Below are 144,179 nucleotides of genomic sequence, written 5' to 3' on the forward strand. Positions count from 1 at the left end.
TTATCTTTTATGCCGAACTTAAATGTTGATGACTTTGCCACACACTAACTTTACAACGTGCTACGGCAGATGAAAACAGTTTCAAGTTTGTCCAAATGTATCTTTTGGACTTATGTTCTTACCAGTTTCTCGAAGATTAGGCAATAAATGGTGCCTTTAGAGTGTGCAGAATCTTTGCCTATCATTTGACCCAGTGATCTGTGTTTTTTTACCCAATCTCCAACTCAGCCGATATATCATTAGGGCAAATATACTGACCAATTTTCATGAAGCCAACTGATGTCGATGAACAAAATGCATTCATAAAAGCTTACCATGATAATTGTTTGCTTAGGTGAGCTAAAAGCAAGAATATTAAGACATTAACTTATTTAAAACCAGCAAATTTATTGAATTAATATCTCCGCAAAATACATTTTGTTTGTGGATGGATGCAAAATCCCTTGATAAACGGTAAAATCAACTTTAAAGTAATTGTTTGTATGAATTATAATTCCCCTCATTGATTACACACACATGATGCTTCATGTTGATATTGTGTAGCCTAACTGAAATATAGCCCTGAAAAGTTACTTCATAAAAACAAAAACAAAGGGCAGTCACTCTTATTTTAGTAAACATAGGGTTATGGTTCTTGTTCAATGCAATTCTCCTCATTGATGTCTATACACACATTTAGCATGCAGCTTCTCCTCATTGATATCCATACACCCATGAAGTTTAATGTTGAAATCGCGTATGGTATCTGAGATATGCCTGCAAAGTAACATCATACAAAATCCAAAGGGCAATAACTCTTATTTAAGAAAGAAACGGTTATTATTATTGAGTAGTGCAGTTTTCATCAATGATATCTACACACCCATGAAGCTTCATGTTGATATCTTATATAGTTTCTGAGATATAGCCCTTACAAAATGTGTGACAGACAGACGGACTGAGTAACGGACAACGCCAATTATACATCCCTCCTCCTTTGGTGGGGGATGCGGATATGATATATATATAAACTTATGAAGTTTCATGTTAATATCATATATAGTTTTTGAGTTTTGAGATACAGCCCCTAAAAATTGTGTGACAGACGGATGGACGGAGAGACCGACAGACTGCCAACGTCAATTCTATATCCCCCCGCTTTTCAGAGGAGGTGGGGGATAATGACAAATCATTTGGATGAGATTCTCTATTTGTACCATATGTACCATTGTTGTATGTACGTGTACAAATAACATTTAGAAAGAATGCAGTCAGCTCCATGGCACAAGATATAAATTCACGATTGCAAACAATTTATTCATATATGCATCATACAATTATAATCATACAACTCAATTTTGCATTTTACACCATAAAAATATACATGTATTGCACTACATAATAATAACAATAACCACCATGGTTTTGCAAACATACATTTCATACACATGATGATAGGCAAAAAGCTATAAGATCATTTATCTCTTTGTGAAAAGGCTTAGTTTTTTGTAACACATTCCAAGTTAAACTTGTCACAGTATTGACAAATGTCCCTGAAGTCTCAAGAAGTACTATGTAACAAGAAATAACAATTAAACAAGAGCTGTCAGAAGACAGCGCGCTCGACTTTTCCAGTGCTTGACAGTATAATGTAAGCCATCCTGGGGAAATTGTTCTTATTCAATAAGGTCAAGGTAATATAGTCATATCCTAACTGGAAGAGGACCATAATTGAAACATATTGATTGCTTATGTGTTAAAGAAGTGGTACATTATAGACGATTCTGAGTTCAGGTGTATTTTCCACAATCTATTGAACATTTGTAAAGACATAAAACAAACTAATAAGATTATATTTCAAGTTTGATAGCAAAAGCTTGGGTGGGATGGTTGGACGGTCTTTCAAAAATAAAATAATAAAAATAGAAATTGGTGTTTTTTAACCATGTTTAAAAAAATTGTGTGTGGAGGTGGGGGTGGGAGATGGGGAATAATGTGGGGGTTTGGTCATTTATTATATGATATTTAAAAAAGAAGAAAAGTTTATTTATTTATTTATATTTTTTTTTTTGGGGGGGGGGGGGTTCTGGGGTGGGGCGTGGGGGGATGGTTTGGGTGGAGTGCATTGTGGTATGTCAGGTAAGTGTTGTTTTGTCAAAGTATGAATCAAATCTGATCCTAAATAAAGAAGTTATGGCAATGTAAGCAAAATGTATTTATTTGACCTTGAGATTCAAGGTCATGCAAAGGTCAAGGTCAAATTCAACTTGCCAGTTACAGTACCCTCATGATAGTAAGAAAGTATTTGAAGTTTTTGAAGTTTGAAAGCGATAGCCTTGATACTTTAGAAATAAAGTGCATCTAAACACAAAATTTAACAAAATATTCAAAGTTACTAAGTCAAAAAAGGGCCATAATTCCGTCAAAATGCCAACCAGAGTTATGCAACTTGTCCTGTACAGTCCCCTTATGATAGTAGCGAGTGTTCCAAGTCTGAAAGCAATAGCTATGATACTTTGGGAGTAAAATGGACCAAAACACAAAACTTAACCAAATTTTCAATTTTCTAAGTAAAAAGGGGCCATAATTCTGTCAAAATGCCAGTCAGAGTTACATAAGTTTGCCTGCACAGTCCCCTTATGATAGTTAGTAAGTGTTGCAAGTATGAAAGCAATAGCTTTGATACTTTAGGAATAAAGTGGACCTAAACACAAAACTTATTCAAATTTTCATTTCAATTTTCAACAAGAGTGCCAAACTGTCACAAGATACGCTCGATCGAAGGTTTTGGACACCATGCTCAATGCTTGAAATGCACTAAGTGACCTAGAGACCTAGTTATTGACCCGGCATGACCCATATTTGAACTTGACCTAGATATCATTTAGATGTAACATCTGACTAAATTTGGCAAAGATCAGATGAAAACTACTTCAATTAGAGAGCGGAAACCATGCTCAATGCTGGAAATGCACTATGTGACCTCGTGACCTCCTTTTTGACCCGGCATGACCCATATTCAAACTTGACCTACATATTATCTAGACATAATTTCTGACCAAAGTTGGTGAAGATCGGATGAAAACTATTTGAATTAGAGAGCGGACACTGCTGTAGACACAGCCCACAGCCCGCTGCCCGTCCGCCAAAGGTAAAACTATCATACGTCCCGTTTTTAAATTCGGGCGTTTAAAAAGGGGCATATCTCTAACAAGAGAGAATGAAAGGCCAAAGGTCGCTCACCTGAGATAACAAGATATTATTGGGACAAATCTTCTGACCAAGTTTCACGAAGATCGGAAAATAAATGTGGCCTCTAGAGTGTTAACAAGGTTTTACTATAGCCATATAAGGATAAATGCCCCACCCCCTGGCAGCCATGTTTTTCAACCAACCTGCATCATTTTAAAACTCTTCCAAGATATTATTGGGATGAATCTTCTGACCAAGTTTCATGAAGATCGGACATTAAATGTGGCCTCTAGAGTGTTAACAAGATTTTACTATAGCCATATAAGGAAAAATGCCCCGCCCCTTGGAAGCCATTTTTTTTAAGCAAACATTATTATTTTCGAACTCATCCAAGATATCATTGAGACGAATCTTCTGACAAAATTTCATGAAGATTGGACAATAAATGTGTTAACAAGGATTTACTATAGATATATATAGCCATAAAAGGAAAAATGCCCTGCCCCTGCTGGCCATGTTTTTAAAGCAACTCAAAATTTTTTCGAACACATCCAAGATATCATTGGGACAAATCTTCTGACCAAGTTTCATGATGATCTGAAAATAAATGTGACCTCTAGAGTGTTCACAAGGTCTTACTATAGCCATATAAGGAAAATAGCCCCGCCCCCGTGGTGGCCATGTTTTTCAACCAACCGGTATCATTTTTGAACCCTCCAATATATTATTTGGATGAATCTTCTAACCGAGTTTCATGAAGATCGGACTATAAATGTGGCCTCTAGAGTGTTAACAACATTTACTATAGCCTTATATTGCCATATAAGCAAAAATGCCCCGCCCCTTGGCGGCCATGTTTTTCAAGCAAACGTAACCATTTTCGAACTCATCCAAGATATCATTAAGACAAATTTTCTGACCATATTTCATCAAGATTGGACAATAAATGTGGCCTCTAGAGTGATAACAAGGATTTACTCTATATAGCCATATAAGGAAAAATGCCCCGTCCCCTGGCGGCCATGTTTTTAAACCCACCGGCATCATTTTCGAACTCGTCAAAGATATCATTGGGATGAATCTTCTGACCAAGTTTCATGAAGATTGGAAATAAATGTGGCCTCTGGAGTGTTAACAATATTTTACTATAGCCATATATAGCCATATAAGGAAAACTGCCCCGCCCCTTGGCAGCCATGTTTTTCAAGCAAAGGTTACCATTTTTGAACTCATCCAAGATAGCATTGGGACAAATCTTCTGAGCAAGTTTCATAAAGATTGGAAAATAAATGTGGCCTCTAGGGTGTTAACAAGGTTTTACTATAGCCATATAAGGAAACATGCCCCGCCCCCTGGCGGCCATGTTTTTCAACCAACCGGCATCATTTTCGAACTCGTCCAAGATATTATTGGGATAAATCTTCTGACCTTTTTTCATGAAGATCAGAAATAAATGTGGCCTGTAGAGTGTTAACAAGATTTTACTATAGCGATATATAGCCATATAAGGAAAAATGCCCCGCCCCTTGGCAGCCATGTTTTTCAAGCAAATGTAACCATTTTCGAACTCATCCAAGATATTAATGAGACCAATCTTCTGACCAATTTTCATGAAGATTGGACAATAAATGTGGCCTCTAGAGAGTTAACAAGTCAAATGTTGATGCCGCACAACGCACGACGGACAAAAGGCTATCACAAAAGCTCACCATGAGCACGTTGTGCTCAGGTGAGCTAAAAATAATGCTGACAGAGTTATGCACCTTGACCTACACAATTGTCTTGTTGCCATAAAGAAGTATTCCAAGTTTGAGTTAATTATCTTTGATAGTGTTAAAGTTATTTGACTTTTGATCCAGAGGACACAGGATCGATTCCAGTTGGAGCATCTTTTTTCTGTTCCCCTTCTATATACTGGTCATTTTACTGAAACCGTGTATTGCCTAAACAAAAATCTTTCAAGTTAAGACATTTAACGATATACTTTAAAATATATTAAAATCTGTCAACACATCAGCTACCTCAAATTATAGTATATATTACACAAAACAGTTTGGCTCTTGGCACAACATCAACAACATAGTGTGGCTAAAAAGCACAATACCAATTACTCACAAGAAAGCAGGGTTTCAAAATCTAGTTCAATTAAAAGGAGTGTTTTTATGGAATATTGGAAATAATCACAGTATTTCTGTACAACAAATTGTCATCAGTCAACATGAGCATTTTTTACTCGTCGTCCAAGCTGAGGTGAGGAGTGACTTTGCAGTGTAGGAGCTTGACTCTGCAAGAAACATTAACAATGTATAACATTAACATTTGAGCTACCATATCAGAATAAATAAAATACTTATAAACTTCATGATTATATGCAATGAAGTACTTGCAATTTCTTATGCATGAAAGATCTTACAATATCTTTTTTTTTTCTAAACAATGAATATAAAAATATTCTTACACAAGAATTTCCTACAATGAGTGAATATGTGAAAGTTGTGGTCACAAAATATTCATATTTTAAGATCTTCACAAGTATACAGCCATAAATGCTACATTAAAACGAAGTGCTATGTAAATGGATGGGTTGATAGAAAGCATAGCATGGGAACAAGAAATTGATCAATTTAATATAATTTAAGAAACATCATTGTATGTCATTCAAAAAGGAATGCGAATCATTAATTGATTATGATGTGCAATACTTTCAGAATTTTTTTATCTAATGACATTTCATTGTGCAGATGGCCAACCCTGTCATAACAAACTGGGTATGTATATTAAATATTAATATATTTAGGGAGGCTTATCAGTTTCTATAAATACAAAAACAAACAATCTCCAGATATCTGGAAACTTATTGAACAGCTGTTAATAGTTCTTGTTGGACTGTTGACATGAGATATTTTCAATAAGGTGTATATAAAGGTCTATATAAATTGACACATTGTAAACAGGCAGGTGACATTTTAAAAATTATGTTAAATTGTTCATACATTGATAAATTAATAGAATATATTTGGATCTAGCTACAGTCCCAAACAAGATGCGTTTGTGAAACACAATGTCCCCCTATATGACATTTGACCTTGTAGGATGACCTTGACCTTGACCCTTCACCACTCAAAATGTGCAGCTCCATGAGATACACATGCATTTCAAATATAAAATTGCTAGCTTCAATATTGCAGAAGTGACATTACATGAGCAATTTTGACCCATATATTTGACCTTGAAGGATGACCTTGACCTTGACCTTTCATCACTCAAAATGTGCAGCTCCATGAGATACACATGCATGCCAAATATCAAGTTGCTATCTTCAATATTGCAAAAGTATTCATAAAATAAGCGATTTGGGCCACATATATTTGACCTCTGACCTTGAAGAATGACCTTGACCTTTCACCACTCAAAATGTGCAGCTCCATGAGATACACATGCATGCCAAATATCAAGTTGCTATCTTCAATATTGCAAAAGTACTCATAAAATGAGCGATTTTGGCCACATATATTTGACCTCTGACCTTGAAGGATGACCTTGATCTTGACCTTTCACCACTCAAAATGTGCAGCTCCATGAGATACACATGCATGCCATATATCAAGTTGCTATCTTGAATATTGAAATACTGCAAAAGTGTACATTAAATTAGCGATTTTGACCCATATATTTGACCTTTGACCTTGAAGGATGACCTTTACCTTGAGCTTTCACCACTCAAAATGTGCAGCTCCATGAGAAACTTATGCATGCCAAATATCAAGTTGCTATCTTCAATATTGCAAAAGTTATTGCAAATGTTAAAGTTGGCGCAAACAGACAGACAGACAGACAGACCAACCAACCAACCAACAGACAGGGCAAAAACAATATGCCCCCCACTACTATAGTGGGGGACATAAAAAGTGGATACACCATAAAACATAATATGGTAAGAAAAAAGCAAGATTCTTGTTTTCCCAATGGAAATGAAGACAGGAATGAGTAAAACACTTTTAAACCTGATGGGCTAAAATAGAACAAATTTCAGACAAAAAGAAGTGCATTGGACATGATGTTCGTTCATCCTGAAACCCAAACAGTCCTCAACAGACAACTAAAAGAAAAGCATCAGGAAATTATGTGCATGGAAATGAACCAGGTTTTTTTGATGACTTTATAAAATAGTTTCGGAAGGAAATTAGCATACAATGTAGGAAGGGAGAAAAAGAAAGCAAATCTAACCAAAAAGCTTCCTTCAGTGCAAGACCTTTAAAAGAAAACATGTTTAACAGAGCTTTGAGTCCATCATCAATTATCTGTTTGGGACAAATACTTAAAAGAATGAAAACATTCACAACGTTTGCCACCTGAACATTGAAAGTGCACATTTGCCAGTTTTGTTAAAAGTCATGCAACATAAAGAACTGCTTATTAAACTGTTTTTTAAGACATTTCAAATCTGAATCTGAAGAGTGTTTTGCGTGCCAATTATTCATCTGTGTTCGATATCACTGCATCAATTGCTGTGTGTCAATAGTTACTAAAATTCATCACATTACAAGAAATTTACTGCAATTTCAAGAAAAAGCCTTAAATTCAAACGAGAAAATAGTATATTTTTTTAGATTTAGCCACACCTATAGTCATTTGTACACACATTTCTATACAGGTCATGTCATCAATGTAAAACTATTTGGCAATTGTCTTCATTCATATATCAGTCTTAAACAAAAAGATAAAAAATGTGGGTTGGCTGTGTTGTTTTTTTAAATATTGTCAAGCTATTCAATATTTCATAAGGATCAAATGCTCTGTTAATAATTCATGTCATTTCTATTGCAATGTCAGCTTTTGAGCTTCATTTGTTGAAGATTTCATTTCAACATAACGTAAAACTTACTGTTATAAGGATCAAGTGTGTGGAGCGTTACATTTAGAGAGAATGAGATGAGTGGAAGTGGGGCTTTTTGAAACATCAGGCTCAGAATGTAAAACAGTGAACCCATTGTTTATGTTACATAAATTAATATGAATACCTTGTGATGAATTTAAAACAAGATATGTTTGTGAAAAACTATGTCCCCCCCATATATTTGACCTTTGAACTTGAAGGATGACCTTTACCTTTCACCATTCAAAATGTGCAGCTCCATGAAATACACATGCATGCTTAATATCAAGTTGCTATCTTTAATATTGCAAAAGTTATGGCCAATGTTAAAGTTTGATGCAAACAAACCAACAGACTGGGCAAAAACAATATGTCCCCCTGTTTAGACTGGAAGACATACAAAAATTGATGCATACTTGAATATGTTTGCAATTTAACTAATAATTAACGCTTATTTATACTCTGAATGGTTCAACAAGAGAATGACAAAGAGATGTTTATTTGCGGATTCACAACAAAAATGCTACTTTTTATATTTGAAAGTTTGACAATTGTTTGACATTTGGAAATAAAAGAGAACTATGTATTACAGTAAGTTGTAACTAAACAATTAACCTATGTGTGTTGAGTGAATGGGTAGTTTAGATAGAAACTTGAGTTCTCTGTATAATTGAAAGATGTTAGAGTATCATGTAATAATGACTCATCTACAAGGGCTTTATTTTCCCTGTCTTTGTGAAGCAGCCTTGCCCCCCCCCCCCATTTTGTGAAAAAATGAGTCGCAAACTGTTCAGATTTCCTTAATTTGTGAAAAACGGCCATTCTCACAGAAGGAAAAAAAGCCCTGTCTACAATGAGGCTACATACCTCTCTAGAATAGTATCTTCTTTCTATAACCTAAAATACAAAAAATACTTATGCCATTTTTATGTTCGGCTCTGTACAAATTGTGTGTTGAACTAGAGATGCATTTAAGAAAAAAAAAACGTTCTTGATTAAATTATTCTGGAATGGATGGTAATGGTATGATCTTTTTGAAAAAAAAGAAGTTAACGTAACCATAGCAACATATAATAACACATTCAATATATTATATGAAGTATTCTGGCATTACCTGTAGTTATGCCAATATTGTTAAATAATTTTGTTCATTCAAATGAGAAAATGAAAAAATATCATTTCACTGTAAATAACTGTCTACAAATGTAAGTACATTTATACATATACCAGAACATCATTTAACCTAAGAATGAATCATAAATTGAAACATTGTAACACCACTAAGCAAGTTATTCAAGAGTAAGATATTAATTGAATCAAATTCTCAGCTAAGTCTGCATATAAACTTCCTACAAACCGAAGCACAATACCTCCATTCAAACTTAATTTTATTTAGAAGAAAATATTTTTTTCTATTTTATATTAATATGCCCTTGACCTCCAGCTGGTCTAAAATGAGGTTTCCTGTAAGCTACTAGTATACACAATTTTAGAACAATGGCTGCATACAAACTCAAGCTATAGAGCACTTTTCATAACAGTGACCTTGATCTTTAACTCGATTGACCACTAATGAACTCCCATGCAAGGTCAGCACATAAGCAACCTGAACAAAACATTGCAGTGCAATACCTCCATCTAAACTCAAGTCATTTAATAAAGATCATTTTACTATTTGTGTTAAAGTCACCAAGACTTGCCCTGACTGGCACCCAAATGCAGTCAAAGGCTAGGTCTGCATGTAGGATATCAATGCATAACAAAGCACCCACATATCTCTATCATAACTGAAGTTATTGAAAGTATATCTTTCAATCTCACGTACCTTAACCGGATAAGACACTCTCCACATAAAACCCAAGATATTTATTCAGTCAAGCCTGCTTTATGCACAGTTTCATCAAGATTGATCAATGCTAAAGTTATTGACTGGAAGCCGGCTGCTGACACCATTTCCTAATTCCATACCACGATCTAATAACCAGGATTTTAAACTTTGTTAAAAACCAGGGTAAAAATTTGAAAGGATCATTGAAAGCAAAAACGACCAAGGGCTGTTTGTAAAACATGCATGCCCCCCATATGGGCTGTCGGTTGTAGTGGAAGCCATTGTGTGAAGACGTTTTTTGTCACTGTAACCTTGACCTTTGACCTAGTGACCTGAATCATTGACCTTGACTTTTCACCACTCAAAATGTGCAGCTCAGTAAGATACACAGGCATGCTAAATATGAAGTTGCTTCTTCAATATTGCAAAAGTTATACAATTTTAAACAAGGTTCAAGTTTTTGACCTGAAAATCAATAGGGGTCATCTGCGAGTCATGATCAATGTACCTATGGAGTTGCATGATCCTAGACATAAGTGTTCTTGAGTAATCATCTGGAAACCATTCTGTGGACGGACCTACGGACGGACCGACCAACATGTGCAAAACAATATACCCCCTCTTCTTCGAAGGGGGGCATACAAAATATTTGGTTTATAACTACAATAAGTAACAATATCATAAATGTATAACATGTATACAGAATATGGTCAATTATAAAAACTTCTACTTACTTTGTCAAAAAATCTGGAGAGTTTTACAGCATTTGTTGAGCCTGGCGCCAGGTACTTGACACTGTAATTGTCCTGAAATAGTGTTACCACATTTGGATTTTAAAAGGGGAAACAGGTGTGAAAAACAAGGATAAAATAAAAAAAAAGAAGTTTTTTAATTCATCAGACATCTCAATATTTCAGAATCATTCTAAAGTGTTATACACACAAACAATACCAAGTCAAACTGATCTGCCCCAAATTCCTCTGCAACTGAAGACTGGCGATTTTTGTCTCGTATGGTTTCTGTCTGGTCGGCCTTGGTTCCAATCACAAGCAGAGGTAGCTGGTTCCCAACAAACTGCTCCGAGTCAAGGTCAAACCTGATAACATAAACTGTTCCTATACAATTCTTAAGGGCCAAAAGATCCATTTTTTGGACCTATTTTATCATCTTAGAATACTTTCTAAAATTAATTGTTGTATGAATGGCTGTGATTGGTCTTCCATTCGTTTTTAAATTAACATATTTTATTATTGTTGATACCTTTCTTAAATTGAATGGTGTATGAAAGACCGTCAGGGGTCTTAATTTCACGTTGCTATGAAAACATCATGCTTGTAACCTCTACTCAAAATTTTGTTTTGTGACATTTCAAAAGCTAACAACAAAACTACTTGAAAACTTCCATAAAAGTATTAAACATGAGAGCTTAGGCCTTAAGGCGCTCACCTGACAATTCCAGGAACTTCACTGGTCTGAGCAGGTCATGTTCACAAAGTTTCACAATAGACTATTAAGGATATCTGCCACAAAAGCTTTTTTTTAAACCACAATCAATTTCAAACTCAGCCCAGGTATCAAGTTTGTAAATGTTCTGAGCAAATTTCACTATGAGTTGGTCAAAAATGTGACTTCAAGAGCATTGATATGGTTTTTCAAATGCCATATCCTTTAGGCACCTGTTCGATTTTTCTGCAGCGAACAGCTGTAGCGTATTGAAACGTATATACCATTTTTCTCTTCTCAGAACCAGGGCTTTTTTTAAAGGTAACACCTTCAATGTTGTTAAACGTGCAGGCTTTTCACAATTTTAAATACTGTAACGGATTTTTGTGTTTTTAAAAATACATTTTACGGTTCACAACGAAAATCAGGCCTAAAATACGTTTTTACCCGTAACAGTTGTTTATCGTCAAACAATTATCTGCTTAAATACGTTATAATTTGTTTTAGAAAGGGATGCCCCATAGCGGTTTCTACTGTATTTTTATGCTTTTATACAACTGAAAAATGAAGTGCATGAGAATACTAAGAAGAACTGTAACGTATTTTTTACGAACTTTGTCAATAGCAAATAAACCTCTGTAACGTATAAAAACATATTTTTGATAAACTCAATACAGATCAGTAAACAATATTACACATGATCTGTTGTATGAGTTGATCTTTTTTGCCAAAACGTTGTCATATAACATTCAAATTGCAGAACTTTCATGAGTTTATACCACAAACATGACAGAAAATCATTGTTTTCAAAATACCATTCATTTGCTTTTTTAAGATGAATTTTGAGCATTTAAATATTTATTGATTTTAACTCTCAATTATTAACCATAAATGGTCAAAACTATAGAGTCAACAGACTGTATATTGAACATTCGAACGTCACAGTCTTATTTTATTTTTTTTGTCTTTGATTAAGTTTCAGTTCATTTAAAAACATTGATACTTGTAATTTTTAAGAAAAAAAGTGTCAGGGTTCCTACGCTTAATAGGGGTCAGGTTTTGGAACAAAAAAATTTGTATGCGTTCTATAACGTTGTAGTCAGTCACTGTAAAAATCGCAACGGTTTGGAGGAGAGAAAAAACGTGTACGTTCTAATACGTTACAGGTGTGCAAAGGATATGAGGAAAACTGCACCACCTTATGGTGGCCATTCTTTGACCTAGTGATCTAGATTTTGAGCCCACTGGAACTTAGGTTCTGAAATCATTCCAAAATATAATTGGGACAAAGTTAATGTTCTCACTAAGTTTCATGAAGATTATGCAATACATAAGGCCTCTAGAGTTTCCACTAACTTTTTATTTATTTTGTTCTAGTGACCTGTTTTTTTTAACCAAAATGACCTGGTTAAAAACTAGGCCTAGACATCAATGGGACTTGAAATCAAATTTCAAGAAATTTGTCCTCTAAACTGATCACAAGTCACAAAAGATGACGAATGACAGACAAAAGATGATCACAAAAGCTTACCATGACCACGTGGTGCAAGAAAAGCAACAAATACATGTATTTTGAAAGAAGTTTTACCCATTTCCACCAGATATTTTGTTTTCTTTTCTCAAAACTTCACCCAACCAGCATTGGAGGTTTTGCTGTGACTTCCTATTAGTCAGATCATGAACTAATATTATACCTGCAAGGAAAATACCATTAAAAATACTAATCATCTTGTAAATTATCTGAGCATATAGTAGTTAACAAAAAATTTGCATGGTTATCTGCTTTCATAAACTTGATTTTGTAATCAATTAAAAATACTACAAAAAAATTAATGTTACTCCAATCTTAACTCAAGAATACTGGAATACCCCCCCCCCCCCCGGTAGCATATTTGGAACAATTGCGCTCATCTGAGACCCATAGGAAACCCCCCCCCCCCCTCCCCCCCCGGTAGCATATTTGTAACAAGTGCGCTCATCTGAGACCCACATGAACTTAACTGTTCTAAGCTGGTTAAGTTTCACTGAAGAAACTATAAACTGCTGCCACTTTTCAATGTTACCAACAATAAAAGAACTAGACCCAGACATCACCAGAACAAATATTCTTAACAAGCTTTATTATGATTGCGCCCAAAATTTGATTTCTGAAGTGTTCACTGGCTTCAGTGTAGCAATATTAGGAAAACTGCCTCGTCCCATGTTTGATATGCTTTTTAACAAGCAGAACTTTTTTCAAACACTGCCCAGATATGATTTGAATACATGTTTTGAGAAAGTTTATTTACTTTTTAGCAAAAAATTGACTTCTAAAGTGCTCACTATCACCATATAAGGAAAACTGCACCCTGGCAGCCATAATATTTAATCGTTTACAATTATTAAACTTGAATACTATTCATAAATCGTCCCAAAATTATATCTGATATAATTGCAAACAAGATGCGTTTGTGAAACACAATGTCCCCCTATATGACGTTTGACCTTGTAGGATGACCTTGACCTTGTAGGATGACCTTGACCTTGACCCTTCACCACTCAAAATGTGCAGCTCCATGAGATACACATGCATTTCAAATATAAAATTGCTAGCTTCAACATTGCAGAAGTGACATTACATGAGCAATTTTGACAAATATATTTGACCTTGAAGGATGACCTTGACCTTTCACCACTAAAAATGTGCAGCTCCATGAGATACACATGCATGCCAAATATCAAGTTGCTATCTTCAATATTGCAAAAGTATTCAGAAAATTAGCGATTTGGGCCACATATATTTGACCTCTGACCTTGAAGGATGACCTTGACATTGACCTTTCACCACTCTAAATGTGCAGCTCCATGAGATACACATGCATGCCAAATATCAAGTTGCTATCTTCAATATTGCAAAAGTACTCATAAAATGAGCGATTTTGGCCTATATTTGAAATCTGACCTTGAAGGATGACCTTGACCTTGACCTTTCACCACTCAAAATGTGCAGCTCCATGAGATACACATGCATGCCAAATATCAAGTTGCTATCTTGAATATTGAAATACTGCAGCAGCAAAAGTGTACATTAAATGAGCGATTTTGACCCATATATTTGACCTTTGACCTTGAAGGATGACCTTGACCTTGACCTTTCACCACTCAAAATGTGCAGCTCCATGAGATACATATACATGCCAAATATCAAGTTGCTATCTTCAATATTGCAAAAGTTATTGCAAATGTTAAAGTTGGCGCAAACCAACCAACAGACCAACCAACCAACAGACAGGGCAAAAACAATATGTCCCCCACTACTATAGTGGGGGACATAAAAATTGACCAGTTCAGCTAAAATCTATATAAAAATATGATGAACTAAATGTAACATTTATCAGAACACAATAACCTTAAACTGCTTTCACAAGAAAATGTACATTACATCCCCATAGCAGCATTAGGTTGTCATGTAAGGACCACTTAGAAATGAGCCTTGGTAAATGTGGCTTAATGCATATGCTGTCACCAGAGGCTCATCAGGGACAACCCTCACCGTGTTTATAGTATTTTGTGTTTAAATGATGTCTCCTCTTAGCAAAAATCCTGTTTAGGCATTGCTAATCTTGGACGACACTTTACGCACATGCATTAAACCCAATTGTTCCACAGCAAGGCTCAAATGTAAAATATAAACCTGGTGTCGCATACCGTGCACATTGGTGTAGAACATAGATCGAAAGTCCTGGTGACTGGTACATCCCCCTATATAAACCTGGTGTGGCATACCGTGCACATTGGTGTAGAACATAGATTGAAAGTCCTGGTGACTGGTACATCCCCCTATATAAACCTGGTATCACATACCATGCACATTGATGTAGAACATAGATCGACAGTCCTGGTGACTGGTACATCCCCCTATATAAACCTGGTATCACATACCATGCACATTGGTGTAGAACATAGATCGACAGTCCTGGTGACTGGTACATCCCCCTATATAAACCTGGTGTCGCATACCGTGCACATTGGTGTAGAACATAGATCGAAAGTCCTGGTGACTGGTACATCCCCCTATATAAACCTGGTATCACATACCATGTACATTGGTGTAGAACATAGATCGACAGTCCTGGTGACTGGTACATCCCCCTATATTAACCTGGTGTCACATACCGTGCACATTGGTGTAGAACATAGATCGACAGTCCTGGTGACTGGTACATCCCCCTATATCCCACAGCTCTATGAAGAATGTCTTCTCTGCAGCTGTCCCTGCCTTATACTCGTGAAGCTGAAATGAGTTGTTCATCACAAAATACCATGTTTGTATCTGTATATGTATTTCAAAAAACATTTTCTATTACCTTATGTTTGGACAAAAACAAAATTAACTGTTTTAAGAGTTTCAAAACTAACAAGTATTTACACAAATAAAAGATAAAATTAATTTGACTTATATAACTTTTTTACTCTAATGATAGAAAGTTTTGAGAAAAAAGTAATAATCTTTATGTTAATAATAATACTGATAATAATAGTAATAAAAATAATAATAATAATAACAAGAAACCGTCGGAGACGGGTGATGCTGCCCCAAAGTTTTTTGTCACAATATTGCACTATATATTCAGATAAAAGGAAACGTCTTGACAGCACAGTAGTTGGGGGGACAATAATTTTTTATAGAAAATTTCAAAGGGCCATAACTCTGTGAAAAAAATCATCCGACCAGAACCCGCTGATAATATGCACATCTCCTCTTGGAAGTGAAGCTTCCCATAAAGCTTAATTGAATTCCGGTCATTAGTTGCTGAGAAATAGCCTGAACAAAAATTGTGCATGGACGGACACACACACGGACAGACGAAGCGGCGACTATATGCTCCCGCAAAAATAAATTTTGGGGGAGCATAATAAAATTAATAATAACAAGACTATTGCCAAGCAATATAAGTCCCCTACCAGGATCCAGAAAAGTGTGACGGACAGACTGACACACAGAGCGCAAACCATAAGTCGCCTCCAGTTTAACCGGTAGGGGACAACAATAATACAATAATTATAATAGTAATAATAATAATAACAATAACTATCCCTTGTCACAGTAGTATTGAACACCCCCCAGACTCCACTTAAAGTAATATATGGTTATCTGTAACAAGTTGTTACACAGCGAAAAATTGGACCCTAGGGGATTTGGCTGACAAGTTATGACATCAGACACAGTATTTAATTTTTTTTGTAGAGAACCAAAATACAATTTTACACACCAAATAGGAAACCTTTAAGCCTTTCATTTTCATAGGAGAATTTGTGTTACGTCATTTTGTAATATAAAGTCCAGTGATAATTACCGGCTAATTTGATAGCAATATTTAGCCCTATTCCAGTGACATAAAGTCATATTCCTTGACATTACCATATAAATGTAAACTTAATTTAAAAACAAAAGATTTGGACAAATTGAGTAAGTCAGAGGCAATGCCAGCTATTTTAATAAAACCAATTTTAGGCATAATATAATATAGCATTTGGATAAAAATATTACATTCACTTTTTGAAACAAAGTTGAAACAAGGGACAAAATTGTCACAAAACCAGGTTTTCATTGTGAAAAAAAATCTGATTAAGGGAGACAACTCAAACTGAACTTTTGAAATGAACAAACAAAATTAACCCCCTTTGTAAGTTTGTTTCAAAATAAATCTATTTTAAGTTGTGGTGACCTTGACATTGGAGATATTGACGTGATTCTTTCGTGCGACACACTGTCCCATGATGGTGAACAAATGTGCCAAATAATTGTAAAATCTCACAATGAATGACATAGATATGGCCCAGACAAGCTCATTTATTGCCAATTTTGACCTTTGAACTCAAAGTGTGACCTTGACCTTGGAGATATCGACGTAATTATTTCGCGCAACACACCGTCCAATGATGGTGAACAAATGTGCCAAATGATTTTAAAATATGACAATGAACGACATAGTTATGGCCCGGACAAGCTTGTTCCGCCCGCCCGCCAGCCAGCCAGCCCGCCCGCATTCGCCAATCTAATAACCAGTTTTTTCCTTCGGAAAACCTGGTTAAAAAAGGTTATGATTCTTGTCTCAAAATAAAATTTTCCTTTTGTCATATAATTCCAAATTTGAGGGACTTTGCCACTTTTGCCTGTGAGCATGGAAAAAAACAAACAAATGTTATCTATTTGATGCCTGGGTGTGGCCTGTTTTGACCCAAGGGTCATGAATTGATGAAAATAATTTAATTGCAAATATAAAATGTTTCATACAAAATATGACAGACCTGGATATTGTAGTATCAGAGATTTTGATATGTAATGGATTGCAAAGAAAATTTGAAATTATAAAAAAAAATAAAAATATTCCAATACTTAGTTTATTGAATATTTGAATATTAATTTAGCTTTTAGTTGGCATCACTTATATTTTTGCTATTTAATTCTATAATAACAATAATGAAGTTACAGAAATTCTGAGTTGAGCTGTATTTTATATCTTTGCACTATACAAATTGCACATGCAAAACTTCATATGATTATGAACAGTCCAAGAAAATTTGAATATTGCACTTTGAACAGTGAAGAACTTTTCAAGACAAATTTGTGTCTACAGTAAACAGACGGATTGACAGACTGTCAGAAACAAATGAGCTGATTCCAGTATGTCCCTCTTAACTTTATATAGAAGTAATTAATAAAGAGAAGAAAATGATTAAAAGAAGATTACCTAAATATTGACATAACATCTAAAACTTGGGTAAGGTTTGCTGGCATTTCAAGCATTTTACAGGAAGTAATTTGCATGTTATACCAGGATGAATTTTAACATTATTTCACTATCATTGCATCTCAAAATTGCTTTATTCACACTCATCAAAAAGTAACATAAATTGTGTTTTAAATTCAAAATATCTATTTTCTTTGTTTCAATACCACAAGAACAAAATATTTTATAGTCATAAGGCCAATTCTGGTCTATTCTGACTTAAAAATGTACACATTTATGCCAAGTTCAGTCTTTGTAATTAAACAGTGGATCAGGCTGACCAAATCCATACATAAATATTTGGTCTGAGCTTTCTCAAGCAAATAAGAAAAGTTTATCAGCCAACACGTCATATATTTTAGCAGACCAGTGCTCAATGTTAATATCGTAATTTTAGTAAATATACGGTCAGATTAATATTAAAAAGATCAAACTAATATCTACACAAATCTTAAACAAATTATAAGTGGTCTACCGAACTGTTTTCTAGTCAAGTTGATATCATTTTATAAATAAATGATCTAGGAAAAAGCTCAATGCGAGTGTGTTGGCACAGAATAATCAGGGACCAAACTTTCCGCCTAAACTTGATTTATGGAAAGAAGATACTTACTTCAATGAAAAAAATAATAACAGCTGTTAATGTTGTCCTGGATTAGCCTTTAGAGTAAGTCAGAGGCAATCCCAGCTATTTTAATAAAACCAATTTTAGGCATAATATAATATAATATTTGAATAAAAGTATTACATTCACTTTTTGAAACAAAGTTGAAAACAAGGGATGTGTTTGTGAAACACTATGTCCCCATATATATGACCTTTGACCTTGAAGGATCACATTGACCTTTCACCACTCAAAATGTGCAGCTCCATGAGATACACATGCATGCCAAATATCAAGGCTAGCTTCAATATTGCAAAAGTATACATTTAATGAGCAATTTTGAGCCATATATTTGACCTTTGACCTTGAAGGATGACCTTGACCTTTCAGCACTCAAAATGTGCAGCTCCATGAGATACACATGCATGCCAAATATGAAGTTTCTATCTTCAATATTGCCAAAGTTATGGCAAATTTTAAAGTTTGGGCACACAAACAAACCAACAGACAGGGCAAACACAATATGCCGCCACTAGAGTGGTGGGGGACATAAAAGTGGTCATGAGTCTTGTCTCAAAATTAAATTTCCCTTTTGTCATAAAATTCCGAATTTGAGGGACATTGCCACTTTTGCCTATGAACATGGAAAAAACAAACAAACAAATGTTATCTATTTGATGCCTGTGTGTGGCCTGTTTTGACCCAAGGGTCATGAACTGATGAAAATAATTTAATTGCAAATATAAAATATTTTATACAAAATATGACAGATCTAGACATAATATTTTCAGAGATGTTGATTTGTAATTGATTCCAAAGAATATTTGAATATTCAAATATGTGTATCTTGAAATTAAAAAACAACAACAAATATTCCAATACTAAGTTTATCAAATATTTGAATATTAATTTAGCTTTTAACAAATGAGCTGATACCAATATGTCCCTCTTAACTTAATATAGTAGTAATTAATAATGAGAATAAAATGAATAAGAAAAAGATTACATAAAATGACATAACATCCAAAACTTGGGTAAGGTTTGCTTGCATTACAAGCATTTTACAGGAAGTAATTTCCACATTATACCAGGATGAAAACATAATTTCACTATTATTGCATCTAAAAATTGCTTTATTCACACTTATCAAACAAGTAACATAAATTGTATTTTAAATTCACGATATCTCATTTCCTTGTTTAAATGCCACAAGAACAAAATATTTCATAGTCATATGGCCAATTCTGGTCTATTCTGAGTTAAAAATGTACACATTTATGCCAAGTTCAGTCTTTGTAATTAAACAGTGGATGGCAGACCAAATCCATACAAAAATATTTGATTTGAGCTTTGTCAAGTAACATAAGAAAAGTTATCAGCCAACAGGTCATATATTTTAGCAGATCAGTGCTCTATGTTAATATTGTAATTTTAGTAAATATAAGGTCATATTAATATTAAAAAGATCAAACTAATATCTACAAAAATCTAAAGCAAAAATTGTGAGTGGTCTACTGAACTGTCTCTAGTAAAGTTGATATAATTTTATAAATAACTAGATCTAGAAAAAAAAACTAATGAGAGTGTGTTGGCACATAATAATCAGCTTAAACTTGATTTTTGCAAAGAAGAAAAAATGAAAAAAATAATAACAACTGTTAATGTTGTCCCGGATTAGCCTCAGAGAGAAGTGCACATACTTATCTGGGACTACACTGTACAGTGTACACACATGCACTGAGCCCCTGTTTTTTTAGAGTGAGGCTGATTTTAACATGTATGGCACATTAAATTGGAAATACCTTTACGTCCACTGAACAGCCAATGGTCCAGCCTGGATTGTTTGTAGGTTCATTGTGACAAATAAGATGTACCAGGGATGTTTTACCTACACCTAGAACAAAACACAAAAGATATTTCACTAAATAAGACATTACATAGTTGGATATTCTCAAGAAACCATGACTGAATAAGACTAAAAGGTGAAAAGCAAAAAACAATGTTATGGACTTAGTCACTTGGAAAGTTGACTTGCAAACAAGTAGACTAAGGCTGCTTTAACAATTCCATGCTTAAATTCCTTGCATTATAAAATGTCACTGCAATTGCAAATAATACATTTTAGCTGAATTCGTCTTTATTGTAATTTATGATGATTTTAATTTTCATATATCCGAATTACTGTTCATCCGAAATATATATCTATGAAAACTAATATGTATTTCTCTAAAACCAAACATAATTTGGATGACAACCGTTTAAGCGTGGGCATATAACAATCAAGCATGCATGAATCGTGAAAATTGGCATACCAGAGTCACCAACAACAAGAATTTTGACTTTGTCAACATTCGCCATGTCATCTGTTTCTAACCAGACGATTTGCCCTTGCACAGACAAGCATTTGACCTCTTCAGACCACTGAAGCGCATTTTGAACCAATCAAAAGCATCGTACTGTAATTGTAGTTGTTCGGTGTTATTCCGATTAGACTGGTACCTTGGTACCTTATTAAAACAAATAATACCAGCAAACGGCTAACTTCGCCAAATATAGTTTACCTTATTTACTTTACCAACTCAAGCGTAACAAATCTGGTTTCGTTTAGAAGAAACGGTGTCAGACAGTAGTCTAATAATATTATTGTATCAAGTAATCAAGTATTGTGGAATATTAAAAATCATATTGTTTTTCAGTCTGTTATTTAACTCGGCATCGATTGTTTGAATGTTTCATTTTATGTATTTGGGTGGGGTCACTGATGTTGTGCGTGAGTGACTGCATTTTGTAAACATAGAGACGTTTAAGTTTTCGTTTTATGGCATGCGCTGACGGCTGTGAAGTGTTTGGCAGTTGATGTTGTAAACTATGGATCATCAAACAATAGGATTTGATCTTGTAAATGACAATGGCAATGCAGGTAACATAAATGCTTTCACTTTTATTTATGTATTTGCAAAATTTAAAGTACGGTAGCGTAGTGGGGACATACACTCCTTTTTGCCTAACTCGTTTGCACAACATACTTATTGGAGTCATTCGCAGGAATGACTTACAAACTTGTTCCCACAAGTTGAATATGTTGTGGAACGACTTATTAACTAAGGCTCGATTGGTCTCGGGTACTACTTACTCTGGGTACTTTTAATGTAGGGTTACTCGCCCTTAAGAGTCGATTTTTTCTTTTGAGTCAGACATTTTTATCATCGTAGTTTGCAAAGATCAGTATTGTTTCGCATGATATGTGACTTTTTAATGAAAACCACCTTTCATACTCAAAATAATTTAAATTTCTAAGTAAAATGTTATCAAATATATTATCTCATGATGAATTTGGATTCGGTACAGTATTAATAACTTTTGGTGACTGTAAGTTCAAAATTGTGAATTATCGATCATCTAATTTCCATCTGCATTTTGGTCAGATTCATTTCACCGCATTTGCAAATGACTTGATATTGAAAACATTACCTTATCCTGTAATAATGGAAGGTTATGTCTGTGGTTTGCTCTGTTATATAGATTTTACAGCAAAAAATGTGTTACAACTCAATTAGCCCTTAAGAAGAACGAAATTTGCCCTTGCGGCGAACAATACGTGTTTACCTACTGGCAGAGGAATACGGATAAACCGTAAATTCATTCCGATAAAATTATCATGACTCAATTTATAAAGAATCTCTTAGCTCACAAACAACAAGAATCATATCATGTAATTTGTTTTATCTTTTTATTTTTGTACTTTTCTTTGTAACCGCCTGACTGCCAGTGCTACTGCTCCGGTGTTGGAGTTTGGATAGGCACTTAAAGTGTTTACAAAATAATAAATTTATAAATTCAACACATTCAGGAATGTATCTGTGAATTTGGCATTATATTAAATATAGTGAATGAATAACCAAATAAATGCTAAATACAAATATGTGTCTGTGTTAAGGGCGAATGAGCCAATTCAATAGCCTGCGACAATAGGTATTTTAAATCAGCTTTTTTTCAATGAACATAAGCTGGGAACCAAATAATTATTGGAAAACAAAAATAGATTCATAAGATGTGATACCGGTACTAAAAGCCTGCACGAGCTGAGTCCAGGCTAAATTGATCACTAAAGCTTGTCAACGTAGGCTAATACCATTAACCTGTCCGACTCAACGGCGAGTTACCCTACTTTATATGTTACCACATACCTGATGACATGATTTACTTTTGTACTGCATTGGTGTAAACAAATTATTTTTATTTTTCATGAAAAATACTATAGGACGTTCCAAACACGTTACACAACTTACATACAGACCGTTGCCAGCAGCAGTTTGTAAGTTTACTGATACACTGTAGTTAGTAAACCTTTCACCTACCTGTTCCACTGTTGTTATGCATGTTTTGTGGGTACAAGTTATATGCTTTGACACTTACATGTATAGTGGATTCCATCACATGGCTGTATGGCTTTTGTCAATGAATAGATTATATACATGACGTATATCTTTTGTTGTGCATGCTTCATCAAGGATATTCATTAGTGATTACTATGTGTGGCATTGTGTGCCCATGCAGTTGTCAAGCACCAGAACATTTGCACTAGGTCCCGTAACATTTTGTCTGAAATCTTAATACTGCCCTGTTAGCAGGAAGTGTTGAAAGAACAAATGTGGTCATGCAACCATGTTCTGCGCTTTAACATTCAGATACACATTTTTACACATTTGTAGTCCTTTAGAAAAAATAACTATTTATTAGTTTCAAGTTTTGAAGGCTTCATTTCCAACCCAAAGATACTAATGGGCACCAAACACCTGGTTGCAACTTAGTTCCATTTTCACTAATCTTCTGAGCTGGACAGATGTAAAATGTTAGCGAACAATCCTACACAGTCATGGTGTTCATTTAAACATTATGTAAATTTTAAGAGTTTTAAATCAACAGTTGAATATCAGCAGTATTTCTAACTGATCAGAACCAAAAGCTTCAAATGCAACCCTTAAATTTTTCTCTGATCAATCCTGATATTTTCTCTGTTCAACCCTGATTATTATCCCCACGTTTTTCGAAGAAAAAGTGGGGATATTGTGGTGATGTGCGTCTGTCCGTCCGTCCTGGCCACCAGCTCCTCCTACACTATTAGCACTAGAACCTTGAAACTAACATACATGGTAGCTATGAGCATATGTGCGACGGTGACAGTGACGGAATTTTGATCTGACCCCTGGGTCAAAAGTTAGAGGGTTAAGGGCGGGGCCGGGTCAGAGATTTTCACTCATTTTTTAAAAGTTATTTTACATAAACTTCTTCATTTACTTCAGATTGATACTGAGCCTCTCTTATGACAATACGGTCAATCTCAACTATGCATGGCCCCATTACCAAACCTGGGGCGCCCCGGCCACATAGGCCACGCCCACCCAAAATTGCCTTTTACTATAATTTTTTAATTTCTACACCGATTCACTTCAAATTGATACTGAACCTCTCTTATGACAATACGGTCAATCTCAACTATGCATGGCCCCATTACCAACCCTAGGGCACCCCGCCAACATAGGCCACGCCCACCCAAAATTGCCTTTTACTATAATTTCTTCATTTTTACACCGATTTACTTCAAATTTTTACTGAACCTCTCTTATGACAATATGGTCAATCTCAGCTATGCATGGCCCCATTACCAACCCTAGGACGCCCCGCCCACATAGGCCACGCATACCCAAAATTGCCTTTTACTATAATTTCTTCATTTCTACACCAATTCACTTCAAATTGATACTGAACCTCTCTTATGACAAAACAGTTAATCTCAACTATGCATGGCCCGATTACCAACCCTGGGGCCCCCTGCCCACATAGGCCACGCCCACCCCAAATTGCCTTTTACTATAATTTCTTCATTTCTACACAGGTTCATTTCAAATTGATACTGAACCTCTTTTATGACGATACAGTCGATCTCAACTATGCATGGCGCCATTACCAACCCTGGGGCGCCCCGCCCTCATAGGCCACGCCCACCCAAAATTGCCTTTTACTATAATTTCTTCATTTCTACACCAATTAACTTCAAATTGATACTGAACATCTCTTATGACAATGCGGTCAATCTCAACTATGTATGGCCCCATTACAAATCCTGGGGCGCCCCACCCATAATAGGCCATACCCACCCAAAAATTGTCTTTTACTATAACTTCTTCATTTCTACACCGATTCACTTCTAATTGATACTGAACTTCTCTTATGACAATACGGTCAATCTCAACTATGCATGGCCCCATTACCAACCCTAGGACGCCCCTGGGTCAAACATGCGGCGTGGGGATACGCGTCGGCCTCTGCCGCGCCATTTCTAGTTTGCAATTAAACCAATGAAGCTAATTTTGTCTAAAGCTATGACTCAATCATTGATTATAAATGCACATGTTTTAGAAGTGAAACTGCATGACTTTAAATGTCACAGTGAATAGAAACAACTGTTACAGTTCTTTTTCCAGTTTGGGAATGAGGCCAGGTCCCTTTGGATTAGGAAAAATAGTGTCCTTTTTACCGTAAATACACGAATATAATACGCACTTTTTTACCTGCAGAATTTTTCTTCAAGTAGTGGGTGCGTAGTACGTGTATTATAAGAATGTAGAGCAGAACAAAATTTTGCTGTGAAAATTTTCAACTTAATCATTGTTTTTCCATGCATGTCAGCCATTTTGAATTACACCATTACATCAAAGGGGGGCAACTGTGCTTACGGTAATTGTCATGGCTACACGGTATATATAACAATACATGCTAAATAAACCAACCATGGGTATTATAGATATATAATAATAATAGTGAAGCAGATGCTTAATAACGCCACATTGGTTTGCTATTTTCACAACACAAAAATATATTGACACATTTTTTCAGAAATGAGAGCGGCATGGCTGATTTCGGACACTGTTTTTCTAGTGCGTATTTTACTCGGATTTTCAATTTTTACAGATAAATTTGGACCAAACTTGGGTGTGCGTAGTTTACACGAGGGCGTATTATATTCGTGTATTTATAGTACTTAAGTTGTGAAATAACTGTTGTTGGTTTTTGCCTTTATATAAATGCTTACAGAGCTTGATGGGATATCAGGCGCTCATCATTAGTTGCTACCCCCCACCCGACTGCTACCCCCCCCCCCTAACACACAGCTAACGCTACCAACTAAAAATTGTCCATTTGTTAATAAATGTATATTCTTAAGCTTCTTAAATTACATTGTTGGGTTTTGTTATTGTGTATAATAACAATGGAAGATTTTGAGGGTTTTTGGGGGTTGAAGTTTGGGGAGGGGGTAGCAGTGGGGGGGGAGGGTAGCAACTTACACTGAGTGCCTGAGGATGCGAGATTAACTTAATTTTGAGATTTAAATTTTAAAAAACAACACTTTTGGGGTGGAGGGACATTCCATTTAGAGTGTTTAGATCCCATTTGTTTATTTTTTCATTGGGAATGGGTCCTTCTACAGTCCCCAACTTTGAATTAAATAACACACTGAACAATAGTTGTTTATTGACTTGCATTCCTGTGATATCTTATTTTTCTTATGATACTTGCAATGCATGATGTTTTAATTGTGTAAGAATTGCACAATCTGATGACTTGCGCAGTTCTCTTCTTTTTTTTACCCATCAAGCTGTCACATTATATCTAATACTAGCATGGTTGCAAGTTTGCCTGCTTGGTTGTATTGATCATTCTCAGGTAACTGCTTTAATATTATCACTATGGCTACTTTATTGGCCGTCGTCTTGACATCAGTCTGTAACTAACTTGAAAAATGCTGAATGACCTGGTTGATAGTGATACAAATTGTGTGTAGACAAACAAGGATTACACAACCAAACTATGTGTTTCGCTGAGGGTCATTGTGTTATTTTATTTTCAAAATAAATATGGAAACGAAGTATATCCTAAATATGGACTGTCTTAGAGCTCAGTGTGATGCATTATTTATTTGATTATTGGTTTGTGTTGTTTGGCAATATTGTAACAGTTATTGTGGAAGAGATTTTTCAGTCAATAAACTGTCAGTGCAATAACATATTTTTTATTTACATGACTTTTGTGTTTTACCAATATTATATTAAATATAGATGATATAAACAATTTTGAATGTAAAATTTCATTTCCTATCAAAACCTGTATCATGCAGATTGCATATCCATTTTTTGACAACTAATTAAGTCATTAATCATTTAAACAATGTCCTTACCTGCTTTTGATAAAATCTTTTTTGGCATGTAATTTATAATTATTCAATGTTTAAGTTTGACAACTGATAACACCATTGTTGCAACTGAATGATTATCATTATGATGAAGTAATCAGTACCTATTGTTGATATTTACATTTTGAATACTTCAACAGTAATATTAAATCATGACTGTTTTATTATGGTGTGTTCTGAAGTGAAGTAGTATAGTATAATAACAAAAATGTGTGGAAAACTTAATTGACTTTTGTGAAATATCCAACTAATAATAATTCCTTAGAAATGTGGTCTAATTCAGGTATGTAGATTTATTTTATAGATGTACATGTCCTGGTATTTAGTATTTTACCCTTTACCACTTAAATGTAGATACGTCTTTACGTGCATTTGTAGTCGGCTAAAACACGGTATTGGTGCTCATAGTAGTCTCACTCACCTAAAAAATTGAAATTGTAGATACAGCATTTCCTTGGTGTTATTTTTAAAGCTCAAGGTATCGCCTACTCAAATCAAGTTGAATTTTATTTGATCATGCATGCATTATTTTTTTATCTAACATTTTCATCCTATGGTATAATACAAGTTACAGACACTACACTAGTCATATAACATACAAGAAAAACATAGCAGAACTTCAAAACTTCAGATATTTTCACTTTAACATCAACTACAGGTTATAAACTGTTGAAATAAAGCAAAAAACCAAAAGTGATTACTATCTTAACAAAAAAAATCAAAGCATTAATTAATCAGGTATCAGACCAAAAGAGAACCAAGCAAGAAACTTTTCTATAACTTTTATTATAGACCCACAAGATAGCTAATTAGGCATTTGTCTGAAACCAGGAAGTATATTCAAACAAAATAAATCGAAACAATTGGTTTGAAAAAGCATAAGTTTGCATAAAAGGTAGAATTGCATGCTCATAAGTTTGGTTACAGACACTACCAAAATATATGATTCCAAAAACAGTTGCAGAATGGCATAAAGCATTAAAAAATGCACTATAAAAGCAAGTTAACATAAAAACAGTGACTTGAACATTATATCAAATGATTTTTGATCTGTTAGAATTTTAGTTAAAACACATTTTTTGTGTACATGATCTGAGTTGGTTACAGACACTACACATGGGGTAACAATAGCTGTCCAGGAGACGTGTAGCTTGACAATTCTCAGTGCTGGGCACATACAAGTCAAAGAAGACTAATCTGACATTATGAGTTTGGCATCTGATATGAATTGGCACACCTGTATAGAGTTTCAAATTAATATAATCTAGAATTTCATTATGCAGCAATAAGCATTACCAAATAATGTGCGGAAAACTTTCCAAACATTTCAGTGTAAAAAAAAATGTAATTTTGCAAGCAGCAAATCAGTGATGTATTTATAACCCTTTGTTACTCTAGCTATCAAGATAATCACAGAGAAGTTTAAGCTTTAAGTAATGTTTGCACTGAATTTGAATTTGCGAAGTCCACTTTCACTTAATGGATCTAAGTGCGCTATAAACAAGATGACATCTATTGATTCCTGTAAACAGTCATCTCTTCCAGGCCAAATTTGCTTAACTTTCAAAATAAATGTATTTCAATCTGATTTCTGTTCCAAAGCAAACACTAAAATGTCCTTTGATTCCATTCTTTTGCTCTAGCCTAGCAGCTACGAAGGCATCATAGTTGTATTTTAGCTTCTCATATTTTCGTTTGTTCTCCCAATGCTTAACCTTCATGCAGCCAAACCTAGTCTTATTTTTTATTTTATGCTTTCGGTTGGTTTATAGAGAAATATCAGTGAATTAAAACTGATCATTTCACTATTTCAAACAGTGAAAATTATCAGTGAAAATTATCGATAATTTTCACTGTTTCCTGTGAAATGACGTCATTGTTTTACGAAATGACGTCATTATCGCAGCGAAATTCTTTAGTTAAACTCTTTATAAATGTATATAAACTGTAAAAAAAGCATAAAATAAAAAGAAAATTTGTTGGATTCGGTGGAATATCGATTTTAATTCACTCGTGATCATAGAAAAAATATATTTTCACTCGTGGCTGCGCCACTCGTGAAAATATTATTTTATATGATCACGAGTGAATTAAAATCGATAATCCACCGAATCCAACAAATATCCTCTATATCTTTTCTTTTTTGCTTGATTTATCTTTGCTTCCTGAAACAAGAACGGAAACAAAATTCATTTTCCTTTCTTCAAAGTTTCTGCTACTAATTAAAGTATAAGAATGTAAATTTATATACATGTAGTGTTAAGCATACAGTGCACATGTCTTCATTGATCCATTCATAAGCAAAGGAAATGATTAAATGCAGCCATTTGGATCAAAGTAAAAAACAGAAGTTACTTCAGACATGGTTAAAACTCATCACTTTAGCTTTAAAAATGATTTCATATGCTCTTTGATAGCATGAACAATAAGAAGTTAAATGTGTAGGCATTGTAGAGTCTGTAACCATATGACCATCAAAACAAACTGTTTGATATTGTGTCTGATCTCAGTAAATTCTCAAATGGTTTTGTTTGGATTTACTGTTCTCATGATATTTAATGCAAAAAACTATGTTTCCAATTGCTTATTCTAGGAGATCATTGAAAAAAATGCCAGTTTATAGAAAGCTACACTGATAAGACAATTTATTTACATTATTATGATAAATATTTCAAATTTCAGACAGAAAATGTCTAAATAATGCACCTTAGACATCAGCAATGTAATACAAAATACAATTTTGTTTCATTTTACTCACATATAACAAAAAAGGTTTAAGGCTTACAGAAGGAAGTTATTGGTTACAGACACTACGAATTTTAGCGTAGCATAATCAAAATGGTAGATACATACCTGAGTCATTACAAGAGGTTTGCTCTTGTCTTCTCTCCATATTAAAGGGTTGTATCATTGTAAAGAACACAGACATGTTTAGATAAATCATTTTAGAAAAAGAAAATCAGGTTATATTGTTCCTAAATAAATTGTTCATATAATTATTCCACAAGAATGCTTACAATATTTCATCCCAAGAGGTCTTGCTTTACCTTTTTTTGCACATTAATCTATTGCACAATGTATGATGTAACATTCCAACATAAAAGATGGAAGTTTCTCATGAGTTAAAACAAAATATTTATGAGAAATAGAACAGGGATTTTTTTCCTTCATTTTTTACACATTTTTGTTACAGTGTCTGTAACTTTTTTTTTATTGAGTTGCTGTTTTTTAATCGTACAATACAGCACCACCAATTTTGGCCAACTTGGACATCACATGGATACACATGAGCCAATGTAGGATTTATACTTTTCCATAATGAAACAACAAAATTATTGCCATATAAACTTGTAAAGGTTACAGACACTACAAAATTTAGAACTGGAAAGTTTGACAAAGAACAAGCTCTCATTCGAATATCTTTGCTAGAAATGTGATTTAAATGGTTTAACTACTTATTATAATATACAGTCGAGTTCCAGATGTCAATAAAAGTTATAATTAATGTCATTTTGTACACAATGTTGGCATATAACAACAGATTAGTGTTTGAATTTCAGTGTTGAAACAAAACTTCTACTGACGGTATTTTGCTTATAAAATCCATAATATTTTACCGATTTCTTTAATTCAAGAAGCAACATTTGCAGGATAGAATTCTGAATAAAACCAGACCAATAAATGCACAATTTCAGTATGATATTTCGAGAATTCTCTATTTTGTATTCAAGCTTTTTTCGAGTGAGACTGCATAACGCTCAAAAATGGCCATTTTTAGAGCTTGTTTCCATGCATATCTCAAGAATGGGTTACACAAATCTCTTGAAATTTTCAGGAAAGTAAGAGAGGTATATGCCAGGCTTACCAATCTTTAATATTGGTTCTTATCGTGTTTACTTTTTCTTTTTCATGCATATAACATGAAAATTCCCTTATGAGCACCAATACCGTGTTTTAGCCGAGTCTCTAAGTAAGTTGTATTTTATTAAGACCTTTTCTACTAGATTAAACTTTTTAAGGCATCATCTCCAAACCTTAGATACTGATGAGCAGCAAACAGCATAAAACCTGAACAAACTGTGAGTTACTCGCAGGCTGTTATGGTTTTATGCTGTTTGCACATTTTCACTTTGCTTCTTAGTGAGAAAGGGTTGATAATGGTTATTTTAATTGTTAACTTCTACTGTACAAATACAAAATGTCGAAGCATTTCACTTAGTAATTACAATTATGAAAACATACATGTACATGAATGTCACAGTGTGATGGACTTGCATATAAATTTAAAGATAGACTATTTTATAAACCAATTTCCATTTAAAGCTTTTCAACCTTGAAAGCATGCCATGTGTGTTTTATTACTCTATAATACATGTTATTGCACTGCATTTTGTCAACAATCCCTATACCAGTTGTGTCTTTCGATCATGATGATAAATTTACATAAAATTACTGTTTCATACCACAAACTTTTACAATAATAATTAAAATTAAAGTGGCTAAACAGGGCTTTTTTGGCCCGATTTTATAGCCGAAATTTTGGCAAATTTTCCTAATCACAAAAAGTATACTTTTTCCCAAAATTTGCTAAAAAATTCCCAATTGGGAAATAAACGCTAATGACATCGGCTGTTTTGCTTTTTAACAAAGCGTAGTCCAATCCGGTCTCGTACGGGTTTTAGACTATACCTCGATTTGGATAATGTTGGCATTATTCGTGTGCAGGATATTCTCTGTGTTGTGCACCGTGCTAATATTATATTTGTGGTGAAATTCCAGCATTTTGTGATTCGGCTGAATGGAAAACAAAGATGTCTCGCAATTCGAAATATTACCTGAACAAGAGCTGTCACCATAGGATGACTTATGCCCCCTTTAAACGCTTGATAGAAGTTCGTGAGCTTTTTTTTCGAAACCTAAACGCAGATTTCAAAACCTAAACCCGCACCCTAATATCAAGGTCAAGGTCACAGGGGTCAAAATTTGTGTGCGTATGGAAAGGCCTTGTCCATATACACATGGATGCCAAATATGAAATTGCTTTCTGAAGCAACATAGAAGTTATGAGCATTTTTGAAACCTAAACGCAAAGTGTGACGGACAGACGGACGGACAGACAGTCCGATCACTATATGCCCTCCTTCGGGGGCATAAAAAGATTCCTAAGCAAAAACCTGGCAACAACGAAAACTGTTTATTTTTTTAAGCAAGCGTCATTAAATAAACAAATATCGTCAAGAAGTCCAAGTCTACCCATTGAAACTCCTTCCAATGTTAATAAAAGTAATTTACTAACAAGTGACTCTTTTGCATCGTCATCATGGATTTCCGAAAGCAATTAAAGTGCTGACTGATATTTAACATGTTGGAAGCTGCTGAGTAGTTCTCCAGAAGAAGATGAAGCGCCTCCTAATAAAATGGTGCCTGATGTGACTGAAGTGTTTGTGTGAGCTTATTATGTGGAAAACTGTTGATCATGATGGTGTTTGTGGTGTTTGTGATCAAAGATGCTGAACTCATTCATGTAGTTTTAAATCCCAATTTATATTCCCAATGTCTTGAAAATGCCGATAAAATTCCAAATTTCAAAGCCGTGGGCTATCTTTCCAAAAAGCTGAAAAAAAGCACTGCTAAAGTTTCATTAACTTGTGTGTTCAGAGATCACATGTATAACATTGTATGTTAAGATTATAACATCTTCTGAGGTATTGTGAACATTTTTGTATTGAAAACTGTTCCTTAAATGCAACACAAAGACGTTTTTCGCATCTTACCGTAATTCAGGGAATTGTTGCCATAGTGCCACATCATCTGGTATTTTTTGTCTCACCTCATTATGCATGTGATATTCATAATATTCATGGTTTGAAACAAGCCTTTGAACTAATGTGATGGTAATTGGTGAAGACATTAGTTAATGCCTTTGGGACTGAGCAGGGAAATCAGACAAACCAGTAAAATAAATGCCATATTTGCAGTAGAGCTGCAAAGATTCACCAACAGCTCGATTCGATTTCGATTTCAGACACTCCGATACCGATTTTTTCGATTCGATTCATCTTCAAACCTAGTTTTATCATATATTCACTCTTATGCCTCAAAATTAACATTTCTGTTCAAATGATATTTCAATAAAACACATAAAAAATAATAGCAAATTAGGACTCAATTTTAATATAAAACTTCTGACTAAAAGATTGTGTTGATTACACAATAATATAAAAAAAATAAGCATAAGAACGTATCTGGAATCAGTTAAATGGTAGTATTATCACTATTATACTTTTACCCAAAACCGCTATAAGCATGTCTACCATTGTGCCATGACAGCATCACCGGTTACCTGTAGGACAAATCACATTCTCTAATAAACTTAACAAAACTCCAACAGAAAGATAACTACTTTCTGGCTGGCGACTTGAGTAGTTGCACTTGTGCGACCTCTTAGTCTTGGTCTTGCTAAATCAACGTTATGTTTGCGTTGACATATTGCATTAGATTAGTGGTTGAGCCGGACTTAGCGTACGCCACATCCGCGAAGCACAGTTTACACTTTGCTTTATCGGTAGGGTTACCATCCCGAAACCCAAAATACTGCCACACTTTTGATTTTAGCTTCTTAGGCGCATCTGATAATTTCAATTTGTCGGCAACAACTTGTTCAGCCATTTTGACGCTTTTTCCGAAAGTAGACCATAACGGGCTTATTGATTGGATGACTAAAGTAATAAGCAACCAATGGCGCGCGTCGTAATTACAGGTAAAGATAAAACCTACACCTTTCTGTAGCAATAGGCAGAATACAGCGCGCTTTACGTATCTATGTATTTATATGTATATATGTTAAAGAATTGAATCGAATTTGGTAGGTTTGGTATCGATATCGAATCGATTTTCGATGAATCGGATGGAATCGTTGCAGCTCTAATTTGCAAGAATTTACATCAGATGCCTTTAAAGGATTATTCTAATGAAGCACATTCATGCTTTTTATGCATTAGTTTCACTGCTTTAACCCAGCAAATTATATGATGATGTTTCTAGCATTAATATTTTATTAATGAAATTTATTCAGAACAACATATATAGAGAAATTGACAAAACAAGAAACAAAATATTCATGAACCAGTATTTCACCATTAAAAATCTCATTTGAACCCTGAAATGTTCAGAAGCAGGGTCATTAAAATGACACCTGTTGACTGTTGTTCTAAATGGATTGAAATCCCTGCTCTCTATCATAACCTTATATTTACTGCTGCTTTTTACACTCGTATATCATTTGTTTATGCCCTCGAAGGAGGGTATATAGTGATCACACAGTCACTGTCCGTCCGTCCATCTGTCCCTCTGTCCGTAACACTTTGCATTTAAGTTTAAAAAAATGCTCATAACTTCTATGCAGCTTGAGATGTAATATTCATATTTGGTATGCATGTGTATATGGATAAGGCCTTTCCATACGCACACAAATTTTGACCCCTTTGACCTTGACATTAAACCAAGGGTTTGCGTTTAGGTTTTGAAAAATGCGTTTAGGTTTCGAAAAATGCTCATAACTTTTGACAAAGCGTGTATCGGGGGCATATATATCATCCAATGGAGACAGCTCTTGTTTAAATATAAAATGTCCATCCTGTCATTGTTTTCAACATGTAAGTGGTCCTTAGCTTTCTCACAGGGAAGTGCACTGTACTGTGACAACATTGCAACTTAGAATCTCTGAGTCTGCTGAATGCGTTAAACATTTGTAGGATTCAGTTGATGAAATAGTTTCTATGGCCATCTAAGAAGGGTATTTGTCACTTTCAGGATCTGATATACATGTAGAAGGCAGAATACCTCACACTAATCAACAACCCCCCACAATTTACATATGGCTATCCCCTCTTTTTCCGCGTAGCAGTTACATTAAGCCAGCTTTTCACCTTACCTGACCTTTGTAAGTGTCCAATAAAATTCAAATAAAATTTCCCGCGGCTAGGTACGAATCAATACACTTCATTTATTTCATTGGCTGATTTGAGTATACCACCAGAACATTGGAAACATCAGCGTCTCTTAACACTGTTTTACTGCATGAAACAATTTTATCTCTAATGAAAAGGCTTAATAGATAGAACAGTTTTACACTCAATTCTCGACATCAATACAGTTTGTGCGTGCACCTTTAATTTTCAGCGGATTGTCAGCGCAAAAGCGTTTATACTTAAAGGCTATGTTCTCATATCAGGGTCTTCCCCAGGCCATTTAAGCGCCCCTTGCCGGGGCGCTTGAATTTCGAAATCAGAGTCCCCGGGGCGCTTGAAATTTTCCGATCAGTGTATTCTTCAGTAAAAGAAAGTGGAGATTGTCCAAAAAAATCAAGGTTTCCCTATCAGTGTATCAATATTCCCTGTTTTAAAAGAGCACTCGGTACCTACTTTCACAAGTAATCGCCATAAACACCACATGGGGTAATGGATAATCCACTGATAAGAGAATAGCATGACGCACATATCGATTATTCTAGCCACATTACACGGTCATTTAATGCTGACAAGGATGTATCTGGTAACTTTCCAGTCGTCAAACTGTGAAGTTCATCGTCCAATCGGTTACGCGAATGCTTATGAGGGCGGGGTTAACTATCGACCATTATTTTTGATTGACGTCGGGCATGAAGTAAGAGTTTATTGCAGCTTGATTAGCAAGAAGTTGTACCATTTGAGTAATATAAAACCGGTAATTAGTACAGTACAGAACATTAAAGACGGTTTCGGGCATCATCATCACACCTTTTTACTGTAAACAAGTGTTACCTATGACTCATAATTAATACGAGAAATTAATTGCAAGTGGTAAACAATTAATTATTATAGCGAGTAAGTTGTGCAAATGACTCCCAGTTACAATTATGTGATAACAATTAATTTAATTCCAGTACATGTATATTTCATATGTCCATTTATAGAACTGATTCACCTCGTTTTTCTGACATTTATTCGACACGTAATGCGCTTTAACAAATTTTCGTTGAATTAATTACGCACACTTGTAAATGTTTTGTCCGATAATCGATAGTTAGAATACTGATGATGGCAACCGGCCATGATCCTCGTGGACAATGTGAATTTCATGCATAATTCCGTCAAAACATTCATTCGACTCGTAAAGTGTGTAAACAAATTATCGTTGAATTTATAACGCAACGATTAATATTTGTTGAAATCTCAAATGGGAATAATTAAATTTTAAATCCGAAACCCATTACCGTAAGTCGATGTTAACGCGTTTTTAATCCGAAACACACTTCCGAATGTAAATGTTACCGCAACGTTAAATATTTTTGCTTCAAATTAGCAGTGCAAATTTATTTTGTGTCGAATCTTTTTCTCAATTAAAAAGAGAAAATTATGCAGCATGTACAACGTCGCGTCTATTGCATACAAATGGCGTGTATTGAGCGTTTTAACAAGAACACAACAGGTCAGGGGATTGACGCATATTCAGAGGCAATATTTCATCAAATCTATAAAAAGTCACTCAAAAAATGGCAAGGTTTGTGTTAAAGAAATAACTGAAAGCTTTTATCGTAAATATTTACCAGAAAGAGATTGATAAAAACAGAATAAACGGGATTATCGGGTAATATATAGAAACTTGAAAAATAGTAAGTATACAGTAATAGAGTCGGGTTGAAACGGATGTATTGGGGAATCGTTCGAGTTGGGATTTTACTATCTGTGCGAAAAGTTTTAAAACAATTATACAATTTAAAAAAAATATATTTTTAAATGACTGGGGGATTTTTTTGAAGAGTCATAGCGCACCAAATGACGTCTTTTGACGCTGTTTTTTTTATAGTTATAACGCACCACAGAACGTGAATTGACACGTTAAATTTTTAAAAAATCAACGTCCGGAGGGGACACCCCTCCCGAACCCACCCCGGGGCGCCTGAACAAATTCCTGGGGAAGGCACTGCATATTTAGTACTTACTTCCATATTTTTGTCAACATGTTAAATGATGATGTAAAAGTATACAGAGCAGTGGAAGCGAGGCCTCACTTTAATGCATTACATTTCAACCCGCAAGGTATCTGGTCAATTCGCGGCCAGTGTGTGAATATCAGAGTTTATATACAGGTCATCACCGGAGTTCGCGGCCAGTAAAATAATCGTTATATAATAAAGACGCTATCCGTGAACTAGGTGACCTGGAATTTTCTTTAGACCAGAAATATGTTAAATGAAGATATTCAGCAATATAATTATAGTATGTCAATAATAGATTCTTAATGTGTTTTCAACAATACAATGATGCATATTATTTTTTATTAATTTAATAATAATTATTCCACCATATGTATTAAGCATGAGCGCAATGATTCTCGATACTGTTAATAATCGAATCAAATAGCAATGCCCGACAAACCACTATAACAGATTTGTTAGAAGAACGCGCCTATAAATACGGATACTTCGTGTGTGGCCGGTTGACTCATATGTTTTAATTTCACTTCCATTCTTCGTTTGGTTTTCTGTTTTGTATTTATAGGTTTATGACCAGCAATATGTAATAATGTAAAATAAGCTGCGAAAACTCTGTGTAACATCCCGTACTGCGTGTGATGCAGCTAAGAACTGCACAGAAAAAGACATTCGCTATCCTTGATCTCATTCATTGAACTATCAACGCCGTAATATCTTTTTAAAAGATATTTCTTGTTTATATTAGCCTCTTTACTTCCAATTGTCTTCCATTAACTAATGGTTAGCTGCTAATAACCCCATATTCCCCTTCATCGACCTTGACAGCCTACCCATTATAAGGCCCATGCCCCCTCAACTCATCCCCTCTCCACCATAAAGTCCATGATCCTCTTGCTTAATTATCTCCAAATGACAGTAACCCACTACAACCTCCATCTGAATTGCATCATCAACTTGTTATTGCTGAGTCCATATTCACAAATCCATTCTTAGATTTGAGAATATAGAATATAAAATAGGTTCAGCGTTAGAATATATTCAGTCTACAATTGTCTTAAATAATAAATTGTTCTAAATGAAAAATTGTATAATCAGAGTCATATTGTTTTGTTTTGTACCATTTGAACAACACACCTAGAAGAATATCCTTTATTTTAAGACTTAAGTCTTAGCATCTACATGTATTGGTGAAAACAGCACCCTTGAGTCTTATTCTGCCCTATTGCAGTTAACAAATACATACATCAAAGTTTCTCCACTCTAGAGACCTATCTTAAGTTCCTGCTTTATGAGTGTATTCTCTGGGAATGTAAAAGATATATATTCGAATAAATCTCCACTTCATATAAGCTGTGAATCAGATGAACCGCACATAACCCAGAAGTGTAAACATTAAATAGTGTTTATACAAAAATTTCTTGCCAAGTCCATGTCTAATAATGCTATTTAGTGTCTTAACCCATTTATGCCTAATGGACTCTCCCATCCTTCTAAATTGGATCAATTTATTTCCAAAATTAGGGATGTCTAGTAATATTTATTTCTATATTAAAAATATTTCTTACAAAAATTCTTTAAAGAAAACAGCATAGAACCAAATGAGACGCCGCATCATGCGGCGTCTCATCTGGGTCTACGCTGTTTGCCAAGGCCTTTTTTCTAGAGGCTAGGCATAAATGGGTTAATCAGCTTTTTCAGATGGGTCTGGCCAATATTATAAAAAATTCTGCCTATAATTTCTGTTATCTGCATGGTCACTTGAAGAGCATATACTGATAGACATTTTTGTTGGAATGTTTTTTTTAAGTAATGCATGCACTATTCAAAGTTGTTGCCTTTAATTGTGCATTTTCATATGCATGAGATTAAAAAAAATGTTGTGTTTTATTTGTCATCTGTTTCTGCTTGTCAGAAGTTTGTTTGCCAACCATTAGTAACTCACTGATAACACTGTTTGGGTCAACTGAGAACATAATACCAGAAATATCTCTCTGTAGTCTGGGCGTATGTTCACAATATTCCTAATTTGTATGGTTTTAAATTGTGTGTTGGATAAAAATTGATAAACGTTCAACTATTGTCTCATTAATTACACAATAAGTGTTCACTGGAACTTTATAAGAGGTGTAGAGGTAATGTATGTTTTCATGATTAAATAGGTGTAAATATAGTAAATAGAACTTATTATAATGTATAACTATATGTAAATGTATTTTTCATGTTTGCACAGATCTTGCATACCTACATAAGAGATATTCTAAAGATAAAAAGTGTTGGCAATATTCCTGGGCTATCTTATACAAGACTGAACATTTACGGTAAATCATGAATGTAATAATCTCTAATTATATATATAGCTCACCTGAGCACAGTGCTGATGGTGAGCTTTTATGATAATGGTATTGTCTATCCTGCATAAGTGTGATAGATGCGTCAAATTTTCCTTTTTACAACTTCTCCTTAACCCTTTGACAGGTATGAAAATTTTTCCTGTTAATAATCCTTGGGTGACCATCTTTCAAAGGTGTTCAAATCAATTCAGTCACAAATTTTAAAAGGAAAACTTCTCAGATCTTCGACACTATAATCACAAGTGTCAAGGCTTTAAAACATTACATGTGTAACATATCGTTTAGTGGTAAAAACTTCTGAACAGCAAGGTTTTGGATTTGGCATTTTATATAACATTATAAATTTAAATTTAAACATAAAATATAAAACCTGGTTTATTTAAACAGATATTATTTGACATTTATGTATAAATTGTAAATATAGTTTATGGATTGGACTGTTCAATATACAAACTGTGAAATCTCCACATATTATATTTGTGGAAATTCTCAAATTTGACAGAGATCACTTAGAATTTTCATTCCTTGAGGTTTGCAATATGAAACATATCAGCTGAAAACTCAACACATGCAACATTTCTGGTTATAAATATTATTGGCGTGCTTTCTTTAGCATAAATTGCAAGTTTGACAGAGCTTGCAATAACATTTATTTTAAGACCTGCATTTCTAAAAGGTTTTTATAAATTTGAGATTTGGCTGCTCCACCGTGAGTGGGCACTGAAAATTGTTTTAGTGGACACTTGGCATGTTGATTTAATATATGTCTTTGATACTAGTAAACTGAAAAGCAAATTTCCAGATAAGTTTATTTGAACAAGTAGAGAGTGAATTTATGTACAATAGATGACATCTTTTTAAGTTTTGTGATTGTCTCCAAAGGGAACCAACAATTTTGATGCTTTATAACAGACAAGTTGCACCAAATGCACAATCAGTCCAAATTCATTTCTACAATTATTTGCAAGTTTACTCAAACATGGCATTCTTGCTTTTCGGGGCATGTTTCCTTATATGGCTATAGTAAAACCTTGTTTGAACACTATAGAGGCCTCATTTATTGTCCAATCTTCATGAACTTTGGTCAGAAGATTGGTCTCAATGATATCTTGGTTGAGTTCGAAAATGGTTAAGTTTGCTTGAAAAACATGGCTGCCAAGGGCAGGGCATTTGTTCTTATATGGCTATTGGCTATAGTAAAATCTTGTTAACACTCTAGAGGCCACATTAATCGTCCAATCTTCATGAAACTCGGTCAGAAGATTCATCCCAATAATATCTTGGACAAGTTCAAAAATGATGCCGGTTGGTTGAAAAACATGACCGCCAGGGGGCGGGGCATTTTTCCTTATATGGCTATATAGTAAAACCTTGTTAACACTAATGGTGTCACGTTTAAACGGTCGCGTTTCATGTTTTGATGAAAAACGTTTACCAAAACAGTAAACGTTTAAACGACAGTCAATATCAATATAATAAAAATTGGGGTGCAAATAACGTAGCCGACTAGCCGTACGAAGTATATCGATGAAGAACTGCGAAATACAGGGACTTGCGGTAAATCCAGGCTACCGAATTCGGCAGTAATTTATTTCTGATTGGTTAGCGGATGGCACAAAAATGAATGGAAACTTATGGAAAATCTTCGCTACTTTCCAAAAATCTTACAACTTGGCAATGAAACAGTGCATATGCCGCCATCTTGAAATATTTTAATTGATTGATCAGCAAAGTAAAATACTGCAGTAGAATGTTGAAAAGCAATATTTTAACCAAATTATATATTGATTATGTGTTTGCTACTTAACTGGTTTTTCATTTTCTGCGGTCAGACGATATGCACATTGTATTTCATGTGCAAAATACGTGTCGTTTTCGGAAACAGTATTTTTCATCGATTTTACATTATTTTTCCACGTTCTTTAAATTATTATGCCCCCCTTCAAAGAAGAGGGGGTATATTGCTTTGCACATGTCGGTCGGTCTGTCGGTTGGTCGGTCCGTCCACCAGGTGGTTTCCGGATGATAATTCAAGAACGCTTGGGCCTGGGATCATGAAACTTCATAGGTACATTGATCATGACTCGCAGATGACCCCTATTGATTTTGAGGTCACTAGGTCAAAGGTCAAGGTCACAGTGACCCGAAATAGTCAAATGGTTTCCGGATGATAACTCAAGAACGCTTAGGCCTAGGATCATGAAACTTGATAGGTAGATTGATCATGACTCGCAGATGACCCCTATTGATTTTCAGGTCACTAGGTCAAAGGTCAAGGTCACAGTGACCCAAAAAAGTAAAATGGTTTCCGGATGATAACTCAAAAATGCTTAGGCCTAGGATCATGAAACTAAATAGGTTGATTGATCATGACTCTCAGATGACCCCTATTGATTTTCAGGTCACTAGGTCAAAGGTCAAGGTCACAGTGACCCGAAATAGTAAAATGGTTTCTGGATGATAACTCAAGAACGCTTATGCCTAGGATCATGAAACTTCGTAGGTAGATTGATAATGGCTGGCAGATGACCCCTATTGATTTTCAGGTCACTAGGTCAAAGGTCAAGGTCACAGTGACCCGAAATAGTAAAATGGTTTCCGGATGATAACTCAAGAACCCTTATGCCTAGGATCATGAAACTTCATAGGTACATTGATCATGACTCGCAGATGACCCCTATTGATTTTCAGGTCACTAGGTCAAAAGTCAAGGTCACGGTGTCCCGTAATAGTAAAATGGTTTCCGGATGATAACTCAAGAACTCTTATGCCTAGGATCATGAAACTTGATAGGTAGATTGATCATGACTCGCAGTTAACCCCTATTGATTTTCAGGTCACTATATCAAAGGTCAAGGTCATGGTGACCTGAAATAGTAAAATGGTTTCCAGATGATAACTCAAAAACGCTATTGGCTACGATCATGAAACTTCATAGGTACATTGATCATGACTTGCAGATGACCCCTATTGATTTTGAGGTCACTAGGTCAAGGTCATGGTGACCCGAAATAGTAAAATGGTTTCCAGATGATAACTCAAGAACGCTTATGCATAGGATCATGAAACTTCATAGGTACATTGATCATGACTCGCAGATGACCCCTATCGATTTTGAGGTCACTAGGTCAAAGGTCAAGATCAGGGTGACCCGAAATAGTAAAATGGTTTCCGGATGATAACTGAAGAACGCTTATTGCTAGGATCATGAAACTTAATAGGTACATTGATCATGACTGGCAGATGACCCCTATTGATTTTCAGGTCACTCGGTCAAAGGTCAAGGTCACAGTGACAAAAAACATATTCACACAATGGCTGTCACTACAACGGAGAGCCCATATGGGGGGCATGCATGTTTTACAAACAGCCCTTGTTTTTATAGAATGACGAATACACATATGGTGATACGGATCATGTCTGTTTTATAATATTTTATGGTTTTAATATGACGTCATTGCGCGAATGGGATATGCGCTGAATATTACTTCCGGAAATTACTATTTTCAGTTTGGAAATGAGAATGGTACTTATGCTTTTTAAACGGACATAGGGATACCGTTTAAACGGTAACGTTTCGTTTATTTCATTTCGTTTAAATGTTAAGAAAAATCAGTAATCGTGACACCCTTAGTTAATACACTAGAGGCCACATTTATTTTCCGATCTTCATGAAACTTGGCCAGACGATTCAATGTCTCAATTTCAAATCTATTCAATGGATTTTCTTTAAACTTAGAATACAAACAGATAGCAAGTAGGAGAAGTACAGTGACCAAGAACCATAACTCTACCTTAGTTTTTGAATGATCTCCCTTTATATAATTTCAAAGAAATTTTTTGACCGGAGCCCGCCTTACTCTAAATCTACAGAAGGGATTCACTTCAAATATTAACAGATGGGAAGTAGGAAAAGTGCAGCGACTAAGAACCATAACTCCATCTACCTTAGTTTTTTAATTATCTCCCTTTATTTAATTTCAAAGTTTTTTTGTTGAGAGCATAACTCCAAACCTATTCAATGGATTTACTTTAAACTTAGAATTTAAACAGATGGCAACTAGGAGAAATGCAGTGACCAAGAACCATAACTCTATCTACCTTAGTTTTTGAATTATCTCCCTATATCTAATTTCAAAGTAAATTTTTGTCCGGAGCATAACTCTAAATCTACTGAAGGCATTTACTTGAAACTTAAAATATAAACAGATGGCAAGTAGGAGAAGTGCAGTGACTTAGAACCATAACTCTATCTACCTTAGTTTTTTAATTATCTCCCTTTATTATGCCCCCCTTCGAAGAAGAGGGGATTGCTTTGCTCATGTCGGTCGGTCGGTCCGTCCACCAGGTGGTTGTCAGACGATAACTCAAGAACACTTGGGCCTAGGATCATGAAACTTCATAGGTACATTGATCATGACTTGCAGATGACCCCTATTGATTTTGAGGTCACTAGGTCAAAGGTCAAGGTCACGGTGACCCAAAATAGTAAAATGGTTTCCAGATGATAACTCAAGAACGCATACGCCTAGGATCATGAAACTTAATGGGTAGATTGATCATGACTCGCAGATGACTCCTATTGATTTTGAGGTCACAAGGTCAAAGGTCAAGGTCACGGTGACCCAAAATAGTAAAATGGTTTCCGGATGATAACTCAAGAACGCATATGCCTAGAATCATGAAACTTTATAGGTAGATTGATCATGACTCGCAGATGACACCTATTGATTTTCAGGTCACTAGGTCAAAGGTCAAGGTCACGGTGACCCGAAATAGTAAAATGATTTTCGGATGATAACTCAAGAACGCATATGCCTAGGATCATGAAACTTCATAGGTAGATTGATCATGACTCGCAGATGACCCCTATTGATTTTGAGGTCACAAGGTCAAAGGTCAAGGTCACGGTGACCCGAAATATTAAAATGATTTTCGGATGATAACTCAAGAAAGCTTTTGCCTAGGATCATGACACTTCATAGGTACATTGATCGTGACTTGCAGATGACCCCTATTGATTTTCAGGTCACTATAGGTCAAAAGTCAAGGTCACAGTGACAAAAGTCGTATTCACACAATGGCTACCAGTACAATGGACAGCCCATATGGGGGGCATGCATGTTTTACAAAGAGCCCTTGTTTAATTTCAAAGTAAATTTTTGTCCGGAGCATAACTCTAAATTTATGGAAAAGATTTACCTTAAACGAGAAATATTAACAGATGGCAACTAGGAGAAGTGCAGTGAACATGAACCATAAAGTATTGGCTGTAGTTTTTGAATTATCTCTGTTTATATAATTATGCCCCCTTTCGAAGAAGAGGGGGTATATTGTTTTGCACCGAATGGTTTCCAGATGATAACTCAAGAACGCTTATGCCTAGGATCATGAAACTATATAGGTACATTGATTAGGACTCGCAGATGATCCCTATAGATTTTCAGGTCACTAGGATAAAGGTCAAGGTCACGGTGACTAGAACCAGTAAAATGGTTTTCGGATGATAATTCAAGAACGCTTACGCCTAGGATCATTAAACTTGATAGGTACATTGATCATGACTTGCAGATGACCCCTATTGATTTTCAGGTCACTAGGTCAAAGGTCAAGGTCATGGTGACTTGACACAGAAAAATGGTTTCCAGATGATAACTCAAGAACCCTTATGCCTAGGATCATGAAACTTCATAGGTACATTGATCATGACTCGCAGATGACCCCTATAGATTTTCAGGTCACTACGTCTAAGGTCAAGGTCACAGTGACTCGAACCAGTAAAATGGTTTCGGGATAATAACTCAAGAACACTTACACCTAGGATCATGAAACTTCATAGGTACATTGATCATGACTCGCAGATGACCTCTATTGATTTTCAGGTCACTCGGTCAAAGGTCAAGGTCACGGTGACTTGACACAATAAATGGTTTCCGGATGATAACTCAAGAAAGCTTACGCCTAGGATCATGAAACTTCATAGGTACATTGATCATGACTGGCAGATGACCCCTATTGATTTTCAGGTCACTAGGTCAAAGGTCAAGGTCACAGTGAAAAAAAAAAACGTATTCACACAATGGCTGCCACTACAACTGACAGCCCATATGGGGGGGCATGCATGTTTTACAAACAGCCCTTGTTTCAAAGTTATTTTTATCCGGAACACAACTCTAAATCTTAACTGAAGGGATATACTTGAAACTTGTAATATTAACTGATGGCAAGTAGGAGAAGTGCAGTGCCTAAGAAACATAACTCTATCTACCTTAGTTTTTTTAATTATCTCCCTTTAATATTTAATTTCAAAGTAAATTTTTATCCAGAGCATTAAGCTCTAAATCTACTGCAGGGATTTACTTGAAACTAGAAATATAAACAGATATCAACTGGGTGAAGTGCAGTAAACATGAACCATACCTCTATGGGCCGTATTTTTTTAATAATCTCCCTTTATTTATTTATTTATTTTTTTTAATTAATATTTTATTTATTTATAATTTCAAATTATATTTAATGTAATTTCAAAGTAAATATTTTAGGTTTTCAATTTTTAATATCTCCCTTTATCTTATTTTACAATAATGTTTAAATTTAAACACTTGAGTATTCTCTGTAAAATTAAAAGATGAGTTTAAGGAAAAATATAGTGACCAAGAACAGTAACTAATTATAGTCTTCTTTTTTAATTACCTCCCTTTTTTTCATTTCCATATATTTTATTTTATACAGCATAACTCCAACACTATGTAACTAATTGATCCTTGACATATAAATAGAAGACACAGGTGCCATGTTTTACAAATATTATTTTACTCTCTAAAACAAAATAATGTTGGCATAAGCAAACACATTTCGGTGGGGATTTGGCAACTGTGACAAGCTCTTATTAAGAATTTTTTTTTTTTTTTTTTTTAATTTATAAAAAAGGGCAGGGCGGGGCCTTGGAAGGGGCAGGGCAGGGCTTTGGAAGGGCAGGGCGGAGGCGCCCTTCCATTAAGGCCTAGCTCGAGCACTGACCTACCATGATTGGCTTTTGTGTTGCATGTTTCATGACCCAATTTAGCATTTTAAAAATTCAACATGTTATAAACACTGTTCCAATGAAAGTACCTTAACAAGCGCAGGTAACATCAAACCGTTACATGTTTTTTTTATATATTTATAACACAAAGATGAAAAACATAGTTAGAACATTAAAAAATCCAGCATATATCTGTATTGATTCCCACTGATATAAGTTTGTTTTATTCAGTTACACAAAATAATTTACTATTCAAAATTGATTCTTTGTTGATAAATATTGGCCAACTCAAAATGTATTGGTCTTGTCTGTCAAAGCCAATGTTTTAGGGAAGTCTGACATGCACATGCATCATGTTCATATTTTGCAATGTCATTTTATTGAAAGCTTTGCTTACTGCACTGATTTATCTAACATTTAGAGCGCCTTTTAAGCTTGGGGGGTGTTGTAAACTGGTTTTCAGATGTTACTGCACAAACCTTTTATTTATTAGATAGGTAATACTCCTCATAGGGTAATTTGGTAATTCGGGTATAAAAGTTGCTTCTTTTATCTTTCTTTTCTGCGGCCTTCATTGATAAATAAAATCCCAACTTGCCTCAATGCATGCTTTTTTGATAACAACTTGCTAGCAATTGTGGAATTTTAATGTGTGATGGTGGTTTGTTTAGTTTTGCTATGAAATCATGATGTGAAACTGGGATATACATGTACAACTGATGTGAAATCCTTAGTTACTCAGAAAAGAGGGTCAGATTCTTAGTTTGTCAAATGAATAGAGGTACATACAATTTTGAATAAAATTTGTTATGAAATTATATGTTACATTATGTTTGTTCCTGACCCATAATTATTTTGTGCCTTGTGTTTAATATTTAGTTGTATGTACTATATTCTTATAAAGATATGTTGCAGTACATGCATATATGTATTGCTACATGTTATGTTGATAGATGATTTCAAATAAATCACAATAAAACACAATTTCATTCAGATTCTCTCATCATATTGAATATTGTTTCTTTCGTATATATCGAGAACACAAGTCATAATCTGTGCAAATCAAGCATAAACATCATTTTGAAATTAAAATAGTTGAAAGTCAATTATCTACCTGTTTGGTGTAGTTTGCTTGAATCTTAATGATGTTTAATTGTTACACACGAAAGTTTTCAGATTTAGTCTTTTTCATGTCTGTTTTTATATGAGAGATTATGTCATTTTTTCTGTCATTAATTTGAGAAAGACATTTCATATTATGAGCCTCACTCAGGGAAATGTCTGTGTGTTAACCCTTTCCCACTTAGAAGCAAAGTGAAAATGGCTATGTGCAAACAGCATAAAACCTGAACAGCCTGCGAGTAAATTACTCACCATCTGTTCAGGTTTTATACTGTTTGCTGCTCATCAGTATCTAACGGTTGGAAACGAAGCACAAAAAACTTGAATCTATTAAGAAAGGTCTTAAAATAAATGTCACTTTCTAAGGGACAAAAAATGTGTCAAAATATGTATCCAAGTGGTAAAGGGTTAAGCCTCATCCCAGATAAGCCTGTGCGGCCTTTCAAAAATCAACTATAGACTAATAAACAAAACTCAAATCAAGGCTGAATTTAGTGATGTCCTTGCTTGATTAGCGTTTGCAGACTGCACTGTTATATCAGGGATGACACTTTATACACATGCATTAAGCCCCATTTCCCTAGAACGAGGCTTAAATACATGTAGATGAAAGAAGAAGCTTGCTTATATTTAAACCAAGAATCTGAGCGCGCCTGAGTTACTGGCTGTATATTTATGACGAGTAGGTCATGCAAGTTGTGTATCATGTTATTTCTTAAAATTTGACCCAGCATTTGTAAACATATATTGCAAGATATGTACATTTCTAGAAAGGAAATTCATTTCTGCGTTGAATAAGAGTTCATGGAAATCTCTGCAAAATTTATAAAGTTATGGCTGTTCAAAGCGATGCACTCAGATTTCGGGTCATTTTGAGTTGAATACCTTGTTATACCAGGTATATATATTTGATAGTGAATTTTTATTTCAGAGAAGTTGATTTTTTTTCATAATTTGATTATTTTTCATTCAAAATGATGTTGTTACTTATTATTATCATAGCCTTACGCTAACCACCTGTGTTTCGATCAATTGTTTCACGCCAATTTCTATTTTCAGCCTCTGTCGCCCCTGCTCCACCTGCAGGCAATCTTTACCCATCCATGCCTGCAGGAACCACAGCCAAAGCTCCGCCCATCGGCTTTGAAATGCACGGTAAGACCCAGAGGTCAATGTAAGTGCTTGATAATGTTTTGTGTTTGGCGCCAAGATGTGAACATCCTCAGAATTATTATTGATTTTGATGTCAGTCATTTAACCAAAAAATGATGAAACAAAAAGGTCATATTACTTAAAACTAGATTTCAGCATTAGTAAACGTCTGTACCATAGTAGGATTTAAAGAAGGGGGCAGAAATGTCTACGTCCCTCTAAGTTTGTAACTTTTTTGAATAACGCTTACCAAGGCTGTTATTTTTCGGAGGAATAGCAGATATCCTAGGATGAAAGAAAATGAAAGATTTACAGCATTGTTCACTTGAACACACAATGAAGATCATCACAAATCAACCCAATTAAGTATTTAATTCTCTGTCTGTTGTAAGAGGTTTGCCACCCGGTTGTGGGTGTCTGATTGTTCAAAATAAGTAAACAGATATTTCCTCCCTTCGGACTTCACCTCAATCACATCCCTGCATACTTATTTGAACCAAACGCAGCGATTTTTTTCCTTCTTTATAAAGAACCGGTAAACGGCACTTTCCCAATTACGAAAAAACTACAAATTTCCCAATTGCTGTCCAAAAAATTCCCAATTTAAGGTTAAAAAAAAAAAAAAAAAAAATAAAAATTGTGTGGAAAATGTAACATTTTGTTAGTTTCCCTATGCAGCTCTATGGTTTGAACCTAGGTAAATATAATATTGACAGCTTGAAAACACTTGGTTATCAATTTGAAAGTATTTGGGAGCATAAAATCAAATACACCAATTTCCCAATTTGAGGGTTTCATTACTTGATTTTTCCAAATTTTCAGGCTTTCACGACTCAACTTTTCCCAATTGGACCGGTACGGGTACTTTTCCCAATTGGACAAAAAAAAAATCGCTGAAACGCAGTGTAATTTGAAGGATTTTTGAAGTTAATTAACAGTTATAAGTGAGCACATTTTTCTGTAGTATGTCACTTGTACTAAATTGCTACTTTTTGTTGATTTAAGTACCATTTTGTATGTAAACAAACAATAACAATTGACATTTAGCACTTTTCTTGCTAATGCATGTTTTTTGCAGTCACACTTGAGGGCATAAGTACAGCCAGGAATATACATGAAGTGCTTAAGATTGAAATAATATGGTAGACATTTTAAGAAGATTATACACATTTAAATGTTCAAACAAGGGATTTCTAAATGTAAGTAACTATAATATTGATAAACGAGATGATGTTATCTGCATTCAAAATAACTATTGCATGTGCCTACAAATGTTAGCTTATCTCTTTTTATGTCCCCCCACTATAGTAGTGGGGGACATATTGTTTTTGCCCTGTCTGTTGGTCTGTTGGTTGGTTGGTTTGCGCCAACTTTAATATTTTGCAATAACTTTGCAATATTGAAGATAGCAACTTGATAGTTGGCATGCATATGTATCTCACGGAGCTGCAGATTTTGAGTGGTGAAAGGTCAAGGTCATCCTTCAAGGTCAAAGGTCAAATATATGGGTCAAAATAGCTCATTTAATGTACACTTTTGCAGTATTTCAATATTCACGATAGCAACTTGATATTTGGCATGCATGTGTATCTTATGGAGATGCACATTTTGAGTGGTGAAGGTCAAGGTCATCCTTCAAGGTCAGATGTCAAATATATGTGGCTTAAATCGCTCATTTTATGAGTACTTTTGCAATATTGAAGATAGCAACTTGATATTTGGCATGCATGTGTATCTCATGGAGCTGCACATTTTGAGTGGTGAAAGGTCAAGGTCATCCTTCAAGGTCAGAGGTCAAATATATGTGGCCGAAATCGCTAATTTTATGAATACTTTTGCAATATTGAAGATAGCAACTTGATATTTGGCATGCATGTGTATCTCATGGAGCTGCACATTTTTAGTGGTGAAAGGTCAAGGTCATTCTTCAAGGTCAAATATATGGGTCAAAATTGCTCATGTAATGTCACTTCTGCAATATTGAAGCTAGCAATTTTATATTTGAAATGCATGTGTATCTCATGGAGCTGCACATTTTGAGTTGTGAAGGGTCAAGGTCAAGGTCATCCTACAAGGTCAAACATCATATAGGGGGACATTGTGTTTCACAAACACATCTTGTTCATGTTTATCCTTTGGAATACCGGTAACCCTCCACTCAATACTGTTTATGATGTACTTTTAAGCTTATGTGTATGGCAAACATTAATATTTCTCAGTGAAAAGGTTGTTCAGCTTTGTTAATAATGGAAAGGTTTAACCGTTAAATGAATTTTGGTAAATAAATAAGTTGTATACTTATTATTTTATGTACTCAATTATATTAGCTGTTCTGAGTTTCAACTGAAAACCAGTAGTCCAGAGATACTGTATACCCCTGCGAAATGTTGTTCTGCAGTTCACGAATAATTCGTGAACAGTTCATGAACTGTTCGTGAACTGAGTTCATGAATTGTTCACGAATAGTTCGTGAACAGAAAATGAGCCATGTCTGTGAAAAGTTCTTGAAATTTTAGTTCATGAACTGTTCATGAACACTAATGGCATGAAGTGTTCATGAAATATTCTTGAAACCTAATGGCATGAAGTGTTCATGAACTATTCTTGAACCCTTATGGCATGAAGTGTTCATGAACTATTCTTGAACCCGTTTGGCATGAAGTGTTCATGAACTATTCTTGAACCATTATGGCATGAAATGTTCATGAACTATTCATGAACATCAATGGCATGAAGTGTTCTTGAACAGTTCATGAACAACACAATTCTTGAAAAAATCTTCAGGGTTTTGCTGTTCACGAACAGTTCATGAACATTTTCCTTCTATTTTTCAATGGCTCATTTTCTGTTCACGAACTGTAAGTGAATAGTTCATGAACCATAGTTCTTCAAGAGTTCATGAACTGAGGTGGCATGAAGTGTTCATGAACTATTCATGAACAAGAATTTGTCAATTTATGCAAAGGTTATCATAAGTGTTACTAAAGCTCAACAAACAGGTCAGGGTAAGAAGAAACAAGTCTTGTATTAGCACTTAACATATTGATAGCAACATATAACAATAATTTAAATATAACACTAATAACTGAGATACAAGTGGTTTGATAATACTCTTTAAATTTCATAATACAACTTTGCACTATATGTTCATGAATAATTCATGTATTGAAAAGATTATGAATAGTCTCATTTTCAGTTCAAGAATCATTTACTAATCAATGGTTTCCCTGAAAGGGTTACACTTACAGTGCCAAAGAACTTGAAATGGAACCAATGGCTGATCAGTTCAGCCGGTAATTTATTAAAGACTTACATTTTCAAATATAACATAAACCATGTGCCTTCCGTTTCAACTTCCTGTGCACACAATATTCTTTCTTTGTAAAAACAGCAATGCAATGTACATTGAGTTCTTGATATCATCTTAAACTGTTCTTGAAATAAGATGTCCTTAAAACGTTCTTAAACTTGTCTTTTAAGTCTTCCAAGAACAATGACAGATCCTTTTAAGAACATATTGGATTCTTAAAAAGTCCATCATACGTTCAAAAACATTGTGTAGACCTGTTTAAGAACATCAGAAGGAAACATGTTGTTCAAAAAAGTTCTTAAAGTGTTCAAGAATAGTTTAAGAATAATTCAAGAACAGGAAAGGTCCTTAAAAAGTTATTGAAGTGTTCCTGAAGGCAGTTCTTGAACAGTTTTTGTACAAATGTTCTTAAAATTCTCTAGAACAGGTCAAGAACTCTAACTTACAGTGGTGAAAGTACTATGCATATTCATACTAACTTCACAGGTTTCACAAATCTACAAGATTTGTATGCTAGACATTTCAATATTACTTTCAAAAATATGTATGAAACATCTAGCACAAAGGAATTCATGAATTATTCATGATGGATCCTTAAAGTCTGTCTCAGAAAAGTCATTAGAAATACTTGTGCATGAAATGTTCATCACTAAGTATTTATGGTTAGATGAAGAACTGTTCATGAACTTTGAAATGTTCAACAATAATTCATAAACAGTTCATGAACATGTCTTAAGAACAGTTCATGTCCAAAAGTTCATGAACCAAGCTCAGGAACTTTTTCAGAACCGTTCATGAACAGTTCTTGATTGGCTTGAAGTGTTCATGAAATCATGAACAACATTTCGCCGGGGTATGCTATTTTGTTGTTGTTGTGTGATCGGATTTATATTTATAAAAAATTGTCTGTGGCCAAATATATAATATCATTTTAGAGTTGTTGTATAACACATTCAAGTTGTTTCAATTAATGCAACAATAAGACCTACGTTCTGCTAAAACTGGGCTTAATGAATCTGTAAAGTGTCTTGAGGCATAAAGTAAAGTGTCTTCTCAGAGATTAAGCCTATGCAGTCCACATAGGCTTATCAGGGGCAACACTTACCTCCTACACTGTATTTTTGTTTAGAAGAGATCACCTTTAAACGATAAATTTGATATTATGTAGAAATATTACAAGTTCAGCATCATGCTTAAGTCTTTCTGTGGAATATATCTGTATCAGATTATTAAGTGTCAGTTGGCACAATCATCTATTATAAATATTGTACCTTTTACTTTATACTAGGTATGCCATTATAAAACCTGCTTTTGCTGAAATGTGTTAGCCTTATTATTTATTTATTATGTCTACTGAATTTAATAACCGACATTTTGTAAATTTTTCAGGAGAGCATATTTTCCGAAATACTACCTTACTTTTTGCATTCAAAATATTTCAGTGTTAAAATAATGGTAACTGCTTCTTTCTTAATTTTGAATCGTTTTAAAAAAGACATCTCAATTTGGAGTTGTGTTTTGTTTTGCAAATTTTATTATAATACTTATAAGAAACTTTGAATACTGAAAAATAATTAGTATTTTAATAAAACAGATTTTTGCTTCTCTTGAAAAGTTTACAAAATGTTAGACTACTTATTACATTCAGAAAACAACATTTGTTCACTTTTGTCAATTTGGAAAATGTGGTTAAAAAAACATTATTTTTACCAATAAGGTTGTCTTAATATTTTAACAGTTGATGTATGTCATCCAAATAAACACAAAAATAGGAAAAACTAAAAATGCATAAAAATGTCAGTAACATGACTTATAACATTCAGTAGACAGTATTATCTGATTGAATGAATAAATGTAGATTTGATGCTGCCTTAAAATATGTTTTCATGAAATATGTTCTCATGCTAATTTAACTGGGTCTTAGTTTAATTAAGTGTGTTTCATGATTTAAACCTTTGTAAGTTGTGTTTTTTCTTAAAAGAAAGTACAGCTAGAGACCTCCAATATAAATAGTGTATCAATAAAATAGCCCTATAATAAATGGAATTGCACAAGTCAGAAGTTATCTAAAAAGATGTGTTTAATATAAATTTGTAACTCATTGAAGCCCAAATAAACTTGTTACACCCATATGGGACATGGCTCATAAACCACTCTATTCAGTTTCTGTATACTTATGGGGTGTGTAATGTTTCACAGACGATTAGCTGTATAAATCGTTTCTGATGTAGGCGTAGTTTACAAATAGAATGGTTGCATTTTAAATGGATGAATTTTAAATCTGAAGACATGTTAAGCAGATACTACATTTTGTGCGGCTACCTTGTGAGCCTTGCCTTATGAAAGTAAATACACAAAGAGCAAATTATATCAATTTAAACTTCATGTGCATTCAGACTATCCTTGTTTCCTATAGTTTCATCCATTCCCAAAGTTTCAGTCTATCCCTTGTTAAAAAAAAATAATGCCATATTTCTGTCAAAACTGGAGTTATTTCTTCTTTTTTTTATAGAAAGTTCTATTACGTATATATTTTGTGGTTAAAACACGTGAAATTTATTATTTGTGTGCTTTCCTAGAATTGGCCTATTACTAGTGAATTTAATACCTGCTATATTAATTATTTTAACTTAATTGTGTTGTAAAGGCATAAAATGTTCAATTTAAAGTCACACTTGTGTGGAAAGTCGTTTCACTCAATTGAAAAAGTCAATCAAACACTGAAGTTGCCGAATATACATGTATAGGGAACTATACAAATCTAGGTATATGTACACATTTTTCTCACATTCAGTTTTCCAACCATAACAAAGACTTTTTACCCAATTACATATAGATAAAGCAAATTTATTTCAACAATTAATGATACAAATAAACAGCAAGCAACTTTTGTAAAACGATTCGATAAAGAAAGATGTAGTTTTGTTATATATAGCAGATAAATCACAAGAGTCTCAATAACCTCCACTGGCCTAATAGGCACCCTAGTGTTTTTCCCAGGAGGGCAAAGGGGCATGGCGCATTACTTTCAAAAAGGGCATTTTAGCGCGCAGTTTAGGCAAAAAAGGGCAAAAACGTTCCCTGAATACCTGAATTACGGGAAAACATGAAATTGCATCAGAAGCAGTTGTGGAAAAAATAACATATAAACAATCACATTTAATGGTAATAATTGTATTTAACTTACTATGATTTATATTAATATATTTACCTTGCAATGTACATTTAAGTTCCATGCTGTTTCAATAAACTGTACAGCACGACAAACATAATAAAGCAAATGAATCTGACTTTTCACAGATTCAGTAACATATAAATGAAACCATGTTTGTCTTATCCCATTTTCTAACAATAATCTCGACAGATGTTTAAAATAACATTGCGGGTAAATTGATCGCTAACAATATGCAAACACTCGTTTCCGTGACATACATCCGCCGAGTAGATTACAAATAAATAAATAATGTTGTTGCAATCTAAAACATTTTTATGCATCAATAATTATCACAGACATTTCATTAATTCCTTCTTAATGTATAATCTCCATCGTTAATTCGATCGTTTACGACGTTATTTGCCATTTTTTCCGAGTCACAATTTAATTCTGTATAGTCTGCCATGTTGATAAAATGTCAAATGATGTAAGCGACAGGTGCCCATAGCAACGTTAAATCGTATACGCGATTCGCATTTTGTTAAATTGGTATACGTCTCAGTAATTATTTCAATAATTAGATCTAATTATCTTAAAGACGAAAACGAGTAAATCAAGCACAGTCGGAGCGTCACTGACAATCAAGGAAGCTGATTTTGCGGATCAAGTTAGATCGTAAGGCAATAAAGATGTTATCGATAAGGGCGCGTGGCGAAATTTGCCTTTGAAAAAAAAGGCGCGTGGCGAAATTTGTCTTTGAAAAGGGCAGCGTGGCGATCCGGGAGGGCGGCGTGGCTTTTCGCCACGCTAAAATGGTCTGGGAAAAACACTACACCCATCAGCATGGGTTTGATTGCTCCTCCTTTCAGCTGATTGCCTTGTTTTAAATGTCAACATAATCACTGTACAAATAGTTATCATCTTTGCTGGATCTATAAACAAATGAATAATTTTGCAAAAACCCTAGAGATTTATGTTGATGATAACAAGGATTATTAAAAAAGTATTTCATAATTTTTACACAGATTTTAAGTACATAAAACTGTTATCATAGCATTTCAGGAATATACATTGTAAATCATAATAGAAATTCTCTGGGTATTTTGCAGGTCACCCACATGACAATGAGCCGACAGAAGTGGTCACAGAGAAAGTCCCTGGCGGACCTCAAACGGTAACAATGATTCTGAGACTGATTGTAGTCTGTCCAGTTTACCCCTTGGAATTAACCTTAAAGCCTCGCTGTGGGAATAAGGGGCTTGATAAATGACATGTGTAAAGTGTCGTTCCAGATTAGCCTGTGCAGTCAGCACAGGCTTATCTGGGATAAAATGCCACTTTAATGGAATATCTTCCTAGTGAAAATCCAGTTTAGGAAGACAGTGTTGTCCCTGATTAGCCGATGTAGACTGCAAAGCTAATCTGGGATAATACTTTACTCACATGCATTAACTTATCTGGAACAATACTTTACTCACATGCGTTAAGCCCAGTTTTCCCAGAGCGTGGTTCAGCTTTATAACTTCTGTATGTCACATGGCTAAGAGACTCACTCACTGTATGTCACATGGCTAAGAGACTCACTCACTGTATGTCACATGGCTAAGAGACTCACTCACTGTATGTCACATGGCTAAGAGACTCACTCACTGTATGTCACATGGCTAAGAGACTCACTCACTGTATGTCACATGCTTAAGAGACTCACTCACTGTATGTCACATGGCTAAGAGACTCACTCACTGTATGTCACATGCTTAAGAGACTCACTCACTGTATGTCACATGGCTAAGAGACTCACTCACTGTATGTCACATGCTTAAGAGACTCACTCACTGTATGTCACATGGCTAAGAGACTCACTCACTGTATGTCACATGGCTAAGAGACTCACTCTCTGTATGTCACATGGCTAAGAGACTCACTCACTGTATGTCACATGGCTAAGAGACTCACTCACTGTATGTCACATGCTTAAGAGACTCACTCACTGTATGTCACATGGCTAAGAGACTCACTCTCTGTATGTCACATGGCTAAGAGACTCACTCACTGTATGTCACAGGGCTAAGAGACTCACTCACTGTATGTCACATGCTTAAGAGACTCACTCACTGTATGTCACATGGCTAAGAGACTCACTCACTGTATGTCACATGGCTAAGAGACTCACTCTCTGTATGTCACATGGCTAAGAGACTCACTCACTGTATGTCACATGGCTAAGAGACTCACTCACTGTCTGTCACATGGCTAAGAGACTCACTCACTGTATGTCACATGGCTAAGAGACTCACACACTGTATGTCACATGGCTAAGAGACTCACTCACTGTATGTCACATGGCTAAGAGATTCACTCAATGTATGTCACATGGCTAAGAGACTCACTCAGCCTTAAATGTTGTTACTTACTCTACATGTACTTGACTGCTCTCCCAACAAACACAATGGCTTACCAACATTTTATGCCGCTGGTAGGGTGGCATATAGCAGTTGAACTGTCCGTCAGTCAGTATGTCAGTCAGTCTGTCCGTCCGCCCGAAAAAAACTTCAACATTGGCCATAACTTTTTCAATATTCAAGATAGCAACTTGATATTTGGCATGCATGTGCATCTCATGAAGCTGCACATTTTGAGTGGTGGAAGTTCAAGGTCATGGTCATCCTTAAAGGTCAAAGGTCAAAAAAATATTTCAAAGCGGCGTTCATCTCATGAAGCTGCACATTTTGAGTGGTGGAAGTTGAGGGTCAAGGTCATCTTTCAAGATCAAATGTCAACTCTTTTTTTTTCACAGCGGCGCAATAGGGGGCATTGTGTTTCTGACGAACACGTCTCTTGTTAACTCTATTGCAACAATTTTACTTTGGATCTTATTTCATAGAGACAATTAGATACATTTATGGGAAAACAAAATTCCCAAAAGCAATGCTTTCTTTTTCTCTGCAGATAAAAGGATCCACTTACCTCCATAATCCAGGACAATTATATCAATTTATAATGCAGAAAGCATATCTAATTTTCTGGTTGACATATATTGTATATTGTTCACAAATTATGTATGGGTTATTAGCATTCCAGTGTTGCTTGTAGTGAAATGCCAAAAGAGTTCATGGTGCCGTCGGCAAATTACTGGTACCACATTCATGTGTTGTGATCGTATTCATAAATAGTGAAATCCAATAATCTGCAAATATCCAGAACAAAACAAAACATGTCTAATCACAATCATGACTACACAAGTATATCTTATTGGTACTTTTCTACATTGATGACTGTGTCAAACTGAAATCATGCCCCTGTACAATAATATATAGGTCTTGTGAAATTTATATATTCATCCGGTACAGTATAACTACCGTAATTACTCTATGTTTTCGGACACTAAGTTTTCGGACAACCCCTTTTTTAGCAAAAATAATTATTTTTCGTGATTCTTTATTTTCGGACACACGAGTTTTCGTCCGTTATTTATGTCTCGAAGTTTTCGGACAGTATATTTTACAGCGCTATTTTACCAAATGTCGAACCTGTTTTCGATATCTAATGACACTTCGATCATGGGGTTTTACAACCAGATTAACATCATAAAACATTGCGGGTGCATGCCTGAGGGCAATGGACCATTACATTTGCGTTATTGGGTTAATAACATTTGCGTTATTGGGTAAATAACCTTGTAAACCGGTATTAAACAATGGTTTTGCCCGATAGCATAAGCGTTATGACAATTACCAGGGTTAGTGCCAATTAACAGTTCAGTTATCTATTGCAATGGTACTACCCCTTCTCAGTAAAATAACTGTGACAAATACTAAATGTTTCAAATATGGATGCACCCTATTACAAGTTTTACAAACAATGGAAGGTGTTACACAACAACTATCGGAAATGAACAAACAAAGAATTCATAGTTTGCTTTTTTTATTGCGTTAATTACAGGTTCATACAAGCGTGTATCGGTACATCACATGCTCATTTTTGAACTTGTTGGTCAAAGTACAACCTTGAAGTAACTTTCTGTCAAATAAATTAAGCATTTACAATTATTTAAAATGCAGTGCAAACATGTATAACTGTAATTTATTCTATACGGCTTGGTATTTTACAAGCGCGTGCTATTACCGGTAGTCGTTGATACAATTGACGCTATTTTCGGACACTTCCATTTTCGACTCTAAGTTTTTGGACACCTGTATTTTGTTTATATTTTTCGTATCTAAGTTTTCGGACACGAAATTTTTTTTTAAAAATTTAAGTGTCCGAAAACATAGAGTAATTACGGTATATTGTACAGATTAAAAGATGTGAAATAACTAAGCATTCCAAAATGAAACACAATTTTCATACCCTTCTCCTATAATAAAAATGTTCTTAATATATTCATCATTTGCTGTCTGTTAATTTGGATTTTTTTTTAATAACCTGGTGTCACTGCTGCTATATAGACCTCTGTTATACGTTCATCTTAGCCGCCCCCCCCCCCCCCCCCCCCCTCACTCAAACAGCAATTATTGCCTGTGTTCTCATTGTACATTTGTATGATTTCCCCATATTTGCAGTTTGAAAGTGAGGCTACACTAGTTGACCCCAATGACCCTACGAATGGGGTCAGAGTTCGCACAAGGTCAGGGGTAGGTTTTGCATAACTAAATGGGATGTTGTATTGTGGTTGTATTGTGGTTGGTTGCATATACATTTAACACTATTATTCTGTAATAGTGAAAATTGTTCCTATGACAATACCGAATGAAAAATTTACCATTATTTCACTATCAATCGTGAATACTCAATTTTTTTATAAAGCATGATTTTTGGTCTTTGGATGCGCCAATATGAGTATCTATCATAATGTACTAAAAATATTGGTAATTGAAAACATATTATATTATGAATGTTCTAATCCACTAAGTTACTAGAAGTCTTTGACAAGCTAAATTCCAAATACCTGGGTATTCTTTGATTATCATAAGTATGTAAGGTACATAACCACTTTGTATATTGTTATTCCCCCCTTCGAAGAAGAGGGGGTATATTGTTTTGCACATGTCTGTCCGTCCGTCCGTATGTTTGTCCGTCCACCAGATGGTTTCTGGATGATAGCTCAAGATGGCTTAGGCCTACGTTTGAAACTTCATAGGTACATTGATCATGACTTGCAGATGACCCCTATTGATTTTGAGGTCACTAGGTCAAAGGTCATGGTCACGGTGACCCGAAATAGTAAAATGGTTTCCGGATGATAAATCAAGAGCGCTTATGTATAGGATCATGAAACTTCATAGGTACATTGATCATGACTCGCAGATAGCCCCTATTGATTTTCAGGTCACTAGGTCAAAGGTCAAGGTCACGGTGACCCGAAATAGTAAAATGGTTTCCGGATGATAACTCAAGAACGCTTATGCCTAGGATAATGAAACTTCATAGGTACATTGATCACTACTCGCAGATGACTCCTATTGATTTTCAGGTCACTAGGTCAAAGGTAAAGGTCACGGTGTCCCGAAACAGTAAAATGGTTTCCGGATGATAACTCAAGAACGCTTATGCTTAGGATCATGAAACTTCATAGGTTCATTGATCATGACTCACAGATGACCCCTATCAATTTTCAGGTCACTAGGTCAAAGTTCAAGGCCACTGTGACTCGAACCAGTAAAATGGTTTCCGGATGATAACTCAAGAATGCTTACACCTAGGATCATGAAAATTCATAGGTTCATTGATCATGACTGGCATATAACCCCTATCAATTTTCAGGTCACTAGGTCAAGGGTCAAGGTGACAGTGACTCGCAACAGTAAAATGGTTTCCTGATGATAACTCAAGAATAATTAGGCCTAGGATCATGAAACTTCATAGGTACATTGATAATGACTGGCAGATGACCCCCATTGATTTTGAGGTCACAAGGTCAAGGTCACAGTGACAAAAAACATATTCACACAATGGCTGCCACTACAACTGACAGCCCATATGGGGGCATGCATGTTTTACAAACAGCCCTTGTTATAATTTTATTTTTAGTTTTTAATTACATACACTTTTTACAATATATGGACGCATTGTTGATAATGGACACGAAAACACACACACAATATTAGACTAAATCTAGTCATAGAGTATAAGATTAGTGCTGAAGACAGGTTAAGCGTTTAAGCAAAATCTTAAAAAGCCCCAGCATTTCCCAACAAATAATCTTATACTTATCTAATTTTATTCTTATTCCATCAGTTTTGCATTCTTATGTGTTAATTAAAAAAGTAACAAAAAGGAATGGCTGAAAAGAAGACTAAAACATTTAATGACATGATTTAAAAAAATCAATTATGGCTTGTGTTTACTGTATCAGCGTTGTTGAATACATAAAAATTTATTAAATGGAGTTGATCTTGTTAATTGTGGGTTTTATGATGGGATAAAACTAAAACCTCCTCATCAACATCATTATTGTTAAAAATATAATAATTGTCACCATTACCATAATCACCACCTTGACCCTGATCCAGAGTATCGACTTCATCATAATGAGCATCATTAGCATCATCATCATCATCAAATTGGTCATCAGCATCAAAATGGTAATCATCATCAAAATTATTATCATCATCAAAATGATTATCATCATCAAAATGGTAATCATCATCAAAATGATTATCATCATCAAAATGATTATCATCATTACCGTCATCATCATCAAAACAGTCATCATCATCATTAAAATGATCATCATCATCAAATTGATTATCATCATTACCATCATAATCATCATCTTCAAAATGGTCATCATAATCATGAACTAGTTCTTCATTTCTTCGTTATTTTTAAGAAAGGGATTTTCTTGAACAAGATGGAATGTTGAACTATTCATTTTGATGTTATTAAGCAGGAAGATGTGTTCATGGTTTATATTTACATGTCCTTATTTCTGACATTATTGATTAAGTATTTGCCAAATTCTTTCGGCTTGTCAAAATGACATAAAGTAATCCATACCTCTGGACCCTATTCAGTTGTTTAACTGCATTACCACTTCACTTCAAAATGCATGAAATTTACCTGTGATATTGACTTTTCCAGTATTTTCTGACATGGAAAATATTTAGAAAAAATATGAAATTAAATAATGGTTTATTTGACACATACTATTACATCTAAACAAATCCGACTGTTTCATTTAGGTTTGTAATTTGTCGAAAAAGTTAGAAATGTTGCATATATTTAAATATATTTACTATATGTTGCATATTGATTTCTTGTTTTATGCCACTTGAATATAAATACTGGTGTATTTGTCATGTATATTATTAAAACATTTTTATACAAGAAATATAAGACACAAGACATTAGGATGCAAATTATCACAAAATCTTCTTATAACAAGTTTCATTTAAATGATCCATGGGATCAAATTTATCAAAGGTTTCATTGTTACTGAAAATGACTGTCTTCATTCTTTTAAAGTCACATATTTTTTCTTTAAACAGTTACACCATCTGTCCCACTATAACAGTGTCCATAACTAAAAAAGTATTGTTGCAAAGGGGCAGAAACTTTGCGAGCATATCAATCAGCGTACATGTGTTCACCTCTGTTTTGGATTGGATGTTTTATACACTGCAAATGTTGTGGCATGTATTTAAAAAAAATTGTGTAAGTGGTATTGCATCTAACTCAAAAAGTATCTGTGTCCTTGGGACATATTTCTATTTTTACTCAACCTCTGTGTACTTAAAATGTGAAACCAGCTGTGCTTTGTGTTGCCAGAGTCGGAATGAAGAGTTCACGATGTTCTTCAAAGATGGCGCTCGACGAATCGACTTTGTCTTGGCCTATGAAATGGGAACCACAGCGGAACAGGAAAACCGAGTTAAAAAGCGGGCATACTTTCTAGACATGATTAAGAAAGAAGGATTGCACTTGGAACATGAGAAACCAGAGGTGATGTACTTTCAAACAACAATAGGGAATAAATTAAGGAAATATTGAAATTTGTTTCCCGCAATTGTGAATAACTTCTAACATTTAAAAATATAACAGAAATTTTTAGGATAAAATGTCTTAATTAGACATTTTTCATGTCTGATTCTCAAAAATAAAGAATCTCATAAGTTATTCACTAAAGCTATTGAGACCTAAACTTTAACACTATGCAAATATTGTGCATTTTAAAACAATGTACATGATTTACTAGATCTGTATGGATTCTGAAATGTTTGTCATCAAATGTAGTCAATAATTCTTTTCCTTGGAATCAGAGTATTGGAAAATGTAAATGTTAATTGCATATAAAGTAGCATACATATTTTTTTTAACATATATTTCCCAAGTGAGCATAATAGATCTAGCTTTCAAGGAACTCTCCTATCTATTTTATCATGCAACTGCAACATTTATTTAATATATAGTAACTCTCTTATGGTTTATAGGAAATTGTCAGTGTATTAAAAGTGTTAATTCACTGTTTCAGCCAGTGAACTATGACCATGATATCAAATATTGTCTATAATTTTAACTGATTTGTTGTGAAATGATGTCAATATTATGATTTCATAATGCTATTATTGTTTAATCTTTTATTTTTACATGTGGACAAACATTGGAAAAGCATTAAATAAAAAGAAAATATATTCCTTTTGGTAGATTGTCAATTTTATTAAGGTTGTGATGATAGAAATGAAATATTGTGTTCATGGCTTCGCCATTGTTGTAACATTTGATTCTTTTTATCACTTCTGAATTGAAATTGATAATCTACGTAAACCAACAAATACACTATATCCTCAATATTTTGGCTATATGTTTATTCGTCGTACAATAATTTATTTAAGTCTTCAATTATTGACCAATCATAAGAATTTAGTTAATTTTCTAGTGTTACTTAAAAAAAAATAATTAGTATTTAAAGCTTTAAAATGAGTTGTATACTTTTTTGTCAACTTTATATACTATATGTTATAATTGCAACGTTCGTGTTATAGGACTCTAAGAGTGGGAAGGTGGCCTTTATAAAGTGCCACGCCCCCTGGGAGGTTCTGGCCAAGGGGGCGGAGCTAATGAACATGAAGATGCCCTTAGCGGTTTGTATTGAACCCAACCCTATCATGCCCTCCCCTAAATAATGCGGGGGGTATATTGCTTTGCACGTGTCTGTAAGTCCATTGACATGTTATTTTACGCACAATATCTTGCGAAAGCTTAGACATATCTATTGTTATTGGTACATCATCAAAAGTGTTAGGTTACTTGGCAGACATGGTAGATACCAATTTATTTTAAAGTAAATGATCAAAGGTTGTATGGGATTGAATGAGCTTTAAACATGTCATAAATAATAGTCAGTTAAAGTACAGTTTATACCCATTAAAAACCTCTCTTAAGTAGACTTTCAATTACAATAAAACATCATCTTAAGATGGGACACTCTGTGTTCTCCTAGCTCCGCTATTATTGATACATTTTGATTCTTCCTACAGTAAATACATTCCAGTATGATTTCCACCTAGTGTTTATAAAAGCTCTGCTCCAGCCAGTGGTATTACCCATGTGTTGACATTATTGCTGGCTGATTTCTGTGTGTAAGAGATTGAAATAACTGAAATTGAAAAAGAGGAGTGAGGGTTATGCCTATACATGTTCTACAAACGTAACTTGTTTGTGTCCAAACCTATTCTCTTAACTGCCTGTTCCCCAAAGCAGTTTGCCAAAGCCTGCCCTTAGTTCATTGTGAACCTTTTCTCTTAAACTATATATTGTCAAAGGTTCGAGCTGCCACCAGTTTAATTAGGCACGCTCTTATTTTATTTGAACCTATCTGCATCAACTATATGTTGTCCAAGGTATGAGGCCTGATGAGTTTTTATTAGGCCTGCCCTAATTTAAGTTTGAACCTTTTTACTCTTACTCAGTTTTGTTACTGTGTAGGTTTTATTAAGGTAATATCTATTCTTTTCCGTTAGTAGAACCAATAATAAGCATAGAAAAAAAAGATATCTTAACAGTTCTGCTTATTCATTTGTGTTTAATGTATGATAATTTGCACCATTGGTGCAAAAAGGTACAATGTGCCCTCTTATTTCAATGTCACATGGTACCTATTTGCACCCTTGGGGCGATTTGGTGAAGGAAAATGGTGCAACTCACTCCCAATAAAATGTTCATACGTGTTTTAGTTGTTTGATGTTTATAAATTTTGGAATCTTAGAACAAAATGCTTAAAAATGTAATGGTTTTCCTGTAAAACAAGGAATACAAAAAATAGACATTAATACAGGGTTTTCCACAGGCCATTTAAGCGCCCCTTGCCGGGGCGCTTGAATTTCGAAATCAGAGTCCCCGGGGAGCTTGAAATTTTTCGATCAGTGTATTTTTTAGCAAAAGAAAGTGGAGATTGTCCAAAAAAAAAATCAAGGTTTCTCTATCAGTGTATCAATATTCCATGTTTTTGTTTTAAAAGAGCACTCGGTACCTACTTTCACAAGTAATCGCCATAAACACCACATGGGGTAATGGATAATCCACTGATAAGAGAATAGCATGACGCGCGTATCGATTATTCTAGCCACATTACACAGTCATTTAAATGCTGACAAGGATGTATCTGGTAACTTTCCAGTCGTCAAACTGTGAAGTTCATTGTCCAATCGGTTACGCGAATGCTTATGAGGGCGGGGTTAACTATTGACCATTATTTTTGATTGACGTCGGGCATGAAGTAAGAGTTTATCGCAGCTTGATTAGCAAGGAGTTGTACCATTTACGTAATATAAAACCGGTAATTAGTACAGTACAGTACATAAAAGACAGTTTCGGGCATCATCATCACACCTTTTTACTGTAAACAAGTGTTACCTATGACTCATAATTAATACGAGAAATTAATTGCAAGTGGTAAACAATTAATTATTATAGCGAGTTAGTTGTGCAAATGACTCCCGGTTACAATTATGTGATACAATTTAATTCCAGTACATGTATATTTCATCATGTCCATTTATAAAACTGATTCACCTCGTTTTTCTGACATTTATTCGACACGTAATGCGCTTTAACAAATTTTCGTTGAATTAATTACGCACACTTGTAAATGTTTCGTCCAATAATCGATAGTAAGAAGACTGATCATGGCAACCGGCTGTGATCCTCGTGGACAACGTGAATTTCATGCATAATTCCGTCACAACATTTATTCGACTCGTAAAGTGTTTAAACAAATTATCGTTGAATTTATAATGCAATGGTTAATATTTGTTGAAATCTCAAATGGGAATAATTAAATTTGTAATCCGAAACACATTCCTGTAAGTCGATGTTAACGCGTTTTTAATCCGAAACACACTTCCGAATGTAAATGTTACCGCAACATTAAATATTTTTGCTTCAAATTAGCAGTGAAAATTTATTTTGTGTCGAATCTTTTTCTCAATTAAAAAGAGCGCGAAAATTATGCAGCATGTACAACGTCGCGTCATTTGCATACAAAAGCGTGCGTGTATTGAGCGTTTTAACAAGCACACAACAGGTCAGGGGATTGACGCATATTCAGAGGCAATATTTCATCAAATCTATAAATAGTCACAGGTGGTTAGCGTGTGGCTATGATATTAATTAGTGAAAACATCATTTTGAATGATAAATAATCATATTATAACGAAAAATTAACTTTTCTGAAAAAAAATATTTCACTATCAAATATATATATAACAAGGTATGCAACTCAAAATCAGCCCAAAACGGGGTGCATCGCTTTGAACAGCCATATCTTCATCAATTTTACAGCGATTTTCACGATTTCGGTCTTATTCAACGCAGAAATGAATTTCCTTTCTGGAAATGTATATGTCTTGCAATATTTTTACAAATGCTGGGTCAACTTTTAAGAAATAACACGATACACAACACGCATGACCCAGTTGACAGTGATCATGCTGTCTTTAAGACTGAAATCTTCACGGAGTAAAGGGCAACTTCCCTATAAAGTTCGTGTAGTTCGATACCATAATTCAATAAAACGTATGAAAAAACATTATTACCGTTCTTGTCGTTACATTCTGCATCAAGACTAACTGTCCAGCGCCGTTTGAAACCTTTGTTTACATACATTTCAACTAACTGACATTTTAAACATACGAGTGATTTCATTGGTCCAATGCGGAGGTGTGTCTTTACAACTGGAGATTTCATTCATAAAGAATACATGATCACTGTCAACTGGGTCATGCGTGTTGTGTATCGTGTTATTTCTTAAAAGTTGACCCAGCATTTGTAAAAATATTGCAAGACATATACATTTCCAGAAAGGAAATTCATTTCTGCGTTGAATAAGACCGAAATCGTGAAAATCGCTGCAAAATTGATGAAGATATGGCTGTTCAAAGCGATGCACCCCGTTTTGGGCTGATTTTGAGTTGCATACCTTGTTATATATATATTTGATAGTGAAATATTTTTTTTCAGACAAGTTGATTTTTCGTTATAATATGATTATTTATCATTCAAAATGATGTTTTCACTAATTAATAGCATAGCCACACGCTAACCACCTGTGTAAATAGTCACTTCAAAAATGGCAAGGTTTGTGTTAAAGAAATAATTGAGAGCTTTTATCGTAAATATTTACCAGAAAGTGATTGATAAAAACGGAATAAACGGGATTGTCGGGTAATAAATAGAAACTTAAAAGTAGTAAGTATACAGTAATAGAGTCGGGTTGAAACGGATGTATTGGGCAATCGTTCGAGTCGGGATTTTACTATCTGTGCGGGAAAGTTTTAAAACAAATAAACAAAAAAAAATTTTTTTTTTAATGACTGGGGGATTTTTTTGAAGAGTCATAGCGCACCAAATGTTATCTTTTTACGCTGTTTTTCTTTGAGTTATAACGCACCACAGAACGTGGTTTATATATTGTATTGTTATAAACACTGTTTTAAGAGAAAAGGTTCACAATGTTTGGTGATAAAATTCCCTAATTTTGTTGAAAACAAAGGCCAATTTCCAATGTGACTGCTTAACATTTATGTAAACAGTAAGCGGATTTAATAGAGAAATACATATCCAATGAAAATAAATTTACTTTGGTAACATCTATGTAAATAGTAAGTGGATTTAATAGAAAAAACAACATATCCCAGGAAAATAAATTTACTTTGGTAAAATAGACAGAAACATCTTGGAAACATTGCAACAATCATGTTCCAGCCCAATGACATGCCAACCCAAACAAGTATCTTCCAATGCTGCCCGACCCCTTTTGACCTCGATAAGGAACTGATAGAGGAAGATGACAACTATTTCACAGCCCCTTTCAACAGGAGCCGCATGGACCAGTAAGTGTGCACCATAGCAGTCACTGGGTCATTGAGCCTTGTAGTGTGGAACAGGGCGTAAAGCATGTGTGTAAAGTGTCATCCCAGATTGGCCTGTGCAGTTCACACAGGCTATTCAGGGACAAGATTTTAAACCTAGACTGGATTTTTGTTTTGATGAGATTATACAGGGCTCGAATTAAGCACTCGCAAACAGGCCATTTGCGAGTACATTTTAAAAAACACGTCTAAAATGCGAGTGCAACATTTAGATACTCGCCATTTTTTGCGAGTTGGGGAAAAAACAAACAAGGTGCTTAAAGATCTTGGATTAAATACAAGATTTGTTCGCCGATCGAAAGTCTTCCGACCAAGTACGAAAATAATTAAACCCCGTCTAGTTTCGATCTAAAAATAGATCTGAAAATTGGAATTACCCTAATTTGCATAATGTATTTCAGCGGTTACTTCCGTTCTAGCAGAAATAATTTTACGAAATATTTTTTAAAATATATTTACGCTCTGCACTGTATCTTTCTGCCGATATAGTTAGTAAAGAACATTGAAAATTATATTATTGCAATTGAAAGTATGTTATTCCCTTCTTAAGTGAAAATTGGCGATAGTTATTCAGTATGAAGTTTTTTTTTAAAACGAAGCTCATTTCGTTAATTCCTCATTCTTATAAATAGACGGAACACGTTTAGCAGACGATTTAAAAACTCAAAAATGTCGTCTACTAAAAAAATAACTAGCTTTTTTGTGGCGAATTCCTCCGTCTCCTCTGTGGAAGACAAAAAAGCCGAGGCCGAACCAGATAAAAAGAAATGCCAAAACAGTTAAGAAATGGGAAGACGAGCTAAAAATAACTTTGAACACGGAGAGAGACCAAGACGGCAATGTGTGTAAGATGTTCTGCGATTCATCTGATTGGTCTCTACCCCCTCAGCAATGCTGAGTGTGAAAGATGCTTTTCTGTTATGAAAAGGATAAAAAGTGATTGGCGATGTTCACTAAGCACTGAAAGGATGGACCAATTAATGCGAATCTCTATCAGAGATAATGAGGGGTTCCAGCCACGCAGAGCTGTGAATAGGTGGTGGATCAGTGGCAACAGTAGCAAAAGGCCAGATGTCGCCCCATATGGACCGAGGCATTAACTTTGGATGATATAACTGATATAAAAAAAAATACTCTTTACACTCAATTGTGTTACAATGTTGCTTTGAAGTTTTTAGTTAAAATAAACATAGGTCCATCCTTTCAGTGCTTAGTGAACATCGCCAATCACTTTTTATCAACCAAAGGATGCATTATTATGAAAACTTGTATTGCGAGTTGGAAATAAAAAATGCGAGTTGAAATATTAACAACTAGCAATTTTTTGCGAGTTGAAAAAAAAAAGTAATTCAAGCCCTGTTATATGTTAAAACAAAAAAAATAATACAAGTGTTGACCCTGATAAGCGGAATGCACAGCTTTATCTGGGACCATACTTTACGCACATGAGTTAAGCCCAGAAACCTACTCAATTGAATTCAGGGATGGTGAAATTTATTGACTGTATTTTTTAGTGTGTCTCATCGATCATTCACTGGCAAGTGAAAAATGTTATTGCTATAAAATTGAATCAGAGTTGAACAAATTAATTTATTATTACTTACAAGTAGCCAATATGACATTTTGCCGCCCCAGTTCATGCTTATGAAGTGTTGTGTTTTAATAAAAAAATTAGTTAAGTGATATTTAATTTGAAAACACTCAACACAATATTGATTTAAATTTCGTTCTGTTATGTTTCAATCCAAATAGATTAACCTCATGCTCTTAGCATTTGCTAATTACCTGCCTAGTTGCATACGGATTCAAATATTAGTTAAGTTTAATTGAATAATTGTTGAGAAAATTCACAACTGTTCTGCTAGCAGTTGGAAAACATTGATGACTTTCACCAGACTGCATTTTAGAGTCTAAAATGTGCAAATATTCTTCAACGAGGTGTTTTCACCATCATAAGGACGTCGAAGGATAATGCTCATTTTATATTGCACTATAGAACCGTTTTATTCCACTATGCATACCCAATTGTTTTATTTCTTTTTGCAGCCTTCATGAATTATATGATGTTTAAAAATCATTGCTCACCTTTGTTTTGTTTCTTGTTTATTTCATCTTCAATTTAATTTGTGATGTTACGTCTCCTGTGATTGGCTGAAACAGTGGACAGTAAGAAGCTTTTTGATTGGTTGATGCATTTTGCTACTTACTTACAAATGCAGTTTAACTTTGAACCTTTTGGAATGCTGTTTCTTGTTCAATTTAACATTGAATGAGTTTGCCTAATAGTTATTTAAATAGTTTAGTTCGCTTTTGAATTTATAGTGGTACTGAAAGATTCAGAATAAATCCTTTTAATTGTATTATTGTTAAAAAACTATTGATTATACATTTGAATTTATAAAAAAATCATTTAGTGTGTTATAGCCCTTTGCTAAATTAATAATGTACTTTTACTTTTAATTACAAAAGAAAAACCCTTCTTGACATAATTTGAGCTCTGTAATGTGGAAATGGGTCCTATGCTGCAAGGATAATTAAGCCAGACCAGCCTGTGCATTTTATGCACAAGCCAGAATGTACTCTGTCTGCTTAAGAGTAACACATGTCTTAGTGGTCTCATTTGAGGACAGGGCATCTTCTTACCAGCCTGTGCGACTTCTCAGGCTCATCTGGATCTTTATTCTGGCGGCATATGGCATAAGACCCTTTTTTGCATGACATGGCTCATTTTATTTTGGTAATAGTGTTATTGCTATTTTTAGGCAAGCTAGTGCAGTCAATTTAAAGGCATGTGTAAAGGGTATGATCCAAGACAAGGGATGAATGCTGGTATATACATCTGATGTATCCTTGTATACTAAGATTGTGTGAACTTATGCTTTGAATGGGGGATGGATTGCAGTATATATTTCAGTGTCTTGTATAATGCATGTTGTATTTATCCAAAGAAGTTATATTTAACTCAGGATTGTCAAATGTCAAAATGAGTAACTATCTAAGTTCATTGCAAATTTTCACTTGCTGATTCTCTGACAGTACAATTGCACTTGTGCGAAAATTCTGACGGAAAGCACTCCTGTTGCATTGTTCTTTGAACAGTCCTTCCTGCACAAAATGTAGAAATAATTTTTCAGAAGTTGCCTAATATTGTTCAAAGGATAACCACTTGTCAAGGGTTGAAAGTCAAACTTCTGTATCCCATGCCTGAATACAGCAATTATACACCAATTGAAATAGTTTCATCTGAAACGTTTGTTATAGGGCTCCAGTTATTGGAAATGGGGCCTCATTCATTCGGGGTTTTCTTCCCTCAAACGGTTTGTGGGTGTGATTTGTGTTGGCGTGTTTTGCCGGAGTGAAAAATTCTGCTGTGTTTAATTTGCTTTTTGGATAAGTTTTGGATTGCCAATTCCTCCAACAATAGTGTACATGTACTTCGGATTGACACTGAGAATTTGCCATGTAAATTAATGTAAATTTATGCTATGCCTGCGTGAAAAAATTAGAAAAAAATCACTTAAACATTTTGATACAAAAAGAAATTTCTCTCTTAAGTAATTAAGGTAAAGAGTCAACGATTCAAAGTTACCAAAGATGATTGTGATGAAAATAGTTAGAGTAGACTGTGCAAACAATTTGAAAAACACCTCATAGGTGTCCAATGATCAGAGTTTGACATCAACTGTTTGATTTTCTGTTCTATGACAAAATTTTCTATGAATGAAACTTATAAATAAAAGTATACTTACTTATTTATTCATCAGTACATTCTGGTGGTTTGAAAGGAAGTTTGTTTCTTATAATTGTCACATGGTGTCACCATTTTATAACACGTTAATGTTCCACTTCGACTGCAGGTTTTTTGGTTCACCAAATCGACATGATTGGTAAAGTTGAAGTCAATGAGCTTCAGATAGGAATGACTTAAAGAGTTACTTGTAGCAGTGCTTTTGTCACAGATAAAGGACCCTTAAGCCCTAAAATCATCACTTAGATACATATTTTGAAGCATTAGCAGTCCCTAAGAAAGTTATATTTAATAAAAGACATTTCTTACTTAATTCAATTTATTTTTTTAAGGCTTCATTTCCAACCCTTAGATACTGATCAGCAGCAAACAGCATTAAACCTGAACAGACTGCAAGTTGCTTGCAGGCTGTTCTCAGGTTTTATGCGGTTTGCACATAGTCATGTCCACTTTGCTTCTAAGTGGGAAAGGGTTAACTTTATGAATCCCAATTAAATACTGGACCCAGTCATTTAAATTTAATGCACAGTATTCATGGTACATTTTATACTCTTAAAGAGTGTGTGTTTGTTCACTGTACTTTTTATTTTATTTTACAAAACTGTAGGGATGTACCTGAAAAAATATTCACTTAAAATGCGCTTAAGTGTATTTATTTTATGGTAAAAAGTATTTGTTCAATATATTCCCTATCTGGAGCTCTGATCTGTTATATTTTTCAGACTTTTTTTATACCAAAGTTAGACCCCTTGTTCCACATGTGTTAATGGTTGGGATTTAGAGATTATAACGGTCTATTAACATTCATTTCAATATTTATATTTGATGATTTCTTATTTCTATAGTCAGTTACATACAAAACACAATACTAAACATAGAAAGGAGCAACAAGTCAGTGTTTTGTATGAACTGACCTCAACATTTAGATGATGTTATCAGTTTAAAATTGATGACATAGTTAATATATACTTGATCTAAATAGACTAGCTCTTAGATAGTTGTTTCGAAATTCTATACTAACAACTAACATGTTTGATACTGTTTAATTGTTTATTGAATAGTCATGTATGCATGTGTTTTATATACATAATGATATCCAAAAATCTAACACTTGTTTGAAAGTTTTCACATTCAGTGTTATAGTACTTAGAAGTTCACGTGAAACTTGAAGGGACCAGATTGTACATTTTCATGCATGCAGTCATTGTTATTACTTCATTTCATAGCTGCATGCATGCAGTGCACTCAAGAGCTGTTTTGAGTCATCATGATTTTAACTGATTTTTTTTTTACCTGACCAAGCATCATTAAGCAATCTGAAGCAGTGATAAGTAGGGTATATTTCAACAATTGTTAACTTCAGACATGTGTATTAATATTATTTATTATTATTATTTATATTTTATTTTGATTTCTATGTTTTCAAATTTTGGGTTCATATTTCACCTTATTTAAGAAGAGTATTGTTTTGGGAAGTACTGTACATTTAAAAAAGTCATGTAAAGCAATTACTTTGTAAAAAGTGCATTGTGTGAGAAACCTTATGATTGATTCTGTAGGAATTCTCTTGAATTTCAAAAATGAAGTTGTCCAAAAGTTCCTTTTTTATTTTATAAGAAATATCAATATCATCTGTAGTTTTCCTACACTGTTCAAACTCACAGATGTTGGAGAATGGCCTAATTTTTTGCCTTTTTTCCATAAAAAAGAGCTAAAATTTATTGAACCAAACTTTAATTCAAGGAAGATGTAGATTTTCCTTAATTTGTCATTATATTTGATTTTACCACAAAGCTTGGTACAACATTATAATATATTTGTAAATTCTGTGAGATCTTACCTGAATCTTAACCTCTGTTCATGTGTGTGCAATAAATGCAACTTTTCAGTCTATGTACAGTATCATTTTGCCACAAGATATCAGTTGCAATAATTGTAAGCAGCATGCATTTCATTGTATGTATACACAGCATTTGTAAATATTCAACGGTTTTCAAGATAAATCAATTACTTATCTGTTTACGTTTTAATACAACATATCTAAAGATTCCAATATTACAGCAACATTTCATATAAAATTATTTCAGTTTCACATTTCCTCATCACTAAATTATATTTAGTTTTTCGTTTCATGCACATGTCTTTCTTTGAAAATTTATTTGCCTCTTTCAAAGCTTAACTATTTCTTATCTTCAAAGGTTCGTCATTCATGACAAAGAAAAATTCTTCTCAAACGCTCAGCGTAGCCGAATCGTGTACGCCATCTTGTCTCGAGCGTATTATGAGGATGAAGATCAGGACAACTCGGGAAAACGACGATTTGGTATGAATTGAGCTGTGCTCTGATAAAATGGGGCTTAATGCATGTGGGGAAATTTTTGTCTTAGATAAGCCTGTGCAGTCTTTACAGGCTTAAATGCAACAACATTTTCTGAATTAACTGCATTTTTATACTCCCCCAAAATTTATTTTGGGGGGGAGCATATAGTTGCTGCTTCGTCTGTCTGTCCCTCCGTGTGTCCGTCCGTGCACAATTTTTGTCCGGGCTATTTCTTTGCAACTAATGACCGGAATTCAATGAAACTTTATGGGAAGCTTGACTACCAAGAGATGTGCATATTATCAGCGAGTTCTGGTCGGATGATTTTTCACAGAGTTATGGCCCTTTGAAATTTTCGTTAAAAAAATTATTGTCCCCCATACTACTGTGCCCTAAAGACGTTTTCTTTTATCTGAATATATAGTGCAATCTTGTGACAAAAAAAAACTTTGGGGAACTTCCTTTGAATCATAAATTCCATTTAAGCAAAGAAATGTAATTCCTGATTAGCCTGTATTGATTGCAGAGGCTAATCTGGGACAATACTTCACACACATGCACAAGACCCCTTGTCCCTTAGTGAAGCTCATATAGTAAACAAAATACTTGTATGATGATGCCTTACTACAAGTCTATAATTTATTCCGTTCTTTTTTCTGGGGGAGGTTATTTTATGTATGCTACACAGTCAGGAATGACACTTTCTGTTTTTATGGTATTTTTTGTTTTAAGGACGTTTTGTCTAAATGAAAATCATGTCTAGGAGGAAAGTGTTGTCCCTAATTAGTGTGTGCAAACTGCATGGAATTTATTGTTATTGAAGATATGAGAACTTACATAATTTGAAGTTAAATGCTATTTGCATGATTAACTAAGGACAGTAATTTGTCAAATTGAAATATTAAGAATTTTGCTTGGGCAAAAGGCAAAAACAAGTAAATGGTAAAGTGTGCTTCAATTAATATTCAAGTCTAAGAAAATGTGCAGATTTTGAACAGTAAAAATTGTATAATTGTATTGATTTCTTGGATGATATAATTAAGAACTTTCTTATGTTGTTCAGCATTAATGTAATTTGTAAAATGTTTTTGAATTTGGTGAAAATGCAATATCATAGTAAGTTTTTATTGCATGTACATGATCCTGAAGTTTTGTTAACACAATGCAAGACAGAAGTTCCATCACTAAAATAAAATACTTCCATAATAATAGCCATTCATAAGTAATTAATGTCTAGTAATTACTTATTGATTGACATATTACGGGACTTCTGTTAAACCTTATTGATAACACTTAAGTCTTATTGATCACACTCTTCAGGAATGACTTCTTATATTCACAGGAATCAAGAAGCTGCTTGCCAACGGAACATTTAGTGCAGCGTATCCTCTCCATGATGTAAGCACATTTCATGCATGTTCAATATTAAAAAATGCAATACTTTTGTTGGTGTGAGGTGTTCTGGCATAATAAAAATGTCTTGATTCATTCTTTACTTTCAAAGAACACGGCTTGAAGCAGTGGCAATTTTTACATACATAATTGTTGTATGTCATGAAAGTGAACTTAATGCCGATGACGTCTTCGATAGACTTTTGATTGTCATAGCAAAATATCTCTTAACCATGAAGAATGTGTAACTTCTAAACTTATCATGCAATTCAAAAATAATTTGCAAAAAATTATGAATATGTAAATTTTGTCTGTAACACGCAAGTACCTTGTGTCTAGCGCAAAGGTAAAGGTAAAAATTGAAGTGAGAAATTGTACAAGGCATTACATGTTATCAAGTTTGAGGGAAATAGTCCACAGTCATCCAGAATCTGCAGAGATAGTGTACTTCGTTTATCCTAATGGCCTTTAAAAAGTGAAAATGGCTTTTGCAACCAGCATAACTTTCTAAGGGACTACAAATGCGTCAAAATACGTATCTAAGTGGTAAATGGTTACACATGCAGTGTCCACTCTCTGTCAACATTCTTCGTGTCATGGCACCAAAGTTGAGACACTGTAGTGCAATCATATGATCCACTCTCTGTCAACATTCTTCGTGTCATGGCACCAAAGTTGAGACACTGTAGTGCAATCATATGATCCACTCTCTGTCAACATTCTTCGTGTCATGGCACCAAAGTTGAGACACTGTAGTGCAATCATATGATCCACTCTCTGTCAACATTCTTCGTGTCATGGCACCAAAGTTGAGACACTGTAGTGCAATCATACGATCCACTCTCTGTCAACATTCTTCGTGTCATGGCTCCAAAGTTGAGACACTGTAGTGCAACCATATGATCCACATTCTGGGAAAGCAGGGCTTAATGCATCGCGTAAAATGTTGTCCCTGATTTACCTATGCAGTATTCAAAGGTTCATCAGGGATGGCATTTTTGCTGTTATGGATTTTTTTCTAAAGGAATGCTTTATTAATTAAACTTTAGTTAAGGCCAAAAGTGTTGTTCCTGATTAGCCTGTGCAGGCTGCACAGGCTAATCTGGGATGACACTCTACGCACATCCATCAAGTCCCTTTTTTCCATAGGGCGGCTCATATTTTGTTCAATGTACAGTTAGCATGACTGTTCTACAAACAACATGTTTTGCACAAATTGTAGGTGTTTATATCTGTTTGTTATTCAGCTGCACATGTTTGGTTTATTTTGCAGGGTAAATACACCAGTGAGCACTCACTGCTGACTAGGGGAAAGGAAAATGACAGACATGTAAGAGTATTTGAAATAAGCTTCTGTTTTTATCAACTCACAAGCACTGGGCTACAACATAATTTGTGTTCATTTTTTAAAAAAATGAAAAATTTATACACAATTACAATGACAGCTATGATAATTTTCAACACATTTTCTAAATGCTCAAGTTAGCAGATGAATAAACTTATTTATGCATCCAAAAAAAATTAGTTTTAAGTTTTTCTTTGTTGCATTTTTAGCTCCTATATGAGTTGTGGGCAAAACCAGGTAGATGGTACAAATTCCAGCCATTGGACAAAATCAGGTAATGTGATTTAGAAATAAAATGCTTTTTAGCTCACCTGAGCACCTGATTTAGAAATAAAATGCTTTTTAGCTCACCTGAGCACAACATGCTCATAGTGAGCTTTTGTGATGCATTTTGTCCGTTGTTCGGCATACATTTACATTCTTCATGAAACATGGTCAGAGTATTTTTCCCAATGACATCTTGGCTAATGTAAAACTGGGCCATGTGAGCTGGAAAGCTAGGTGACTATGTCAAATGAAAGAAAAAGCTTTCTAACAATCGAAAAAGTTACATTTCGTTGTCGGTTTTTATGAAACTTTGTCAGAACATATGTTTTGATGATGTGTTGGCTAACTTTGAAAATGTTACCGGTTCTACGGCTGCTATTGGCAAGGCAGTGTTCTTTATAAGGCAATTGTGAATCTATAAGTGGCATGTTTGGTCTTTGTGAAATTTGCTCAGAACCTTTGTTTCAATGAACAGTTTTCTTTGTAAGGCAGTTTTGAATCTTAAAGTGTCATGTTTTGTTTTTGTAAAATATGACCAGAACCTTTTTAAAAAATGTTTCAGGTAAAAACCAAGGTTAGAATACACATTTATTATGCATACATCTCAAAAGTACAAATATACGTTTAATATAATATGTATATATATGTATGTATATATATGTATGTATATGTGTATATATATATATATATCTCATACATATATGAGAAAGAAATTGTTCAAACAGTGTACAAAATAAGTATCTTATACCCTAGCGCTTTCAACTATACGTCTTCTTCAGGGGTGTAATACAGATATGAGTTAACGATTTCCAGTGTGAATGCACAATAGAACCATTGTCTTGTAAAAACCTGCAGCCCCAGGAAACAACGTAACGCTGATGTAATTTGTGTGCTTTAGACTGGCGTCCGCGGTGTTTATGATATCGATGACATTGTAAAAATTGAGGTTAACTTTTTGGCATTCAGTCTTGTTTATATAGTTATGTGGCGTTTTATTTTTTGTATTTATTTATTTTCGCATATTAAAATTGTGTTATAGACTGACGCCTGTGATATTCATTATATCGATGTAATAATAAAATATTAAAATTTGCAGTGAACGTTTAGCATTCAGTATTGTGTCATATTTATTTTTTGATAGTATATTCGTTGGTGTTTTATTATAAGTGTCAACCATATATATATATATATATATATAGAGAGAGAGAGAGAGAGATAGATATATATACGTCAGCACTTTGATATTTCAGGAAGTACTTTGGAGAGAAGATAGGTATATACTTCACCTGGCTGGGTTACTACACCACCATGTTGGTGCCTGCTGCCATTGCCGGTCTCATTGCTTTCATATATGGCCTTGTTACCATGGGAGATGACCAAGTCACGTAAGTTGTCATGTTTCTACTATTGAAATCAATATCTATATGCTCTTTTGCGAGTGTTTTAATCTCAATTGCTGTCACATTGCAGTCTTCAGAGGCTGCCAGCATGGAGTGTTGTTTTGTGTTATGTGTATAAAATTGCCAGATTGGCCTGTGCAATCCCCAACCTTTGATTATTTTTTTTTAGAAGAGACTAACTCCATAAAAGAGGAAAGTGTTGTCCTGATCAACCTGTGCAGACTTCAAATGCTAATCTAGGACGATACTTTACGCACATGCATGAAGCCCCGTTTTCCCAGATCACGGCTCATTTATGTCCTATTATGTCCACTTACAGGAATGATCTGTGCTCAGTGCAGATAGCGGGTAACATCACGATGTGTCCACTGTGTGACAACCGCTGCTCATTTATGTCCTATTATGTCCACTTACAGGAATGACCTGTGCTCAGTGCAGATTGTGGGTAACATCACTATGTGTCCACTGTGTGACAACGGCTACTCATTTATGTCCTATTATGTCCACTTACAGGAATGACCTGTGCTCAGTGCAGATAGCGGGTAACATCACTATGTGTCCACTGTGTGACAACCGCTGCTCATTTATGTCCTATTATGTCCACTTACAGGAATGACCTGTGCTCAGTGCAGATAGCGGGTAACATCACTATGTGTCCACAGTGTGACAATCGCTGCTCATTTATGTCCTATTATGTCCACTTACAGGAATGACTTGTGCTCAGTGCAGATAGCGGGTAACATCACTATGTGTCCACTGTGTGACAACCACTTCTCATTTATGTCCTATTATGTCCACTTACAGGAATGACCTGTGCTCAGTGCAGATAGCGGGTAACATCACTATGTGTCCACTGTGTGACAACCGCTGCTCATTTATGTCCTATTATGTCCACTTACAGGAATGACCTGTGCTCATTGCAAATAGCAGGAAACATCACTATGTGTCCACTGTGTGACAACCGCTGCTCATTTATGTCCTATTATGTCCACTTACAGGAATGACCTGTGCTCAGTGCAGATAGCGGGTAACATCACTATGTGTCCACTGTGTGACAACCGCTGCTCATTTATGTCCTATTATGTCCACTTACAGGAATGACCTGTGCTCAGTGCAGATAGTGGGTAACATCACGATGTGTCCACTGTGTGACAACCGCTGCTCATTTATGTCCTATTATGTCCACTTACAGGAATGACCTGTGCTCAGTGCAGATAGCGGGTAACATCACTATGTGTCTACTGTGTGACAACCGCTGCTTATTTATGTCCTGTTATGTCCACTTACAGGAATGACCTGTGCTCAGTGCAGATAGCGGGTAACATCACTATGTGTCCACTGTGTGACAACCGCTGCTCATTTATGTCCTATTATGTCCACTTACAGGAATGACCTGTGCTCAGTGCAGATAGCAGGTAACATCACGATGTGTCCACTGTGTGACAACCGCTGCTCATTTATGTCCTATTATGTCCACTTACAGGAATGACCTGTGCTAAGTGCAGATAGCGGGTAACATCACGATGTGTCCACTATGTGACAACCGCTGCTCATTTATGTCCTATTATGTCCACTTACAGAAATGACCTGTGCTCAGTGCAGATAGCGGGTAACATCACGATGTGTCCACTGTGTGACAACCGCTGCTCATTTATGTCCTATTATGTCCACTTACAGGAATGACCTGTGCTCAGTGCAGATAGCCAGTAACATCATGATGTGTCCACTGTGTGACTACTGCTGCTCATATTTGTCCTATAATGTCCACTTACAGGAATGGCCTGTGCTCAGTGCAGATAGCGGGTAACATCACGATGTGTCCACTGTGTGACAACTGCTGCTCATTTATGTCCTATAATGTCCACTTACAGGAATGACCTGTGCTCAGTGCAGATAGCGGGTAACATCACAATGTGTCCACTGTGTGACAACCGCTGCTCATATTTGTCCTATTATGTCCACTTACAGAAATGACCTGTGCTCAGTGCAGATAGCGGGTAACATCACTATGTGTCCACTGTGTGACAACCGCTGCTCATATTTGTCCTATTATGTCCACTTACAGGAATGACCTGTGCTCAGTGCAGATAGCGGGTAACATCACTATGTGTCCACTGTGTGGCAACCGCTGCTAATATTTGTCCTATTATGTCCACTTACAGAAATGACCTGTGCTCAGTGCAGATAGCGGGTAACATCACTGTGTGTCCACTGTGTGACAACCGCTGCTCATATTTGTCCTATTATGTCCACTTACAGGAATGACCTGTGCTCAGTGCAGATAGCGGGTAACATCACTATGTGTCCACTGTGTGACAACCGCTGCTAATATTTGTCCTATTATGTCCACTTACAGAAATGACCTGTGCTCAGTGCAGATAGCGGGTAACATCACTATGTGTCCACTGTGTGACAACCGCTGCTCATATTTGTCCTATTATGTCCACTTACAGGAATGACCTGTGCTCAGTGCAGATAGCGGGTAACATCACTATGTGTCCACTGTGTGACAACCGCTGCTCATATTTGTCCTATTATGTCCACTTACAGGAATGACCTGTGCTATGTGCAGATAGCGGGTAACATCACTATGTGTCCACTGTGTGACAACCACTGCTCATACTTGTCCTATTATGTCCACTTACAGGAATGACCTGTGCTCAGTGCAGATAGCGGGTAACATCACTATGTGTCCACTGTGTGACAACCGCTGCTCATTTATGTCCTATTATGTCCACTTACAGGAATGACCTGTGCTCAGTGCAGATAGCAGGTAACATCACTATGTGTCCACTGTGTGACAACCGCTGCTCATACTTTTCCTTTTATGTCCACTTACAGGAATGACCTGTGCTAAGTGCAGATAGCGGGTAACATCACTTTGTGTCCACTGTGTGACAACCGCTGCTCATATTTGTCCTATTATGTCCACTTACAGGAATAACCTGTGCTCAGTGCAGATAGCGGGTAACATCACTGTGTGTCCACTGTGTGACAACCGCTTCTCATATTTGTCCTATGAGGTCCACTTACAGAAATGACCTGTGCTCAGTGCAGATAGCCAGTAACATCACGATGTGTCCACTGTGTGACAACCGCTGCTCATTTATGTCCTATTATGTCCACTTACAGGAATGACCTGTGCTCAGTGCAGATAGGGGTAACATCACGATGTGCCCACTGTGTGACAACCGCTGCTCATTTATGTCCTATTATGTCCACTTACAGGAATGACCTGTGCTCAGTGCAGATAGCGGGTAACATCACGATGTGCCCACTGTGTGACAACCGCTGCTCATTTATGTCCTATTATGTTCACTTACAGGAATGACCTGTGCTCAGTGCAGATAGCGGGTAACATCATGATGTGTCCACTGTGTGACAACTGCTGCTCATTTATGTCCTATTATGTCCACTAACAGGAATGACCTGTGCTCAGTGCAGATAGCTGGTAACATCACTATGTGCCCATTGTGTGACAACCGCTGCTCATATTTGTCCTATTATGTCCACTTACAGGAATGACCTGTGCTCAGTGCAGATAGCAGGTAACATCACGATGTGTCCACTGTGTGACAACCGCTGCTCGTACTGGCGACTCAAGGAGAGCTGTGGCTTCTCCAGGGCCACTTACCTTTTTGATAATCCTGCAACTGTGGCGTTTGCTTGTGTCATGGCTTTATGGGGTACAGTTTTCTTTTTTCTTAAACTCAAAATTTTGGTAGCCAAAAATATTGTGTAGAACAGAAAAATTAAAAAAATGCAAAGTGTTAGCATAACTCTACTACCAAAAAGAACCCTATAAATCCTGCATCAGTGTTAATAAATACATGTAGTCAGTTTGTAAATGAGGTCACAAAATACCATAATCTACATGTTAAAAAAATATTTGCATTTATGCACACAAGAGTTTTCTAAAAAACTGACTCAATATGGTGGAGTTGATCATTGAATGACTCTTGATAATGGTGGAGTTGATCATTAAATTTTAGTGACTCTTTATACCTGCCCCTTGTATTGGCCAACCCATTCTTAGGCTTTAGTATAAAGACAATACTTAAAACCAAGAAATTTCACGTCAGAGTTTTCATAGATCAAGGCGATCAATAGTGCTTATGTCCTACATGTTTTTATAGGTACATTTTTTTATGTGATGAGCCCATGTAATTAGTCAAATTAATTATGCATGAAAGAATTTCAATACCAACATAGAGTATTTATTATTTTTGTTTTCATAAAAAACCTAGATGCATTTCATCCATTACAGCATCCTTTTTCCACGAGTTTTGGAAGCGAAAGCAGGCAGAGCTAGAGTATGACTGGGATATCGCTGATTTTGAAGACGAGGAGGTAAAAACAAACCTTTGTTGATGAGAATCACGTTCGGGGAAAACTGGGCTCAATGCATGTGCGTAAAGTGGTGTACCAAATTAGCCTGTGCAGTCTATACAAGCTGATCAGGGACAACACTTTCTGCTTGTGTGGCATTTTCCTTTTATACGAAGTCTCTTCTTAATACAAATTTAGTCTCTGATTAGCTTGTGCAATAGACAAAGTATAATCAGGGATAAAACTTTGTGCACATGCTTTAAGCCCCTTTTTCCCAGAATGTGGCTCATGATGTTCTTTTTATTACTGCTTTTGTTGCATACTTTTTTTTTTTAATTATCATACCAGTATTATAAACATAACATTTCATCATACCAGTATTATAAACATTACATTTCAGAAAATGTTTAAAGCTGTGGGTTCATGATAATTAAATATGTTTGTTTAGTTTCTGAGAATTCAATTATGGATTAATATACTAGCCATTAATGTATACTGTTTGCCTCAAATCTGTAAAGTAAGATAATTTTGATTAGAATTTGTTTCAATTAAGTGTAGTATTATGTTCCAACATGATCTATATATAATCATAATGTTAAGTGCTAGTGCTTTAGAGAATATTTATATTAATGTAATAACTTATAGATTAGTATAGACCACTGGAATTGGTAATATAGATCATTGAAGTCGTGCTCTGGGAAAACTGGGCTTACTGCATGTGGGTAAAGTGTCATCCCGGATAAGCCTGTGCAGTCTACATAGACATATATGGGATCATAATTTCCGCTTGTTTGGATTTATTTATTTTTTAAAGGAAGTATTTTGTAAATGAAAATGTAGGAAGAAAGTTTCGTCACAAAGTAACTTGTGCTGACTTCTCATGCTTATCTGGGACGACACTTAACAAACATGCATTAAGCTTTAGATTTCCTTGAGCACATCGCATATGAAACCTTTAAGACATTCAATGCTTGATACGAGTCTAGTCCATCTATCCATTTATACCAATTGCTGTATTTCATTTCTGATATTTGATCGTGTTTTTCTGTTTCTTTCTACTGCTTACCTGACACTTTAGTCTGCAGTAAGTAGCTGCATGCAATGTTTTCTATACTAATCATGGTGTTTTCTATACTTACCATGTTGCTGCCGTATGACTAAATAGATGAACTTCATTAACATTTGAGTCTCGCTCTGTGTATACAGACTGTAGTTCTTGTGTAGATGGTGTTAGCCCAGATCAGCCTGTGCAGTCCGCATAGACTCATCAGGGACAGCAGTTTCAGCTTTAATGTTATTTTTTGTTTGAAGGAAGTGTCTTCTTAGCAAATATCCAGTGAAGGCTAAAAGTGTCATCCCTGATTACCCAAAGCGGACTGCACAGGCTAATATGGGACAACATTTTACGCACATGCACTAAGCCCAGTTTTTCGAGAGCGAGGCTCGTTATCAGGAGAAAAAATCTTCTTGTTTTTACCAGTTTTAAGTCATTTAAAAGGCAGCTAAAGATCACAAATAAAGGCTCTTATTTGTAAGATTTAAAAAGTTGAAATATTGAAAACTTGTTTACAAAAAATGTATACATAACTATTGATGTCAGTGTTACTTGTCATTTCTATTTTTGGGGATGTATTGCTTACACATTTGAATATGGAAGTTTGCTGATGATGTGTTAAGCTCTCTATGATGGTGTGTTTAGCTGTCCTATTGATTTTAATCTTGGGAAGTTTTAAGCTTTTTGAAATTCTTATTAATTTCTGCATTCTTTTCCTTTGTTTTACGGGGCCAACAGTTGCATGTATGATCATGTGATTTTCTTGTTTTCATAACAGGCATGTCTGTAAGGGATACAAACAGTTTTCTGGTTCCATTACGGTGACAGATTCTTATAGTTGTGTGTGCCAATCCATAACATATTTTGCACCAGGCATTTCAGAATGATATTGCTCTTTGTTTATTAAAAAAAATAATACGACTTTGCCTTTTTTTTTCTTACTCTCTTATACAGATCTATTTTATTAAATTAAATCTTAATTTTACTTTCTACAAATATGTGTTGACATAAAATTGAGACAAAGTTTGATAACCAGCCACATTGCATGAGGCATTTTGCAGTTAATTTTAATACAAAAATGTAAACATTAGCCATTTCAACCCTCTTATTTTTTCACTCAATCCTAACCAATCATCTTTAGATATGTTTGTTCCCATTAAATGGAAGTATAGTCTGATAATGAGCAAAATAAATATGACATCCCATGGTGTCCTTTTTTTTATGAAAGACATATATTTTTTGCCAATCAGCTTTGTTCAGAAATAGCATCAGTAATTGTATTCAGATATAAAGCATTTATTACACAAATGGATGTGAACTTGATCATGGGTTTTGTTTGGTACAGGTTGTTTTTTCCTGCTTAGAGAATGACCAAGGACGGCTATTTCACAATTTCGACATGGGCATTTCACAAATCTAGCAAGGCAACAATACTTAACAAATACGGCCATTTTATACTGTGAAAACCGGATTTTGGGGGCTTTAAAAACTGTCAAAAATGGCCATTTCACAATTCAAAATTACAATTTGATTTAATATTTTACATAAGCCAGACAACAAGATATTGACAAGGGTTAGGCTTTTCTATGGATTAAGATAGATTTTACCAGTCAGAATATTGTTGATCTAACTGTAAGTGGTTATTTGTTGAAAGAAAGTGACAATGAAAATGTGATCTAAAAGACAATTTAATATGATGCAAGGATAAACATGCTTTTACTATAAAAATTCTTAACCAACTGAATTTCACAATGTTCACTACTTGTTTCTTCACAATTTTCAGAAGTTTGTGACTCATTTTTTCATAATTTCGAATAGTTTGCGACTCATTTTTTTCACAAAAAGAGGGGGCCAAAGGCTGCTTCAAAAAATCAGGAAAAAAAGCCCTGTATCTCTTTTTTGAATTTTTCAAAATTATGAGGGTTCTTTTCTTTCTCCTGAGATCTAGTAAAGATTATGAAGTACTTTATATTTATTGATGCCTTGTTCCATGTACCATGACCTCCCTTGGGATTGCATATAAAATGGGTGACATTAAGGTCAAGGTCATTGTTACTGAAATAGAAAAATAGGCTGCATGGACTTCATAACTTGGGAATTAATTGAATTAATATAGAAAATTTGTTTGGCTTTATAACTTGAGAATGAATTGAGTCAATATATGAAAAATATATAGGGTTGGCTAAATAACTTGAGAATAAATTGAATTAATATAGTAAATAGGTTTGGTTTATACCTTGAGAAGGAATTTAATAAATATAGAAAATAGATTTACATTATACTTGAGAATAAATTGAATTAAAATAAAATAAAAAAGGTTTGTTTTTTTTAACTTAAGAATGAGTTATAATGAACAATTTGTAGAAAACACCAAACATTGTATTGTATTAAAACTTTGTGATTGCATTTGGGTAGCATGGGATCAAGGTCAGGGTCATTTATACTTAATATAGAAAACAATATCTGGTCAAAAATCAATAACAAATTGAGATGTTGTTAAGAAAGTTCATACATTTTAACATTGATTTCTTCCATTAAGACCAGACTTGGGATTGCATGTGAATGCAGGCAATGTCAAGGTCACTGTTATGTAATACAAACTATGGTTCTTCATAATAAGTAAAGACACAAATTAACCAAGGCTGCTTGCTAGAAAATATGGGCACATAGGGATAAGGGTTAAAATTGATATAATAAGTATGGAAAATATGCTATGTGTCATGCATGTATAATCAACTTCTGCCTGTGATGATGAACATGTATGCACATTTGTCACGCTTTTTATTGATTGTTGCATAACGAATATTTTGATTCCAGATCGCTAATACAGTAATTGTAACATTGTTATTATCTTAAAGGTCCTGCTCTCACTACTGCATTTATTATGGTTGTATAAAATCTAGAAATTGAAGAAAAATTGGAGAAAATAATTGGTCTAAACTTTGTGTTTCTGTTTTCTAAGTAAGTAACTTCCTGAACATTTAAGTTTCTAACTAGATATATCAACATTAGAGAGCTTGACCTTTAATTACATGTTGTTATTGTTTTAATTTTGATAGTCACTTATTGTTCAAAGTTTTGTTAAATAATGTTAACATAGTATTAGTATTATTGTTTGTTCATCATATTGCTATTTAATGCATCTTACACACCGGGAGTGGTAAATCATAACTCAATTAAAGGCCTTAATTGTTCTTCAATTAAATTGAAGATTAAGGTTAACACAATAACTGACGTCTTAGCCTAATCGGTAATGTAAGTCAAAATATTTATGAATTTCTTTGTGTGTAAACAAGCTTGGGGAATTCTGAATACACCTAAATTCTGGTATAACCCTGGAGTCCACTTGATCCTTGTTTTTATGGCAAAACTGGGCAAACTGCATGTGCATAAAGTGTTGTCACAGATGAGCCTGTGTAGACTGCACAGGCTTATCAGGGACATCACTTTCCACTTTTATGGATTTTTTGTTTAAAAGAAGTCTCCTCTAAATGAAAATCCAGTGTATGCAGCAAGTATTATCACTGATAAGCCTGTGTGGTCTGCACAGGCTGATCTGGGACAACACACTTTGCTCTTGCAGTCTAGTTCCCAAAACAAGGATTATTTTAGAACAACCTATTAATATATAAAATTACGTTAAATAGAGCAGTTGCATGGACGGAGATTCTCAACAGGAATCAATGTGGTAATCACAAGTCAGGTTACTGAAACAGTGTCCCCAGGTTATTCTTGTTCTCAGAATTTCTTTATTGATGTTTATTTGTCCTTACATATTAAAATATTCAAATTGATGTGACTTTCTCCGTGGAGAAGCTTGTCATAAATAAATTGCATCTTATATACTTCTGAAACTTAATACTGCTGCAGCTTTCTTGTTTGACAATTCTTGTTGAAATCAAGTGGATGACACTGCCCCCTTTTATAGCCACATTAGTGTTCTTTTTGTAAGAAAGTATGTCAAATGTGTTGTAAGATGTATCAGTTAAGTTCATTATTAGTGTTACATAGTAGACTAGAACTAATTATGTTTTTATTCATTGGCATGATTGTGTTAGTAAAACAGTTAATACTATTTAAAACTTAAAACATAAAATTAAATGTTTTGTCTATTCTTTTTTTATACATACATATCTTAAACAAGTATTAACTGAGCTAGAAATTGAAACTGATATTGTGCTAGTTAAAAGTTCACACAAATTTTCATTGTAAAAACAAAACAGTATAAGGGATCTATTTCCATGCCTCCATAAGGTGTTTATAACACTTATACTGACGAATTATAAGGTAAATACATGGTTTTTCTATGAAGACCTTTAACTGGTTTAATCTTGAACAAAGTCAAGAAATCAGGGCCTTGTGCTTTCGCTGGATCCAATAAAACTATGATTTTTTTATTCTGTGAGCTACTTTCGAAATAATTTCTAATATAAAAAAGGTGATAATTAACAGTTTAACTGGAATTATTGAATAGAATTATATAAATGTTTGCAACATCTTTAATTGATAAGAGAGCATAATTTATATGAACAGTCTCGCACATTAGATCATTATTGTAATACTTTAGACATTAATATATTGCACATTTTGATTTGATTGTGTTGTTTAAAAATCTGCATGCATTTAAAAGTAACCATAAATAGCAATGTACCTTAATAATTAAAAGCCTCTTAACGGTATTGTATTCTAAGCAATCTTGTTGCATTGCATTATATATATATGTGCCATGCCATGCCAAAAATGGGTCTAAGACCATGTGCACTCTGCAGTCTAGTCATGAGCTACCCTGTCCAGGAATAGAAGAACGAAATCTTGCTTGACTTTATAGAGCATGGAGTAGCACCTGACTAGAATGTGCATATGGCATAAGACCCATTTTTGCATGATGCAGCCCATATAGTATATAACAGTCTTTTGAGGATTTTGTTGTAATGTTGACATGTACTATTGCAAACTTATATAAAAACAACTTCAGATATAAGTCTTATGATGTTCCATTTACTTATTGTTTTCACTGATCTATTCAGGAAACAGTCAGACCAGAATTTGAAAATGCTGTCATGAGAAAGCGAGAAAACCCCATAAATAAGGTGTGTATAAAATTACATGTATATAATGCATCATTTCAACTACTGCCTGATTCTGTTCAAATTTGATTCAGCTTCAAAAGAAGAGCTAAAGAGTAAACTATTTTAGGTATATGGCTAAACTATAATTTAAAAAAAGCCAGACTTCCTGAAAAGGGACAGGATGATTTCTCTCAATGTGGTAAATTTTCGTACAGTAAAGTTTTGTAAATTGTTTGTGACTTGATTGTGCTGTTTTACCTTAGTTACTTTTATTGAGTCATCCATTCAGCACCAATGGCTTGAGTATGTTTTTTAACACATTTTTTTTATTTTAATTTCAAGTAAAAAAGTATACTGTATGTTTCTCTATAAAATTGTCTGTTGCCAATAAAAGCACATTGTGCATTCTGTATTTACCAGAACGTTTACAAATAAAATGGGGACAAGAAAGTGTGTCATATATTCTGTAAGGGATTGTGCAAATAAATGTGAATGGGGGGATATACATATTTTTAAATGGTGGGTCATTTAAATGGAAGGGGAACCAAAATGCCATTTGGCCTTAGCTAAATCCCTACTATATCTATGCAGCTCAGATGAGGAGGTATTTGGTGCAATCAGTTTTGAGTTCTTCAAAAAAAACTGCGTATGCATATGTCTTGATATCAAATACAAATCAACATGATTGTATGGCTTGTGTTCCAGAAATTAGAGCCTTATGTGCCGAACTGGAGCAAGTGTTTCCGCTACTCAACAACCATTGTTGTGTTGCTGTTCTTTGTAAGTATACGTATCTGAGTGTTCTATGACACAATATCAGCAAACAACTCAGGCATACGAAACAAGTTTTGTGGTTCAACTAATCCCACGGCCCATTATTATTTTGGCTCATCTTAAGCTTTTTTAAGTATTCCATATTTAGTTTTTTGATAATTTTTTTCAAAATGCATAAAAAACAAGAGATGTGTTTGTCAGAAACACAATGCCCCCTAATGCGCCGCTTTGAAATAAATTTTCTATATATCATTTGGCAGGTTTAGAAATTATCTCCCTTTTAGTTTAAGCTTATTACTTCCCTTGGATTTTATTCTTTGACTTTTGACCTTGAAGGATGACTTTGACCTTTCACCACTCAAAATGTGCAGCTTCATGAGATACACATGCATGCCAAATATCGAGTTGCTATCTTCAATAAGGCAAAAGTTATTGCCAATGTTAAAGTTTTCTGACGGACTGACTGACGGACTGATGGCAGTTCAAATGCTATATGCCACCCTACCGGGGGCATAAAAATTGCAATCATATTGTCTGTATTTGATTGTATTCTCTAAATAAGCTTTCAATGAAGTTAAATTTACTTAACAAAGAAATCTGTATTCTGATTAAATTTGAAAGTGTTCTGTATTCTGGTTAAATTGGAAAGTGTTGTTGACACAACAAATCAATACCCTTTTTCTTTATATGAGATTTAGCTATTTGAATTTTGAACTGTAATATATCTTCAGTTAATTATATATGAAAACAATATTACTGCATTTAATGTTGCTCTTTTGGAGCCAGTAAAAATCCTCAGCATATTAACAAACAAGACTTTGGCAATTTGCTTGTAAATTACTGTGTTCAAAGTCATATTAATTGTAAATTATGCTAAGTTATGTATGTTTTATGTATCCCTTAATACAGGGCTCAGTAATTGTATTCATAGCAATGAAAATTAGAACAAAACCATCAAATAACAAATTTGTCATGAAAACTTAAAAAAATTATGAAAACAAATGTAAAAATTAAGTTTAACAAAAGGCTATTTTTCTTTCACTTACTGTTTTTAAATAAACAGTGTCAATGCATTTCGGCTTTTCACTTAAGATTTATTGTTTTGCAATTGTGTCAGTCTGATTCAGCCTGTCAAACATACCCAGTTAACAAAGACAGTGTTTCTGTCAGGTAATAATATTAAACAAACTTGGATAATCTTATGTATTAGTCTTGTTCTGGAAAAACTGGGCTTTTTGCATGTGCGAAATTTAGTGTCTTCCCAGATTAGCATGTGTCGTCCAGTACATTGGATTTACGTTTTATGCACTTAATGCACATGCATTAACCCTTTCAGTGCGGGAACCAAATTTTGAAGGCCTTTGCAAACAGTTTGGATCCAGATGAGACGCCACAGAACGTGGCGTCTCATCAGGATCCAAACTGTTTGCTATTCTGATAATATTCTTTGAAAAAAATCGAAGAAAATGATAATTTTAGAAATTCAGCAGACAACATTTTAGCAGACAACAAATTTCCCAGCATGCAAAGGGTTAAGCTTAGTTTACCCAGGAGAAGGCTAATGTGAATAGTCAATATTCAAGACTGTTTGATAGGTTTTGTTCTTTGCAGTTTGCCCTGGTCATTATCGCTATACTTGGCGTTATCATCTACCGGATTGTGATAGCGGCAGTCTTGTCAGCAATTGACCAGGACATGGTGAAAGGACGTGCTGGACTCATAGCCTCCGTGACTTCAGCCTGCATTAATCTTATCATCATCGTGTTCTTAAACTTTGTAGGTTACTATTTTGTTTTATGTAAGGTCTAAGCCCTTTACCACTCAGATACACACTTGTTTAGTCTTTTAGAAAATAAATTTAAATTTAAGACCTTTTTTACTAGACTCAAGTTTTAAAGGCTTTATTTCCATCTGTTACATACTGATAAAAAGCAAACAGTATAAAACCTGAATAGACTTTTAGTTACTCACATGCTGTTCTGGTTTTATGCTGGTATATTGCCATATAGCCATTTTCACTTTGCTTCTGGGCAAGAAAGGGCTAATGGGTATTTTAATTACAATTTTCAGGCTGTCAGGTGGTCATAGTTTGTTATTTGGACAATAATAGACAAAAAATGTTTAATTGCTTGAAACTTTAGGTTTTGATTTCGTAGTAAAAATAAGTCTTGCTTATTTGTAATTATCATTATTGCAAATTAACAAAACGGTGAATATTATGGATACATTAATTCTTACATCTATGGTATATTTTAAGTGCCCTGTGTTCTTTTTATATTTTAAATACCTTAGTTCTGAATTCTTTAGCTCTGATGTACTGATTTAAAAGAAAACACTTTTAACCCAAGAATTTCTATAAAAGGAGGGGGATGCTGTATTTGTTTTTTGCAACTTAACTTATTGAGAAGCATCTAAGTGTCATTAAATAATCCTGAAAATGACATTTAAAAAGGTCACTGTTCATTGCATTAACCAGTACTAAGGATTTTAGTCACCTAATGTGATAATGGGTCTTATGCTATACGGGGCCAGCTTCGCTACAGACCTGCCTAAGCATCCCCAGTCAGCAGCAACCCTTTCCACTACTGAGACCATGAAACCTTGTGTGACTTTATATTGGGAAGGGTAGCTCCTCACCTAACTTTCCAATTGCATACAGCATCGGAGGGAGAGGTACCCAGTGGGCATCAAACGTTTTACGAACGTTGCTGCAATGTAATATTTAGGTCGCAACGTCGGCAACTATCACCGAACTTTGCCACAACGTTGCATACAAAACATTACCCGGACGTTTCATCATAACTTTGAAAGGACGTTTCAGAAACGTTGCATTCTGATCTCTACATTTGTAACCACTTCCGAAAGTTTCTGCAAAGTTGCACGTGAAATGTCGGTCAAATGTTTGAGAAGTATGTTGCAACAATGTTGCTTCTAGGTAATTGTGCGCTCTTCCCAGTGGGCACCCAAACGTTGTTGCAAGGTTGTATTTAGGTTGCATTCAAAAGTTGCAGTTTGGTTGTCAGAATGGTGTATATGAAAGGTTTCCCGACCTTATTTTCAAATGTGCTGCAACGTTGTATTTAGGTTGCATTCCAGCATTGCAGTTTGGTTGTCACAATGGTGTATATGAAAGTTTTCCCGACGTTTTTTCCAAACGTTGCTGCAACGTTGTATTTAGGTCGTATTCAAACGTAGTATTTTTTAATTCTTTTTTTTAAATAATATGAAAATAAAAACTATTTACTGCCAACCGCCCTTTCGAGTATTATCGGCAGATATGCACACTGTCGAGTCCGTTTTCTAGAAAGAACAAGTACTTGGTGTCTATAGAGGGGGAAATGAAACGCTCGTACTTTATAATAATACAGTTCATGCATAGCATCAATGAAAATATGATTTCTTGTAAATTTTAGAAATTCAATGATTTAAATTTTACAAATCAGTTGCTTAAACTTAAAGATGCTAAAGATGAACTTAAAATATCTCAAAATCGCAGGATAAAATATATTGTTTAAGTTGTGTTATGCATTAAAATGGTAGAATCTAGTTTAAAAGTTTCAACCAAAAATAAATAGTCAACATTTTTGTCTAAAACTCTCAACAGTCGCCGTGGTGTAGTGGATGAGGTGTCCGCCTAGCAATCGGGAGTTAATCAGGTTCGATTCCCGCATGGGGCGCGTTATTTTCTGCGTTTTAATGCGACCAAAATACAACGTTGCAGCAACGTTTAGAAAATATGTTGCAGCAACGTTTGTAAAAAACGTTACAGCAACATTTGGAAAAAACGTCGGGAAAACTTTTGTATACACCATTGGTACAACCAAACTGCAACGTTTGACTGAAATCTAAATACAACGTTGCAGCAATGTTTGGGTGCCCACTGGGTAGGTATTCCTCTTTCTGTGGGACATTCTAGATAGAAACTGTGTCACAAATAATTTAAGGATTTATTAGTCATGTGCACACTTTTTTATTTCAGGTTTATCAAAAAATTGCCGAGGGTCTCACTGAACTAGGTATGTCTAATGTTTGCATTGTAACTCAGTGACTGGGGCTTATGTCTAGAAGGCTCTTAAGAGTAATCTTAACATATGTTGCACTTAAGTGAAATATTCAGATCACATTTTGTATGTGAAATCCATTGATTTCTGTTTGCAAAATAATAAAATACTGAACAATTGCAGATCATTATTAACCGACTTATATCACTGGAAAGTATTCAATGATTATGCAGAGTGTTCATATGTTTAAAGCATAATGACCTATGTAAGCTCAAAGAATCCTTTGCGTGTTTTTGTTTATTGTACGATCTCACAATTAAATGTTTGTCAATAAGTCTGGTCGTTTAAAAGCATGCTTTATTGAAACCAATTTTACCAGTCTTGCTTATTGTAATGTTATGCTTTTGTTATTTTGTAAGTGATTATTAATATATTTTGTTTATCCATCTGAATAATTGCTGAACAAAGTCAATTTTTTTATGCTTCTAACTAGGGAGGTTCATATAGTTGCTACTTCAGATTTAGATGGCATCAAGTCTGCATTGGTCTGAAATGATGATCCCTGATAATTGGTGCAATCCTACTCGATGATATTCTGCCCTTTTAATCAGAATTATGTGAAACTTGATATGCAGCATCTCTAAAGAATAAAAATGTACATGTTGTTATAATGTTTCCCTACTGTTAGTTTTCCGTGAGTTACTGAATGCCCATTTAATTATAATTGTTTTCAGCACAAGATCTCAAACACAAATGATTGATGAAACCTTATATGCAGCATCCCTACAGGTGTGAGATGTGCTCATTGTCAACAATCGTGCTGGGCTAATGATTTTTCATTGAGTGATTGCCTTTTCATCCTTTTGTTTTATGTCAATGTCATTTGTTCCTGCCTGTTGATCTTTCAAAGATTATTGGCTAATTGCTTTCAATTAACCAAAACATTTACAAAGCACATCATTGGCTAGAAGCAGTCACATTCTTATGTTCATCGTTGTTTAGCAGTGGGGATTTAAAGGTTTCTAATAAAACCCAAACTACATGTACATAAACAATCAATTTTGATATTTTCTTAACTTTTAGAACAACACCGCACTGAGACCGAGTGGGAGGATGCCTTCACCTTCAAAATGTATCTCTTCCAATTTGTCAACTACTACTCTTCCATCGTGTATATTGCTTTCTTCAAGGGCAAGTAAGGAATAATTTTTGTCGTGTGTTTTGTTTATGTCTTTTTAATAAATATTGTTATTTTGAGCAATTTATGTGAAGTAATTTGTGCTGGTATCTTTTTAAGTAATAATGTCAATTTAATTTATCAATTGCAAAAATGTAAACATTACAGCACTATCCTTATGTAGAACGTCTTCCCAATTTCATCTGCATATAACTGCACGGACCTTATGATAAAACTCTTAAAAAATATATTAGCCCCCCGATAAATGTGTTTATATGTATTCATTAGAGCCAATGCTTAGAATAATAGATGTTGGTGTGTATAAATGTTTTTTTACAAAGTTAACATGTAGGAAGACTGGGTCTATGAGAACTGTTAATTGAGCTAAACTGTTTTGATATTTTTTATGGACTGTTTTCTTACAACATGGCTCATAATATGTATCGTGTTTCAGGTTTGTTGGCAGACCAGGCAATTATAACCGTAACTTCTTTGGTTACAGACAGGAGGAGGTTTGATATTTATAGTATTTACTTGTAAGATTGTAGCCTTGCTCTTGTAAAACAGGCTTAACCCTTTCAGTGCGGGAACCGAATTTTGAAGGCCTTTGCAAACAGTTTGGATCCAGATGAGATGCCACAGAACGTAGCGTCTCATCTGGATCCAAACTGTTTGCTATTCTGATATTATTCTTTGAAAAAAATATCGAAGAAAATGCTAATTTTAGAAATTAAGCGGGCGACATTTTAGCAGACGACAAATTTCCCAGCATGCAAAGGGTTAATACATATGCATGAAGTGTCATTCCAGATTAGCCTGTGCAATTTTCTCAGGATAATCAGTGCCAATTCTTCCCACCTAAACTGGATTTTCCCTAAGAAAAGTGCCATTCCTCATTAGCCTGTTTAGACTTCACAGGCCAATATTTCATGACTCTTAACGCGCATGCATTCAGCCTGGTTTTGAGAGTGAGGGTCATAGATTATTGTCAAAATAAGGATGCGTATCACACGTTTACCTTACCTCAATAGACTATAAATATGTTTTTATCTGTTGTGTTAAGATATATCATCACATGCTACAATTTGCTTTCTAATTTATATAACCATAACAAATATGTTAATGTTAAACTTGTATAATGTAGTTTTAAGTGTATTTTTTGTGGCTTTTTGTTTACTGACCCATCATGTTACGTTATTTTACTTAAATGACCTTACAAAATCAAATGACGTTATGCTATTCTAAGAGCTTTACAGCTGTATCATGGTGTTTAAGTCAATACTTATTTTCTTTGCTAATTAAAAGCATGTATAAAAAAATCTGGCTTATTCATTCCATGATTTATAAAACTCGTTAAAGAAATTGTTTTAATAAGCACACCAAATTCTTACCTATTCTCTTTCCCCACAGTGTGACCCGGCTGGCTGTCTCATAGAGCTCTGTATTCAGCTGGGTATCATCATGGTGGGCAAACAGGCCTTTGCAAACTTCAAAGAAGTAGTTCTGCCGTAAGTGATCTTTTCATTAAGTATTAGGCATTGCTCTGAGATATCGGGGGTTAACCCTTTCAGTGCGGGAACCGAATTTTAAAGGCCTTTGCAAACAGTTTGGATCCAGATGAGACGCCACAGAACGTGGCGTCTCATCAGAATCCAAACTGTTTGCTATTCTGATAGTATTCTTTGAAAAAAATCGAAAAAAATGCTAATTTTAGAAATTCAGCAGACGACAAATTTCTCAGCATGCAAAGGGTTAATGCATGTGCATAGAGTGTCGTCTCAGAGTAGCCTGTGCTCACACTTTCCCCGTAAACTTGATTTTCATTTTGAATGCTTTTTCATTTAATTAAAATAACCCATAAAAGTTGTCTGTTGGTCAGTCTTTTTGTTTTTTTGGTCAATCTGTCCCCACAAAATGTAATAAATGTGTGAAGCATACTTCTTCCACTTATCTTGAGCGATTAAGTTAAAACTTGAAATATTTTATTGTGAAGTGAAGACATGCAAGACACTTCAACAGCCCAATTATAATTTATTAGTTATGTGATTTTGAAAATAGCTGTGAAAGTGATGCAGGTGTATAAGTCACATGTTTGTGTTAAAGTTGTAATATGTGTTTAATTTAAATCATAGGACATCTATCTTTGGAAAAACATATTGCATTGGATGATCAGGGAGGATTTATCGCTTCATCCGTGAAGTTTTAAAGAGACTTTCTTAATCAAAAGAATTAAAAGCCATTCAGCAGGTTACATTCTGCATTTGCTTGTAGATAGAAGATACTTAATTCACACATCATACAAAATACGAAATAGCATACTATCCTGCTTCTTCTTGTGTAGACTGCATTTCTAGATGCATATCTTCTTACTGACATTGTACAGTGTTATACAGGGTCAGTGAATTTATATTTGGTAAGAGCATTGAAGAGTCAGTAAGATGCTGTGTAAGAAATACATGTGTATATATATATATATGCTTTGTTTGCTTGATATTACATCTTATATTGAGAAATATATGTATATTTGCTTTGTTTGCTTTTGTCCATATTTATTGCTGAATGTATTTATAAAATTTCATTATTGTATTCGCTCGACTATTATATATGAAATATATATATAGTGGAGCTATCCTACTCACCCTGGCGTCGGTGTTCCCGTGAGCGTTGGAATATTAAAGTTTGTGTACCACCCCAAATATTTCCTCTGTCCCTTGACATATTGCTTTTATATTTTGCATACTTCTTTACCAACATGACCCCAGCCTATAAACAAGAGCAGACAACTGTATCAAGCATTTGGTAACAATTATGGCCCTTTTTATGTCTCCCACTATAGTAGTGGGGGACATATTGATTTTGCCCTGTCTGTTGGTTGGTTGGTCTGTCTGTTGGTCTGTTTGCGCCAACTTTAACATTTGCAATAACTTTTGCAATATTGAAGATAGCAACTTGATATTTGGCATGCATGTGTATCTCATGGAGCTGCACATTTTGAGTGGTGAAAGGTCAAGGTCATTCTTCAAGGTCAGAGGTCAAATATATGTGGCCCAAATCGCTTATTTTATGAATACTTTTGCAATATTGAAGTTAGCAACTTGATATTTGGCATGCATGTGTATCTCATGGAGCTGCACATTTTGAGTGGTGAAAGGTCAAGGTCATCCTTCAAGGTCAAATATATGGGTCAAAATTGCTCATGTAATGTCACTTCTGCAATATTGAAGCTAGCAATTTTATATTTGAAATGCATGTGTATCTCATGGAGCTGCACATTTTGAGTGGTGAAGGGTCAAGGTCAAGGCGATCCTTCAAGGTCAAACGTCATATAGGGGGACATTGTGTTTCACAAGCGCATCTTGTTTCACTTAGATATTCTGTGTTAAAGTTTGTGTACCACCTCAAATATTTTCTATGTCCGTTTACATCTTTTATATTTTGCAAACTTCTTTACCAACATGACCCCAACCTATAAACAAGAGCAGACAACTGTATCAAGCATATTGCAAGAATTATGGCCCTTTTTTCACTTAGAATATGCATATTAATGATAAATCTACGTTAAAGTTTGCGTACCACCTCAAACATTTTCTATGTCCCTTGACATATTGCTTTCATATTTTGCATACTTCTTAACCAACATGACCCCAATGTATAAACAGGAGCAGACAACTGTAACAACCATTTTGTAAGAATTATGACCCTTTCTCCACTAATAATATGCATATTATTGATAAATCTATGTTAAAGTTTGCGTACCACCTCAAATATTTTCTATTTTGCATACTTCTTAACCAACATGACCACAATCTATAGACAATAGCAAACAACTGTATCAAGCATTTTGTAAGAATTATGTTCCCTTTTTATACTTCGAAAATTGAAAATTTGGTTAAGTTTTGTGTTAAGGTTCACTTTATTCCTAAAGTATCAAAGCTATTGCTTTCATGCTTGCAACATTCACTAACTATCATAAGAGGACTGTACAGGGCACTTTGGTTGGCATTTTAACGGAACAATGGCCCTTTTTTATCTTAGTAACTTTGAATATTTTGTTCAATTGTGTGTTTAGATCCACTTTGCTTCTTGAGTATCAAGAGTATTGCTTTCAAACTTCAAATACTTTCTTACTATCATGAGGGTACTGTACCTGACAAGTTAAATTTGACCTTGACCTTTGAATGACCTTGACTCTCAAGGTCAAATCAATAAATTTTAATAAAATTACCTTAACTTCTTTATTTATGTTCAGATTTGATTCATACTTTGACATAACAACACTTACCTGACATACCACAATGGACTCCACCCAAACCATCTCCCATGCTCCACCCCAGAATCCTCCCCCCCCCCCCCCCCAAAAAAATTTTTTTTTTTGTTTTCCTTTATTTTTATTTTTGAACGATCATCTAATAAATGACCACCCCCACCACATTATACCCCCCTGTCCACCCCAACCCCCCCCCCCCCACCCAAAAAGTTTTTTTTCTTTGACACATGTAAAAAAAATCCACAAATATTTCTTTAATTAATTTTTGAAGGATAGTCCAACCATCCTACCAAAGCTATTGCTATCAAACTTGAAATAAAATCTTATTAGTTTGTTTTATGTCTTTACAAATGTTCAAGAGATTTTGGAAACTATACCTGAACTCAGAATCGTCTATAAAGTACAACTTCTTTAAATAATAAGCGATCAATATGTTTCAATTATGGTCCTCTTCCACTTAGAATATCACTATTTTACCTTGACCTTATTAAATATGAACAATATCCCCATGATTGCTTACATTATAGTGGTAAGCACTCGAGTAGTCCAGCGCGCTGTCCTCTGACAGCTCTTGTTTTAAACACTATTCAGTCAATATTGCAAAATGACACATGTACATCTACTCAAGTAAAATGTTTGAGATCAGACTGCAAGAGTGTTTAACTATGTTTGTATTATCATATTGTTGGGTTTTCTCTTTTAAATAGTGAAATTGCTATATTATATATAAAAAAATCATTAATATGAAATTGGTGTTAAGCTTTTGAAAGATTCCAAACAGACAGACATCCCTGCACAGAATATTGGCAGAGATTGAAGGACATTTCAATATGTCAGAACTTGCATCCAGTCATACTAGAAATCAACTCATACTTTTATATCCTAACATTGAACTTGACCTGAATATCATCTGACAGTAGGAAACCACTGACCAAGTTTGGTAAAGATGCAATGAAAAGTTTGTGAGTTATCTGGAAACCATTTACTGACAGGCAGACAGACCAACAGACAAGCCCACTCCTAGTATTAAATTCCCCACACATTTTTGGGGGTATAACACTTAATATAACTCAGTATCTGTCAAAACATTTATTACTAGTATTGAAAGCCTTTAAGGTGACAACAGACCCTTCGTTAATTTGTAAAGCAAAAACCAAGGTGGCTAGCAATTGTTGCATGGGCGCAGCCATTTTGTCAAATAATAACTTTTTTAACCGTACATGTATTAGAAATCGCCGGAAAGCACAATATACGAAATGAGAGGGGAAAGGTATGCGAAATGAACGCAAATGAATGATTTTTTGGGGGGTGGGGACTTCAATAAAAATTAAGGGGAGGGTCGGCGCCCATTCGGGAGACACAGTCGGGGGACCAAAAACGGACCTATTTTATTTTTGGCCTAAGTGATGTCATCTTGTTTATTTACATGACTTTATTTGATGTTCGCTTTGAAATATTAGCTTTTACAATTAATTCGAAATGTTACTTGCAAAGTTTGGAAAAATATTTACGCTGTAGCATGTAATCCTCCTTAACAAAATACAAATGGGTATGAGAAAAGATAATTGCTGATTTCAGACAGTACATGCATATTAAGCCATGTTTTCCCATGACACCCCATTCTTTAGTAAGGCTGCAACAAAATCCAATCTTGGTCAGATTTGCCACATATAAGATTCATAAAGTAAAATGAAAATTATTTAATTGTATTGTTCTGGCATTGTCCATTTTGACCCACTTTCAATTTTGTTTACAGTAAAAAACTTGTTTTTATGTCCCTCAGTCAATACTAGGGGACATAAAATCTTGTTTGTATGGTTTTTTGTCCTCCAGTGTATACTGTGCGACATATTGAATATGTTTATTGGTTTGTTGGTTTGTTTATTGGTTTGTTGGTTTGCCTGAAACTTAAACATTTGCCATTACTTTTGCAATATTGAAGATAGCAATTTTATATTTGACATGCATGTGTATCTCATGGAGCTGCACATTTTGAGTGTTGAAAGGTCAAAGGTCAAATGTATGGGTCAAATCGCTCATTTAATACACTGGCCATAACTTTTGCAATATTGAAGATAGCAACTTGATATTTGGCCTGCATGTGTATCTCATGGAGCTGCACATTTTGAATGGTCTATTGCAAGGTCATCCTTCAAGGTCAAAGGTCAAATATATGAGGGGGGAATATAGTGTTTCAGAAATACATCTTGTTTTCTTTTAATTACACTTCAGCCTTCGTTTGTCGCGTTATAGACTGCTTGTTATTTGGAAAACAAAATGGAAGCAGCTTATAAGCTGAATGCATTGGCAGAAATTAAAAACAAACATGTTCTCATGCTTTGTCCTTGCCTCAATTATATAAAAAATGGAAAAAAAAAGTATAGCGCTTGCTTGCTCCAAAGTTTTGTGTTCAAAGTCCATGGAACAACTGATAAATTGGTATGCAAACAGGTAGACCGTAATTGCATTTTTGCATAGCAGAGACAACCTTAAAAGGAAAAATAACATGCAAGTAGAAATTGTCTTCCCTGATTAGCCTGTGCATTAGCCTGTGCAGACTGCACAGGCTTATCGGGGAAGACACTTTACACACATGCATTAGAATTATGACCTCCTATATTCTGCCTGCTGTAGGAAGGTGATGGTGTGGTGCAAGTCCCGCAAGGTTCTAGATGACAAGGACAACAAGGTCTACACACACTGGGAGCAGGACTACAACCTGGCTGACCAGCCCAAACTGGGCCTGTTTGATGAGTACCTTGAGATGGGTGAGTATTGAGTCTTGTTTAAAATATGAGCTAATCAGGGATAACACTTTCTGCCTAGACTGGATTTTTATTTCAAAGAGACTACCTTTAAATGAAATATTCCATAAAAGTGTAAAGTGTCATCAGTGAGTATTAGCCTGTGTTGACTGCACAGGCTAATCCTAGACAATACTTTAGGCACATGCACAAAGCCCTGTTTCCCAGGGTGCAGCTCACATTTCTCCTTTCAGCTATTTGCCTCACTTACAATGTCAATTTGCAATTCCAACACGGCACGCGACTTGTTTTCTAAAGACAAAGAAGGAAATCAAGTGTGGGTTATTCTGCAGTAATGTATGGGCGGAGCTTAATGTTTCGAAAATAGTTCCGAATAAATAACGAACATATTGCAGTAAAATGCACATGCTAAAACCCGCTCTTAGAAAAATGTAATAAATGTAGCATGTATATAAATGTAATAAAACAACTAAATGTATATTTGGTGATAAGTGGCATAACTATGCCTACAAAGATTGTTATTTATTAGGAAACGTAATTAAGAAAACATTTATAGCATGTCAGCTTTTCAGTAGCATCCATAAACATGACGTCATTAAGTTTCTAAGATTTTTGTTCGCAATGAAGGTGACGTCATTTGCAAAATATTTATGAATGAAAACGACGTCATATGTTCGTACAATTCAATGACGTCACTAAATAATTAACTTTGCACTAAGAAGGACGGAGTATTGAAAAATATAGTTCATGTTCAAAAGCTTGAACCAAATCAATCAGAATCGTGTTAGAATCGAAATAATATTTTTCTATGATGGTTTGTTGTCGAATAACCCACAGTAAGGAGTATAGATGCGTGTTATCAAATCACTCCTGCTTCGCACTCGTGATTTAATTCCTACATATCTATACTCCTAACTGTGGGTTATTGGACAACAAACCATGATAGAAAAATATTATTTCTTAATTATAATTTGTCATAAGTGTATTTGAAAGTGAAAAGTTGTGGTGAAACACTACAAGGGTCATTTGGTGTAACACTGCAGATACAACTGTTTTACCATTTTGCATTTATAAATATTAGTTTTATATATAGTTGTTTATCTGCAAAAACATTGTTATAATGCCCAAGAGCATAGGAGTCAACAATATTATATGGAAATACACATTCTGCGAGAATAGTTATTTATACCCTCTTCACTTATTAGAGGGGAGTCACCTTGGATGTCTGACAAAGTTCTACTAAACTTCAAACATACAATTTATGTATAAAGTATGCTTATGTTATATGATATTGTGTATGGACAATTTTATTTACATATGCTAAAATTGCATCAGTAACACTAATTTTTCAAGTGTATAAGAACATGACATGAGTATAAGTCATATAGCAGGCATGAAGTGACATCATTTGTCACTATTGTGATGAGCTCCCCTTTATAACCAAATTTAAATGCATGTTTCTTTAGACATTGCCAGTAAATCTTTTAAAAATAAAACTGCATAGGCTTATCTGGGACTATACTTTATGCATATGCCCATATGCCTGGTTTACCAGAGCCCAGCTCATTTATAACCATGCTTATTCGTTTCTTCTAGTGATCCAGTACGGGTTTGTGACCATATTTGTGGCAGCCTTCCCTCTGGCCCCATTCTTTGCCCTACTCAACAACATCATTGAGATACGCCTGGACGCGTACAAGTTTGTAACACAGTGGAAGCGTCCCCTGGCCCTTCGGTCGCAGGATATTGGTATGAACATGGGATAGCTGTCAACTGAGTCAGCTTTATTGTAAAATTATGTATTTTTATATCCCCCACCACCATAGTGGGGGAGATATTGTTTTGCCCTGTCTGTTTGTTTTTTTGCTTTGTTTGTTTGCGCCAACTTTAACATTTGCCATAACTTTTGCAATATTGAAGATAGCAACTGGCATGCAATTTGGCATGCATGTGTATCTCATGGAGCTTCATATTTTGGATGTTGTAAGGTCAAGCAGACCTGTTTACTTCTACGGATTCGCCGTAGTTACTACGGATTATTTGACTAAACTACGCATTACGGATTTGTACTGAAAAACTACGGATCCATCGATCAAAATGGTCAAATTTCAGTTTTTAATCGTACTTTCGCTTATTTTTGGTCTTTGCGGGTAATTTATCAATCATAATCATTATGGCGCTTGTGTAGTAAGAAACGTTAAAATTCAAGCCTCCCAGGGAACAAGTGCTGATTGAGCTTGTCGAGTCGTCACCGAACAACAACTGACTTGCGTATTGGTTCGCAAATTAAGCCAAATATATACGATTTGAGTTGTTGCTATCCAGTATACACATCTCTCTCTCTATTGCGGAGAATACCTACGATAGTCGATGTATCAGGATTGAGCACGCCTGTTTTTACACACGTCCAAGATGGCGGCATGCAGACGACAAATTGCGATTAACGGCGAAAATAATAAATACCATTCAAATTAACAACGGATATCATATGGTCCTTAGGGAATAATGTAATGCGTGTGTCAATTAACGCAACATTCTACATTTGAGATTTGAAAAAAATATTTATCAGAAATCTGCACAGTGAATGTGCGTCACAGGAACGAGTGTTGGAAAATTGTCTACTCACAAAGTTAAAGCATTTATTGTAATGAGATGAGTATCATTCGAAAATAGAAAGAGAAAAACATGATTTGATTTATATGTTAGTGGATCTGTGAATAATCAGATTCATATGCGTATTCTCCTTTATTATATTTGTTACGCTGTACAGTTTAATGAAATAGCATAGAACTGAGGTTGTCAAGTGCAAAATATTGAAAGGTAAACCAAAGACCTATAGATTCTATAGGTCTTTGGGTAAACAAATAAAATATATTATTTTAACTCCGTTAAATATATCATTAACACAACAAGAACACTAAACTTAAAAAGGATGTTTGTCAATATTTGTTTGTTTTCCCCTTATGATATTTAATTAAAAAAAATACTGAATTAAATTAATAGCTATTCTTAAAGAGCTTATGATCAAATTGTGTATTTAAGAATCTATAGATTATTGCAAGTTTAATATGCATGTTAATGGATATTAACTAAATATTGTCTTCATTGTAAGAAGACATTGAAGCAGCACTTTATAATATAAAATGCTGTCAAACATGCACTTAAAAACAATTTTAATTATGTTACTTATAATCATATGTATAATGCTGAATGTCTCCCAAGTTCGTGGTTTATCGCGCTATTTTTTCCAATTTCGTGGTTTATCGCGCTAATTTTCCCAAACCAAATGGCACAGGCTGTAACAAATCAAAGCAAAACAATCACTTAACAGATTTAATTATTAGCAACTAGATTCATCTAATGCTTTATGTACCGTTAAACTGATATGTGACCCAGTCATGGTGTTTTAAAGCTCAAAATGATTGAAAAGTTTAAAACTACTGACAACAGCCCAAAACTACTGAGAGATGCCCTCCATACTACTTAGAAGCAATCGGTAGGGTAAACAGGTAAGGGTCAAGGTCAAGGTTATCCTTCAAGGTCAAATATATGGGTCATACTCGCTTATTTAATGTACACTTATGCAATATTGAAGATAGCAACTTGATATTTGGCATGCATGTGTATCTCATGGAGCTGCACTTTTGAGTGGTGAAAGGTCAAGGACATCCTTCAAGGTCAAAGGTCAAATATATGGGGACATAGTGTTTCACAAACACATCTTGTTAATTTTGATTTATGAAGAGTTCCTGAAAATAATGTCTATCTTTAATGAGAATTAAAAACTTCATATTATACAAAAAGCAAACAAATATCCTCCTTATTTCTATCTAGAATATAATTGTTCAACCTGTATATTCTTTTTTCACATTTCATAAGTGTATTAACCTTTCCTAAAATTATGTCATATGTTAAAATAGACTGATAAACTGTCATTGCAGGAATCTGGTTTGGCATTTTGCAAGGAATCTCAGCCCTTGCTGTTGTCTCCAACGTGAGTATGGCTCAATAGTATATAAGCTTTGCTCTGGGTAATGGTGCTTAATGGCAGGTTATGTCATGATGTCACTTTCCACTTAAACTAGATTTTTGCATAGAAGAGACTTCCTTTAAAATACCATAAAAGCAGAAAATGTTGCCCCTGATTTAGCCTGTGGTAATATTGAAAGTGTTGTTGTTGTTAAAGCAAAAAAGCTGCCAGCATTTCTGGTTTTTATTTTAACTTACTGAAATTTGAATAAACAGACGTCTTGACAAGCTGTATTGAGATACATTAATAAACTCCTTAGTTTTAAGATGACTTAAAATCTTTATCAATCGTCATTTTAAATTTATATTTTTGGATAAGTGTGTGTTTAGTTGCAAAACATGGATATTAATTTACTGAGTCAGCATATTAAACTAGTGGTAATTTTTTTTAAGAACTGGTCAAGTTGTTTTGATTTTACCAAAACATGATTTTAAGCTTGAAGTTTAATAAACATGTACGATTATTAGTACTGCATTTCAGGCAGCAATTATTGCCTTCACATCAGAGTTCATCCCACGTATGGTGTACAAGTATGTCTACAGCCCGGACCAGACAATGACAGGCTATTATGAGACCTTTCGAATGTCAGTTTTCGACATTGCAGACTTCCAAAAGGACTCGATGCCTGAAGACCCAAAATTCAAAGAGTTTGGGAATGTTACCACATGCATGTAAGTATATTTGATGTAGAACAATTTATACATGTAAATAGATTAGATTTTAATATGTTAGGTCTTTATAAAGTTGAACATTCTTACCTCATACATGTAAAGAAACTGATGATCTGGGGTTCTTTCAGTGAGTGAACTTGTGCACATGTTTACTTAAAAGAAACAAAATACTAGAAAAGGTGCAACAGAGGCCGACGCGTATCCGCACTCGCATGTTTGACCCAGGGGGCGCCCCAGGTGTGGAAATGGGGCAATGCATAGTTGAGATTGACCGTATTGTTCAGTTTCAATTTGAAGTATTGAATCGGTGTAGAAATGAAGAAGTTATAGTAAAAAGCAATTTTGGGTGGGCTTGGGCGCCCCAGGGTTGGTAATGGGGCCATGCATAGTTGAGATTGACCGTATAGTCATAAGAGATGTTCAGTATCAATTTTAAGTAAATCGGTGTAGAAATAAAGAAGTTATAGTAAAAGGCAATTTTTGGTGGGCGAGGGCGCCCCAGCGTTGGTAATGGGGCCATGCATAGTTGAGATTGACCGTATTGTCATAAGAGATGGTCAGTATCAATTGGAAGTAAATCAGTGTAGAAATAAAGAAGTTAATGTAAAATAAAATAAAAAAATGAGTGAAAATCTCTGACCTGGCCCCACCTCAACCCCCATAACTTTTGACGCAGGGGTTAGATCATAATTCCTAATAGTGCTGGGTCGCACATATGCTCATAGCTACCATGTGTGTAAGTTTCAAGGTTCTAGTGCTTATAGTGAAAGAGGAGATAGTGGCCAGGACGGACGGAAGACAGAGATAACCACAATATCCCCACTTTTTCTCTGAAAAGCGTGGGGATAAAAACTGTTGGAACACATAATTTATGTTTATACGTCACAAGTATTAATATGATCTTTGCAAGCTGTAACTTTGGTCATGCTTTACAAAATAAAATCATTTTGTTGATAAGTAAATGAACAGAGCAATCCCTTAAATAGTTTCAAAGTGGCAGAATAGTATCATTAAAGCAAGTGTACTTTTTACTATATAGGGATCATATACGTGTTTGAATGAATGTTGTTTTCAATATCAGTATTAAATGCTCTTGGCTGCACTGGAACCAACAAGTTACTGTGTGTAAAACAGCGGCACAGTTCATGACTTAATAGAACAACAGAGAAATCCAAAATTGTACAAATTTACAAATCATTTTACAATAGATCTACTTGACAGAGAAATAAACTGCAAATTCTTTAGAAACCATTGCAAATACTTTAGAAACATTACAAATATTTAAGAATCCATAACACATACTTTAAAAATCAATGCAATCTGTTCTGCATACATTGCATTATCTTATGAAAACACTTTGCCATACTATAATACATGTGTAGGTACCGTGGCTACTATGAGCCCCCCTCTGCCCCAGAGCCCTACACCTACAAGATGGCCTTCTGGCACGTACTGGCTGCTCAGCTCGCGTTTATTGTCGTGTTCGAGGTGAGACAGTTTGGATCGTATATAAGAACTTAATGCCCTAACTGAACTTGTGTTTACCTTTCTCGTAAAGGAATTAACCAGTTGCATAATAACCCTTTCAGTGCGGGAACGGAATTTTGAAGGCCTTTGCAAACAGTTTGGATCCAGATGAGACGCCACAGAACGTGGCGTCTCATCAGGATCCAAACTGTTTGCTATTCTGATAGTATTCTTTGAACAAAATCGAAGAAAATGCTAATTTTAGAAATTCAGCAGACGACATTTAAGCAGACGACAAATTTCCCAGCATGCAAAGGGTTAAATGATTACCCCCCCCACTTAGTTGTCTCACATATGATACTTTTCCTTACTATGAACTGCCTTGTTTGTTTGTCCAAACATTAATTTTGAATTATCATGTTGCTTAATGCTTGAATGTTCAAATAACAGACTGGCTGGGAAAGTTATTTTTCAAATGTTTAGGATTGACTGATCATATGATTGCTGAATTTGAAAGTAGGAATTGAAATCCCTTTGCAGCTACTACCAGATGCAACAGCATGTATACATATTGTAGACATTGCAGCTGAGATCAGCTTATGATAACTGTTGAGAGCTGACCTATTAATCCTTTCCCACTCAGAGGCAAAGTGAAAATGGCTATGTGCAAACAGCATAAAACCAGAACAGTCTGTGAGTAAATTGCAGTCTGTTCAGGTTTTATGCTGTTTGCTGCTCATCAGTAACTAAAGGTTGGAAATGAAGCCTTTAAAACTTAGTAAGAAAGGTTTTTAATTGAATGTAACTTTCTAAAGGTCTACAAATGTGTCAAAATATTTATCTACAGGGTAAAGGATTAACACACTTTTAGTATTGTTCTTTGGCTATTATTTGAAGTTATAAGTGAGACCCCTATTAGTTATCTGCACTTACTGATGCTGTATATCCTCAATCATAGAACCTGATAGTGTTTCTGACGTGGCTTGTGATGTACCTGGTACCAGACATGCCTTACAATGTTAAGATGCAGATGTTAAGAGAGAAGTACCTCAGCAAGCAGGCACTGTTCCACGCAGAGGAACTCAAAGAACAAACCAGGCCCAAGGCAGAATAATTGAGGAAAGACAATAAGTCATGTAGAGAAATGTACCAAATCCATAGTGGAAAAAATATAGTGAAGGCTGGAAAGTAAATATGTATTTATGAGTGAATAAACAGAGATATTTAAGTGAATAAAGTATGTATACAGAAAGAAATAGAGTATGTATACACAACACAAAATTAACATGAAGAAATCAAGTAAACATACGAAAATAAAAACGTACTGAAGTTTATGTCAAATAGAGGTTAACTGCAGAGTCTAAATACAGACACCTTATGCACATGCATTAAGCTGGTCTTCATAAAGATCCACTCATATCTGAGTACAAAAACAATATGTTAAACATTATACAAAATAAACACTGAGACTGTTCTGGTTATGTTAAACAAATATTATTCTAGTAAGAAATCCACAGGGTTTCTTTCTGTCCAAGAATTTGAATGACATTTTCACATGAAAATAATTCTTTGTTTTATTAAATTTTTCACTTGAATTAAAGTTCCAAGTTTTGCAATGATTTGACCCATCATGACCTTATTTCTATTATTGTTAGTTGTCATCCATTATTAAATATTATGTTATTAATAAGCATATTTTAGAATAATAAGTTCATGTATTTTTATTTTCAGTTTTTACTTGTTTTATGGCATATTTAATTAAAATTACATTGTCTTTGTGTCAGGGTTGTGTCTTTTGACATGGTTTAACTGTTGTTAAGTTGGTAGCTAAACTCACATTTGTTTCATTGTTTTTTAGCATATTCAATCTAAATTCTATTGTAATGTCTTTAGAGTTTAAGGGTTGTGTCTTTTTACATGGTTAAAGTGTTGTTAAATTGGTAGCGAAAGTTACGTTTGTTGTGTAGCTTTTTAGCATATTCAACATAAATTTTATTGTTTTTTTTTAAGTTTCAGGGATATGTCTTTCAACGTGGTTAAAATGGTACATTGGTGTTGCGCAATTCACATCTTATCAGAGTTTGTACCCAGATCTAAAAGAGCCCAGAGGGGATAATAACATGATGAAGGCTTTTTAGCCGGATTTTTTTCGAAAAAATCTCGGCTTATAGATTGATGTTGTCGGGCGGGCGGGGGGGGGCGGGCGGGCGGGGTGGCGGCGTGCTCGAAAATGTTAAAGTTCTTATTTCATGGTATAACTTTGGTATGCTTGGACCTAGAGTCTTCAAACTTGACATGAAGGTTGGCCAGGATTAACAGATGACCACTGGTCATTTCAAGGTCATTCATTTGAAGGTCAAGGTCACTGTGACCTTCAATATAAAAAATGTTAAAGTTGTTATAACTTTGGTATGCTTGGACCTAGAGTCTTGAAACTTGACATGAAGGTTGGCCATAACTAGTTAGTAACCACTGGTCATTTCAAGGTCATTCATTTGAAGGTCAAGGTCTTTGTGACCTTGAATGTAAAAATGTTAAAGTTCTTATTTCATGGTATAACTTTGGTATGCTTGGACCTAGAGTCTTCAAACTTGACATGAAGGTTGGCCAGGATTAACAGATGACCACTGGTCATTTCAAGGTCATTCATTTGAAGGTGAAGGTCACTGTGACCTTCAATATAAAAATGTTAAAGTTGTTATAACTTTGGTATGCTTGGACCTAGAGTCTTGAAACTTGACATGAAGGTTGGCCAGAACTAGTAAGTAACCACTGGACATTTCAAGGTCATTCATTTGAAGGTCAAGGTCACTGTGACCTTGAATGTAAAAATGTTAAAGTTGTTATAACTTTGGTATGCTTGGACCTAGAGTCTTGAAACTTGACATGAAGGTTGGCCAGAACTAGTAAGTAACCACTGGACATTTCAAGGTCATTCATTTGAAGGTCAAGGTCACTGTGACCTTGAATGTAAAAATGTTAAAGTTCTTATTTCATGTTATAACTTTGGTATGCTTGTACCTAGAGTCTTCAAACTTGAAATAAAGATTGGCCAGTACTAGAAGATGACCACTGGTCATTTCAATGTCATTCATTTGAAGGTCAAGGTCACTGTGACCTTAAATGTTAAAATGTTAAAATTGTTATAACTTTGGTATGCTTGGACATAGAGTCTTCAAACTTGACATGAAGGTTTGCAAGCACACTTAGATGACCACTGGTCATTTCAAGGTCATTCATTCTAAGGTCAAGGTCACTGTGACCTTGAATGTAAAAATGTTAAAGTTCTTATAACTTTGGTAGGTTAAAATGTTAAATGTCAATTCAAGTTCATATTTGTGACCTTAAATGTTATTGTTGTTCATGTATATGCATGCATTCAAAACATAACACAAGGTTTGCTCATGCCTTGAAAAGTACTTACATTTCATTTTGACCTTTGAACAATATTTCAGTAATTTAAGTATTGCATTGACAAAAACACGAAAGGTACTTTCCTGTCATTTAAATAAAAAATCCGGCTTCAATGCGGTCATCTCCGACCGCGGAACTCTTGTTTTAAAAATGCTGCTCACTCTCCAGCGATAATGCCTCTCCAGAAGGATCACAAAATTACAGCTCAAGCTAAGAAAATTTGTAGCGAGTAAAGTCATGATGGAAAGCCAATCTAAATAACAAATAAAAGCTAGTCACTTTCTTACTAATACATGTATGGCTGGAAATTGTGCGTCATTCACAAATATATCATAAGTAAATTAACAAAATTATTAAAGTGTATAAAACAGCTAAAAATATATGTTTCAGTATGGATGTTGCCATCTTGATTGTCACTTGATTATCCCCTCTGACAGTCATTCATTTTCAAAACTTACTCTTAACTTACTCTTTAAAAAAGCATTCTTATCAAGATTTTACAATATGCTCGTCATGTTGAGAATTGAAGGAAGTTAAAAGAACATCCAACAACTGGATTGCATAATTAAAATATGAACAAAACTGTATTTGATCAAATTTTGTATTTTAGACAAACTGTTTAGTAGCTTAACTTGTGGTTGGAATGTTTGCTAAAGTACAGTCCACTTCTTTATTCTATTATCAAAGTGATTTGTATGGAATCCAGTTGTGAAGTGTTTTTTTACATTTTACAAGTGGAATGTTTTGAATGTGATTATATCGAACATTAAATGTTTACGATAAACTGACAAAAGCATATGATTAAGATTTTACTGGTTCATTCTGAAGCAAATAAAGTGCAGCTTACTGTTGACAATGATCCTCTACGCAATTTTATGCATTAATTATAAAAAAGAGTCTGCATTTTTTAATGGAATTAACGTTTTTCTTTTTAAGCATGCATAACTCATTTTTCACAGTTTGATGTTTTAAGTTTGCCTAAGTTTTACAATCTGCCCTCACTGAGTATATATGAGCCTCATTCTGGGTATACCAGTTTTAATTCATGTGCCTAAAATTATGTCCTAGATTAGCCTGTGATTTCTTTACATGCTTATCAGGGACGACACTGTCCGCTTTTTTGGTTAAAAAAAGTCTATTTGTAACAAAAATCCAGTCTAGACAGAAACTATCCTGACTGATTAGCCAGTGTATATTGCAGAGGCTAAACTGGAATGGCACATGCATTAACCCTTTCAGTGCGGGAACTGAATTTTGAAGGCCTTTGCAAACAGTTTGGATCCAGATGAGACACCACAACGTGGCGTCTCATCAGGATCCAAACTGTTTGCTATTCTGATAGTATTCTTTGAAAAAAATCGAAGAAAATGCTTATTATAGAAATTCAGCAGACGACATTTTAGCAGACGACAAATTTCCCAGCATGCAAAGGGTTAAGCTCAGTTTTCCAGAACGTGGCTCATATATGCGGACTTAGTTTTGTGTCTCATGAAAAACAAAGTTAGCATACGACTTCATTAAATACTGGGTACACATATTTCATCATTGTCTATGTTGTTGTAAAATATTGGAATTTGAATAATTAATATGCATATATGTTTATGTTTTAGAAATTTTTATACATGTAATGGTTATGACTTCCATCTTATGTTCCATCTTACTTTATGTTAATTCATTTAATTATAAACGTTTTTTTATATATTAATTAACATTTCACATGAACGTTTCACCCATGCAAAGCAGTTTACAGAGTTTTGCTTCATTTGTTTAGGGCTGTATGAAAATTCGTTGTGATTGCTATAATTTATTTGTTGTTCATCTTGTTTTTAATATTGGTTGTTCTTTTTTAATCTTCTGTTCTTTGTTCAGGAAAATGTTAATATAGTTTTGTTTTAGTATTGCTATGTTTATGTATTTTTCTTTGATATACATTATTTATTGAATTTATACACATTTGTGTTACATTAAATGACAAAATTTGATTGTTTTGTTAAGAAATTTTATTTATCTGAATGTACTGATTGGTTGCTTTTCTTTCTATAAAATGTTCATTCTGAACAATTTTACCCAAAACAAGTGTTGTACATGTATGTCATTTTGAACAAGAAGCCGCTTATCTGCTACTTTTCTGAATGTTTTTAATTAAATGCGATTATTATTATCATTATTGTGTATTTTATATACACAGAGCATGCAACTGTTAAATTATTGTCAGAATGACTTACTTTCCAATTGATTATTGATTTGAGAATAGAAACTGTCATTTCATGGCATGTATATATTTTAGAATTATCAAAGTCATTCAAATATTTTGTTCAAAACAAACTGCATGCCCATAGTTTTATCGGTTTATAATACTGATATTTTCCTGTTAATTTGTATATTTGCTACTTATTTTAAAAACCAACTATAGAGCTAAAATGTAGGGAAATACAATACAAAATTTCAAGCTTAACATATTTTATGTAATTGGAATAAATCCGGCATTAATACAATTGTAATCAGTACGCATTAGTACTCAGGGTTAGGTGTAAATAAGAGGCCTTTTAGAAAATGTCTTTATATAAAATGTTGTTTGTTTTTGTATAAAACATGTATATATGATAGCATTCAGACAAGCACATGGTTCATAATGCTGCTCAAACATTTTTTTTCAAAAACGTTTGAGTTCTGACCATTTATTTTAAAAACTGTTGTTATGTATCTATTATATCAAATGGCCTTAGATCTGCAAACATTGTATTCATTGAAAGCTTACCCAACAAGCAAACCATTAATAGAAGATTGAACCATCATTCTTTTTCAGTTATAGTATTTTCATATTTATGACGATACCATTGTTTTGCTATTTAGTTAAAATTATTATATTGTGTTGTTTCTGTTGACAATTTGCTTCCCTGATTGACACATTTCTATTGTGTGTAGTTAATACTAGTTATAATTATGGTTAGTCGAACCAAGTTGTGTTGCTTCTCTTTTCATGTAGACCTTTTTGCTGCACTTTTTGTTTATCATCTCTAATTTGTACATACAGAAATGCTTAGCCTAACCCATACTTTAAGGTGTTGCTGCAGTTTTGCTGATTTTTTTACCATCAAATAGATTTTGTCAAAAATTTATATTTAAGATATAGATACAAATACTATATGAAAAATGTAATAAAAACATAGGGTCACTGGCCTTGTTTTGATTTTATTCACCATTATATAACATGTTCTTTTTCAATAAAACTAAAAATCTCTAATTGCGTAAAAATAATTTATAACCTATGAAATTGGCAACATGTAGATATTATTTAAGCTAAGAAACATCATATACCATTTAATTAAACCACACGCTACCAATAAAATGGAGAACACAAGTATGATTTTAAGAAATTTATTTTTTTTAGATTTTTATGTCACATAAGAAAACATCATTTTTTTACTATTTTAACCACATAAATGATTTTTAAAAAAAACTACCATATAGAATTCTGCGAAACCATACAGTATCAAACTCAACCTTAATCATTAATAACTTACATGTTCACGGATTTTGGCATGTTTTGAAGTTTGTGTTTAAATGCTTTAAATTGATTAATGTAAACAGCAGGACTAAAGAGCTCCAGTATAAAACAAGAATGAAATTAAAGAAAGAAAAAAAGTAAAAAAAAGTTAACTCGCCTGGGATCGAACCACTGACAATTGTGTTATGAACCTACTCGGTCATTTCTGATGATACTGATAACAAAAATAATTAGTTGTGATAATAGTATCATCGGTGTTGCTATGAATATATCCTCGATTAAATAAACTGCTGCAACACCCCTTAACTTCATAGCCTAATGTTTTAATATATTACATCCTAAATTCTTGTATTGTTTGGCAAAACTTCATGAATTGCCCATTTATGTATATTTTATTGGTATTATATATAAACGTATATATATTATAAGAACAAAAGTTTATCAAGATTCAAATTATGTGTCAACAAATAAATAATTTATAAGTTATTTTATACCAAAGAAAATAACTATTTATTTTAATATTTATCATTTTATTTGTTTTTAATTAGTTTATTCCGCTTTTGTGGAATTTTTTGCTAATGGCGACTTGCCTGTATTTTTGTGTAAATGCCTTGAGACTTTTGTGCCAGTATAACACCCGAGGTAATAATATAGTCTGTGTATAGCTAATAGCCATTTATTGTTTGTGCAATGTTGAATTGACAAATAAACTTAGCTCTTTATCGTTGTTATGGAATTATTACCCAATCGACGACTCGCCAGCTGTGAATGAAACTAACTGATCAACCACAGATATTTCAATAAGCATTGTTAGATCATTAGATCAACCAATCATATACCGATTATCGCCGCCACAAGTTACAACAAGAAAAAAGGGTGGAAGTAAGATATCTCAGACACAATACGTCTCAAAACACGTATACGGTTATTAACAAACACATTAACAAATCAAATTCCATTCGCCCTTGTTGAAGGTAAGTGTTATTATCACAAGAAGCAGGTGTCCGCATTAAACTGTTGTACACAACATAAACACAAGCTGTACCTTGACAACATTAACCAGGCACCTGTGAACTCAAATGGCACATATTGTACGAACGGATCGTTTGTTAACCAGGTTTTCCGAAGGAAAAAACTGGTTATTAGATTGGCGAATGCTGGCGGGCTGGCGAAATAAGCTTGTCCGGGCCATAACTATGTCGTTCATTGTCAGATTTTAAAATCATTTGGCACATTTGTTCAACATCATTGGACGGTGTGTCGCGCGAAATAATTACGTCGATATCTCCAAGGTCAAGGTCACACTTTGAGTTCAAAGGTCAAAAATGGCCATAAATGAGCTTGTCCGAGCTATAACTATGTCGTTCATCGTCAGATTTTAAAATCATTTGGCACATTTGTTCACCATCATTGGACGGTGTGTCGCGCGAAATAATTACGTCGATATCTCCAAGGTCAAGGTCACACTTTGAGTTCAAAGGTCAAAAATGGCCATAAATGAGCTTGTCCTGGCCATAACTATGTCATTCATTGTGAGATTTTAAAATCATTTGGCACATTTGTTCACCATCATGGGACGGTGTGTCCCACGAAAGAATCACGTCAATATCTCCAATGTCAAGGTCGCCACGACTAAAAATAGATTTAAAAAAAAAAAAAAACTTACAAAGGGGGTTAATTTTTTTTGGTCATTTCAAAAGTTCAGTTTGAGTTTTCTCCCTTTATCAGATTTTTTTTTTCACAATGAAAACCTGGTTTTGTGACAATTTTGTCCCTTGTTATATTTATACTGGGGTTTGTTCGTGCACGGTATGCACGAGTTTTAATCAGACCATGGTATTTATGTTAATCATTCCAAGAATGTACGCTTAGAAATGTTCTATACATTTATTTTTACACTTTCGTTTTTTCTGAATTTCTCTTTTAAAGAAAGGCTCTTCTGAACGAAAATCCAGTCAAGGTGGAAAGTGTCATCTGTTCGTTTAGTCCGGTTATGAAGAGTACGGCTTATATAATATGCTAGCCAGGTTATTTGTTTTGAATCTACGCATCTTTAAGAAGTGTTACTTTCTTACATTTCAAATTGTAAATGTTATTCTATTATTTTTTGTCGCATAGGATTAAATCTTTGGAGATGATTATGACGTTAATTTTTTTACACTAATATAATATTAAAATATTATTAGTACAGATAAAGCACTCAAGCCCATAACATATTTCTGACTGTATTTTTATGAGTCATTGATTATTTCAATAGCAATACATTAAATCGCTCTGACCACTCATTCTACTTCGTTTATAATGTTTTTGGTGACAATGGTTAGCTTTCGACACCGCAGTTTAAAGAGAAATAGCTTTAGAATAATGGATGGAAGCACATACAATGAAAAGTCAATGAATTATATTGTGTGATTGGGTTTATGACTGCCTTTAAAGCTCAAATAGTGGCATCGATCTTATCGACATTTTACCTTTAAATAAATGCTTGTGGCGTAATTTCATCAATCATCATTTGTTAAGACTGTGAGCGTTATTACGCAAATTCAAGCGGATTTCTCATAAACACGTATGCAAACTTAGAAATTCGTAAGTTTTTATAGACAAGATTGCCGCCCGAAAAACAAACTGGTCTTCGTTGGAAATAGACGTTTTGATAGCACCATGCTCTGGCACTATTGGGGAAATGAACGCAAGTTTCACGGAGAAAGTCACGGAGATGAGAATTATGGACCATTTTGACATTTAAATATGTTAATAAAAAAACGATAATTATTATCGTTTATCATTTAAATTGACGTTTTACTTTATTCAACAAATAACAAAGCGATAACAACAAAGTACATGTATGCTCTACTTTAACAAGTTAATTGTGAGAATACTCTAGCCATTACTTAAATATCTAATAATTTCTAATTGTTATCTTATCGGGGGGGGGGGGGGGGGGGTTACTTGGAAGTTGTCAAATGAATAGTGTTTTGCTTAAATAGCCGATGCAATAATATTGTTACTCTAATAATTAATTCTTATTGAATGATTACTTAGTCTTTGCTAAGTAATAATGTTAGGCCTTAACTAACAAGGCTAGAACATGTGTTCCAGCAATTAAAGACAGCCAAATTAAATGAAATGAAAGTGCATATTTTTGCAGACCTTCCTTCCGTTCATGGTCCATGTAGTAACAGCAAACGGATTTGTAGCAGACCCAGAAAAAGTAAAATCCGTTCAAGAGTGGCCCATACATATGACAGTGAAGCAATTCCGCAGTTTTGTACGGCTGGCATTATACTATAAACGTTTAATTGAAAAGATTTAGCGAGATTTGCAAACCACTATCTAGACGTGAAAAGAACCATTAATTGGAATGGACCAATTTATGCCAATGTGCATTTGAAACTTTGAAAGATTAACTAACCTCAGCTGCTGTCCTTGCTTATCTTATAACTGGTCAATCTTACATCTTGGACACAGATGCATCACAAACATGTGTTGGAGGAGTATTATCACAAATTCACGGGGATAATGAAACGGTCATTACATAAATGAGTAAGACATGAACACACATGCGATGAAATACTGCACCGTGCGGGAAGAATTGTTAGCGGTAGTAACTGCAGTCAAACACTGGTGACCGTTCATCCTGGGTCACAAGGTAATGCTGAGGACTGAAAATGCTCCAGTCATGTGGATAACAAATTTGCAGAACCCTACTGGACACGTAGCTCGTTAGCTCGAGGTAATATAATGTTTTGAACTCGAAGTTCAACTCCGACCAGGACGCTTTTACACCACTTGCGATGTTTTTTCTCAGTATGTGCTCGGCAAGAAGCGCAGTCTGCTACTTGCCAGCCTTGAAAGACGACCTCCAACGTTACAAGCAGATGGACTGTATTTATAACCAATATTAATGAATTGGTCTCGTAATTAATACACAACGAACATAATGAAAAAAATATCACATTTGATATTATTTGCATAGCATTCACGATGTTACAGCAACTTTGCTGGTTATGCCCTGCTGCTCTCCCATCAAACAAAGAATAAAAACTACATCCGGGGACAGACTATCCGCGTCTTGATTTAGTAAAATCAACAATGTGTCGGCCATACTATCTTAAACCACATGTTGGGCGATGACGTGATGCAATTGCGTATGGAATGAATAAAAAAAGTTTAAAGGCCGGAGCTTTCTATTTTGCTCTTTATCCAAAGAACTACATTAGGGCAATCAAACCAACAAAATGCACCAGCCAGACAGAAATCTGCTACGGGAGACATAAGGGGGTGGCAGGCAACGACGCATGCTCATCAACTTAAAAAGACTGGGAGGCCGGTTGGAAACTGGCGGACGCAGTTGCAACATTTGAGGGGAAAACACCAAACACCCCGACCAAAACAAGATTAGGGAGTTAAATTCTTGGGGTAGAAGCTTACAGCCCAACTGAGCTGGCCATGCCCCACACAGTAGGAAGACACCATGTTCTGTTTCCAAACATGGAAGAACTTCCGGCATACACTGTGACGCCAATAGAGGAACCGTTCCTCCCATCCGAGTCATCAACACCAAGGCAAAATGAGGAGACACCTAACCCACGGACGTCCTGGCTAGAGGAGCAGAATAGACACATGCAGAAGGAACCACCCTACAAAAGAGAACGCTTCACCTCCTGACATGGGGGTGTATACCGCTCGTTCCTGCTGCTAGGCGCAACTGGGACCGTCTACCGACAGTTCGGTTACATTTCTTGATAAACTTGCCCCCGAAAGACTGGCGCCTCATGAATCCTGCAAAAAAGACAGAATGTAGCTCAACATTTGGACAATATGTTGGACTCAGTTGAGGGACTTCCCATCCCTGATCTGGATGAGATAATTGACAAATATTATTTTCTCATCCTACCTTGCACCATTCCATAACTGAGGGCCAGCACCGAAAACAAATGCTAATTTCCATTTATTATCTGTTGATGGATATGGTAAAATGTCGTTATTCCAATAATGTTATTCTCCACATGCTTTAACAAACTTTCGGTCAACGTGACACCTCCACTGACGAACACCTAACTGTGCTGGAAGGAAATGAAATATTGTTGTTATAAGAATTATAAGTAAATATCCACGATAAAATAAGCAATATTAGAATCAAATGTATCCAAATGTTTAAGTTCTCCCATCTAGTACAGTAAACAATAGTTGTTTCTTTAAAGTGACATTACTCGCATCTAACAGTATATGCTATGCATATAGGTGTCTACCGCAACCGTTGTTTATTTTTGGTGTTTTCGCTTCATATATACTTATATTTATTAATGCAGCATCAACATACTAAAACAATATCCCGGAAAGAGAAAAATAATGCATTTGAATATCAACAGTCGAATTCGCCAGAATGTATATCATGCATGTAAGATGTGAATCTAAATTAAGTTTTAGTGCAGATTCGTTCATACGACACAAAGAAACAATTTTGTCTACGGATCATTTTACGTCCATTGTCAATTAAAGGGACATTTTCACTTTTTAAACTAGTTAAAAACCAGCATGTAGTTAGTGAAATTTTTATGAAGCCTATTGAAACTTTAGACTTTGAATTAAGAAAAATTGGATATGGGTACACTGTGTGTGCTATCAATAAAACATGTCAGTCACTACAAAATCGTATATATAATATACTCTGTAAAATACGTTATATATGATATCATTTCATGTTAAAACTACATAATTAACAACTATTGAAAGATATATTATTCATTTGAATGAAGGAATGACATTTTACAATAACCATGATAAGTTTTTCCGCATGGCTATGCCTTTTAAGAAATAATTTATCATAAAAGTTATAATACATATATAAAAAATAAACGGGGTAAAGGTAGGCTCCCAGTCATGTATGGTGTACTTTTAAGACGAACATTTTCTTCCAAATCACCGTTGTCATTGCATCAATCTTATAGTATCTCATTTATGAGGGAATAATTTGCAGTTCATGTGTGCAAAGAATGGTTTTTATTTTATGCTTTCCGGTGGTTTATAGAGAAATATCAGTGAATTAAAACTGATAATTTCACTGTTAAAACAGTGAAAATTATCAGTGAAAATTATCGATAATTTTCACTGTTTTACCGGCACTATTTTTTTTAACCCATTGTGACCCCCACGCATTCTTCAACCAAGAGCGAGAATTCTTCGATGAATATTTATATCAACATACGGAGTAACTTCCCTTGAACATACGTGTACACACTGTGAGCGTTATTTACGCTATAAATAGACTCCGCATAATAATACGCCAACATAACATAAACAAATTGTGTCATCATATGATTATTTATTTTTTAAATGATGTATTCAGTGTTTTTTCTTTTCACTTGATATGTGTTGCATTGTAAATACAAAAAAGTTATTGTTGAACGTTTGTTTTCTTGTGAACTGTTTGCAACGCTTATTGTAAAAGCGGTAATGATATTTTGGGGCGCCCAATGGGAAATTGGTTTGAACGGATTGGCAAACGAATAAAAATATTAATTTGTCAGCATAAAATAAAAAGAAAATTTGTTGGATTGGGTGGAATATCGATTTTAATTCACTCGTGATCATAGAAAAATATATTTTCACTCGTGGCTGCGCCACTCGTGAAAATATAATTTCTATGATCACGAGTGAATTAAAATCGATATTCCACCCAATCCAACAAATATCCTCTATATATTTTGATACTAGGAACCTTACATAGGTATATCATGCATTGAAAAAAGCGATCTATAGAACGAAAAACAAAGCATGACTGACTTGCCTTTCTTTAGTAGTAGAAGCGTTTTAAAAGTCTAAACAAAACCACTTGCTGAAATAAATGCAAAAAAAGTGAAATTGTTAACATATCTTACATTTAAGCTTAGTGGCAACTAAACCTATTTTGTCTTAAGTTGCTTGCTAATTTAAGCATAAACAAGAGAGCCAAGAAGGCTCTGAATCGCTCACCTTACTAAGTTTGCTACATCAACTTAAATTCTATCAGACCCATATACAATCCCAAGCCAGATTTCATTTATTAATACATTCTGACAAATTTGTATTAAGACGTGATGAAAACTGTGACCTCTTTAATCAACACAAGGTTTTACTAGAATTGGCTCGGTGACCTAATTTTTGACCCTAGATGACCCAAATACGATCCAAAATCAGATATCATCAAGATAAACATTCTGACCATATTTCATAAAGATCAGATGAAAACTATGACCTTTATTGTCTACACAAGGTTTTTCTATTATTTGACCTAGTGACCTATTTTTTTACCCCAGATGACCCTAATACAATCATAACCCAGAGTTCATAAAGATAAACATTCTGACCAAATTTCATAAAAATTGGATGAAAACTGTGACCTCTATTATCTACACAAGGTTTTCCTATTATTTGACCTAGTGACCTAGTTTTTGACCCCAGATGACCCAAATACAATCCCAACCCAGATTTCATGAAGATAAACATTCTGACCAAATTTTATAAAGATAGGATGAAAACTGTGACCTCTATTGTCTACACAAGGTTTTTCTATTATTTGATCTAGTGACTTAGTTGTTGACTCCAGATGACCCAAATACAATCCCAACCCAGATTTCATCAAGATAAACATGCTGACCAAATTTCATAAAGATCGGATGAAAACTGTGACCTCTATTGTCTACACAAGGTTTTTCTATTATTTGACCTTGTGACCTAGTTTTTGACCCCAGATGACCCAAATACAATCCCAACCCAGATTTCATCAAGATAAACAGTCTGACCAAACGTCATAAAGACATCTACTGTCTACACAAACAAATTGTTGACGGACGCACACACACACGACGGACGCCGAACATCACAAGGTCACATAAGCTCACCATGTCACTTCGTGACAGGTGAGCTAAAAATAGTGTATATTGTACATAACCCATTTTGATTGTCAAATCATCCCACGTAATTCATACTGGAACGATATTTTGACATTGTATACCACTACAAATGTTAACGTATCTTGCAGTGTGATTCTTTCTCAGAGAACAAATTCGTGCCTAGCCTGCTGCTCAATATCTGTTTAAACTATTAAATAGTCGATGCTTTAATATTGCAGTGGCTTTATCTATAGAATTCCATGAATAAAAATACACAGTCTACATTCTGAACAAAAAAGAGAAGTTTTGCAAATTGCTGCACGTACTTATAAACAAATCATTTAGTTAATTGATTATTATGTCTAAGAATCCAGCTACATGTAGATCATGATCAATCTTTGTGTGCCAAAGTCAAACATTAAAAGTAGCGCATTGGTTACCATACAAATCAAGTAAGATCACAATGAATTTTAAATAAATATATAAATAAATAAATACATATATATATATATATATATATATATATATCAAGTTCTTTTTTATTATATTTTTTGTGATTATTTTTATCATCTTAACTGTATGCGGTGTCAAGTAAAGATCATGCACTTACAAAGTGACAGCTATAAGATATGGTAAATCAAAATAGACAGCGATCTTCATTAACAGGATTATATATGTTTGTTAAAGTCTACATTCTCCACGGAACACCGACTGTACAGATTATTAAAAACAAACTGCTTAAGGTCATTGTGCATTTCATGAAGATATACAACTCATCTACTACTGTAACATATTAATTTATCAATATAACCATGTCCCTGCAGGTCATTCACATTCAAATTATTTCCCTATCATTGTATTCTTTTTTATATACCCATAACAACAATACATCCAACAAAACAAAATAAATGTTGAAATGTATTTAACGCTTGTATTTGTAAATGTCACTCAACAAGAGTGCAAAAATTATCATAGAAAATCCAGAGAGTAAAAGGTTGGACATTTATTGCATGCATATGTGTAATTATTTCAGAATTTGTTTGATTGGCAACATATACTTTTTTTAAATGTTATGAATAAAAAGAGAACATGGAAAAAATTTACCGGAAATTATTATCATGATATATTACGATCTTTTTAAAAAAAAGGGTTGAAGATTGGGACAGGCAGGGGAGGCCCTGACTATCCCATTCTTGCAGACCCATTTTGTAAACAATCATAAGGTTTAATAATATAACTAATTATATCAAGGAATAAAATAAAACAACAGTCAATGACGGCCTTCAGACAATCAATCATTATTTAACTAGAATGGGTAATGAAATATGAAACACCAGTCCTTCATGGCAAATAAATAAAAACAAGAAATGAGACCATGCAACGAAAGTAAATTTTCAACTCTGTTCTCATGAATTAGTTGAATTAAATTGACTTTGAAAGCATGGTCTGCATATATATAAGATACCTTAGCACAAAATTTAACCCAATTCAAAATAGAAACCGTTTTTAAATGTTTGGTAACAAAAACCTTGACCAAACCAGTCAAAAATGCAATCCCACTTAATAGACCACAATACCTCGATCTGAAGTAAAGTTATTGTGCAAACTATTTTCCCAATTTAAGAAACAATGACCCCACTGGCCCAAAATGCAATTCCTGGCTAGGTACCTGTTATTGGCCGAAAACCTCAACTTCAATGTCTTAGTATAAAAAGTACAATTATGGGCATACTTCTGCTAAATGGCAGGTTTGATATATATCAAAGGCCTTGGAGTGTTTCTTATCATAGTGATCTCGGAAACATGTATGAAGTTAATGAAGAATAATAAGCATGTTAATTTGCTACTGTGTCAAGAAAAATATTTAAAACTTTCTTGTGACTTTGACGGACATACGAACATCCGGACCCAATGCTATATTCTTCAGAAGCTGTGTTGCATACCTTTTTCTAAATAAAGATTATATGGGTATGTGGGGAATGGGATTATTGATGCAAGTACCTGTGGTTCAGTCCTCATGTTCATTATAAAGAAACGTAAATTAGTAATTCTTGGACATTTTCGGGATGTTGATTTGTATCTATAAAAATATAACAGGATCTACATTTTAATATACACGCATATTTATTAAACCTACCCAAAACTTTTTAACACATCCAAATGGTGTTCTGAAGAGGAACTTTTCTAATTGAAATTGTTTCTGCTCCGTTTTTAATTAATATGATATTAAAATATGCTTCATTTGTCTCGTTGTTGTAAATGTCAGCCATTTCGGAAATGCAATATTAAAATCATTTGTTAAATACTCACCGATTGGTTAATAGCGTGAGGTATTGGCTGCAATATCCGATGAAAATCGCTGACGCTTTACAAGTCGACTTGGCACAACGAAACAACCCGTATTATAAACAAATTTTGAACAAAACTTTCGGAAATCTGCGCATTTTTTCTAGTTTTGGATAAAATACAAGGTCGGCGGGTGAAATCTAAATAAAAAAACGAAAAGTGACTTTCATTTTATTTGTATTTGTCGAAAAATAGGGTCGGGCGCTCCCGTAAAACACATAATAAAAAAATGCTGGCTAAAACCGTGTAATCGCTGTTGTCTTGTAAAATTGAAGAAAATACGCGTGAACCAAAACTCGAAAAGCAAAAGTCTGCGCTATTGTTACAAAAACCACAAAATAAATATATTTTGATCATGTTTGTTTTTATACAAACCAGAAAAGTTTCACCGGTTCGCGTATTGCCCAGTCCCTGTGATCTTTTATTTTTGCCCAGTCCCTGTGATCAGTTATAAATTAAAAGAATTAGCTTTGCATTATTGGCAATAAATGTTGTAGTAAATGTAATAGGCACAAATGCAATACTTATTTACACTAATTTACACACAAAAAATAACCACTATGCAAGATATTCTGACAACAAAAATATATACATTGATCCGTAAAATAACTTCTCCTCCCATAGGCGAAAAAAAACGTATTACATACGAGTCGCCGCACTTCAGTGCGACGCCAATCATATCCATGCCTTTATCATGTATACCTAAAACGACACATAACAGGCATTTAAGATCCATGTTATCAAATGGTCTTAATACATGCATGTAGAAACTTCAAAAATATACAATGATTTTCAAATGTACTGTCAGATATGTTCGCATGAAATTGAATACTTAAGATATAGCGAACACATTCTTATAATTCTTAATTTTCTCCAGACAGACTATGTTTGATTTATGAAATAAAATGGTTGAATATGTTGATTTAACAAAGCGCGGGATCGTATTATGTCATACCGGAATAATCTTCTTATGCATGTAGGTCATCTGATGCGCAAAATTCTGGTTTTAAAATTATGAGACTCGGGTTGTGTTGAATTATATTGTAAGTTCTGGAATGGCTGTAATAATTTTATTTATTTGAAGAAGCATTTAACTTGTATGAAAATATTTAACTTTGTAATGGTTATTTGGGGGTTATAACATAAAATCATAGATAATGGTTATACCAGTATCTTTTTCTATTTTGTTTAAAATAATCGGCCATTATATGAATATTTACAGTAGAAAAAAAATCGTTCCATGTAACTTCATTGAGTGCCTTTTACACTAAAATTCCCGACGCCCTTTGATGCTTTGCATTAATTGTAATCTTGTATATATCTACTTGTTCTTGTTATGAATAAGCTGCAGAAACCCAAGATGTTCTCACAAATACGACACTCTGACAGTAAATTCTTCTTTATGACGTACTCGCGACCCGCAGTCATGACAATATATTAAAAACAAATTGTAGGAATGTTAAGCTATAATTTTTATCAACCATACAATATCTTACGTGTAATAATGAACTGAATTTGGTGTCAAAAGCATATATTTTAATAATCAACGTATTATATCCCTGATATAATAATTAATGAAACACATTAATAAGCATTTGTTTTTTGTTCACTTACTTAGATTTCGGACACGTTTAATACATCCTTGTAAAACCGCGGGTGGGATATCCCATTAGTTAAAACCATTTTAAGGACATAATATTGTATTTGGAAACTAAACTGCCATATTTAGAACAGACTTGTGCGAACGTTTTTTACGAAGATGTTGGTATATAATATCATGTCATAAAAACAGGATTCTAACTTAGTATCACGAATAGTAAAATCCACCAAGTGATGTTATTAACGATATAAAATCAGCAATATTCAATTTCATATGGGACGGTAAGCCTGATAAAATAAAAAGAACTCAGTTAATTCAATCTGTAGAAAATGGAGGTATCCAATTAACAAACATTGACTCATTCTTGAATGCAATCAAATGCAGCTGGGTTAAACGATACCTAGATAATACCAATACGAGTAAATGGAAATTATTCTACCAGAAAATCCCAAAAAAATATGGTGACTCCTTACTCTTTGAATGTAACATCAGCAATACTATCTTACATGAAATTGCAAACGAAAACATATTTCTGTCTGATGTTCTATCAGCGTGGAGTGATGTCACTCATAACTTAGAGACCCAAACCAGCAGTAAAACAATTTTATGGAACAATAAAGACATAACTTCAAACAATAAGACGTTTTTCTATAAAGACTGGTTTGAACGAAGCATTAAATATGTCGACCAATTATATGACTACAGAATCAAGGATTTCTACTCTTTTGATAATATACGCTACATATACGGAATACCTTCAAATAATTTTGAAGTACTACACACTAATCAAAAGCATACCCATACATATTAAATCTGAAACCAATACAAATAATACACCATGTACTCAAACAACATTTGTAGAAAACATACTTGGAAGAAAAAACAAAACAAATAAAATATTTTACACACTACAAATTAAATACCCTATAGAAAACTCCAAAATCCAAAATAAATGGCAAGTCCTTTTTGGAGAAAATGAACTTAATTGGAAACACATATTTACCATGCCATATAAAGCAACTATTGAAAGCACACTGAGAAATTTTCAATATAAATACATCCATAGAATTATAGCTACAAATAAATATCTCTTTAAATGTAAATTATCTAACTCAAATCTGTGTGACTTCTGCAGTGAAAACATTGAAACTATAGAACATCTTTTTTGGGAGTGCAAACACATCCAGCCTATTTGGAATCAATTAATATCTTTTCTTGAACAACATCAACTAAACGTCAAACTATCTCTCTTAAATGTAAGTTTCGGAATTAACTCATTGAAATCAATAGACTGTAATAATATTGTGAATTTTATGGTTATATTGATGAAATATTTTATCTTAAACATGAAGTACAAAAAACAAGTACCAAATTTTAGTTGTTTTGTCCATAGTCTTAAACTAAAAATTCAGATTGAGAAAGAAATAGCCCTCAGTAATTACACATTACACATCTTTGAACAAAAATGGAATCGGATTAAATTCTCATAATGTTTTGTCCACTTATATACATTTCACTCTCATATTAGTTTATCTCTCTAAAATAGTTTTGTTTATTTTTTGTATTCTTATTTTATCAATCAGACAAGTTCATTGTGAATATACAACAAAACACACAAGTTCAGTATGTTTTCTTTCAACTTTATACAATTCATCATATTTCATAACTATTCCTCTGTTGTTCTTTTCTTTTCTCTCTAAAAAAATATATATTAGCATATCTTGTATAACATGTCTGAACTATATTGCTTTGTACAATCACTATGTTGTATGATCATATACATGTTTACATTGTATGTATGATATTGAATTAAAAAAAACAAAAAACGAATAGTAAAATGAAATCTCATCATTTTTCGAAGCAAAGTGTTTACTCTTACGCCTATTCTGAATCCTTTCATAATCTGCTTCTTCATCAATTTCTTGTCGAAACAAGTAATTTCGAACCCGTCCTTCTTTTTCACCGATTCCGTCTGCATTCAAACTATTTTCTTCTTATTCCCGTGCTAACAACTCGTCAATCTCTTGCGAAGAAAATGGCGATGTAACATTAATCTTCCCTGAATGTTTAGAGAGTACAATTTACATCCTATATTAAAGCAAAGGGCCCTCATTCTCAAATTAAAAACATGTACGCGCATGTCAGACAACGGCCTTGTTCAATTCACTTCGCAAATCTAATGACAATTACCCGCTTCTTTAACAAGCTGACGTACCATCCAGTTCACAATTTCGTTGCCAATCAATCACATTGTTATATTGTTATTTTCTTTTAGTTTACCGCACTTAAGAAAACGTACCAAAGTAATTAATTAATGATGATGGACGTTACTTGTAGTTAAACGATAAAACACCTAAATCTGAATTACATGGCATTTGCTTTATTTACACGGCCGTTAATCACGCGCGCCACCTCTTTTTGTGATGCATTAATAAATGAGCCAATGCAACTTCCGAGGTGGCGCTCAGGCCTGGATGTTTTGAAATTGAACGGATTATTTTACAGAGTGATTAGGTTTAATATGTTTGTCAACACATTTCGCAATATTTTAAACAATCGGCCAATGTAGTTCGATTCAGCGATTATAAATTCATCTAAAAATGTACAGAAACATACAATCACAACCCATTTGGAAACGTGAGGACCTTTATAAGTTGTGGCATGGTAGAATTCGTAAAAGTAAATCGATGTCTTTTGCCTCTGTGACAAGCAAATTACCTGCCAGTTAAATCGCTCATTACATAAATCGATTGCTTTTAACCTGTACAAGTTAATGCGTGCACAAAAACATCGGCTTCTAGCAGATCTTATTGATACATTTGCATTTTTCAAAAGGAGATGGAGCCAATGCAAAGGAGGTGGTGCTCAGATTAGGAGGTGGCGCCAATTCACATCTATAGCTATTTTAAAATAAAATATTTTATGTTACGATTTCTATCATGTTTACAGGACTTATATTATTTTTTGTAAGTTGACTACTTCACCACATTTGAGACGCGTGCGTTTTTAATTAGAAAAGTATTTTTCAAATAATGTATTGATGGATTCAAACGTTCGTCTTTGTAAGATAACACCATTTAACATGTATCATACAAAAATGTTAACGGAAAAGATCGAGCTATCTTCATTTTGTTATTTGATAGTGGGAAAACCAACATAAATGAGCCTAATTAAGATTCGTTGACCCTGGCCTTTTAGTAAATTAAGCATTTTGATTAACGGCCGCAAATCATAGTTTCAAGAAGAAGTATTATCTTATACTTATTTCCTGAATAATCATACTGAATACAACTATTGATGTCGATGAATTGTTTTGATAATGTTGAACATTAAATGATTGGTTGGATTGAGTATGACAAATTTTTGGTATACATCGTACACTAGGTTTTATTGATGTTGGTGACTTCTTAATTGAGTTGAACACTTATATATTAAAAAAAAACTTCATCTTATTTATTATAGATTGTGCTTATGTTCTGTAAAGATTTGGGCCTTCGTTTGTATGTATGTTGAAAAATAAATGTAATTAAACAAATAACATTATCTATCAAATCTACGTCATGTGGTAATTCATTGCGATACGACTGTTAATTGATACATCCTGCATTGGCGCCAACTCCTATCATTAGCGCCACCTCCTAAGCATTGGCTCCATCTCTTTTGGAAAAAATCAAACGTCGACAAGAAACAAATATTTCTGTGCATGCAGCATCTAATGTATGTTGTTTGATGCCGTTAGCTATTTAATTGGCTGGACATTTTCTCGAGAAACAGGAAAAACTCATCGAAATGCTTTTTGAACCTCCACCATGCCTCAACTTATTAAGGTTCTCGCGTTTTTAAATGGGTTGAGAATTTACGTGTGTGTATTTTTGGACGAATTAATCTTAGCTGAATCGCACTAGATTGTGCGATTTAAAAAAATGCGAATTATGTTAAAAAACTAATAAAACCTAATCACATTGTAAAATTGTCCATGAAAATTTAAAACAACCGGGCCTGAACGCCACCTCGGAAGTTGCATCGGCTCAGTTATTAATGCATCGCAAAAAAGAGGTGGCGCGCGTGATAAACGGCCGTGATTTAACGTGATATTGGTGAATTGAAAAAAATATAGTTGCGCATTTTCCTCTGCATTAATTTAATTTAGTCATATTTTTATCATGTACAAAACGAATACCGTGGTATTACTCATTACATTAAAATCATGTCCTTTTATTTGGGTTGCGTTAATTTTTCTTAATATTACGGGCAAAAGCCCGCGAAGCGGGCGTTGACCGTTCATACATATGGAAATTTAGACATTACATAAGAATACAACATAGGGATGCGTCTCATTTTCATATATTCATGTATTTTCGCGATGCTATTTGTGACCTTGAACAAATCAAAAACACTTTGACATATGCTAAATCACATGTAAATACATACCTCAAAATGTTATCAATGACATCATAATTGTGTAGCGGATCGCAATAAATATTCTCGCATTATTTGTTTTTCTTCGTAACCGTTCCAGAATTAAGTCATTACTCAATTATCTCCCCTGAATACTCATCTTCAGTGGGTATAAGACGAAGACTGGTTCACTACATATAGTGACAGTCTTTATCAAACACAATTTACGTGAACATTACCGGTCTTAAATATATTGCCGAATCTCAGATTTCTGTCGAATTTATTTGCTTTAATCTTTTCGATATCTTATTGTTATTATTATCCTGACAAATCACAAACGCTTGTTAAAAAATTATTTGTTTTAGACATTATAGTTTGCATCTCTATTCATCCAGTATTCTCGCGGTATTTCAATAACGACACCCTACTGTTTATTTGTCAGAATTCGTGACGCATTTTCCATTCACTCTCAGAAAGAAGTTTTACGTGTGATCATGAGCTATATTCTGGTTAGTTGTCGTTGTTATCCATCAGAAACCCGATTTATTCACAAAATTTAAAGATATTCCGATCTAACTTTTTAGTCTTTTAGCTTTAATTTATAACGTATTTACACCTCGTCTGCTCGCACTTTACCGATATCCCGAACTATAAGTTCCAATGCAAATTTAGTCTGTATATTGTCAAGTGTCTGTCAAACTAGTAATACAAAACTTACCACAAGTATGAAAAAGCACTAATACCTGTTGTGATCATTTTTAGGAAGATAGTGTAATTCTGAACAGTAGCAAATAGCTTGTTTAGTAAATGCATAATGCAATGAATATGACTTCCTTTCTATTGCATGTATTGTGTAATAAATACATTGGTTGTACTTGTTAATCTCTGATAAATGTTTTATGGCTAGTACAAATCCAGCATTGTTAATTTTGTAAAAGGCAATAAAATAACCTCACTTTGTTATTTCATATACGTCAATATTCTTGTACTGTAGGTTGATGACAGTATTTTAGTATTACTTATTTGTAACTATTATGTTTTGTGCAAATAAATGATATGAAGTGTTTTGTATATCCACACAATACCATAAACCTTTTTATATATGAAATGTGTTATGTGTTATTTGAATGTTTAAATAAAAAAAATATGGATGATATAACATGATGCATATTAATATTTGCATTCGAATTGTAACAATAGAGCTAAGTGATGCAGTTTAGACTGGGATTTAAGAATTGCTACAAAATGGCTGTTTTTTAGTGGCGACAAAATTTAAACTATTCAACAATAGTTTGCGATTAGAAACCTGCAAGATACATGTATTTATTAAATATTTTAATTGCGAAACAAGTATGTTGTTATGCTGACACACATGTTACACATAATTATACATTGATTATAAATAAGAAGACAATTAGCGGTGTTAACGTTTCCACACAGTATAAATCATTTTTTTGATGAAGTCAGTGGAATACAGACGAAATCTCCAGGTATGGCTTTCAATACGTAGTGTGTGTTATTTGACAGTCTAAAACTTATTGGATTAAAAAAATCGTGTCGAATTTGTCAAACAAAATTGATTTGACACATCACATGATTTTAATTATGTTAAATCAGTGTACTGTATGCTAAATGCAACTGCTTTAGCAAGCTGTCAAGTTGAATTGAGGCATTTGATGAAACAAACTGTTTTCTGGGTAGGACCAGTACTTAGTGTCTATATGACGTACCATGGCGTCGAAAGTCTACAAGACCAACTAGGTAGAACGAGAACCGTACTTCGACGTACAATTTTCACCGACCCTTGAGTGTTAGCCAATCAGAAGACACCTTACATCTGTTGCTTTTAGAGATATTTGACATTGAACATTATTATTATTTATACCAAATTATGTGACTATCGACCGCTTACTCATATATATTGTGCGTATTTATTAAAAATTATTATTATTATTATTATAATTTATACCAAATTATGCGACTATCGACCGCTAACCCATAGATAGTGTGCGTATTTATTGACCTGACGTGGCGAAATTTAACCTCTGACTTATGCAAGTTATGGTTATCACAAAATACGACCAACGGGGAGGTTATTATACATTATTTATCCCGTTATTGTTTGGTAACTGTTTAGTTACCGTAGGGAATTTTCTACACAGTAATGCGCTGGACGGTCGTGATACTCCGCCCCGCATGATCAATAAATACTCACAATATGCTGAAAAATTTTAATTAAAAAAAGGTAACAATTGAATCGTCTTCAAATTTGTATATAATCTATTTCAATGCAATAAATACTTGAAACTTCTATGGTTTTTTTTGCCATTCTGATATTTTTATTCATTTTGTCCTCAATTATAAAAGAGATGTTAAACATTTATTATGAATAAATCTGACGGAAAAGCGGCTCAAGAGAGGAGTGTTTTGATTGGCTGTTCAAAAAATGTGTACGTCGAAGTACAAACATGTATGTCGAAGTACAAATTGTACTTTGCCGTACAAATATATACTTCGAAGTGCATTTTATATTTGTATGTCAACGTACAATTATTGTACATCGACGTACATTTCTCTTTTTACATTGTAGGTCTTCTTAACTTTCAACCCATATGGTACGCCATAGTATGTCTATATGGTTATCTAAAGAATGCTCCCACTTGAGGGATCAATACAGAGACCTCCCAGTGACTAAGCTAGTTAACAGACACCCCATCCACTATACCACAGCCACCGAACCAGTTTTAAATTACTGTGGCTAGAAAACAAAAAAAATAAGATATAAGATTCTTCTTTTAGCTAAGAACATGGAGCTCGTTTTAAGATTGATATTTTTGGATGCATTACTTCATTTTTGCAACAATTATAATATTTTGAACACAATCATGTTCATATATTTATCAAAAATACATGGTTATCAAAAAAAAATTAAAAGCTTTTGCCCGTAAATTAGGTAGCACCAATAATCATATTAGCTTTCAAACACAAGTCTATAGAGTAAAACTTCGACAGTTAGTTTAGTTTCCCTTTTGACGCTTCATTCTAATAAAGGGACCGTCAACCAGATTTACGAAAAAAGAAAAGTTCAAAAATACCGTATTTTATTACAATTATTAGTTTATATTGATTAAAATATCACGAATGGTATATAACATTACTTGAAAAAAGTTCATATTTTCAGCATATTCGGTAATACAATTTCGCGATGTGAAAGCGAAAGTACATCGCGAAGATAGGTGACATAACGATATACACACTTTAAATAACGCAAGTAGATTGATCATTTTATATATAAAATATATACAATTCACTACGCATGCACAATTTGCATTCCTGGATTTCCACGTGTCGATGATGATCAATATACTTGAGTTATTTATAGTTAACTGGTAGTTACCTGGTACACATACCCAGTAAAATGTTATTACTCAATGCACTGAAAATATGAAAACTTAACAACTTTTTCAAGTGATGTAATATACCAGTCGTGATATTTAATTATTATAAACTAATAATTGTAAAAATTACGGTATTTTTGAACTCATTTTTTACAATTTCACAGGGAATATTATAACGCACCTCTGGTTTAATATTAAGAAGTGAAACTCCAGCTGCTGGAGCAGTAGTGAATTCTTATTATGTACAATTAGTTGGTCCTTTATTTAAGGCAATTGACCGAGTAATTTTTCATCACGCGGTGAACTGAAAACTTATTAGAGAAAAACAATGTAAGTTGTTTGACACCATCAGCTTCCTGGTGTTTAAACTATGGTAGTATTTATACATAATTCGCATGTGACGCACAACAGAGCAGTTCCGTGTTCGTTCACAATTACTGTAAATAATACAATGACAGTGTGTTGCAATCTTCCGAAATAAGTGTTACGTAACGTATACCTTGATAAAAAAACTGGATAATTGCTATGAAATCGATGTGATAAATGACTTAGAGATATTTTCTTTAAAAAAAAAATATGAACAAAAATGCATCTATTCTTGATCTAGACTAAAACTCGACTGACTCCTATTTTGACTTACTGTTGTAAATCTTACGGTGACCATAATTGCTCAATGACCAAGATTAACGTCATTAAAGACCATGATGCTAGGCGCAAGTTACCAAAATTGGCCGATCACGTGACTTACCAAAAATAATGGCCAAAAATTATGACCAACATATTGGTCGATTCACGACGTCATTTACCAAACGGCGTAAACAAAAGATCAAATGGCGCCTTATTTAGAAAAACGATGAAAATAACAAAGTATAACAAATGGATTTATTAGGATGTGATACATCTGGCTTCAACATCGAATTGGGACTCTCAAAGTGATTTTCAGGAAAGGGTTTCCCAGAATTCAATAAAACAAACGGCTGCAAAAAATACAAGGTCAAATAAATAGGTTAGCTGGCAGACAATGCAAAATACTTGAATGTACCATAAAGATAAGACATTCCATAATATGGATGGCTAACATCTGGGTTCAAGTTATGGTGTATAAATGTGTCAATTGATATATATAGCTACATAAAACCAGTATGAAGAACTTCATAGTCCATAAAAAAGGTACGTGTACTGTCATACCTGGGGTTAATCAATATTTAGCTTCCGTGTAAAACAAGCAATTTCTTAGTTATTAATGGCAACAATCTTTTGTATCGAAAATTTCCGTAGATCGCCCTTTAACACTCGTATTCGTATACGAATTTGCGAATATCGGACTTCTTTAAAAAGTTCATTCATTCGTTTAATTCGTTTAATTTTTTTTGGACAAATGCTTACTGCAGGTCATTACAAGAAACGTATTATATCTTAGTTCATATATGCAAGAGAATCCTTTACCAATATAGATGACTTATTAAAAAGTTCAAAACGTATTATATTGCATTGTCATAGAAAATCAACCGTGTGTGATATGATTTGTCCACTGTCTGACAAGCCAATCGCGTATTATTTGTTATTTGTATGCGTTATTTTGTTTAGAACCGATGAGTAAGTTTCGCCGGACAACTAATGATTGTTAACAAAGTCAACAATCTCTGATGATATGCATGTATCTATTTACACGACTTGTCTGCAAAAGACTACGTGAACGTTGGGCATCTGTTTGATCGAATATTATGAACACCTGATTGAAGTCAGCATACTACAGTCCTAAACAACTCTATTTGCACGTCGTCTATTACGCATTGAAATCTAATTTAATCTAAACGCTATCACTCCACAATCGTTTTACCGGAATCAGAGAAATTGTGAAGAAATATTTAAATCGAAAACCGTTCGGAGCGGTCTGTAGATATTCTGCAAAACTCGGTAGCAAATGGTCTATCGGAACTTTTGATCGATCAATCCATTACGAGGTATTGCAGAAAGGTATTAGGGGTGATATCAGACTGTGTTGATCTGGGATAATAAGTATCAATATAAGATTATTCAAATGTTACAATCAATCATTTTAAGAGATCATCTGCCATTAACGCAAACACTATTATCTAAATAATAAAAATATGTTCTCTTCCGGATCGATGTGTCAAAAGTCTTATCATAAGAAAGTTCTCCACTTAAAATGCCTCTGCCATGTTTAAACTAGGAAGTTTGCGTTAAATTGTTCCGAATATGACAAGATGCCTCATGTTATCTGTCCTATGGCAAACGTGTTTGAGTTCACACAGATTGTTTGCACATCCTGGTTACACTAACGCGCTTTAAGTCAAGTATCATTCTTATCTGTACGGTATTCATTGGTTTAGTCATAAGCCTCCTGCATTCCTAATTCGCCATAATATCTTGCTATGTATTTCCTAGTCATAATTTGCATATATATGCCATGACACGTTGTCAAACTTAAACACTGTAGACAACTGATAATAAATAGCCTAACGTAACCAAATACAGTTGGATTTCGTTTTATAATCTGTCGGATTTCAAACATGATATATGTGTTTTACGTATATTTATAACTCTGATATAAGCGTTTAAGACAAACTTTAAGTGTAAAGTTCCGAACGAATTGCTGAATTATCAGAATTCAATAGCAAATCTCGTTCTATTTACTAACGTTTTTATTGAATAAACATTAAAATGTATATCGCACTATCAGTATTTACATTGTGATTCAAAGATAAACATTACAAAATAAATCGACTCAAAGACTTGACAAATAATTTGTATTTGATCAAAACATTTTTTGGAAAGTCATGGATACGAGTTATGCCATTAAAGGTACCGTTTGCATAGCGATGATAGCAATCCTGGCGGATATGTGTAATTCCATGGTGACGACGACTTATAACATCCCTGGTTATTTCAAGTGGACAGGACAAGGTGAGTCCAACATCTCCTTGCAGCATCGTTTAAAAATAATGTATTAAATGTACACTTAGACTTTATTCATTCATATGGTTTAAATTGAGTGTGTATTTCGTAGATTTCTTGTGTTTTTCATTTTGCATTCTATGGAGATTTCTTGATAACTGTTTATTTATAAGTGTTGCTCATTTTTGTAATGGTTGGTATAGAACAAAATCTGATATAACTCCGAAATGTTATTGTTTGCTCTATTGTAACACAACAGTTCTCTATAATGTATGTATTTGTCGTTATTATATTACATGTAAAATGAGAAAACAACAACAGCAACTTGATTCACATATAAAACAATGCTATACGGCAACAATGTAAGCGTTTTGAATAGTCGTTACAAAATAATTTAACAAAAACGGAGTTTACTGTCATGATATATAATAAAGATTGATATCTCATTTGAACGACATATACTTTACTCGCAGAGCAAATTAGACAAGAGAATTCCATTAATCTGTACAAACATGTTTGTTTGAAATAATTTGTTTCTATAAAACATTGCATTTATAAATGTTTACAGGCCACATACACGACTACCTTTACTGTCCAAATGTCTGTCAAAATCAACATGGATTTGAAAACCTGGACGAATGCTGCGGCTGCAAAGCGAGACCGTGTTGGGATTTGGAAATGGAAGATCCGAACATAAACTGTGGAGTAAGATACGGTCACCTGATTTTGGAATTCAAAAATCCTATAAGTACGGTTGCAACACACAGCGATAGCATTCCAAAATCTTCCAATTATTCAGTGATATACGGGTTAAGATGCGTTCTATGTAAGCTCAGATATCTACCCGAAAACCTGTGCAACTTTACAAATGGTCTAATCGATGTAGATTTATCACACAACAAATTATCAGAAGTGGACGCAATTAAATGTTTGACAAATTTGGACACGCTAAATCTCGGTTTTAACCACATAATTCACTTCAAGAACACAACTCTACACGAAATGAATTATTTGCGAGTACTCCGTCTAGATGGAAACAATTTAGCTAATCTTGATGCCAATACTCTGAACATCAGACACGGAAACATTCTTTTTGTTGATGTATCATATAATCACTTCGAAACCTTGGACATAACCAACCTTCATCGGGCTGGATTTTTCTGCGCCTTGAATATATCGAATATGAACATTAAATCAATAACAAACGACGCGCATTTTAAGTTTGATGAAAACAAGACATATGGACCAGGGGACACTTTTGTATATAATACTTACGGGTATTCATTATTGAACTATACCGATGCTGGCATAACTGATATGAAGAAAATGGGAAAAATAATTTTAGGGGCTATATTCTTCAAGAATTCTTCATTTTCGTGTGATTGCGCCTTAGTACCGTACATCAAGGAAATAAAAAGCTGGATTGTAAACTTTTTAAATCTTATCAAGTATCCACTAATGTGTTATGAGCCATTACGAGTCAGAAACAGATCTTTATATGAGATTATTATAAACGAAGACTATAACGACCTTGAGTGTGAGCTACCAAACTGCCCGTCTGTTGATGACCTGTGTCACTCTAAAAATTGTTTTCCACGTCCTCATTGTACCTGTATTGATGACCAGTTTCACGGGAAAGTGGTTGTTAATTGCAGTAATCTAGAGGAGTTGCCTGATAATTTACCGGTTGGTCATTGGAACAACCAGAATATTGAACTAAACATAAATGGAACAAACATAACACATATTGATAGCCGTCCATACCTTGACAGGACGGTAGCATTACGCATGATCGATGTTCCGCTTTCAGATATTACAAAGGCAGCGTTGCAAGCCATGCCTAACGATATACAACTCAGTATCGACAGCCAACAAATAACACTCCTTTCAGGAGATTTTTTAAAAAAGAATCCATATCTGATACAGTTTGGAAAGAACCCCGTAAACTGCACCTGTGACAATTTATGGATAGGAACGTGGATTCGAGCGAAAGGAACTCGCGAGCAATTGTTTTGTAAAACTACTAATGGAGTAATCGATGCATATGATTTTGATCAAATAGTCTTGGATTGCATATGGCATTATAATAGCCAACTTTGGGCTATTGTTGGACTGGTAACAGTAACACTTGTTTTTACATCGGTGAGTGCGCTCTTTTGGTGTGTGTTTAGGTACGAAATGCTTATTTTGAAAAGGAAGTATTTACCGTGTAAAGAAGAACACTACCCATACACAACAGACGTATTTATTTCATTCTACTCAGCTAATCCGTATGTTTTTACATATATGGAGCGTTTTCTGCGACCAATGCTTATTACAGAAGGCTATTCTGTTTTTGATTCTTTTCACGACATAGAATACAATGAGGATTTCGATTTCCAGCTGACAAGGGCAGTTAGTAAGTGCAAACATTTCCTCATAATTATATGTGAGGATTATTTAACCGATTAGAAAACCTGTCTTGAGTTTGACACAATATGGAAACATTTTGAACACTTATCACACCGACCTGTCATACTTGTTAACTTCAACTCTGCCGACAGTTCTGAAATATCAGATAGACGTATCCGTGCGTTCCTTCGACTTAAACAGGATCTAAATTTCAAGAACACAAGCACGCAATTTATCAAAGAGCTGAAGGCGCGATTAGGTGCGCCTATTGCGTCTGCACAAGAAGAAGAAGAAGAGCGTGTAGCGTTTGCTTAAGGGATACCTGATACACGGCGAAAAATACTGCGACCTTCAGACAGCCCTAGTGATGAGCCAGACTGGACATTAACTGCTCCAATAAATACAATATATTTTATGATTATAAATTTAATATTAGAGACGCTTATTTGAATTAAAACAGTTTAAATGATTCAATAGAAGTGCACTGTTCATACATAAGTGTATATCTCGTGTAGTTTATATTCATTTTAAGCTTTCAGATCTTAAACACAAACTACAAAAAGCTTTGAAATTGTGGTATTGCATTGTCTTGTTTTCCTCTTAAACTGACCATTTTTAATAATACACCAAGTTAGAAAAATGCGTAGTCATTAAAAGCCGAAATTAAAAGTAATAATGCACCCTTTTATTGTATTTGTATTATGATTTTATGCTTACTACCACACATTCGCACTTTTTCATATCACCACCTGCAATAGCTAATTACGCAATATTTTCTCACATCTATGATGTGATAAGAGAATCATATTTTCGTAAGTTAACATTCTGCTGGACACATTTTTAGCTGATTTTAAAGTCGCAGGGAAGCAACATAACGAATATAAGCAACTAGTAAGTCACGTTAATGTAACACGCTTCTATAATAGCCTCACATTTTAAAAATACTTTTCATTCACATATTCCATATAGTTGTTTGTTAGACACAATAATTAATCGTATGTATTCAAGCTTGTATATTAATTGGACCAAGCTTATTCTAACCGTTCTCTATGTATCTTTGTGTATGCCTCACGCATGAAAAACTATATTCCTTTTTCAATAATCTTGGGTTTACGTGTCCGTATTGCAAGCTATATATCAAATATCCTACACGCGTAACCACAGCATAATTAAGCACAATTTCTTTGAGTCTGCTCATTAATTGTGTGTAAATGTTTATTATTGTTATTTGACGAATAAGTCAAAATGACGTTGCCTTATGTGTCAACATCTGAACACACAGTTTTAATTTTTAACAGTATATTAATATTTATGAAGAAAACCGGACGAAGAGTTTATGTATTGCATCCATCAAAGCAAGTATTGTGTTATTCAAGTCATGAAAAATACAGATATGTATCATCATAAATGTTGACAATTAATCCAAAAAAGCAAACTGCAAGCGTACAAAACACGACAGCTATTTTACATTGCAAATGATGTGTGCGGTTACAGACGGCGCGTGAAATCGATCGTGTGCTAGATATAAAGCGGTATTATGCACAACAGGACGTAGAAAAACGATATCAGCACACATCTCATGTTTGCCCACCATTTCAAATCCATATATGATATAAAATCAACGTTCTTATTTTTCTAGTTATAATAAGGTATTTAATAAGACAGGATACTTTTTCTGATAATGCCGTGATTTATTCAGTACATGCATAATATAACCAAAATATTTCAGAAAACAACAAATTATTGTACGTCATCAAGCATGCAACATGAGTTTCAAGTTACAAGTTTTCGTATTGGAACATCGGCAAAATGTCTTTGATCATTTTCATACAAATTATCTAATTTTAGTCAAAGTACATCAATACTATACAATAACATACATGTTAATACACATACATTGCGATGAGACGTGTTCAAACGTACTGTAAAAATGTATTAACAACTAGATTAGAATAAACAATTCATAAATAGATATTATAATATCGGTTTCATGCAATGTTACATTGAGAAGGATGTTTTATATATTTACTTTTTGGTTCTATCATTTCAGGCAAAAGTTATTAAAACTGTGAAATTGTATTAATTTCAAAGCGGAAAATAATATATCAAAATACAATTATTGTACAATAATTTATTGCTTTAATTTCAATATAATTATAATTTTCGTACACCTTAATTTGTGTGTCTAAATTTTTGGACTACTTTCATATTTGAATATTTTTCGTATCTAAATTTTCGGACAGGAAAATACATTATTATTCGCAAGTGTCCGAAAACTTAATTCACAAGTGTCCGAAAACTTAGAGAAATTACGGTATCTACTTCTCTAATCATGTAAATTCCCCAATATTATATAAAATATTTGGAATTACAAGAGAGTAATATAGAGCAAGTGTAGTTTTAGTGTTAGCTGCACTGAACTAAAATGGACAACAAATGTTTGGAAGATTTTAAGACTTGTTCATTATTTGCCTTTATTATTCTAAATTAAAAAGTAAAAACAATGCTATATTGTAACATAATTCTCGATCGTGTTCAAATTGCTTTAAAAAACTGCCGTTGTTTGTTATAAAGTGTAAGTTTTGTATTGTCCTTGACTTGATTTGATTAAATATATGTATTTTAGATATTAAATGAATTCATTTTAACATTAAACTGTAAAAGGCAAACAATAAATAACTAGAATCGCGAATGATCAGTTATAGAAAGTGGTTTACCTATGGATTTTTTACGTGTTTGGAGCTTCCCTGAGTACACTGTGCTAATTGAGAACTGCTAGAAAACTCTTGCAACCGTTAGTGCGTAATGTTTCTTCTGGGCACAAATTTTAATAAAACTTACACATAAATGATCAAAAGGTGACCCTCGTTGAAAGTTGTAACAATCGTTCATGAACGTTTAATAATTGGCCACAGGGGCTCAAAATAGATTTTTAAAGGAAAGCTTCAAACATCTTCATTTTTAAAACCACCAGGGTATCATATCAAAATTAAATGCTGAACATAATCTAGTGATCCTCTTCTGTGTTTGTTCAAATCGTACTCCACAGATTGAAATGGCAGATTTTCCAAGGTTTCACATAATGTTAATTGACTTATATAAAAACATTGAAAGATGTGTAATAATTGGCATAATATGGTCTTCCACAAAGTTGTGCTCAAATCATGACCCTGGGTCAATATTAGCACCACTACAACACATCTAAAACTGCAAGAGCGAGCGGTTTTTATATCTGACATGCAGCATCCTAATGTGAACCCCTATCGGTTTTTCTTAAACATGTCCATTGGATCCAATCATTTCTCAGTATGTGGGTTTCTTGCTTATATTATATGAATACTTTAGCATATAATGCATAGGGATAATGATAATTTAGAGCAAATTATCAGAGAATTAATAAATGTAAAAACACACAAGTCGTTTATTTAAGGAAAGTGACCAATGACCTTTACAACATGACACTTCATAGACCTGAATATAGCTGAAGCCGGCGACTTCAATGTTTAATGCAAGGTATTGGTATGGGTTTGCTCTTCACCATTTTAACATAAACGAGACTCTCTGATGTTTGTTTATCTTTAGTTGAAAACATCGAATTTCTTTCAACAACGTTTATCTCGTGCCATTTGCCATATATAAATATGTATTTAACAATATTAGGCTAAACATGTGTTGTTAAAAACTAATATCTTAGAACAATTTTAATGTGTCGTTGTTTTCTTAATAAATCTTATACATATATTTACAAAAGTGGCTTTTTGTTTAAAATGAAATGACAAAAAAGTACAAGCGCTAGCGAAGGAACGATTTTCATTCAACCTCAAATGCAAATATTTTATAGAACGATTAA

The 144,179-nt window shown here is 34.4% G+C and overlaps 3 protein-coding genes and 1 long non-coding RNA gene across 14 annotated transcripts; 3 read left to right on the forward strand and 1 right to left on the reverse strand.

The window, feature by feature from the left end:
* Positions 1-2,062: 2,062 nt before the first annotated feature.
* Positions 2,063-21,102, reverse strand: LOC127878998 (rab-like protein 3). Of its 2 annotated transcripts, XM_052425578.1 has the most exons (9): positions 21,008-21,102; positions 20,498-20,589; positions 15,474-15,591; positions 12,907-13,012; positions 10,827-10,971; positions 10,610-10,681; positions 8,915-8,944; positions 7,399-7,423; positions 2,063-5,455 (listed from the first exon to the last, which is right to left on the reverse strand). In XM_052425578.1, the coding sequence occupies exons 1-8, from the start codon at positions 21,051-21,053 to the stop codon at positions 7,412-7,414; spliced, it is 621 nt and encodes a 206-aa protein (XP_052281538.1). In that variant the 5' UTR covers positions 21,054-21,102; the 3' UTR covers positions 2,063-5,455; positions 7,399-7,411. The 2 variants fall into 2 exon arrangements, with proteins under 2 accessions (XP_052281538.1, XP_052281537.1); XM_052425577.1 differs by lacking the exon at positions 7,399-7,423.
* A 109-nt stretch (positions 21,103-21,211) lies between these two features.
* LOC127877418 (anoctamin-4-like) lies at positions 21,212-110,662 on the forward strand. Of its 10 annotated transcripts, XM_052423278.1 has the most exons (30): positions 21,212-21,615; positions 22,957-23,010; positions 48,479-48,574; positions 56,145-56,209; positions 62,806-62,979; positions 64,020-64,118; positions 68,239-68,366; positions 72,263-72,292; positions 74,352-74,476; positions 75,816-75,871; positions 77,139-77,195; positions 77,420-77,484; positions 78,728-78,862; positions 79,391-79,419; positions 82,426-82,563; positions 83,145-83,227; positions 87,078-87,089; positions 89,288-89,350; positions 90,035-90,109; positions 91,715-91,879; positions 94,083-94,119; positions 95,188-95,299; positions 95,736-95,793; positions 96,692-96,789; positions 102,183-102,316; positions 103,910-104,062; positions 106,255-106,307; positions 106,824-107,014; positions 108,397-108,502; positions 109,440-110,662. In XM_052423278.1, exons 1-30 carry the CDS (start codon positions 21,564-21,566, stop codon positions 109,593-109,595), a joined length of 2,799 nt encoding a protein of 932 aa, XP_052279238.1. In that variant the 5' UTR covers positions 21,212-21,563; the 3' UTR covers positions 109,596-110,662. The 10 variants fall into 10 exon arrangements, with proteins under 10 accessions (XP_052279238.1, XP_052279237.1, XP_052279242.1 ...); XM_052423277.1 differs by lacking the exon at positions 79,391-79,419 and having other exon boundaries at positions 21,213-21,615; positions 82,397-82,563; XM_052423282.1 differs by lacking the exons at positions 22,957-23,010; positions 79,391-79,419 and having other exon boundaries at positions 21,213-21,615; positions 82,397-82,563.
* Positions 110,663-110,699: 37 nt separating this feature from the next.
* LOC127877559 (uncharacterized) lies at positions 110,700-116,125 on the forward strand. Its single transcript, XR_008048482.1, has 2 exons — positions 110,700-111,427; positions 111,728-116,125. It is a non-coding gene; the product is annotated as an uncharacterized LOC127877559 (long non-coding RNA).
* A 21,337-nt stretch (positions 116,126-137,462) lies between these two features.
* LOC127879685 (uncharacterized) lies at positions 137,463-141,545 on the forward strand. Its single transcript, XM_052426676.1, has 2 exons — positions 137,463-137,947; positions 138,507-141,545. The coding sequence occupies exons 1-2, from the start codon at positions 137,821-137,823 to the stop codon at positions 140,387-140,389; spliced, it is 2,010 nt and encodes a 669-aa protein (XP_052282636.1). The 5' UTR covers positions 137,463-137,820; the 3' UTR covers positions 140,390-141,545.
* The last annotated feature ends 2,634 nt before the right edge of the window (positions 141,546-144,179 follow it).

Source organism: Dreissena polymorpha, chromosome 4 (assembly GCF_020536995.1).
Source record: "Dreissena polymorpha isolate Duluth1 chromosome 4, UMN_Dpol_1.0, whole genome shotgun sequence".
Taxonomy (NCBI): Eukaryota; Metazoa; Mollusca; class Bivalvia; order Myida; family Dreissenidae; genus Dreissena; species Dreissena polymorpha.

Bases quoted from the DNA above. Each gene is read 5' to 3' on its own strand.
- LOC127879685 (XM_052426676.1), top strand. From the start codon at position 137,821: ATGGATACGAGTTATGCCATTAAAGGTACCGTTTGCATAGCGATGATA. The intron at 137,948-138,506 runs GTGAGTCCAACA...AAATGTTTACAG, and splicing joins TTTCAAGTGGACAGGACAAG to GCCACATACACGACTACCTT.
- LOC127877418 (XM_052423278.1), top strand. From the start codon at position 21,564: ATGGATCATCAAACAATAGGATTTGATCTTGTAAATGACAATGGCAAT. The intron at 64,119-68,238 runs GTTTGTATTGAA...ATCATGTTCCAG, and splicing joins ACATGAAGATGCCCTTAGCG to CCCAATGACATGCCAACCCA. The intron at 82,564-83,144 runs GTACAGTTTTCT...CATCCATTACAG, and splicing joins TTGTGTCATGGCTTTATGGG to CATCCTTTTTCCACGAGTTT.
- LOC127878998 (XM_052425577.1), bottom strand. From the start codon at position 21,053: ATGGCGAATGTTGACAAAGTCAAAATTCTTGTTGTTGGTGACTCTG. The intron at 13,013-15,473 runs GTATGTGACACC...TTTTCCTTGCAG, and splicing joins GTTCTACACCAATGTGCACG to GTATAATATTAGTTCATGAT. The intron at 10,972-12,906 runs GTAAAACTTCTT...TTATGTTATCAG, and splicing joins AAAATATCTGGTGGAAATGG to GTTTGACCTTGACTCGGAGC.